The 121,896-nt window shown below is 36.1% G+C and overlaps 4 protein-coding genes across 9 annotated transcripts in view; all 4 read left to right on the top strand.

The window, feature by feature from the left end:
* Positions 1-772: 772 nt before the first annotated feature.
* On the top strand, positions 773-26,347 carry IFIH1 (interferon induced with helicase C domain 1). Of its 2 annotated transcripts, none has more exons than XM_032445657.1 (15): positions 773-1,587; positions 3,752-3,908; positions 5,739-5,915; positions 10,021-10,101; positions 12,751-12,971; positions 13,824-14,031; positions 16,627-16,844; positions 18,338-18,454; positions 19,007-19,130; positions 19,220-19,450; positions 20,710-20,966; positions 22,104-23,018; positions 23,491-23,681; positions 24,845-24,938; positions 25,037-26,347. In XM_032445657.1, the coding sequence occupies exons 1-12, from the start codon at positions 1,018-1,020 to the stop codon at positions 22,350-22,352; spliced, it is 2,610 nt and encodes an 869-aa protein (XP_032301548.1). In that variant the 5' UTR covers positions 773-1,017; the 3' UTR covers positions 22,353-23,018; positions 23,491-23,681; positions 24,845-24,938; positions 25,037-26,347. The 2 variants fall into 2 exon arrangements, with proteins under 2 accessions (XP_032301548.1, XP_032301549.1); XM_032445658.1 differs by lacking the exon at positions 773-1,587 and adding an exon at positions 3,499-3,595.
* A 2,848-nt stretch (positions 26,348-29,195) lies between these two features.
* Positions 29,196-65,206, top strand: FAP (fibroblast activation protein alpha). 3 transcript variants are annotated; one of them, XM_015868996.2, is made up of 26 exons: positions 29,196-29,775; positions 30,081-30,165; positions 37,610-37,705; positions 39,601-39,695; positions 39,837-39,911; positions 40,099-40,151; positions 41,266-41,338; positions 42,157-42,277; positions 42,865-43,019; positions 43,930-44,033; positions 44,358-44,493; positions 47,664-47,708; positions 48,149-48,253; positions 48,344-48,414; positions 49,037-49,090; positions 49,411-49,535; positions 50,715-50,762; positions 51,716-51,814; positions 52,557-52,626; positions 53,772-53,966; positions 55,818-55,872; positions 56,608-56,707; positions 59,737-59,801; positions 61,086-61,158; positions 61,427-61,500; positions 63,022-65,206. In XM_015868996.2, the coding sequence occupies exons 1-26, from the start codon at positions 29,770-29,772 to the stop codon at positions 63,121-63,123; spliced, it is 2,280 nt and encodes a 759-aa protein (XP_015724482.1). In that variant the 5' UTR covers positions 29,196-29,769; the 3' UTR covers positions 63,124-65,206. The 3 variants fall into 3 exon arrangements, with proteins under 3 accessions (XP_015724482.1, XP_032301550.1, XP_032301551.1); XM_032445659.1 differs by lacking the exons at positions 29,196-29,775; positions 30,081-30,165 and adding an exon at positions 36,839-36,980; XM_032445660.1 differs by lacking the exons at positions 29,196-29,775; positions 30,081-30,165; positions 49,037-49,090 and adding an exon at positions 36,839-36,980.
* Positions 65,207-65,828: 622 nt separating this feature from the next.
* Positions 65,829-81,458, top strand: GCG (glucagon). 2 transcript variants are annotated; one of them, XM_015869001.2, is made up of 8 exons: positions 65,829-70,073; positions 70,636-70,822; positions 75,058-75,158; positions 75,562-75,723; positions 76,564-76,617; positions 77,833-77,970; positions 80,112-80,255; positions 80,961-81,458. In XM_015869001.2, exons 3-8 carry the CDS (start codon positions 75,061-75,063, stop codon positions 80,983-80,985), a joined length of 621 nt encoding a protein of 206 aa, XP_015724487.1. In that variant the 5' UTR covers positions 65,829-70,073; positions 70,636-70,822; positions 75,058-75,060; the 3' UTR covers positions 80,986-81,458. The 2 variants fall into 2 exon arrangements, with proteins under 2 accessions (XP_015724487.1, XP_015724486.1); XM_015869000.2 differs by having other exon boundaries at positions 65,829-70,822.
* Positions 81,459-88,205: 6,747 nt separating this feature from the next.
* The window catches only part of DPP4 (dipeptidyl peptidase 4), a 36,997-nt gene continuing 3,306 nt past the window's right edge, over positions 88,206-121,896 (top strand). Inside the window, exons 1-23 of one of the 2 annotated variants that reach the window (XM_015869085.2) lie at positions 88,211-88,482; positions 88,562-88,646; positions 95,306-95,404; positions 95,830-95,924; positions 96,045-96,119; positions 98,238-98,290; positions 98,389-98,461; positions 99,566-99,686; positions 100,075-100,235; positions 102,031-102,134; positions 104,835-104,970; positions 105,118-105,162; positions 107,729-107,833; positions 107,928-107,995; positions 108,174-108,227; positions 108,709-108,833; positions 109,874-109,921; positions 110,406-110,504; positions 112,514-112,583; positions 113,152-113,346; positions 113,888-113,942; positions 115,653-115,752; positions 117,056-117,120. In XM_015869085.2, coding sequence (XP_015724571.1) covers positions 88,477-88,482; positions 88,562-88,646; positions 95,306-95,404; positions 95,830-95,924; positions 96,045-96,119; positions 98,238-98,290; positions 98,389-98,461; positions 99,566-99,686; positions 100,075-100,235; positions 102,031-102,134; positions 104,835-104,970; positions 105,118-105,162; positions 107,729-107,833; positions 107,928-107,995; positions 108,174-108,227; positions 108,709-108,833; positions 109,874-109,921; positions 110,406-110,504; positions 112,514-112,583; positions 113,152-113,346; positions 113,888-113,942; positions 115,653-115,752; positions 117,056-117,120 — 2,037 coding nt within the window. In that variant the 5' untranslated portion in view covers positions 88,211-88,476. Of the gene's footprint in view, positions 88,483-88,561; positions 88,647-95,305; positions 95,405-95,829; positions 95,925-96,044; positions 96,120-98,237; positions 98,291-98,388; positions 98,462-99,565; positions 99,687-100,074; positions 100,236-102,030; positions 102,135-104,834; positions 104,971-105,117; positions 105,163-107,728; positions 107,834-107,927; positions 107,996-108,173; positions 108,228-108,708; positions 108,834-109,873; positions 109,922-110,405; positions 110,505-112,513; positions 112,584-113,151; positions 113,347-113,887; positions 113,943-115,652; positions 115,753-117,055; positions 117,121-121,896 lie in introns of those variants that run through there. The other variant, XR_001556650.2, reaches the window with a different exon arrangement.

The following is a 121,896-nucleotide window of genomic DNA, read 5'->3' as shown; positions in this document are numbered from 1 at the left end:
ATACAAAACAGCAGTGAGTGAAACCAGAGATCAGCAGCAGGGAAACGAAAGTAAAACAACTGAAGTAGGAAATGAAAAGTGACTGAAAATGACTGTACAGTAAATACAAGCAAGAGAGAAAACCGAATTTCTGCAGCATCTCTGAACTGAACTCATCCTGCAGTGCTGCTGGGTGAAACCCAAGATTGACGTGAATTAATTCTGTTTTACACGAGGACAGCAGCCACCTCCAAGGTGCACTTTGGGATCTCTGCAGGATGAAACCAGTGACCTCAGGCCTTCAGATTTATTCCTTTATTTTTAAATTTGAATCACATCTATATAGCAAAGATCACCAGAGTCTGGAATACTACCATTAGTTATGGAGAAGAAAAATAAATTGTGAAGAAAGATTTCATTTGCACAAATATCCAAAGCCTACAGTTTTGACCTGTTAGAGCCAGTAGCAGAGCTAAGTTCAAGTCAGGTACCAGTTCATGGGCAGTACGTTAGGGCTGGTACAGCTGCCTGTGTGGGCAGCCCGACGTGTTCTGCTGTGCTGTGCTCACTGTGGAAACCCATCCGGTTCTGACCCCAGCGTTTTAGGCTGCACCCGAAGGACTGACAGACAAGACAGATCAGTACGTGGGGTTTGTAAAGTGAAGCGTGACATAAAGGCACACGAAGGTACAACTGGCTGCGCTCTGAAAAGGACGTGTCCTGCAGCCGGACGCTGATCTTTCCCTTCCACCGCCTCCTCCTCCTCTTCCTCCTCCCCCTTCTCAACCCCCCCACCCCGGTGCTCCCTCTCGTATAGAGATCGTGGATGAGCTGTGAGCAGCTCTAGGAATGCACGCTCTGGAAAGCGAACGATACGCGTCAGTTTTGTTTTCAAACTCAGCGTCCCCGTTGTAACTATACAATTGTTTGGAATCAACACTTCCCCGTACCCTGCCCTGCCCTACGGGGGTTGGGAATGTCTGCCGTTACGTAGCGAGCAGCAAACGAAACCGAAAGCCACATCGGGGTTCATGTTAAATGCCCGGGAACTGCGGCAGCCAGAGAATTGCTGACGCCGAGCCGGCGACTCCGGCTCCTTCGGCCGCCGCCGTATCCCCCGCTCCCGGTAGCAGCAGAGCCGGCCCGGGTGCCGTCAGCGCAGCGATGTCGGAGGAGTGTCGAGACGAGCGTTTCCTCTACATGATCTCCTGCTTCAGGCCGCGACTGAAGCGCTGTATCCGGGTGTTGCCGGTGCTGGACTGGATGCACTCTCTGAGCCCGGAGGAGAAGGACAGGGTGCGGACTGCGGCGCAGAATCGCGGCGAGGTGGATGGGGCCGAGGAGCTGCTGCGCGCCGTGGAACGCGGACCCCACGGCTCCGGGTGGTTCAATGAGTTCGTGATGGCGTTGAAGAAAGGTGGCTGTGACCTGGCTGCTTGCTACGTGAACCCCAGCCAGCTGCCCTCGCCCCGGGAGGAGGACGACCACGACCTCTGCGTACACCTGGTGCAGCTGCTGCACGGCACGCTTGTGGATAACATGCAGACCAGAGAGGTGGCCGTGAAGTGCTTGGAGCTGGGCATCTTCCAGGAGGAGGACCTGGTTAGGGTAGGTGAGCCATACTGCCAGCCCCACGCAGCTCGGCCACTCCCAGGGGCTGCTGGGTGGAGAGGAAGCTGCAGCAAGAAATGGGCTTGCAAGTGCAGAAATAAACGGGCATAACCCACCTTGGCGAAAAAGCTCCATGTAAGCCAACGAAGGCTGTTTGCCAGCGGTCAGGATGTCAGCTGACAAAGGCTATGACAATGCCATGGGTTAGAAAAGAGGAATCTGGCCAGCTTTACTGTTGTCTTTTGACACAGGCCTTTGGCTTGGAACAAGGGCATTCTGACCCCCAGCTGTGTCCTGCAAGGCACTTGAATTGCCCTCACCTTTATTTTCTGCCCTAGGTTCACTAAGGAATATCATACCCAATAGTAGACTGTGAAGCTGGGCAGCAATACCAGTTTGGCAACAAAGAACGAGCATTAACTTTGATGAAAGCATATGCCAATCTTGGCTCCATTTGGCTGGGAATGGCTTTCCTGAACTACTGTGAAACCTCCTTTGAACCAAAACCAATGGATTCCACCAGTGTCTGAAATGAAAATACGTAGTATTTGCTATAGCAATAAGGCAAAACTTGGTAAACTAATTGTGGATCTGTGTGGTATTTGCACTATGAGCTTTGTGTAAACTTTTAAAGTAGTTTAGTGCTCCATCTCAGTTAAATGAGAGTCATGTGTTTAATTTCATCTGGTTGATGACCATCAGGAAGCAGCAAGGGCCAGCTGTACCACAAGGGATGGGGAGCCAAGCATGCTAACAGGGCAGGCAGAGACAGAAGACTTTTAGGAGACTTCTGGATCCATTCCTTAATGAATGCAAGTGTTCCCTGATCATCTTTATGCTGTTTTTGTTTCTACTTAAGTCTCCTTCGTTACCTTTCACAACCCTGACAGGTTTCAACACATGGGGCAGAGGATTTCTTAACGACATCCCCCAGCAGTGCTGCTGCTTTCTGTTTGCTTTTCTCTGCTCCCAGTTCCCACCCCCTTCAGTCTAATTTAGCAGGTTTTTACACTGTTCAGCCAAATTTAAGTCAGCTGTTATGCCTGCCCATTTTCTTGCATATCTGGATGGATGACTGTTGAACTTTATGGACATTCTTCTGGAAGTCTGAACACCTGTCCCAGGCAGCTCTGCTTTTGGAGCAGTGCTTTTCTTTCCCTTGTGATAATTTGTGTGTCACAACCTTTGAATGCTTTTCTATGGTTTATTGTAGAGTAGTAGTCACTTTTAACAGGCGACTCTTATTATTTTATTATATTGTCTTATTATGTTCTGTCTTTATGGTACAGTATTTGAGAAGGGACACTTTCCTTTTTATTAATGAAGTCAGGTTAGAGGTGAGGTCTGAGTTCTGGTAAGCTGTATTGCATCTCTTCTCCTTAATCCAAGATGGCTCATCCTTAAACCAGAGTGGATGCCAATTATCATATCAAAATAAAAAAAATTAGTATTTATATATTAGTATAATATATATTAAATATATATTTAAGATCACATGTTTTACTAGGTCTGCTCCAAAATTGATGCCTCCTATTTTATTATTGCTGCCCTCGATGTCAGAGGTATATGTTGGTAATATGGCAGCAGAGGGCGAACCTCCCCACCAGTATTCCATTACACGTTGCTGCGTGAAAGATGGGTGTGGAGGAGCAATCTGACTGAATGGCACCTGATGTGGAACCATGGGCGAAGCAAAGGTGTTGCATTAAATTCGTCCGTGCAGAAAATAAATGGCAACCATTGGCATTTATCGATGCTTGCTGAAAGTTTATGGAGAGCAAACAGTGGATATGAGCTCAGCGAGGTGGTGCATTTCCACAGTGGTGATGGTGACATGAAAGTCAAGTCATTTTTCATCTGGCCATGAACAGCTGTCACCTCCACTGGCACAGATTTTGGTGAGCACAACATGCAGGTTTTTGTTCAGCACTGGCGAAATTGCAAAGCTAATGGAAATGACTATGCTGGAACATGGTGCTTTGTAGCCAAGAATTTGCTGTATCAGGTAGTGTTATTCTGCTCTTTGTATCTATGATAGTTTTTGTGGAAATAAGTAGAAGCAGAACTTTCAGATCAACCCGTATACTTATATAAAATTCTGTAAATGTAAAATTATATAAAATTCTGTCTTAGAGTCTGTTTGTTTCTTTATTTTCACCAGATTGAGGCTGTTACTGATAGTCGTGGGAACAGAGACGGTGCAAGGGAGCTGTTGAGCAGAATAGTGCAGAAGAAGGACTGGTTCTCTCAGTTCTTGGTTGCTCTGCGAGAAACCCAACATGAAAGCCTTGCAGATGATTTAAGTGGAAGTACAGGAGGTAATCAATGCATTACACAAATACTTTTAACATTATTTTTTTTTTAAATGATGATGATTTTTTTTTTTAATTATTATTTTAATTATTAGTTAGGAAACAGTGCAAGTCTCTCATTGTGTTTTGGGGGATTTCCAAATTAAATTTTTGAATGGCTAACTCGAGAGTTTCTTAAACACTAAAAAATCCTTTTAAAGAATATTATGATTATAACAATATGACAAAAATTAAACCGAATCCTTACCTTTTGTAGCCTATTGGTTCTGAATGTGTATTGTTATAATAATCATAAATACTCACAATAACCCTTTTCTTGATTTCTCTTTCAACATATTAATTAATCTTTTTTTTGTAACATTGTTCACAAAGTTTTTGGTTACTTCTTTATATCCCTGTACAGTAATTACGATGTTGAAAAATTATCTCCTAGATTCTAAAATATGGGGGAAAAAATAAGCAGTTTTCCAAATTTTCCTTTTTAAACTTCATTCAGCATATGCTTAAGATCTTTGAGATTAAAGTTCTTAACAGCAAGCCTTCTTGCTTCAGGAGCTCACCAGAACTTCTGTGGTTATAATTGCCATGTGTGGGACTATGTTTTAAGATGTTTCTCCTAATAGAGGACAGGAATCAGCCTCTGCTAGACACAGATAGGCAGCTGCTGTATTCAGCCATGCAGTTCAAAGGTGCTTGAAAATTCTGGTGAGCAGAACAAAGTCAACCAAATTCAGAAGATGCTTCTGGTTGAAAGTCAAATGCAATAATTACAAAAATTATCCTTGTACTTATATTTTCAAACTTTATGTTTCTGACTTTTCAGCGTAGTGCAGATTTTATAGTATAATAGTTAAGTTTAATTCAGTTACTTGATGAAATACTGAACGAACACATTTATTACAGAATTTCTCAGTAATCTTGGGCAATGCAATTTTTAAAAGAGATTGTACACATTAATACATAACTTATAAATTGTGTTGTCCTTACCAGTCAATAAGTAATGTTCTATGTAAACAGTCCTGTACGTTTGTAGATTTGTAAAGTGTTTGATTGTTGAAGCATCTACAGATACAAGGTCAAAGAAGTTAAATATTAAAGATAGACTCTTTTGCTGTTTTGGAAGGAGAACTGTGTTCATACAGCTTAGCTTTCTGTTTGAACACCAATGATTGGTTACAGTCAATAAGGGTTACTATTAGTAGTAGCTATAGGTTACTATTAGCAGATACTTGCACACAGAAATTGAGAACTTTATTTAAAAATTAAAAAAAAAAGTAAATAAATAAATCAGTCTAATTCCTTTAGTTTCTGATTACAAAGTAATTGAGTTTAAATCTGGAAAACAGAACTTCTGCAGTTTTTATGAAAAGCATTTACAGTATATTGAACAAATGCTTTTTTTGCCTTTGGGGTATGCCTACTCTTAAATATCTTCAATAATAGTAAAACAACAGAGAAGACAAAGAAAAATGTTTTCTGTATTTGGAATAAGACACAGAAATGGAAGATGGGAAGACATTTTGGGAAACCTCTCAGGTTTTATGGGGAAGTTCTGAAGTCCTGCTCCAAGTTACATCCATTAATGAGCTTATAGAACTGATGGAATTGAAAACGGCTAGTCCACAGTTCAATTTTCCAGTCCTCATAGTGACCACAAATACAAGAGATTTATGACCAACAACATAATATACATAATAAACATTAATAAAACATAAAAATTCCAAACTGATATCCTTACCAAGACCATACATCATGCCATTGTGCATTATCTCTGCTCTGCATTAAAAGATATACTTTTTTTTTATAGAGCCATGGAATTTCATTTTTACTTTCTAGGAATAGAGAATAAAGACAGTGAGTTGAAGAACAATACAAGGCAAGAAACAGAAGCTGCAAGCCAACCAGGAAATGCTGAAATGGAGGATCTGAAAGGGCAAGAAAATCTGGACAACAGTTTTGTCAGAGAGAACAGTGTATTGGAAGCATCTGTTGGAAAGAACTCAGTAGTTCCAGGTATGTCCACCAATTGGCATTTTGTTCTGGGAGTAGTTAAATTTTACTGGAAGAAACTTAAAGAATGTTCCCAGTTCATTTGCTCTCATCTTGCTAAAAAAACAACCCAGGAACATATGCTACTGTCAAAGGGAATTAATGAAAAAATCAAATCTTGATTCCTTGGAAGTGATAATTTCCATTTCTTACTATCAATTATCATCAGTACTAATTTTGGAGGACTGATCTTTAAATTTGCTCACTTAAGTTCAGTGGAGCTGCTCTAGAACAACAATGTGGTTGTACTCTAACTAATTAATCTGAAACATATGAAAAAATCTTTACCTACTGTAACTACACTAAGCTAGTTCAGAAATCAATTTGCTAGCACAGTACAGACTGGCCTAGGAGGGCGTGCCAAGAAATTGTCGTGCCCTGTTGTTCATATGGATTCGCTTATAAAAATGTGCCTAGGGAGTTGATTATAAGCAGTAGCAACAACCAGCAACAATTCCCAGATATAACTGGGAGCTGATGATTCAAACATATGTTGCGTGATTAAGGAACCATTCATATCTGTTACAAGTTCAGATGCAGCTCAAACAATAGTTAAAACTGAGATAAATCCTGCCTGAAATGATTTCAGTGGGCTTACTCAGCCAAAGGAGTAAGACAGCTAAGGCTGCTCTTTTTTCTTCTCTTCTTTTTTTTTCATCAAACATGAAAACATCAAGAAAAATTTGGCTCTGAAAGCTGCAGTCTTTCAGTGAGTAACAGTAGTAGTTTATTTTTTGTTTAGTGTGCTCTTAACAGCATATCACTATGATTTATAACAAGTAGTGGATTATTAACTGCAGCAGAAATATCAGCTTGTTTTTACTGTATTAGAACATACATTGGCATTATAAAGTAGAGGTGTCAAATGTTTATTAATCATTTAGAATGGATCCAACAGAATATCAAATCTTTATCTTACTCAGTTAGGTGCTTTCAGGTCAAGGCCTAGGATTTTCGTTGCAGCTTTGCTGAAGATAGATTTTCATAAAATTATTGAACAGCTTGGGTTTACAGGGACCTTAAAGATCGTATAGTTCCAACACCCCTGCTGAGGGCTGGGTTTCCACCTACCTTTAGATCCAGTTACCCAGGATGCCATGCATGACTCTTGTCAGCTAGCTAGGACACTTACCTGTAATCACAAGCTATTTCTAGGCTGAAAACTATGGTTTCTTCAATGAATTGTAGTGAAATTAAATAAATCTTTGCTAGCAATTTGTGAAGTTGAACAGGTCTGTTCAACTGTCCTGTCCTGTCTTTGCATAAGCAGCACTGTAAAGGATAACAGTGAAAATGTTGAGTGCAGCAGTTAGAATATCATCCCTTTATTTTCATGGTTTTGAAGTGGATTACTTCCTTTTAAATAATTCAAGAGAATTGTGAAAACTGAAAAAGGAGAACTCTATGCTACTGCATAATGTTCTCTTACCTTTTCTTTGGAAGATGAGTATTCTACTTTTCTCTTTACCACCAATACTTCATGTTGAGAGATGATTTTGTAATGCATCCTGCGGATTGTAACTGTGCACTGAATAATCTTGAATACATATTCTCTGTTGCACGTACATCTCTCAGTAGGTCTTGTTAGAGGGGAGACCACATGGATCAGATAAATATAATTTTAGTTCTGACTTCTCTTTCCTAACTGCATGGATTCCTGGAAAGCTGAGACAACAGTGTCATTTTCAACACTGGAATTCCTGTTAATGCTCCTCAATAGCTTGTCAGTCTTGGAACATGCATTATGATTGACGATGTTTTTCTTCTATTTTCAGGACAGTACACACTGTTTTTTAATGTCATCTTTTAAGATGACATTAAATGCATACTGTTACATAATAATAGGGAATATTTATTGAATTCATGCTCCTGCTGTGAATATATTTTTACACGCCTTTCCTTCAATTGCAGTGATTTATGGGAAACTAGCTTTTTTACGTAGGCACTTAAGGTCTTTAATACCTTAATGGATGATGGTGAATCACTGCGATTTTGTGTACCTATCTATTTGTATGTAAATAAATAAATAAATTTGTATATCAATGATAAAAGGTCAGGGAGTATGTGGACCCCCTCTGGAGGGAAACTGGAGACCTGGTGACAAGAGATACGGAGAAAGCTGTGGTGCTCAGTTGAGGTTCTTTGACACAGTCTTCACTGGCAAGGGCTCTAGCCACACCACCCAAGTTGCAGAAAGCAATGGTAAGAACATGGAGAAGGTAGATCTGCCTGCTGTAAGTGAAGATCAGGTTTGAGACCATCTAAAGAACCTGAAGGTGCACAAGTCCATGGGACCCAACGAGATCCATCCATGGGTTCTGAGAGAACTGTCAGATGAAGTTGCCAAGCCATCATCCATCATATTTGAAAGGTCGTGGCAGTCTGGTGAAGTTCCCATTTATTGGAAAAGGGGAAAAATAACCCCCATTTTCAAGAAAGGAAAAAAAGAAGATCCAGGGAACTACAGGCCAGTCAGTCTCACCTCTGTGCTTGGTAAGATCGCGGGGTAGATCCAACTGAAGGCCCTACTGCACCACACGGAAAAATAAAGACAAGGTGATTGGTGGTAATCAACACAGCTTCAATAAGGACAAATAATGCCTGACAAATTTGGTGGCCTCTTATGATGGAGTTAAAGCATCAGTGGATAAAAGAAGAGCATCTGACCTCATCTACCTGGACTTGCACAGAGTTCTTGACTCTGTCTCTCATGACATCCTAGTTGCCAAATTGGAGAAAAATGGATTTGATGGATGGACCACTCACTGGATAAGGAATTGGCTGGATGGTCATGCTCAGAGAGTTGCGGTCAATGGCTTGATGTTCAAGTGGAGACCAGTGACAAGTGGTGTTTCTAAGGGATCAGTGTTGGAACTGATGTTATTTAACATCTTTGTAGGCAACATGGACAGTGGGATTGAGTGCACCCTCAGCAAGTTTGCAGACAACACCAAGAAGAGCAATGCAGTTGACTCAGTAGAGGGAAGGGATGCTATCCAGAGGGATCTGGATGGGCTTCAGAGGTGGCCCATGCCAACATTATGAAATTCAACAAGGCCAGTTGCAACATCCTGCATCTGGGTCAGGGTGATCTCAAGCACAGATACAGTCTGGGTGGAGAATGGCTTGAGAGAAGCAGTGAGGAGAAGTATTTGGGAGTGTTGGTTGATGAAACGTGAGCCAGCAATGTGTGCGCTTGCAGCCCAGAATGCCAACTATGGCTAAATGTATTATGAGCTCAGGTTCAGAGTGCTGCAGATAAGCTGACAAACAGTGCAGGATGTCTGTCTGCAGAAGATTTTTCTAGTAGAGCTGTGTGTCTCTTCAGACGTTAAAATGATTGAGTTTTCAAAGATCTGTATGAATTGCCTTTGTGGCTTAAAAAAAAAAAATCTGTGCAATATATCGATTGTCCAGCAGAGGGAGAGCTTAACATTAGAATATCAACAGAGAACTAGCTGCATTTCTCTGGCAGTGTCCAAGTTTTCTGTGAAGTTTCAGAGGATTTCTGTCTCTGTTTTTGGAGGATATAACAATAATCCCTTTGCTTTTCTTTAGTTGGCAGCTATGATTTGTACTTTTTATGTTATATGATTCTAAAAAAACAAAATTTAAAAAAAAAATAAAATTGCCGTCCTGGTTTGGTTTTCCTTTACTACAGATACAACATACAGCATAAATAGAGTAAGAGAGTGTTTGTCTTCAGTTTACCAGCAGCACTGCATGTCCTACTGTCCAACACATTATTCTTTCTTTTTGTCACTCTTCACCCTCTTCTGAAAAGGAACATAGGACTATAGGTGATCGTGCAGGTGGTCATGTACTGTCATGCAAGGAAAAAGTAAGTGCAGAATACACTTAATCGTGAGCCTTTCTTCTGCTGTGCATTTGATTTTTCTCTTTCACTTCATCTTTTTTTCAGTAAGAAAGGAAATTAGACCTCAGCCGTCCCTTCCAGACATTTGTCTAGCCTATTTTGACAAGTAGGGGAGAGAGCAAATAACACATTGGCTGTTTATATTTGTATAGCAAATATACCATACCACATTTGTTTCTGTTTTTCACTTAGAATCAGTTGTCGCTGTGGGAGATGCAAGTGTCAGTAACTCACATGAAAACCTGGGATGGAGAAGCACAAACAGTGATTCAGGTATGTTTCTTTTCTGTTGTTCAGGGACTATTAGTAAAAGCAGCCTAATCAATGCATCTCAGGCAGAATGCGCTTACAGCTGACCATCACTGTGAACAGTCAGTTTTTTGCCTGCACACAATTCAAGAATCAGTTGTCTTTTGGGGTCTAGAATTTACAAAGTTTGCTCTGAGTCGGTGTCTTGTACAAAGATTAAGAAAATTCTGTGTGCCTGACAAGCAAACTGACTAAAAAATCTAGTACAAGACCAATAAGGTCAACTTAATTGTTATATATTGCATGCCTGCAAAGTGTTAATTGGGAATGCTTTAAAATAGTTTCAAACTGTTTTAATATTAAAAATAATGTATTTTACTGAAAATTCAAGATATGTCAAATCTAAATTGCTACCCTAGGGATAGGGTTTTAGTCCATATGTTGTTAGCTCTAAGGAATATAATTTTCATTTTTTGTGTCAGCTGACGTGATTCATCGCTCATGTCGGACTTCTTCCACACTGTGTCACATGAAATGGCAGGACATGGAAACCTCTGTTTTGTGGTCAAACATACAATATCAGTTGATCAAGCTTAAAAAGACCACTGTGTGTGTCCACACGTATATGTATGACGTGATCCTTTAAGACTTCTGAAAGATCTGTGGAGTGAATTTGGCATTGGCTACATCCAGTAGTCCAGTAGAAAAATATAAATCCCTGCAGTTTTGTGAAGAATGCAGAACAGACTTTTTTTTTGCATTTACTGTTTTTTGTTTGTTCTGCTCACTCTTGGGTTCTTAAAAATATTAAAAAAAAAACAACAACAAAAAAAAAACAACAAAAAAACAACACATATATGCTCTTTATTGTAGCCTGGTAATCTCAATTAGAACAAGTATGTGAAAAATAACTAAGGAGATAAAGATGGAATTTGTGATATTTATGGATTTTATCGTTTGAAATTTTGCCACTTTGTGGCAAAGGCTTTGTATTAATGGAGATGTTTACATAGCATCTTAATGTCCCACTGATGGGACTTGGATTTTAAAGCAAATAATCATGTGGTTTTAGCTGCAGTGCAAGTATCATTTTATACAGTCAAGAAAAATGTTGGGGTTGGGATAATAGAAGAATAATTATGTTTCTTCTAGGCTAGAGCAGCAGTTTATATGAGCCTTGTATGAAGTCAGACAGCTTCCCTAAAGTTATACTGTGCATGATTAAAATTCTTTAATGGAGTCATATCCTCTGAAAAGATTTTTGTATTAACTTTTATCTTAACAGGGGCTGAGGAAAGTAGGAGGCAGATAAATATTTTTTTGACATAAACAGTTAGTTGAGGATGTTGCAGATACTGAAATTTAACTAAACAGATGGGTGATAAAGTGCTAGTTTCAATCTGATTGAACTATTGGATTTAGTCAACCAGAAAGCAAACAACGTTCTTCCTCAAAAGAGAGTAGTAGAAGTCAGATAAGTGACAGCCAGTACTCTCTGGTGTAAATTTCCCTGTGTTCCGGGTAGTAGTGCACTCATGCTAAAACGCAAAACAAGCAAAAAACACTTAGGAATGGTATTCAGGTGTTTCCATCAGCAATATTTTATCAATGTCTTATCATGCTTCATTACTTCTTGTTAGTTTAATTTTATTGAATGGAATAAGAGGTACTAGAAAAACACTTCTTTTGTGTCTGATGTATCAGTGGTAATAAAAGCCTCATGATTCTTCATTTAGTATCATCAGGAGGGAAAGCCGCAGGGCTTTTTCTTCACTAAGGATGGTGCGTGTTCAGGCTAATTTAAACATATCTGTAGAAGGAAAATATGCCCAGGACTACATTAAAATAAATGCTTCTTATATTCATATATATGTTTTCTGACTTCCTAAAAATATACAAGCTCAGAGACCTGACACAGTTGTCTCACTGCCTGAAATTATGTGGCAGCCCTTTCAACCTTTGGATGCTGTTTGTTTTATCTGTGAATGATGAATCTGGACTCTCTGCCACTACATTCTGTGTTTTGATGGAAGGTTTTGCCTTTGGGTGGTAAACGTGTGTGGCCTTTTATTGATCAGCTCAGACTGCATTTTGTATGAGCGTGTACTTTGTGTGAGTCTGGAGGCAGGGCAATCTACCATGAATAGGTGGTCGTGTTCTGCAGTTAGCTCTGTCTTGTATGGGCAATTGAATTTTCTTATCTATTTGATCTTTATACTTTATGACTCTCTTCATCAATTTTTAAGTATTCCCTGTATCTTCTTCTTTCTTTCTTTTTTTTCCTTCCTCTGTGAAACATTTGAAAAGCTACTTGACTTGCAACCAATTAAATAAAACCATAAGGTTGCCTATATTGCAAATACTGCAGTTTTTTCTTTTTTTTTTCAGTGTACTTAATTGTATAATTTGAATTTATGTATGATAGAAAGTATATTAACAAACGTGAGTGGAGATGTACAGTGGCATTCCACCTACCATGATAGATGGGTGGATGTAAGCAGTACTGATCTGGAGTTGCACAGGTCCACAGAACAGCATTTCTTACGCTAATATGCCATGTTTCTCTTTATTCATAAGACGCATCTCACAGTAAATTAACATTTTTTACATTTGTCAGCTGTTTGTTCTGATGAATGCCTCCTGTTTAATATTTAAATTCCTTTGTACTCTTAGGTGAAGATGAAGCAGAGGGCAGAGCTTCACCTGAGCCAGATCTCACCCTGAGAGATTACCAGATGGAAGTTGCAAAACCAGCTCTGAATGGAGAGAATATTATAATATGTCTCCCTACTGGCAGTGGCAAAACCAGAGTGGCTGTTTACATTACCAAAGATCACTTGGATAAGAAGAAAAGAGCATCAGAGCAAGGAAAAGTTATAGTACTTGTTAATAAGGTATGTTGTTCTCTTTAAAAATAGATTAGTAATTTTCGAACCTCATGCACTATTAGTAAGAAACTTCTAAAGTGAACCTTTATACATGTCCCAACTTCTGCGGACGTAGTTTTTTTTTGAAGTCATACAGCCCCAGGTTGTCATCTCCATTACATGTCTGCAAACATGAATTACTTTAATTTACTGCTGTGCAAGTTGGAATTTACCTGTGTCCTAATAACTACGTTAATGATAAAAAGTATTATACATTGTTAGGGTTAATTAAAATAACATTTAAAAACGTATTTTTCTCATTTCTATGTTTGGATTTAGTAATTAAGGCCATCTGAGGAGTTGCACTAGTTAAGTAATATCTTGTCAGAGTTTCTGATAATTTCTGTAATGTTTACAGCTAAATGCAGAGTGTATAATCTGAAGTAAGCTTCTCATATTATAATATTGAAGTATATACATTTAAGAAGTTCTTTGAAAGACTAAAATATATCTATATCCTCCCATGAGACTAGAATTGACAGTATGTTATAAGCTCAGATGAAGAACTGGAGGATGCATAGTTTGCTCTTTCTAAGACACAGCTAAAATAAAGCTCTTGGGTCAGAAAGTTTTCATAGGAGCAGTTGCAGAGCTTGGTTTGTGGATTTTTAGTGCTTACTTTTCCTCATATGTTTTTTTTAAACATCCTACTCTGTAGTGAGTAAGGGGGTGTTTATTTATTTATTTATTATTTATTATTTATTTTTTAAGAAAAAAAGGATATTTCACACAGATCTTACCTAACATCTGTTTCAAATAAGTATGTATTTTTAGTTATTCATATTCTGATTTCAATTCTTTGGAAACTGTTTTTCTCAGGTACCATTAGTGGAACAGCATTTACGAAAGGAGTTTAATCCATTCCTGAAACGCTGGTATCAAGTTATTGGTTTGAGTGGTGACTGTGAGCTGAAAATCTCATTTCCTGAAGTTGTCAAAAGAAATGATGTCATCATCTGTACAGCACAGATCCTGGAGAATTCACTGCTAAATGCAAGCGAGGAAGATGAAGGTGTCCACTTGTCAGGCAAGTGTTTTTGTTCTGACGTTTTTACAGAAGGGCTGAAATTATGACTGTTCTGGAAAACTGCAGATTAAAAGCGTGCCAGATTCAGTAATTAATGTTTTTTTCAGTTGACTGTACAAATGCAAACTGTACTCTGAGAGTCAAAACCAGACCTTAGATAATGAGCATGCAGGTTTCTCAAGCCAAATTAGACTTTTGCAGTTACTTGTACGTCCCATTTTGTATAGCTCAAGTAGAACATCATGCAAATAAGCTCTACTGATTGCTGTTTCTGAGCTTTGAATATTGAATTATATCACATTGGGGCCATAAATGGATTTAGAAGAAATTACTAGAAACACATATGTAGTAAGTAGTTTGAGAATTACAATGGCACGTGAGAAGGAAGCCGATCTGTTATAAAAGTTGTGTTCTTTAAAATCTTACCATTTTGCTAACATGCAAAGGTAGGATTAATTCTAACTACATTCAGGCAGCTATAATGACTTCTACAACTGTTGAAGGAAGTAGAAAACAAAAGATATAAGGTGAGTAGGGTGAAATTATTTGCCCAAAGGATTGAAGAGGAAGGTATGACTGAGAGATCAGGAAGGATTTGTTGTTATCTGCTAATGATTGAACAAAACATTACTTCAGGATCTGGGCTGCAGTGACCCTTCTCTGTGAAAAGTTAAGATCTCCCTCTGTCTTCACGTGGTGACTTTTTTCTACATGGAGAAGGGCGTAGCTAAGGGGAGAACTATGAGTCTTATTTTGAACACCACAGAATTGCTCAGGTTGGAAAAGATCTGCTCCAAAGAGAATTGGTACGACAGAATTATTGTTATACAGAAGAGAATCATGAGGTTTCAGCTGGTGTCTCAGTGCCTAGTGCTGTTTAGAGTATTGCTTTATCTGCGCCTGCTTTTGCAGAGTCCCTTAGGTATCCCAGAATTGCCTCCCCTTCTTCAGAATGTCTTTTTATTAACTTAGGTAGAGTCTTGCAGACTTTCTTTTATTTAGTTCTCTTACACTATTCCTGAGTATACCTTCACAAATCTGAGTCATTTGGGAATGCTGTATAGAGGTGCCAGAACATTTCTGCAGTAACTGCTTGCCTGATAGAATTGAGTTGGGTTCAAAGCAGCCTGTATCATCATGTGTGGCTTTTTTTTTTTTTTTTTAGTAGGTTTCACACTTTGCAAAGTCTCCTTCATAGGGAGTTATATTTCTTTCAGAACTAAGGTGACCCCACAAACAGTACCCCTATGTTCCCATGTTATTACACCTGTAAGTTCAGCTGGACCAAACCAAGGAAGTCAGAACAGATCTAGTTCCATTTTTATGGCTATGATTTTGTTAACTCAAAACCTGCATAAACCATGTTTATTACTTAAGTATTTTACTCCTAGTTTCTGTTCATAGTTATGTTCATCTCTTTGCAGTGAGGTCTGCCTTACATACAGCACAGGAGAAATGAGAGGGACGGTCTTCATTTCCTTTTATCCAATGTTTACACTCTTTACTGAAGTCTGAATTCATTGTTCACTGTGGACTTCCTAAATTCTGTGTACTGGTTCCTTAGTATGGCGTGTCAGGTCTTTCCTGAGTAATAGGGTGCAAGCTGGAACATAGGAGGTTCCACATAAATATGAGGAAAAAAATCCTCCACAATGGGGGTAAAAGAGCACCGGAACAGCCTGCCCAGAGAGGTTGTGGGGTCTACTTCACTGGACGCCTTCAGCATCTGCCAGGATGCATTCCTGGGTGACCTAATCTAGGTGTTGCTGCTCCAGCTGGGGATTGGAATAAATGATCTTTTTGAGGTTCCTTCCAATCCTTGATGTTCTGTGTTTCTGTGATAATCAAAGGAATGTATATTGCAGATGTAATGGTCAAAATCAGCAGAAGTAATTCCTTGTTGACAAAATAGCTGACAAACGGACTCTATTGCTTCTGAAGTCCTGCAGAACAAATAAATGTTAGTAATAAATAGAAATTTGGATTTGACACCATGCTCTTCTCATCCATATTGGCTTCCTAGACAGTGCTTTCTTGTACTCATGTAAATGTACTCATCTAAGTAACATTTCCCTTGCTCACTTTCCACCTTTCTTCATGTTCTTCTAAGACAAAGTTATTTGATTTATTTTCTCAGCAGAAGAGTCCATTCAGAGTGTTCTTGTTCTCTTCGTTTCCAGCTTCTGCTCCCTTTGCACAGACAAGTGATACATTTTGTCACTTGTATTTATGGTTATGCCTATGAAAGATAGGACAGAATAGAACTAAAGAATCTTCTTATCACTGATTATGATTATTTGTTATGGTAATATCTGTTTGAAATTCTTACGCCATTAGATTGGTTTTGCAAAAATATAAAAGCTTTCTATATCACGTAAAATATGAAACTACTAGTCACATCAAGAGAGCAGAAAAGATTCCAAAGTTCATTAAATATATACAGCTTCCATCCACTCCTTACTCAAATATTTCAAATATTCCAATGGAATTAGTACTCAAACAAATAAACAATCTTTTCAATATAACAAGATTTATTCAAAGAATTCTACATATGAAAGAAAATTATTTTTTGTTTTGTTTTTTTTTTTTCCCCAGATTTTTCACTCATCATTATTGATGAGTGCCATCACACTCAAAAGGAGGCTGTTTACAACAACATCATGCGACGTTACTTAAAACAAAAGATGAAGAACAAAAAGCACGCAAAAGAAAATAAACCCCTGATTCCACAGCCTCAGATTCTGGGACTTACAGCCTCACCTGGAGTCGGAGGTGCGAGAACCAACAAGAAAGCTGAAGAACATATTCTGAAAGTAAACTGCCCTTTTGTTTTCAAATTACCAAAGAGCTGTTGTTTTGCTAAAGTCAAACTTTATAGTATTGGGCTCCAAGTGTGTCATCTGCTATTTTTTCACGTATGTGTACGTGGGATTTCAGCTTAGAAACATTCAGCAAGTCGTCCCACTACAAGTTAATGGAAATCACTATACAAATAAAGGCCACTTGCATAAATTGAGAAGTAAAAAGATTGGCACCCTTGGAAAATAAATAAATAAATAAATCTTCAGATTCAAGGCAAGAAAAACACAAAACGGATTTTTTTTAAATTAATTTAAAAAAAAAAAATCTATTGCTGGATTAAAATTTACTGCATATTTTATGTCCTAGGGAGGTCACAGTATTTTACATCTGTATTTCCAGAGTAACTAAGCTCTGCTTGTATGTGGATCCAGGAAAGTGAGAAACAAAGTTGGCTGCTAAAAACAAGCTAAAACATGGTACATGTGAGATGAAGGTAGCAAACAAATTTGTTTATTTTCAGCAGTTAAGAGTTTCTGTTTGAGAGGGGAGTATTGTGTAGTTGCAGAAACGTGTGACTAGAGATAACTGGTTAGATTCTGTGCCTAAAACAGCAAAGAATCTGAAAGAATCTATTTTACTTGAAACTCAATGGATTTAAATTAGTGATACAAAAGTAGAATTTAGCACAGTACTTCAGTGAAGATTGCTGAGAGGTAAACTGCACAAGAACGAAATGTGAAACCAAATAGATGAGACCTGCAAGAAACTGTTATGTTCTATTGAAATACATGTAATTATGAGGTATATTGAGACAAAAACTTTCAGGCCAGAAGAAAGGAGAAAAAAGATTATCTGTGATATCTTAATGATAAGATGTTGGCTTTTCTGTGTAAAGAAATGTAATTTGAATTTGCATGTTCAAATAGATACTTACTGCTCCAAACACTGTAACATTTGCCTTTCAGACAACTCCTCATGGGGGGATAAAAAAGAAGAGCTTTTCCTTAGATATAGGTATGACTTCTCAGGAGAGAACAAATACTGAGAAGTCCATTTCACTTGTGCAATTAGTGTAGAAATTTTCTCTGAGTTCCAAGAATGATCATTTCAAATTCTTTTCTACGTATACATTAAGATTGTTAGAATAACAACATGACATTTCTTTTATTCCATTTCATTATTCTTTTTATTTATTTGTTTTGTAGTGTAACATATTTTCTTCTGAAGTTATGATGGTATATTTTCCTTTTCAAATTACTTGCTTTGAGCCCTCATCTGCAAACATTTTCTTATGTGAAAGAATCACTTCTGGCCTAAAAAGCAGCTTGCTTTGCATTCTCAAATTCTCTTCAGAGAATTTGCCTTTTGCATAAGAAGAAAATGCAGAAAATTCTGGGGAAAAAAAAAAAAAAAAGATATATATATTATATATACATATATATTATATATATAATGTTTAATTTAGAAGGTATGTTGCATGTGAATACACGTTATTTTCTTACAGATCTGTGCTAATCTTGATGCGCGCAGAATCATGACTGTTAAAGAGCATGCCTCCCAGCTAAAGAGTCAGGTGAAGGAGCCATTTAAGAAGACTGTGATTGCAGATGACAAAAGAAGGGTATGTTTTATTGAAGAAATGTGTGTTGAAATTACATTTCCCTTTCAAAGGATAGTATCAAAATCTTCTATTTTATTGAGAACTATTGGTGATGGGTGGATGGTTGCACTGAGTGATCGTGTGATTCTGGTTGATTCTATGACTCTGTCATTCTTGCTAATACTGTTTTGCTGTAGATCTACTGTGGTTCATAGTGCTGTTTGAATATATGTTTGTTTTTTTTAATGTGTTTCCTTCATCTGAATGGAAAAGTATTACTAAAGTGAAACAGAAACTGAAGTTTTACATATTTGATTCTATAGTTTAGAAGATCAAAAGACCTTGACATCATGCATACTAAAATGTAATGTTCACAATGAAACTTTTATGATGATTGGAACTATTGTTTTTGATGATTGTAAATGCACTTAGCAACTTTACTTGGCCTTGAATTTAATATTTTAAGTGTTAATTTAATTTTTATTTTTTTAATTTTGGTATCAACCAGAACAGCTAGGTCCAATGTTTCCTCTTGTTAGAATGTACTTACTTTAGTAATCCATTTCTTTGTAGGATCCATTTAGAGAAAGAATCATTGAGATCATGCAAGATATTCACAAATATTGCCAGCTCTATCCAAAATCTGAGTTCGGATCTCAGCCATATGAGCAGTGGGTGATTAGGGAAGAAAGAAAAGGTAAGTGCCCTGAGAAAAGCACCTTGGCTTTGAGTTTATCTGTTTTTGGAATTTTAAAATGTTTTTCTAATGTTTTATTAACTTTTTAGCTGCAAAAGAAGAAAGACGCAAGGAACGTGTCTGTGCAGAACACTTGAAGAAATATAACGATGCACTGCAAATTAATGATACCATTCGAATGATTGATGCATACAATCACCTTAATAACTTTTATAAGGAGCTAAAAAGAAAGAAGACAGCAGGGAGTGATGATGATGATGAAGAACCATTAGTATCAAAACAAGATGAAACAGATGGATTTTTAATGGATTTGTTTCATGGTAAGCTAGAAATACATGGTAATTTTAAATATTAGAAATCAATTTGCATTTCCCTTAAGCTCAAGTAAATATTATTCTCTCCTTTTTTCCAATGAAAATGAGGAAAAAAGTCCCTGAGGATGTTCTGACAGGTAGATAGAATGTATATTCCATCATATACTCTTGAAGGACCAAAATTTTAGCAAATGGAACAAGAGTAAGGTTCAGTGGTTGTTTTGTTGTTGTTGTTAACAGCCCCCTCTACCAACTTTTCTCTACATACAAGGAGAGTGGAGTATCAATGATGAGGAAGTTCCAAGTAGAGCTGTTACTGAGACACTTAATCAGAAGGCTAAATTGCAGAGACCAAAAGTAGTTGTCATTTTTTCAATCATTCACCTTATAATGAGATTTATATGGTCCTCTGCGCAGTAGTCTTTCCACCCTCTTTTTGTCTTTTTCTGCCTTTGCAATGATAAGGAGGTAGGTTGGCTTCTGGATGGTGCAAAAAAAAATGGATTTTCCTGCAGCATGAGTACCATTTCACTGGACAAGGTGTCAATACAAGCCTTCTCCTTTCTCAGTATTAAAGTGCTATTGCTGTGTCTAAATAGTCACCCAACCATGACACAAGTTTTGAATATTAAAATTTTTAAATTTAAAAAAGAAATTGTGATGAATCCTCCCTGATCCTGGGCAACAGTACAAGTGTAAGAGAGTCATTCAGCAAGCCTTTCACTGAACATACTGAAATATCTTAAAAGCTTCAGTAGAGAAAAGAATGTGACAGTCCTGGTGCGTATAACATTGCAGGTTACCAGTGAGATTTCCTGCTTTTGTGAGTTTCCCAGGGACAAATTATGTCTAAATGTACGTGGGAATTATCAGCACAGATGACTGTGCATATTAATCTGTTTTTCCAAGTAAGACTTTTTAAGTTATTTTTAAGCTTTAGCAAATACAGTAAGCTGTGATTTAACTCTTTACTACAGCGCATTGAACTCGACACTAGTCTTGGTATATGGAGAGTTTTTCTTTTACTTATTCTCAACATGAGGTGTAGGCAAAGTGTATATTAAAAGTTAATGGTAATTTATTTTGATTGATACTTGTGGGTTTTTTTGATGTACATGGAAAAATGAAACTGCCACAGTTCTTTGAACTGGATATGAATTTGTCATACTAGGAGAATAATATAGAAAGCTGCTCTTCATGAATTTTTCTAGAGCTTCTATTTTACTTGGTTGCTTTTCCTTAATTCATATCTACTCTTTTTAAAGCAAAAAAGAAACAACTGAAAGAGCTGGCTAGAAAACCAGAATATGACAATGAGAAGCTAATGAAGCTCCGAAACACTTTAATGGAAGAGTTCACAAAGACTGAAGAATCTAGAGGGATTATTTTCACGAAGACTCGACAAAGTGCCTTTGCTCTATACCACTGGATTAAGGATAACCCAAAATTTGAAGAAGTGGGAATCAAAGCTCATTATCTTATTGGTGCTGGACACAATAGTGAAACTAAACCTATGACTCAGGTACAGAAATATGCACTGTGGTTTTAAAATCTTGCACATATTTTGAGAAAGCAGACTGTTTTAGTAATAGTACAGAGGACTGCAGTTTGGAGTCCAGAGTTCTGCTTTCTCATCTGCCAGCATCTTACAGTTAGAGGCTGTAGATTGGATGAATTACAATAGTTTAATTTTATTTCCTTTAGAAACAAGTTTTTTTGGTGCTTGGATTCTGTGACAGTAGGAGTAAAAGGCAACAGTTTCCTAGTATGTAGTCAGTAGGGTCACAAGTTGTAGTGAGTCATATGAAGAAAAAGAAGTGAACAAAATATCAGTAGAAAAAGTATGATAGCTAAGTAATTTGATTTAAAGTTTAGTGACTGAATTAAAAAATGAAGTGAACTACAATGTTAATGATGAGTGTCTTTTGCTGATATCATCATTTAATCAATTTATACAAATTTATATCTGCTCTTCACTCTGACAATCAATGAAAGAAAATTTGCCGAAATTGACAATGAAAATTAAACAGTTGGTCCATCTCATACCATTGTGTTAACTTCATCTTTCTGATAATTTAACATTTTCAAATTCAAGTGCCTCAGTGTGCTTAGACTTTTTCTGTGTAAAACTGCTAAGCAAAATGGCTGTTACTGCAGATTCGAGTCCATTCACTTCACCTCCCTTCAGATTAAAATAAACAAAAAACCAACCATGAATTGTTAACTCAAAAGTAAACTTGTTTTCTGCAAAAATTTGTTCTTTAATCACTAGATCACATTGCATAAATCCAATAGCATTTTGAAGCTGCCTATATTACAAATAGGAGGTTTGTGTTCCTCTGCGCAAGCTTATTTGAAATGTTCAGCTAATTCGGAAGTTTGTGTTTTGGATGCTTTGTCTTTTGTGAGCATCATCACTGCTTTTTTCTTGCTGTGGATGGCAATAAAATGCCTCTCACAAATGGCACTGAACTTATATTCAAAATAAACTCCTCATTTGAGATCTTGAAAGATGTTTAAACAGTTTTTGAAGTCACTGATGTTTACACTCTGAAATGATTGAGCTAAAATTCTTTAATCCTCTTCATTACAAGAAACTAATGTCAGAAACTAATACTGAAAGTTAATATATTGATATATTTATTGTTATTATTTACAGAATGAACAGAAGGAAGTCCTTGATAAATTCCGATTTGGAAGTATAAATTTACTTATTGCTACTACTGTAGCTGAGGAAGGCCTAGACATCAAAGAGTGCAACATTGTGGTGCGCTATGGGCTGATGACCAACGAGATCGCCATGGTGCAGGTAGGAGTTTACTGCATACCTAACTTATTTTTAAAAGTGCTTTTTTGTCTTATGCCTGGTGTAGAAAAGATAAGAGGATGTGACAAGAGTCCTGGCTGAAACTGTCTTTGTGTAATGTGCAGAAGATGGACTTTTAAGTTTTTTCACATTTTCAGCCTATGATTAATGATACTTTCATTGCTTTAATGACCACTGGACAATACATCAACTCTCCAATTCATATAATAAATGAAATGTATAAATATAAAGACATTTGTACTACCAAATGCCAAAAAGGGATAGTTGCATGTAATAACATCAGTTGTCTATGTTCTTATTTAATTTGTAAATAACATTTAAGGTACTTATATGCATGCATATTTTTTTGGCGACAGAACACAGTTTTTGCTTTGCAAAATGTTGGGCTAATGACAAATCTCCTGAATACTAGGAGTATTCTTAGTACCTAGTAAGTACCTATTTCATAGGTATCTTCAATGGTAATAGAGAAACAGTATATGGTATTGACTGCAGTAAGACTGTTGTACCTGTCTGTTGTTCCAAATAGGAACAATGTATGATATTACAGGGATTGTTGTTTTTTTTATACTTTGCAAACTGTAGGCCCGTGGCCGAGCTCGAGCTGATGAGAGCACTTATGCACTTGTGGCTTCAACTGGCTCAGGAGCTGTTGAACGTGAAGATGTCAATATTTTCCGTGAAGATATGATGTATAAGGCCATTCAGCACGTCCAGGAGATGCCACCACAAGAGTATTTAAATAAGGTATCCACTGTAGCTCTGCACATAATCACTGAAGAAGGCTGCTGGTTCTCTAAGAAATTCCTTTGTAAAGAATACTTTCTACTATTAAGGGTAGAAAAAATAAAATTATAGTGGTTGTTACATATGACCTTGATTAATTTTGACAGTATTTGTTTCTGGGTCTTTAGAACAGTCTGCTTTTCAGTTGGCAAAAGGAATAAACTGGGAAAACTGACTAAAAGTCAGTGAATTCAGTGAAGTAACTGAAAAAGAAAATGAACTACTATTTCATAGTGTCTTTTTTTTTCCTTTTGAAGACATATCTTATTATTATCTTATTATTAGACAATTTTTGTTGAATGTATCATTTTAGATTAAATTTTCAGAATATGTTTTACTTGTAAGGGTCTGGAATTTATGGAAATAAATGTTTAGATTTAAAAAGCTGCTATGATCCTTCCACTAGAATGTTGTCTTACTGGTATGTTTCTAGATTCAGGACTTCCAGTTGCAAAGTATAATGGAAGAAAAAATGAAGGCAAAGAGAAATCAACATAAGACTTATAAGAAAAACCCTTCACTAATAACATTCCTATGCAAGAACTGCAACAAGCTGATATGTTCTGGAGAAGATATACAAGTTATTGAAGATATGCATCATGTCAGTGTGAAAAAGGATTTCCAGTAAGTGTTTATGAGCTAGTTTGACTCTTTCAGACAGAAACAGATTTTGTTTTCAGCGGGGTTGTGGAGGGCCTGTAATCCTTTTGGACCTGGGCGGGGGAAGCCAGATTTCTCCAATATTGCCAAATCTTAATCTCAGTAATACCACTGATAGACCCCAGATAAAAGTCTGAGCCATGATCAATGACTCATAAACATGTTGATCGTGAGCTGTGCATTGACAACTGTACATGTAGAGAATATTCATGCTGGTGACGCACCTACTATATTTCTCCTAGTGCTCTTACTCTTTTATATCTCCATTGCAAGAGATTCCATGCCATCTAGTTTGTTAAACATTTACTTACATTAAACAGTGCCAGGACTGTTAAGAGTTGACTTTCTTTTCTCACTTATAATGAAAATTAAAAAGCCAAGAAAATGTTTTAATTCAACTTCAGTTTATCTTAGTAATTTTATAATGGGTATTATATATTACAAATCAATCACATTTTTCTAATTATGTAGCAGATACTATCCTACAAAATCACTGCCTTCCAAATTTGTTCTTTCATCACCGGTATAATTTGTATAGACTTTTTGAAGAGTTAATGAGAAATTAGAGTTCATATGCTGAAAAAAAAGTGAATTGTGTGTATGTACATTGAGTCTGCCCTGGCACAAAATAAATAAATAAATAAATAAAAAAAAAATGTGCCAGGGGAGATTCAGGTTGGATATTAGGAAATACTTCTCTGAGAGAGTGGTCAGGTGCTGGAACAGGCTGCCCAGGGAGGTGGTGGAGTCACCATCCCTGGAGGTATTCAAGAAACATTTAGATGTTGTACTGAGGGATGTGGTTTAGTCAGAAATATTGGTGATATGTGGACAGCTGGACTGGGTGATCTTAGAGGTCTTTTCCAACCGTGGTAATTCTATGATTCTGTGGTTCTATAAAATGTTACTAAATGTGGCATGGAGTACATTTATATCTCACCATTACTTAAAAGCACACAATAGGACCTTCTGTTTTCTTTGGTTCTGACTGTGCATAACAGTCAGACAGTTTACTGCTTCTAGTTTCCATGTCTGACTTCAGTAATAGCTGTCACTGTGTATTTAAGGTCATGCGCAGCTTTGAGTGACCAGTGTACTCTGATTCATTTTTTCTTTCTGCTTTTCAGACATCTTTACCATACAAGCGAAAACAGGACACTGCAAGACAAGAATGATGATTGCCTGACAAACGTGGAGATTATATGTAAAGATTGTGGACAAGTGAGGAACAAATTCTTTTCATGCTTTTATGTTGTTTGTGTCTGTCTTTGTATGTCTAATGATAGTGTGTCTGAAACATGGTTTCCTTATGCTTGCAGGCTTGGGGAAATATGATGGTTTATCGAGGTCTTAACCTGCCTTGTCTAAATATTAGAAATTTTGTGGTTGCTTTTGGAGACAAGAAAACTACAAAGAACATTTACAAGAAATGGAGAGAACTGCCCACCAGGTTTCCTAAGTTTAATTATTCAGCTCATTGTCCTTCAAGTGATGAAGATTAAAGACTCTGAATGAAAATAAAAGACTTTCAGATCTTCTCTGTGTGTTGTTTAGAAGCTCCTGTGTCCTCTAGAGTTCTGCACCATAAGCACTGCATCATAAACACTGTGAAGGCTCCTGAATTCCTTTAAAAAAAAAAAAAAGCCTTGAAGAGATAAAAGGCCCAAGGAAGGAGATGGACAGAGTCATGTGGTACTGTCTGTGCTTCAATTTGTTCTTATTCTCCAGAACAAAGAACAAATGCATCGTAGTGTTGTGCATCCGTGGAACAAATTCCCTTCTCAGCACTGTCCAGAGTGGGTTGATAACACTTGAATGCATGTTAGGTGACCTGACTTCAAGCACAGAATGTGAGACAGACTTCTTGAGACTTGCCACGATAGTTTTCAGTTCTACTTTCTTCTACAATCTTCATGAATATAAGATGTCTTAAAAAAGAATCCATGTAAGGAGAACAAATTAATTGATGATTATTTTTGAGTTGTTGCTTCTTCATTGTTTCCATGATTTAGTCTTTCACCTTATCTATGGCTGTAAGCTTATAGATTTTTATGGAGTAAAATTAAGTTTTCATTAAAAGACATTTCAAAAAATCAAGCCCTTAAAATTACTTGAAACTGATAATTTTAATCTCCATGAAGCACAATGCCAAGTAACTTTCTGTGTGTTAGTTTCACAGGTTTGTTAAACTGACTAAGCAATGAGGTATCTATATATTTTTTTCCAATAAAAGACTCTAATGAATAACATTTGCCAACTTTGATGCCGTTTAGTCTGTTTCATTGTAATTATTTTGACAGCAATAAAAGTACAGTTTCACCCTAGAAAAGTAAGGAATATTGGTATTCTGACTGTAAAAATAGCAAAATGCATCTCTGTAATTATCTTATTGACAGATTTTTCTTCTCTCTTTCACATAAGATATTGGAGTGAGAGATCTGTTTGTTACAACAGCCAGCTTTGTAAACTCAGTGGTATGTTTACTGGAATGGACGTGTAAACACTTCAGTAGCCTAAGGTAAAATTTCTAAGTTGCAATTAAGCTAAAGAGTACAACTCAGAAAAAAGAATCTTCTTACACCTAGATTTGTTCTACATTCTCAATAGAAATAAAAGTACTTTGTAAATTATTCAAGGTCGGATTTTATTTCAGGTTTGCATCAGGACCAGATTTTTTTTTTTCATCTCTGATCTTGTTTTGAGGAGGGTAAAATGTCTCAATTTTAACAGAAGTGTGACAAGTTTCAAGTATCATCAAACTGACACAGGCTAATTTGTGGATAAGTACTTACTTATACACAGATTATAGTGTTATAAAATAAATATGCATCCTGATGAGTTTTTACTTTAGAGGTTCTGTAGATTCAGTGTGCTTAACCTACTGAAATTGTGTCTTGTAGGTTAAAATTGTTCTTAGAAAAGGAAAAGACATCTGATGCATTGAGAGTTAAGGGACTGTACACATAAAGATCTTTCAAGACACTGCAGTTCTTCAATTATAATGATGCAACTGAAACAGGAAAGTAAAGATATTGGAGGTTGATAGATCACAGAGCATTGTGACATGATTTTGTTAGTGTGATCATTATCTGATCTGACAAATAAGATGCTATGAAATATACTAAGAATTAATTATCAGAATAGTTTATTTTGGCATTTATTTTTGGCATTTAATTATTTTATTTATCATCTAGATAATCTTTGCATTTCTTTTATGTGAGTTGTTAAATTTCTTTAAAGAAAACTTTTAAATCAGAAAAGGCTTGTGAGATGTTTAGAGTGTAAATGTAACATATATATATAATTTCCAAGTATCTGAAGTAGTTTAGTTTGTTTATTTTATTTTGAGGAGATGTAAAACTATATCACTGGATCTGTTTCTTCTGTGCTGGATAGATCTTCTGAACTCTAAATGCTTTAATGAAGCAAGAAGAGCATATGCAACTTCATTTCTTCATTCTTTTATAGTTGAATTCAACATGTCTGGTCTTGTAGTTCACTTGTGTGCTGCTGTCAAGCTTCCAGTTCCTAGCATGACTCAACCAGATTGTCACCAAAGCTGAAAGATACAATCTCATATCAGCATAATGGGTAACGAACCTCAAATGAATCCTGCTGGCTTCTAGAATAAGGATTTCCACTTCAAGTTACTGTCTCTGAATGGGATTATAAAACGTGCCTGTATTGCTCATCCAGGAAGTGCGAAGTTGTAAAAAGCAAGCTAAATTGCCATGTTTTATCTGCTAGTTGCTTCTGCATTTATTGCCTTTATGGACTCAAAGTCCTCCAGGGAGTGTGACAAATCCTGATTGCATTTTCTACTTACAGATTTTATTTGTTCATAAATGTGGAAAGAAGGAAAACTTAGTCACTGGAGATTTGTTTAGCTGTGTGTTTGGCTTCTTAATTGCTTCAGCTTTAGTTGTTTTTTACATTATTCTATCTACTTTTGGTCTGATGTCATGCACAGCCTACATCTGTAAATCTCCACTTCCTCATCTGGAAAATATAAATATTTTAGAGTTGTATTGAAGGGATTAACATTTACTTATTTGTGCATACTGGTATAAACACTCCAGAGAGGGGTCTCAGGAGCAGTAGCTGTATAAAACTTGTAAGGTTCATTCTTTGCCAGTTAAATTTTGGTTTGTTTCTTGTGCTACAGTGTTTGTGAATCTTGATGAAGCACGTGCACTTAGACTTCCAAATTAGAAAAACCCATAGTATGCAGCATATAGTCACGTAGCAAAGTCATTTGGATCTTGTGAGTTTGAGTCATTTCCTTTGAGGCATTCTCTGAGTGTTCGTTCCTTAGAGGAAGCTTTACGTTTGGAAATAAAAATATCCTGAGCAAAACCTATGTCTGCAGTTTTGCAATGTTCTGTTTGTCAGAAATAACCGACGCTGGTGGCTAAAATGGATTTCTATGAATTGTGTAATGCAAATTGTATTGACCCCAGAGTGGGAGGATAGTTTGGAAATAAGAATTATGGACATGAGTTACATGGGGAAAAGAATTCTTTTGTCACAATCCTTTTATTTTGGAAATATTTAGCAGCTGGTATTATCTTGCTAGGAAACTATCTTTACTGGGCTCAGATCTGGCTTTTGTGTACACCGTGAATTTTGGTCTTCTCAGCCTTTTTTCCACATGGCTAATGTCAACAAGGTGATACCTGGCTATAAATTTATTCCTGGATTTCAATGACAAGACTGGATCTCATTCAGAATCATTTTCTTGCATAACTTCACCGTTGTGACAAGAACTGGGAAGAGTTGGGGAACTGAGGAAACACAAGTTTATGTGAAAATAGGGCATATTCCAGACAGCTAAGCTGAATTTCTTTCAGACTGCCAACCAAGAGTAATGCAATGACTGCTGCCAAAACACTGCCAGATGGGTTCAGATCAGCCCCTGCTTTACCAGGGCAGCGTAATGGTTGTGGTTCAAATTCCAGCCCACTCTTTTAGGGTGAGTTGTTGACTATCTTTGGTTAATAGTACAGTGGGCTTTTTTTTTTTCTCTGCAAACCATTATTTCATGCTTTGTTAGACACCTCAGCTTAACAGGAAACCTGCTGCTGCCGCCCGCGTCCACCAGGGGGCAGCACGCCTTCCCTGCGACTGTTACTCCCCCGCAGCCGCCGCCCGACCTCAGCTATTTCCGCCCCCCCCGCCCGCATCCAGCCGCTACGAGGCGGTGCCGCGAGGTTTTTCTCTTCGATGGGCGAGTTTGAGTCTATCTGGGCAAAACCAGTCTTAGGAGCAAAGTCTGCTTCTCTTTTCAAACATTTCTTCACCCTTCTGAGGGTTCTCTTGTGTAACTCGACCCTGCGGTCCCAAGAGTTTTCTCTGTTTGCAAGCGACATTATTACAGCGAGCTGAATGAAACAAGTCCAGTCGGTGGCTTGAGCACTGTTCCGAAGTGCAGTGCGCCAGCAGTTACGTGGCCCGAGGAAGTTTACTGCTGTCTGAGGAAAACAAAAAGTAATTATCTTCGTATGTGGAAGATGTCAAGCAAATTATGCATCTGTTCTTTGGTTTGAATGTTTATGCTATAATTTATTATTTTAGAAAGTAAACAAGAAAGAGCTATACGTAAACAATAACGACGTGCCTGAATTTTCATCTAATTTCTCAGTAGGAACTAGAAATAGGGTCATGAATATGTCCTGAGAATGTGAGGGCTGCCAAAATACACTGGAGAAGCTTTTCAGAGAAAAACAGTAGATATCAAATAACTGTTGAGTCATAAAACCCAGATGTTGGTTACAGCTCACATTGGTGAGAAGTATATAATCACCAGCACTATAGCTGCCCAATGCCCATTTCTGCTTCGAGAACTTCCCCGAAAGCCTGTTTCTAATTTTGTGGAAACCCTTCGAAATTTGGCGCAGTTTGCTAAAGTATGTAGGAAAAAAAAAAAAAGTCTGCCAGAGGTTTGGCCTCTAACTGTGAAAACAGACACTGCCTTTTCCAACTCCTCTGCTAGATCCGCTGACCGGCTCACAGAAAAAAAGAGTTTGTGTTCTTTAGGAAGACTGCAGAAAAAATGAAGGTCTGTATGTTGCTGAATTCAGCTTTCAATAATATTTGCATCTGTTGTTTTAAGCTGTCTGTTGTTGCACAAGGCTGGGCTCTGTTGCGAGCATATTTGCTTTAAAGAAAAAGGAAAGGGAAGTCTTTTCAAATACACTGTGGGGATATTTTTTGCTTTTTGTTTTTGTTTTTGGGTTTGTATTTTTTTTTTTCTAGATGGTTTCAGCAGTTAAAAGGGATGAGAGGATTTAATTAGATACCAGCCATAACAGTTCACCTCAGAAAATAATAGAAGTGTAATTATTGTTTGTTTCTGTTCTGCAGACCCGGCTAAAAGTACTATTTGGCGTGGTTGTATGTGTTTTACTTTCCTTATTACTTATGTGTATTTTACTGCTTCCATCCAAAGGTAAGGCATTTTTATCTAATGTAGCAGAAAACACAATGTTTCTAGCTTCTATGGCTTCTAAAGTTCATAAAAGTTTGTCAGATCATCTCTAGGATTGTCGTGCCTGTACTGTTATGGCTTTATCACTTCACAGAAATGTACTGACAGCTGAAATGTCCTGGAGGTATGATCGAAATGCCAGCAGATGCTGAAACAATGAACTCTTTGAAGTGAAAAGCACCTCAGTTAACTTTTTTCATGACGTATAACGTTCTCAGACAAGACTGCAAAAGTAATTCTCAGATCTCGAGTTATATATATGTTAGGAGCTATAACAATCTCACAATCTGTTAATAGTTTCTTTCAGCTTGGTGGACCTGTATTTTAATCATTATTAAAGATCTCTAGGCAATTGCAAGTTAAATATTTCTCTGGTGGAAGGATGTGGTGAATTGTTTGTGAACATGTTTAAGATTTCATTTGGAAATTAAGGCCAGCATTGGATAAAATAGGAGTGCATAGTTTCTTCTAGTTTCATGCTAGCTGTGAGTAACTGCTGATGCACAGAGTGATCTGCTGAGTCCACTGGTAAAGCTTGACGTTTGTGTGATTTGATACATAGAGTTTGAGTGGCATGGGCTTTAATGGGCATTTTTTTCTACGAGAAATCCGGTAAGAGAGATATAAGTATTTACATATCTCTTTCACTGCAGTGGATGAATTGAATGCCTCTGAAATATTTAAATCAGTAAGAATTGTGTATATTCCAGTAGCATCAGTAACTTTTTTCACCCCTATAATTATTCTTCTCCACTATGTTGTCAAATAAGCTTTAGCTTTACCTTTACTCTTGTTGCTAATATGCAACTTTAGTGAAAGATCAAATCTCCCTTTTTTACCTGATATTTCTCTGTAATATATTTAGCATGAGTACCTCTGATTGGGGAGGAGTTGGAGGTTTATGAGGTAGGGCTAATTCTGTTGTGCATCATGTGAATATGAGGATATATTACATCACAGCTGGAGGTAGAGCTGCAAAGAGATACCAACCATATAGAATAGAAATGTAGAACCATTAAGGTTGGAAAAGGCCCCTAAGGTCCAACAATCTACCTAACACCAATATTACCCTCTAAACCATGTCCCAGAGTACTATATCTGCATGTTTCTTGAAGACCTTCAGGGATGATGACTCCACCACCTCACTGGGCAGACTGTTCCAGTGTCTGACCACTGTTTTGAAGAACATTTTCCTAATATCCAATCGGAACCTCCCCTGGTGCAACTTGAGGCTATTTCCTCTTGTCATATCACAGTTACCTGGGAGAAGAAGCCAGCACCTGCCTCATAATAACCTCTTTTCAGGGAGATAAGGTCCCCCTTCAATCTCCTCTAGACGAAATAATCCCAGTTCCACTAGCCACTCCTCATAAGACTTGTGCTCCAGACCCATCACAGCTTCATTGTCCTTTTTTTCTCTGGACACACCCCAGTGCCTCAGTGCATGGCCTTGTACCAAATTAACCACAAGATTTTCAAAAACACTCAGGGGATATTGGGCTGTATCTCTTAAAGGGTCATAGAAACCAAATTTGTTGTCTAAAATAAGTTCAAAAATTTTCCCCTAAATATGTAACTAGAATGTAATTGTTTTCTTGAGTTGCAATATGATACAAGGTAGCAGAATTCCTTCTGTTATTAGAAAGAGAGAAAGTAAGAGAGAAAGAGAGAAAGAAAGAAAGAGAGAAAGAAAGAGAGAAAGAGAAAGAAAGAGAGAAAGAGAGAAAGAAAGAGAGAAAGAAAAAGGAAGGAAGGAAGGAAGGAAGGAAGGAAGGAAGGAAGAAAGAAAGAAAGAAAGGAAGGAAGAAAGGAAGAAAGAAGGATGGATGGATGGATGGATGGATGGATGGATGGATGGATGGATGGATGGATGGATGGATGGATGGATGGATGGATGGATGAAATATAATCAACCCTAGCTGTTTTTCTGGAATACCCTAAACTTTTCCAACAGCCTTTCTTTGTGTCCCAGCATCCAATCATGCCTCAAAATGGAGTTCTTCACTAAGCTCTTCCCCATTTGGGCTTAGTTTACATCAGGCTTCTGGTTACCAGAAGCTCCACAAAAAGGTCTTGCAGTATTCGCTGCTGTTGGGTTGTGAAAGAGAACTTTGCGACTACCTTAAACTGATACCAAATATATCTTGAATTTATCTCCTTATGTGAACTAGATTTTATAGTGAAAATTTGCTTGTGTATTCAGTGAAAGAATTCAAATACAATTAGATACACAACTAGATTTTCCACTTTCTCAGCTCCTACTCCCATTTGGAGTTCAAGAGAATATCAAAACAAAAATTTCTTAGGAAAAAAAAAAAAAGAAAAAAAATTAAAATTTGATATAACTATTTATTCTCTAACAGTCCTCACGGTCATAAGTTTAGTGGTGACTTTCATAGTCCATGATAGGGTACCTGCCTTTTAGCTGGATTAAGTATGGTCAAATCTGAGCTTTCATAGTTAGATAAAGGTAGTTTCAATGCTAAGAAAGGACAAAATATTTGGATGAAATTTCAGTTTAAAAAGCTGTGAGGAAAGAAAGAAAGTGGAGCATGAGGATTGGATTAGCAGCCTGAAGAAGATGCTAAATATCCTGGAAGGTACTGTAGGAGGAAATGAGTGTATTTTTCCGTTCTGAAGTTACCTCATGCCAGCTGACTGGTCTCAGTCTGAGCTTCTTCAGCCATTACTACAAAGAATTAATGTAATCAGTAGTCTCTTTTAAGAGTGACTTAATAACTAATCACATCAAACATCACATTTATATCCAGGGGGATGAAATAGAATTTGTCTTCTTTACAAAATACTCCTGAAAGAGAATTTCAGACAACTGTAGAATACATAGTTAGGTCAAACATGTCTGAATGTTGCTTCCTATTCTCTGGTGGAACTGCAAATACTGCAGTCATCTGTTTAAATACATAAATATTTCTGGATTCCTAATAGTCTGGAGGAACTATAAATTTATTTTGTGGTTATAAATTTTGCAAGTGAAACAGGAAGTAACTACAGGGATGGAATTTTGTTTGTACATTCCACCTTGACTACGGCTTAACTGAAAGGATGTGGTGATCTGGAAAGATTAATTGTTAAATGTTATATAGACACAGACTAAATCTCTGCATAAGAATTCAGCAAAAGAAAATGTCATTTATAATACTGAGGAAACCGGAAGATATAATTTAGTTCTGACTTTTCCACATTTCTAGTAATTTTATGTTCATGAAACTTTGAAAAAGATGGTGTCTGGTTTTGTTTTACACATGGAAGCATACAGAAGTGTGAAAACCTCTCAAAAGTTATACTGGATTTTTGTTTGTTTATTTATTTGGTCTTGTAGGGGACAGTATGGGGGAAGTACTTAGCTGTAGTGATTGCACAATTTCTGTGAGTCTGAGAAGAGCAATATGGGCAATGTCAGTATTAGAAATTGCAGATGACTGCAAAAGTGGTGACATGTTTTTTGACGTTTCTCCGAGTTGGGAACATGCTTTGTGACTTACCTTGATGTGATAACCCAACTCAAAACTATTCAGAAACGTTCTTTTCACTTATAGATGAGTGTAACCGGTCCTGTTCTTTAGCAGCTTTAGCAAGGAATAAAATACTTCTTTGTGCCTGAAAAGCAGTAACACAACCACAAGAAGCATTATTTTTTTTCTTGTGTTGTTATTCTAAATGAACATCCAGAACTCTGACTCATCAATGTTCCTGTTCCTGTTATACTCTCAGAACACCAAGCATTAAAATGAGATGGTGATTCAATGAAAGGAAGACAGTAAAGTTAAAATTTGGTCATTTTCAAAACCTGCCATTTCTGTGGTTGGCTTCCTTTTTGTCTCTGGCTATCTTTTGTCATCTTTGCGAATTCACAGAGAAAAGAAGCACAACAGGAGCATACCGACAAGGATCCAAATGGCTGTTTATATACTGCTGCAAATGTGTGAAGTACTTTTCTAGTCGGGATCTACTCTGTGAATAGAGATTTCAAGTACTATTATTGAACTAGTCTTTAGTTACAGAGAGAGTCGGTGACAATTACAGCAAACAATTAAAGCTGCTGCGCCCAGTTAAAGCAGTGAAATGTATCTTCAGTTGCTTAGAAACAAGCATTCAAAACCAAAGTTAAGCAAATGAAAGTCCTGTTCGTTTTTAGTGTTTTTTTGTTTTGTTCTGGTTTTTGGGGTGTTTTTCTTTTTTGATTTGTTTTGGTTTTTTTTCTTTCAGTCCATTGGTAGGAATTCAGATAGGAGTGTACATATTTTGAAAATCATTAACAGTCATAATAAATTATCACAGAATATTAAGTAAGCAAGGGTGAGATGGTGAGCAGAGTAAAGGTTTAAATTAGAGCTGTAAAAATTAGAGCACAGATGAGATATTTGTGATATTGCTTTTCTAGAAATTCTTTATTAAGATGAGAGAAGGAACAAGGAAATTTTACCAGATGAAGCTATCAAACACGATTGTAAATTTAAGCCTCATTTACACACAGCTTCAGAAATAGATTTTTATCAAGGATTTCTTTAGCTGATAGACATTCATTTAGAGAATTTAAGCTGGGAGCTGATAATAAGTAGTCATCACTTGGTAAAAATGTAAGTAGATTTGTATCCTCTTAAATTTGCTGGGCACTTTTAAAGGTTTTGCCATCCTGTGTGCTTGTCATTGACGTATCAAGGATCTGTAACATACTGTCATGGAACTAACAGGACAAATTAACTTCTCATTGAACTTTTGGGGATATTTTCTGGACACATTGCTACCTCAGACTTTATACTGATAGGATTTTACACACGGACTGGCATTTGGTTTTATTTCTCATGACAGTTTTCTTCTGCATTAGTGCAGACAAGGCTAGTGTTAGAAGTCAACCTGACATGTGTATTCTACGGTAACTAATAGTCACATATCTGAAAAAAAAAGAATAAAAAAAAAAAAAAAGAAAAAGAAAAAAAGGAATTCTCATTAGAAAGTACCAAAGGAGAGAATATGAAGAAACATTTCCCAGGAAGTGAGTGTAATCTTAGCTGAGAGGGTGGCTGTAATGAGGAAGTGATGGAGCATATGAAACCTGAGGGCAGTGAGTCATTTTGATTATCTGAGAGCTCTGAAGGAACAAACAGGAGAAGTGGCAGAAATCTAGGAGGCAACTTGTGACATCTCCTTTACCTCTCATAACCAGGGCAAAATTTGCCTTAACTTCAAAGGAGATAAATTATCAAGCCTTGAAAGCAGCTGCCAAATTTTAAAAATGCCTTTCTTTTTCTGTGTCTTTTGGAGATTAAATGTCTTGAATAATCTTGACTTGAGAGGTTTGTGCTATTTATTCTTGTTGTCGTTGCATAAATTTTATTACATTTTTATAATGCTTTTTTTTTTTTTTTCCCCTTCCACGTTTCTGTGCATTTAGGAAGCTAGCAATTCAGCATTACCCTCTTCTTTTCAGGGGTGATTGCCCTTTTTGTTTGGAACCCTTGCTCTAGTGTAAGGTGCTTGCATTTTTAAAAGAAACAGTCAAAGAAAAGTCACAAAACCAGCTGCATTTTTGTTCATTTTTAAGTAGCTGTCTGATGGAAATTAAATAAGAGAGCACCTGTTTTCTTTAGGGAATCGTTGCCAATTTGCCTTTAAAGCACTGAAAAAGAAGTTGAAGCTTGGGCTCAGTCATTCAATACTTTTCAACACTGTTTGTACCTTTGTAGCCTTGTCTGTTTATTTCATATCTACTAAGAATTATATATGGATGATGATCCTTTTGCAAATCTCATATCCATCTTCTACCATGAACTGATGAGGCTTTTTTTGGAATTTGGCAGTAAAGATTTGTATGCACACTGTTTGAATTTCTGCTGAATAGACATAGATCTTTATTAAAATAGTTTTCTCTGTTCACAAGTTCCAACAAGTTCAAACAAGTCCAAGAATCCTATGCTTTAAGAAAACTTCGATTTAAACTTTGTAGGTAAGAGGCTTTCCTTGTAGTCACAAGGTATACAAGTAAATATATATCTCTCAGCAAATAAATTTCTGTGTGAAATTAATTAGTCCAACTAGTTCCTAATTTTGTCCTTCTAAAGGTGAATCCTTCGGATGGTGAAGAATCTTACTAGAGCAGTAACACAGTTTTTCTCTCTTATGTGCTGTTTGCATGGTTCCAGGACTATGCTATTCTCACTCGTCTTTGGTACTTAAATATACACAGTTGTCTTTGTTTCAGCTGGGATGGAACTGTTTTCTTCAGAGCATCTGGTATGATGTTGTTTTGGGTTTGGGAGAAAAACAAAGTTGATAACACACTAATGTTCATAGTAGCCTTCAAAGCAGTGTTGTGTAGAGCCAAAGTCATTCTTAGCAAAGGTCCCTAGGAGCTGGGAGGGAACGGGATGAGGACAGTAGACTTTAACACACTAAAGGGATATCCCAAACCATATGACATCATGTGGAAAGAGTTCTGAAGGAGACGGGAGTGCTGTCTGCTGATGCTTAATGGGCTAGCTGGACATTGGCTGGAGGCTGATGAGCAATTCCTTGTGCATCAAATGTTGTGTATGTATATATATATGTGTTATGCATACATATATTTTCATGACTATTTTCCTTTTATCTATCTCAGCAAATAATTTTCTCTAAACATGTGAGTTCTGCTATGGTTTTTTTGTTTGTTTGTTTGTTTTTTGTTTTTTTTTCATTCTCTCCCTCATCTCACAGAGAAGAGGGGGGAGTGAGCAAACGAATCCATGGTGCAGAGCAGCCTATTGGGTTAAACCACAATGGTACGTTGGTCAAAAAGTAATGCCTCCTATTTATTTCCATGGAAACTACAACAGATAAAAAAAGAGCATAATACCACTATCTGACAAAGCAAATTCTCAGCTACAAAAGACTATTTTCCAATATAGTCACCACCATTAGCTGTGCATTTTCACAACTGATGACCCAGGGCATGTATTACGACTTGTAAAAATCTGCACCAGCAGAAATGAACCATTGTTACTGTCAACTACCACTGCTGAAATACATCACCCACCTCTCACTGTGCTCATGTCCACTGTGGGGTCTCTATAAGTGTTCAGTGAGTGTTGATGAATGTCAGTGGGTACTATTTTTTCTGCATGGAGAAATGCGGTTCCACCCCTTTGCTTCATCCACACTTCCATGTTAGCACCGTTGTGTCAGATTGCCCCTAAAACCATCTGTTGCACTGCAACAACATGGAATTGAATACTGGTGTGAAGGTTCAATCTCTTCTGCCATCCCACCAACATTCCCTTCTGACACCAACATAATAAAAGAGGAGGTATTGCTTTCAGAGGAAATATTTAACTAAGTAATGATGATTTTTTTTTCTCTAAATTTCACTTATCAGCATTGCTTTAACAGAAGGTTTTTATCTTATTCTAAGTTGTCACCACAGCTGATGGTCCTAGAGCTCTTACACTGGACGATTACTTGAATGGAAATTTTCAATATAAAACATATTTTCCATACTGGGTGTCAGGTAGGTAATTTTTTTTCTCTGAGGTACATAAGCATTTTTAATATGCTTCTTCTGATGCATACTAAGAATTATACTTTTCTTCCAGCTTTTCTCTGAATAAATGCTAATTATAAAATTAAACAATTTGCTAGTCAAAACTCAAGATGAAATTTATACTTCTGTCAGGGATTCTAGAAATTCCTGGTATTCAATACTGCAACAAAAATGTTTGAGTGAAGCATAAACTATCACTTTACAGAGGCTTTTGTTGCTGTATTTCTTTTACTGTCATGCCTAATACAGCATGGTAAAGAAATCCTTCAATGTGTCAGTTACGTTTTAAGGGATCTCCCTTTTTTGTGTTTATCATGGTATTTCTTAACTTACCATTAATTATAATTGAGGTTACTTGTACTACAGGCCCTGTTTTTGGTGCTGCAGTAAGCCAACCTGTTCTTATCTCTTATATACGGAAACATGAACACTGATAAAATTTTAAGTTCCAAGGCAGTGCATAGGAAGTAAGGATGAGTTTCTTAGCAAGTTCCTTAACACAGGAGATAGGGACACAAAGTTAATTGCTGCTGATGTATGTGTCAATGTGTGTCCAAAATACTACTCTTGTTATCACTGAACTGCAGCAGCACCAGAAGGTTTAAGCTACATTGGATTATATTCTAGTACTTGCAGTACTACCACTCATATCTGCATTGCCTCAAGCAGTTATTATTTTATCAGTAGAGGCAAAAAACTAAATTCCCATTCACATGGAGTCTTATCAAGTTAGTTTAAACCCACAATTTTAGAACTGAACTGAAGCCCTCCAGGACGTTGCTAGCAGCAGCTCTAGTTTCACAGTTAGCAATTTCAAGTATGTAGACATGACTTATGTGATTTAAAAATTAGGTCACCATTTGTTAAATTTCCGTATGAACGTCTGTAGTATGTAGGCAGCATATCACCTAAACCTGATATTCGCATTCTCTCTTTATAACTTCCTAACTTTGACTTATCTTTCGTCTTAACAGTCACAAAACTCACACAAAAGTCATGCCATAGATTCCATAGATAGTCATGCCTACAGCATTCCATATGCCTACTTTTCTTCTGAAGCAGGAAGCTGAGATTGAATAACTTTTTATAAGAGGGCCTGAGATCAATGCAAATGCTTTTACACAAATCGTGTAACAGTTTTCTAAATGTCCTAGAGTCGTCTAGTTTCCTCTCTAATGAAAACCTTATACAGTGTTTCAGGCTGCTTTTAAACTGTTAAAGTCTCTCCCTCCTCTCTCTATACCAAGCAAGCAGTTCCTTATCACTATTTATAGCAATGAAAATTATGACGTGAAACTAAAATTCTTATCTTCATATCCTACCAAACTGTGTCTCATGCCTTGAACACAGGCAGGATTAAATTCAGTTCTCATTGGAGGCCACTCACGTTCATTTTGTAGGATCATTGCATGTGAATAAGGGCAGAGTCATTTACATGCTGACAGTTACATGGTACTACTGTTACATCTACAGTCTGTAAAAATGATAATATTCTGGTAAAATTATAAGCAAGGGTGTTGGATGTTTTCATAATAGCTTTTATATTGTGGTACTGGTAAATAATGGGTCTGTCCCACTTATTCTTGATCATGTACTATTGAGATGTTAAATCTGACATTTAATAATGAAGCTAACTGGCTGATTCTGCATGCACAATATGATCCTGAGAATATAATTAAGAAACCTTCTGACTGTTACAGCTTGTCATCATTAGAAGAAAAACTTTCTGTGTGTGTGTGTTTGTAGATGCTTAAAGAGACTTGCTCAAAATCTGTTTACTGACAAAGGTAATGAACACTTTGGTAAACAGATCTCTGTTATCTTCTTTGCAAGGTAACAGCCCATTTATCTTTTTTTTTAAGATAACGAATATCTTCACCGGAATCCAGAAGATGATATTATTCTTTTCAATGTTGAGTTGAACTACCTAACTACCATCATGACCAACAGCACAATGGTATGTATCTTTTCAACTAATAAAGAGGCAGCAAAATGCAGTTGTGCTTCAAGTATCTCTTTAGAAGTAATCAAATTAAAATTTGACTAATTAATTCCTTATAGTGTTTATTTGAATCTAATATACATCTTAACCTTTCAGAAACAAGTTAATGCTTCGAATTATGTGATGTCATCAGACAAATACTTCATAGCTCTAGAGAGCAATTATTCAAAGGTAATTTTTTTATATGTTGCTCAATGAAATGTTTGTTTTCAGTCAGTATTTGTTGTTACTATGCATAATTTTTTTTCAGTCTTTTCTTGGGTAAAGTGAAAGGCTATGAAAACCTTCTGATGATTTTTACTTGCATTATTTTTTATTTTTTTTCAATTTAGTATTTTTTCTTGCTTAATTTTTGCAGCTGTGGAGATATTCTTATACTGCATCATACCACATTTATGATCTCATATATGGGTAAGGCCTCTTATTTTTTACAAAGAGCAATGGTGATAGTCTGTAGAAATGTGCTTGCGAGCATTTCACTGAAAAATTCCCTATCAGTGTGACTGTCTGCTGTTTGGCTTTTACTTCAAACTGTCACTTGTTTACTTGATAATTGTTATCTATTATTTCTGAAAAAAAACAAAAGATTTCTTGCCTCTGAGAAAATTTTACAATCCTTTCATCTACTCACCCAAATATCTGGATTGCTCTACACCTCATACCCTAAAACTTTGACTGTTCAAGATTCTTGCCTTCTTTTCTCTTCAATGCATAATTTCCTCCCACCCTTTTTGGCAGCTTTATCCCACTTCAGTCTCACACCAAATATATCCTTTCTTTTCTTTTTTCTAATTCATCAATTTTCTGATTAATTTAATCTTCAGCTTTCCTAAAAATCTCACATGCCCTTCAGTGATCTTGTAAAAGTCCATCTTGGGTTCCCCAAAAACTTACAGCTCCTCCCATGGCATTTGGTCTCTTTCCCAAGATCTTCCCCACACCATTCCTCTTTTGCTTTCCACTGAAATCTGTCTTCCCAGAACAACTAAAGGCTTCTTAGTTCTGAGCAGGGGCTGCTGCACTAAGCTACATTCTTGGAAAACTCTAGGCTCAAGGTGACAGGATTACTACTAGCCTAAGTAAGTAGAGAGGTACTGCATATGGCAGTGTGGATGCTTAACAGATGTTCTAACTGCTGCTGTTAAACTTGCTTCCGCATGTTATAACCTGGGAAATACAATGTGATCACTGAGTTCTTGTTTCCTTGATTTTTTTGAGGCTTGCTGAGAATACAATGCAAATAGCAGATTGAGGAAGTGCCTGCAGATTCTCATGCAGTAGAAATAGATAAGACTGCCTTCTTAGTATGCTGAATATATTTTCAAAGGCTTGAGCAGCAGGCCTTTATCAGCATTGGTGCACACAATTTCATTGTTGCATGCCTCACTAATTTTGCATGCCTGCATTAATTTTGTTTTGTTTATGAAACAAAAATATAGTCCTTCAAGAGTTTTATGAGTGTGCAGTATAATGATACATTTGTACTGTCAACATAAAGCCATTTCAACCTCTTTCCTTTTTTTAGTGGTTTTGTAACAGAAAATCAGCTTCCACATAAAATTCAATATATATCCTGGTCACCCGTTGGACACAAATTGGTCAGTAAAGATAATAAGGCTAAGAAGACTTTTATTTGCCTTTGATTATTGTTTCATTAGGCCATATTTCTGACAAGCCTGTTTGTATCAACCTTGGTTATGAACAAGAATGATTAAAAAAAAAAACAACAAACAAGCATGTTTTAATTTGTCAGATTTTACATCCACTTTTTTCAATGTATGAATCTGCATTCTTAACTGTAGTATGTACCTCACTTAGCTAGTCAGTCCTGTATAAGCATTGACCAAGTAACTGTATACAGGACTAAATAACAGGACTAAATACGGTTTTCAGGGCCTGAAAAACAGGGAGTTTCTCTTTGACACTATATAACATATGAGTTTAATATGGAGATTTAAAGATCCCATATTTAAAATCTGGTCTCAAATTTTATTTAAAAATCTTTTTTTTTTTTTTAATTAATATATCAAATTGTTTTATTTCTCACTAATTCTTTTGAACCTATTGACTATAGTAAGAAGATTATAAATGTCAGTTCTTGGAATATTCATGCAAGAAAATATACTTTAAGCATCATACTAATTTTAGAAAACACAAGAAATGAAAATTAAATGGAAAAAAAATTTTTTTTTATGTTGGATAGTCCTATATTTCATTGGAGAGGCATAGTTGAGTGTAGAATTTGTTCTATAAGATAAAATTTATTTACAGAAGTACTTGTTATTACAGAATTTGCTAAGGTTCTAATACAGAGTTATTAAAATAATATTTCTTGTTTTGTATTCATTGACTGCAACAAATCTGACAGTCCCTCTTTTTGATGTGCATACTTATAAATATATTTCCTTATCTTTAGGCATATGTTTACCAAAATAATATCTATTTGAAACAAAGCCCAAGAGAGGCACCAATTAAACTAACTAGTGATGGAAAAGAAAATGAAATATTTAATGGGATACCAGATTGGGTCTATGAAGGTAAGTAAATCTTGAAGGGCAACAACATGAGAAACCTATACTACGGAGTTCTCATAATCCATTCTAAAGCATCTGTGATAATGAAATGGTTTTAGAGCCCTAAGAACTATGTTATTTAATTTGTTTTCTGCCATATTAGGATCTTTTGGAACCACCAAGTACTTCTTATTCTGGGGAGAGAGAGGATGAAAAAGGAGACACAGTTATTGAATCTGTTTTAAATAGATGTGTACTAATAAGTACATACTTTTTAATGTCTCTTAGAAAGGAGCAAGGGGGGATTCAAATGTGAGGGTGACAAATTCAAATTGGAATACTTTTTTCTTTCACATCAGATAGCCAGCCCCTTTCTGTATCTCGTTTTGTTGTTTACTGTGCCCTCTTTGTATGTCTGAGCACTGCTTATGGGCTCCCAAGGCAAATCTGAAATTTGAAAATTTGAAACGTATAGCAATATGTTTGGTGCATATCTTATTTATTTAATATAACTCTTTTAATGTCTAGGTGGTAAGAGTAAAATGATAAAATAGATTAGAAGATAGATTAATTACAGTAAGAAAGTATTGTGAATTATTTCTTTTTCTCAGAGGAAATGCTAGCAACAAAATATGCATTGTGGTGGTCTCCAAGTGGAAAATACTTAGCATATGTACAATTTAATGATTCTGACATACCAGTAATTGAATATTCGTATTTTGGTGAGGACCAGTACCCAAGAAAAATAATTATCCCATACCCCAAGGTATGTTTATCATTTTTTTTACTTACTTTCTCTTGTGAAATATGTTAACTATAAAAGTAGTTGAGCTTAAAAAATGTTTGTATTACAGTGATAAAATCCATTGTAGCCTATATTAATCAATGAAAGCAAATGTAGGCCAAGTCTGAAAAATATATAGACCCACTCAAAACTGTAGATACAGAATAGTACTAGTGAAATAAATGGAATTCCTCATGTAAGTAAAAAGTGTGTGCAAAAGAGCACATTTTCATGGTCAAGCCTTCCTGTTTTTGCAATTCAGTTTACTTTCTGTGATGTATCAACTGTGCAGTTGTTATTTTCCAATACTGTATGTCAATTATGAGACCTTTTTAAAATGTTGTGATATAAAAGCTATGACAGCTTCAGATTATTTGCATGCTTCATTGTGTGCTTTGTTTTGGATTCCACCATTTTCTAGTGCCATACTTAAGGCAAGAACCTCTTAGTTTTGCCTTTTTCAGCATGTACAAACTCTATGACTCATCATCTTTGTATGAATACAAGTGATGGTGCTAATGTGTCTTAACGAGGTCTTATTTGTCAGCCAAGTTTTGTTGCAAAGTATAGGGTGTAGTGCAGAGATCCACACTGCAAATACAACTCTGGTTCACATCAAGCATTACATTTTCAGTATAGAAAGGCAGAGAATTGGACTGTTCAAAAGGTTTTCTTCTTTATTTGTAAAATGAGGCAAAGTTAAACAACAAACTACTTCTGTAGGGTCACTTACATGATCTTATAAGATCACATTTGCAGTGTTGTAGTCAACTGAATAAATATTTTGTATCCTATTTCCTATCCCACATAAAGTAAACATTTTCCTAGATCTGGATTTTTTTATCTACATTTGAATAAACTCAAGCCCTTTTTTTTTTTTTTTTTTTTGAAGGCAGGTGCTAAAAATCCTACAGTTAAAGTGTTTATTGTAGACACTACTAACACTGAAGCATTTGGTCCCAAAGAGGTGCCTGTACCTGCAGTGATCGCATCAAGGTACTGTACCGTCAAAATATGGCGTCAGAGTTCTTGAAAAAAAAACAACTTTTTGCTTGTTTTAAATGCTTGAAACTCTAAATTGTATTGTTAACAGTGGAGTGCCATATTAATCTCACAGATGCATCAGAAGATAAATAGAAAAATGCATTAATTATGTGTGTCTATTCAATACATTGTTACAAAAGACAAAAAAAAAATATTCTTAATATAATAGAAGATGTGTTTTTTCTGTTCCTCAGAACAAAATGAGGTTATATTCTGCAGCATTTTTTTTATTTCTTCTCTTTAATAGCCATTCTTTCTCTTTCATTTATTTTCTAGTGATCATTATTTTACTTGGCTTACTTGGGTAACAGATAATCGAGTTGGTGTGCAATGGCTAAAGAGAATCCAGAATTTTTCAGTCTTAGCTATTTGTGACTTCAATGAAAATTCAAATACTTGGGACTGTCCAGAGGTAAATATATGAAATATATGAAATATATATATGAAATATACATTGCTGGAATTAGCATGTGCTACTTTCTGTTGAATCATCCTATTTTAACACCTACTCATCGTGCATAAGTTGCTCTGATTTACTCAGAAAGTGTATTTAATGTTTCCATGATTTTCAGAAAGTAATTTTGGTTTTGAGTGTTTGATCACATTCATCTTTCAGCTAACAATAACTTCTTCAGTATTTTAAGAGCTGATTGAAAGAGGATGAAAAATTCTAATGGCAATAGCACAAAAATAAAATATAATTTTAGTGAGGATCAAGTAATAATCAAAGCAATAAAAATAATGAGTGATATTGACTTTCAAAATTGTTGCTGAGTTCCTTCTTGCTTCTTCATTTTCAAAAGTGGAATTGTATAGCATACTTATTATAATCTACTGTATAACTTGTATGTTAAAAACTTATGGTTTATTGAAATAGCCTTTAGAAGTTGAAAATACTTATTCCTCTGTAGTAAGACAATTTTTGAAAATTTGAAAGGAAGCTGAGCTCCTGTTTTTTCAAAAGTTTCGTCGATTCCACAGACAGACAACTAGAGTTTATTAGGACAAAACATATATTTATGGCAGTATTTGATGTCTTTCCTAAGTCATTGCTCCTGTGTACAAGTACGTTAACACTGAATCTGTATCTCACCTCAAAATCATGTGCATTTTAATAATTGTTAAAACATATACAAAAATTATAAATAATAAATAAAGGAATCTAGAGTACTACCACAATTCACCAAACAACTTAAAGCAAGTAAGCAGTTTAATTTATGTCAGTAGGATTATCTGTGTGTTTAAAATTTAGCATGTGCTTAATTGCTTTGCTGGAACCAGACCAGGACAATTAATATCTTGCAGGACTGTGTTCATGATCCTTGTTTAATTGCATTTCTCCATGAAACCTTATTTATGGAATCACTACCGACGTTTCTATAATTCTATATTTATACAGTGATACAATGCTTTTATCACATTAAAGTTTGCACAAATGGCCAATTGGAGGAGTGTGAACAGATGGGAGTGCTGCATTAGCTCTATTTGCTGTTAGGAAGTGTATCTCTGTGCGTTTATGTCAGCAAAAGTAGCTTTCTTGTTGATTTCAGATTAAATTGAGTCTTATGTACAATAAATGTACTAGGCTTTATGTACTTGAAATTAATAACAAAATATAATCCACAAGATGATACTAAAGTGTTGATTCATCAAAAATGTTCATGTGTTCAAGTCTTTCTCTTGTGAATAAACCAGAGAAGCCACCATGACATTGGTGGAATTATTTCTGTGAGTTAAATCTAGGCATGTAAATGTGTGATTGTAAAACTAGGGTTTACTATAAATATGCCAAGTCTCTAAATTCTGCAGATGCCTTAATAAAAGAAAAATCCCACAGAGGTCACAGAACTACTCATATGAGGGAAGTTAAATATATTCTTAACGTATTATGTAATCAGGATGTGAACCTTAATTTGAAGATAAATAACTCTATAGTACAGGTATAAAACAGTATTTCTCTTAGTCCATCTACTAAACTAATGGCTTATTGGAGCCCTTGCAAAGTGCTAAACAGAATTCTAAGGGGCAAGCAACTTTAGCTTGAATAAGTGAGTTTGCAGGTTGTAGAGCTGGAAGGGAAAAAGCATAATTCTGAATGTTAATAAGGTTTCATTGTGAATAACACATAAAACATATTCTTTAGAAAGCAAAGTTGCTGAACTTAATTTGGCCTATGAAGAAATATTTTATTAAATGAAAACAATATAAAAAAACTTGCAAGAACAAGAAAGAAATGCATTTATAGAATGCAAGCATTAAATTACTTGCTCCATCCAACAAGGACTCTTAAATGAAAAAATCATAAGAAATCACTGAATATGTTTTTTGTAACTTTGTAACTAAAACATATATATATATAAAAGCAACTCTAAGAAGGAGGGACTGATCCATTTATGCACAGCATAACACATTATAAAAATCATATTCAAGAATGTTACAGGGAGTTAAAACCAGCTTAATTTATATTCATCATCTCAGAATGTTATAATATGGGTGGTTTTTGCTAACTGTGTTATTTTTGTCAGTCTTCAGTTCTTCTTCAGTTCATCTTTTTGTGAGTTTTTAAGAAGTGATGAAAAATGGGCATTTCAATGCCTGTTAGACAGAGTAACAAAAGTGGAGAGCCTCAGATTTCTCTGTACCCATACTAGTTCAAGTTATCTTACACTATGTAGATATGAAATAGTTTCAAATATAAATACTTGTGTTATCTGACTTCAGTGGGAATGCTGATGCAGCTGTAAGAGTAAGAGAAGAACTTCTGGTAGTTAAAACCAGAATTCTCTTGCGAGATTGCATCAAATTCTAGTATCTTTTATTTTGATACAAAATCAGAATTACTTATTAGATAAAAGAAATATCATGGATCAATAAAGGTGTTAAAACAATTGAATTCATAACTTGGTCCAAAATAGTAACCTGTTTTCAGAGGATGAGAAATATTTTTTAATTGTTTACCAGAATGCTCAGCTGGCCAAAAGAAATGGTAATAACCAAGCTTTTCAACATTCCAGTTCACCAACTAAAAGTGTTTTTGCACTATTGTGTGAATTTTAAATCTTGCATACCAAAATATTTACCTTCTAGTTTTAAAGTTTTTAATGTTTAATTTAGAAGATAGGCCTTAAAACCTAGTAGTTATTATCATCTGGTATAAATCAACATGATTACTAAAAAATGGAAGGAACTATATCAAGCCAACTGAAAATCTAACCTGGATTTCTATTCCCGAAATTATTTCAGCTGTTTTCAATCAAAAATTCTTGAGACCAAGTGGTTGTTACTTCTTGCTTTTAGTATGAATGTCTCATGGGGTTGAAACAATTGCCTTATATTTTACTGAGCTCTGATGTGAGGATTACTGTAGTAACTTAACAAGCATTATAAAATTAAGACAGTAATATAGTTTACCTCAGACATTTTTCAAGTTCCTGAATCATCAGAGCAAGTATTCTAAAAAACTTTTTTAGAGGAGGTGGTAGAAGTTTTAGGTGAAGCTTTTAAACCTAATTTAAGTTAATCTATGATTGTTTTTCAATGTACAGACTTCTGTAAGAGTGTACATTTGATTTTGTTTTTCAGAGTCAACAGCACATAGAGGAAAGTCAAACAGGATGGGCAGGCGGAGTAGGTTTCCTTGTACTCTGTTTTCATTTAATGGGAACTTAGAGCTTTCTGCATCTTCATGGTGATGTTTTGAATGACAAAGCACTATTTGGAGTCACACAATGCTACTGCATTCAGAAACCTTTTTCTTAATCACCTCTAAATATTCTGAAATAACTGCAGATCATTTGGAGTTTGGAAATTATTCCATTCTACAAGTAAAGATCCTGTATTTGTGGGCAACGTTAAGTATTTACATTACGACTTTAAAAAGCTGATGTGACATAAATTGTAATTCACTCTGAATAAGTGCATATCTTGGGTGAACATTTCTCTGATGTTAATTGTTCCACCTGAACTTTTAAAATAAAGTCCTATTATTTTTAGTTTTTAGGCTATAACCTGTTAAACAGCTTGTACATTCTCTCTTTCATCTCATCTACCATGTTCTTTTGTTTCAGTTCTTTGTTTCTGCACCATATTTTACCTCAGACGGCAGTTCGTACTACAAAATTTTTAGTGACAAAAATGGTTATAAGCATATACATTACATCAATGGTTCTGTGGTAAGTCAGTCAAAGTTTTCTTCCTTAATGTACTGTGAATTTATGAAATAATTTTACTATTTTCAGTAACTTATATATTTTGTCTCTCAGGAGAATGCGATCCAAATTACAAGTGGAGAATGGGAGGCAATATATATTTTTAGAGTAACAAATGATGCAATGTAAGTAACACTCAGAAGAGAATAGGTTTTGAGTATTTTGTCAATAGAACCAATACTTAATCATTTGACACATATCAGCTATTTGTCAGCTCATCAAGTTATAACTACCTATAAGTGTACGGCATCCAACTGAATGCATTCACAACAAATTCATAGGAAAAGGCACAATACAGGTTTGTAAACATGATTTATTTTTGGTAGATTCTTTGCAAATTGCCCTCAAACTTTCACCCATTTTAGAGAGTTCTATCTAGAAATACTTAATTTTAATTATTCTTTTAACCTTCCTACAAATAGAAATTATTTCAGTTTTATTTCACTGAATTTGAACTGTGGTCTCTCATTCATTTTACAAATACAGTTAGATGTATCTTACATAATTAAGGTGATTAGCTCTTGAGAATTAAGACAGAACTCTTATTTATATGGTGTATTAATTACCTAATGAGAGTTTGAGCAAAGATTTACTAAGATGAAGGGCATGTAAACTTAGTCTAATCTTCCATCAAGAGCAGCAATCTGAAAAAGTTTAAGTTGACTTCCAAGACATCTTTTTGTCTTGATGCTGGTTCACAGGTCATCAGTTTATGGATTAATTATTAACATTTAAATTAATTCACAGTTTCTACTCAAGCAATGAATTTGAAGGCTATCCAGGAAGAAGAAATATTTACAAGTAAGTGTAATCAGTGTTGAATTAATGGTACTAGGTGATGTGTGCAGATTTTTCAATAACAGAATTTTGTTTCAAAATGTTTAAAGTGCAGTTTCTCAAGGTATTTTAATTAAATCATGACCTCATTATATTTGAGTATCAAGAAATACCATCTAAAGTTTAAACATGCTATTAGGAAAAAAAAAGTAGTGAAAAGGGAAAACATTTATTTTTAAAAGGAACTGTTTTTCCAAGTTTGCTATGTTCCAGCACATGAGGCAGACACATACAAAATTAGTTGAAACAAAATTAATAATTGTTGATTTTTATTTTTCTCCTAGAATTAGTATTGGAAGTAAGCCTATCAGAAAACTATGCATTACTTGCAGTTTACGGAAAGAGAGATGTCAATATTATACAGCAAGGTTCAGTGAACGCTCTAAGTATTATGCCCTGATCTGTTATGGTATGTATAGCATGAGAACAAACATATAACCAATTATTCTGTCAGATGTATCAATGCCATAGTGAGTAACTGTTAATACAAATAGTGACCTGAGGAATCATAGAAATTTTACTGTGAACAAACAAATTTTCTACAAATTTTTCCACGTTCAAAAACCTGGATTTTATTTTATTTTTACAGAAAACACAAATTATTTCACTTTTATAATTTTTTCCTCAAGAGATTGGGTTTTTTAGAATTAAAAACAAATATTTGTGAGTACTCTATGGCATGAAACAGATTTGAAGTTGAGTCATCAAAGTTGTTCTTGCAGTAGCAAGAGCAGGATTTTGAAAAAGACTGATATCAAAGGTAGCTCTGGGAAACCATTACAGTGTGTTACCTAATTGACATGATCAAAATCTGTCAGCCACAAAAAATGCTCCATATTTGCTACTTGAAAATATTTTTTTAATAATAGTAAGTATAAAAATTAAATTCATCAAAATATGTGAATATTGAAACCACTTATAATACAAAAGCATGAGTAATGAGTTAATGCATCTTAATCAAAGTACAGTGAAGTTGCAGTCTAAAACAAAACAGGGGAGAAACTGTTCAAGATTTTCCTTCTGCATTCTTCTTGTAATCTTTACTGTTCTTCTGTACTTAGTGTTTAGCTGAACAGATTTTAGGACCTGTGTTAAGCAGAAGTCCAAATGTGGCTAATAACAATACCTTTCAATCATTCTTGCGCAAAATAGTCTGTAAGGTCATCACCATATGAAAGTCAGTCACCTTCACAAATATAATGTGACATGTTCTCAGAAGGAAGTTTCACAATGTTAATTCCACAGTCATCTTATGTAATCGCATCTCAGGTATTAACTAGATGTCACTTCATCTCTATGAAGGAAGAGTTTGCCAATAGATTTGAAGTTACTTCTATTATGTTTGCAAAGCAGTACAGGTATATTATGTAAGTCTACGCACACACACACACACACACACACACACACAGTACCTTCTGTAGTTTTGCAGTGAAGACTGGAATGCAATTCAATAGATAAGATTTAAAATGGTACAAGATTCTATTAAGCTCTTTAATTCCTGACAGTTGTCAACATTAATGCTATCTATACTTTATCACCAAATTCTGGCTTCAAACTATAAATGACCTTCCTTTCATTATTATGACAGGTCCCGGGATTCCTATTTCTACTCTTTTTGAGAATGAAAGTGATAGAGGTACTGAAAATACTCTGTCTGTTTCTCAACATTTGTATTTCTTATTGATATTCACTATAGAGATCTCTAATGTAGCATTTAGGATTGTGACCAAAAAGCCTCTCATATTATATATGTATAAGTGTTATAAAAATATCTACCATCTTTCTAATTTTGCTAATTAGCAAAATCCAAACATTCATTAATAGGGATGTATTTATTTTAATTTCTGAGCCTAAGAAATTTGTGACATTCTTTTATCTGTTCATATGTTACAGATGCAATCAATATTGGCAACTTCATCTACCAAATTTTAAGTTGAACTTTGTAGAATACATTATTCTGACTTCAAAGCTACCCCTTTTCACAGCTAAATATTTTCTGTTTTTTTTGTTTGTTTGTTTTTGTTGGTTTTGTTTTGTTTTGTTTTGTTTTGTTTCATGAAGCAGTCCTAGCCTATGCAGTAGGGTTCAGTTACTTACAGTTCATACTTTGGGATACTGTACTATACCAATTAGAATCTGGTTGGTCTTCAGACATCTTCTATCATCTAAACTCCAGCAAGAAACACTCTGACCTCCCCAACTACCAGGCCCCTCCATTCTCTTCCTCTCCACCCTCCTCCCCTGCTCAACCTTCTGTATCAAAAGCCCATTAATATCTATCTTCCTTATCAAAATAGGAATTGGATGAAATGCAGCAAAGTGCCTAAACATAGATATACATGTTCTCTCCAAGTATTGCGAAATATGTATCCAATAAAAAACTAAGGAATATTTATACACTGTAACCCCAGTACCTTGCTTTTATTAAGCTATTTGATCAAACCCAAACTGAACTAAGCTAATTTAATTATTCTGCTTGTAAACTTTCACAAATTTTCTTACTATTCAAATAACACAAAACGTATTTCATTTAACAAAGAGAAATTAACAAATCAACTAATTAATAATTTGGACATTAATTTTCCTTAGAGCTCAGAATATTAGAAGACAATCAGGAATTGCAGTCTGCTTTGCAAGAGATCTTACTACCTAAAGAAGAAATTAATAAACTTGAAGTGGATGGTATAAGTAAGAATCATACCTTTTATATATATATGTATATTGTTCCTAACTTTTTTTATTTTGGTTTCATTTAGTTATAGTAAGTACAATCTTTTTGTAGATCAAACTTGAAAGCATGTTTGATTGGAAATCAGCCCCTCATTGTGCCTTTTCTGACAGTGACTACTGTACCTGTACTTCAGCATACCCATAAATAAAATAAAAGTTAAAACACATTTCTTCTTCATGATGCAATAAAAATAAACACATAAATAAAAATAGAAAAAAAAACCAACAAAACATCAGTATCTCTGTAGTGTTTAAATGTAACATAAAAACATTATAGTATGGTGGTAATAAAAAGTGAAACATAAACTGCCCCTTATGTGTTACATTGACTTGCATACACTGTTGCTTTTCTTAGTAACTTTACAAATAATATTGCATAGTAGTGAATCAGTGTAATATTTCCAAAACTCGCTTCTCAAAATCTTAATAATTCTGCTTCTAGGTGAAGTCATAACTTTATACTTAACATAATTTAAATAATAAGAATGAGCACTTTTTTTTTTTTTTTTTTGCAAAATTATTTCTAAACAGTTAACACAAGCAATTACTTGCATGAGTTTTGTGGTTTACTGTTTATGCACTCTGTAGTTTGTGCTGATTCATTTTCTGTTACTGTTTCATTACTGTTGCATCAAACTGGATTGTGCTTGGAGAAATCATTGTAAGCTTTAATAATACAACTTTGATATGTCTCTTCTAGCTTTGTGGTACAAAATGCTTGTACCTCCACAATTTGACAGATCTAAGAAGTACCCACTGCTTATTCAAGTGTATGTAACAGTTTTTTACTTTCAATTTTGCTGTTTTGTCCTGTTTATTACTCTTTATAATTTAAGGAAACCTAAGATGTTCACAGCATTTTATCATTCAAAAGAAAAACTATTTTGTTTTTATTTTGTTCGGTTGTTTAATATATTTCTGGAGTAGAAATACAACCTAATGGAAATCAATGAGGTTTTCAATATGTGTCTTATCATGGCAGTGGTTAGTTCCTTAGAGAAAGAAAAAGAATAAAGGCATATCTTTTATTGCTTGGATTTCCTAGCTCTGTTGCTGCTTCTGTTTATCCTGAAGCAATTTGAATGTATTGATTTCAGATTTGTTGATATGGAAAATAAAAAAGCTTGCCTCATTTTCTTACAAGTGGGGGAAAAAAGCTCTAGTCCTTTGATGATCCAAAGGTCCAACAAAGCTAAGTATGTTTGACTGAAATTTAGAGCAGAAGCTGAAGTCAGCTAGAAGTAATATGATTATTTGTATTAGACCATTGTTGTAAATAGTGTCTCCATATTGCTCAGCTATGTGGAGTGTGTTCAGCCAATTGTTCCCACAGTATATGGTATTCACTGCTGAAACAGATGCCTAGTAATGACCAAAAATTTTAAAGGTTTTTATTGTTGTTTTCTCTGTTAATGTGTAATACATGTCAAGATCAAATTTGTGATAGGTGGACAGTTCAACTGGATGATCTTGTAGGTGGTTTCCAACCTTGGTGATTCTATGAAAATATAGGGAGCTTGGGGGAGGAAGCATCAAAAAGTGCTGCCACACCTAATTCCAATACCCTATGAATTTGGAAGTAATTAAAAATTGAAACATAGCTTTTCAAAAGATTCAGATGGATATTTGATATCATGCCCCTTAGTCTCAGATAAAACAAATGGGACTTGCCTTATGCATAAGACATTAAGGATTTTAATGAATTTTAGAAAGTAAAATTTCACGAATATTTGAAAATGGTGGTAGTACTGTTTCTGTCTACTGAACTCTCTGAACCACAGTCATTTAGCAAAACACTAGAGATGTATGTGTAGAGACCAAATGTAGAGAAAATATACATTATACTTATCTATAGTCCAGTATCTGGTATTTATTTATACATCTGAGTGGAAAATGTTCTATCTTCTGCTTTAAGGTATGGAGGACCATGCAGTCAGAATGTAAAACACACATTTAGCATTAGCTGGATAACCTATCTAGCAAGCAAAGAGGGAATTATTGTTGCTCTAGTAGATGGCAGAGGAACAGCCTATCAAGGTGACAAGATTTTGCATGCAGTTTATCGAAGACTAGGAGTCTATGAAGTTGAGGATCAAATCTCAGCAGTGAAGTAAGTAGAATATCTCCCAATAAAATTGTTGCACTTACACAACTATAAAAATTGTCAAAAAAAAAAGAAAAAAGAGAGATTAAATGTACTCCTGAACCTTTGTTCTGGAGAGCTGAAGTCTTCAGGAAATAAGGTGTAAGACTTGTAGAAATAAAGTATTAATGAGGTATTTGGTGTCAATTTGGATTTGTGTGGCGTACTACATCTGTATACTACTAAATGCATATTGGGATCTCAGCACTTTTATTTTATAAGAGCATTATCAGGGGCCTATGGAAGTATGAGCATCAGTGGTGAGAGGTAAGCTAATGCATTTTCCACTACTCTGAAGTCTTACCTGTACGAGAAACCTACCTCAACCACAATAGAAATTAGCTAGAGATCCTGTGATCTTAGCCAGTGGTGGACCATATCTATTAGCTAAAATTCGTAAAAAACGTAAAAGACCTGAATCTTGATTCTGTCTTTTTCATAAAATTATTTTCCATGCCATCTTAAAACACTTACAAAAATCAGAAATTGTCTGAGAACCTCTGGTAGTTGTTTCCCACAATCTACACACCAGTACAGAACACTTAAGAGGTTCAAGTCCTTAAGCAGAGATTTTGGATGGGAAAGCTGAGATTTTGTAAAACTAGTCTGACTGTTAACTTCGCAGATGCAGTAGCAGAGTTAAAGTGTGCACTGAAAGAACTGTTTAGTTTGAACCACACAAGAATAGGAGAGTAAGAATTTTAGTATCTGAATAAGAAATGTACTCTTTGTTTTGATCTTGACTTTGCCCTATCACAACGCCTGCATTCATAAGTGTATGGGAAGAGAATATCTGTTCCTGCCTTGTGATAATTCATTTTCCACCTCAATGATATAAACACATCATTATCATTTTCAGTGATAAATGAAACAGAATATCTGCTTACCATGCTAAGTTTTTCAATGTAATGCATAGTTTTATTGTATTTCTTGAATCTTTTAGCAGCAACAAAATGTTTAAAGAGAGAGAAATTAGTCCAAATTGTCACTTGGACAAAAAAACACCAGAGACAGAGGGAATCTGATTCTGCAGTTGCTGAATTTGCTGAGACAAGCTGTGAAAAAATGACCTCAGACTTCACACTTCCCAATTTTCTGTCAGCACCTAGGCTAAATTTTTATTCGGTTAAATACATTGCATTCCATCTTTCTGATCTAACACATGGTTTAAGATGTAAGCTTTTTAGAGAAAATCAGTCATATACTCTAGTGGGAAGATCTCAGAGGGGCTTTCACTATAGGAGGAACCCCATGGCTTAAGACAGCAATATAACAAAGCTGAATCACTTTTTGGCTCATCTAACTTTGTTCCACCCAGACTGTATTGGATATTTTAGGTATTGCCTGTCATTTGTGCTTGCCCTAGTAAAATAAGGCTAACAGCTGCTGATAAACCTCCTGGGATGTATCTGAACCTAGTTGTATTTTTCTCTGTCTTGACCCCACATTTTAATGTATGAAGCTTAATTTGGAGAGTCAGGACAGCATATCCAGATAGATATTAGGTGTTAAAAAAATAAATTTTTTTACAAGATGGCACTTGTGTAGAGTCCTCATTTTAACCTCTAGAGCAAAAAAAATTATGCAAATAAACTATTAATTTTGGCTATTTTTATTCATTTAAGGGAAAATCTCCCTTTCTCTGAAATGTCTGTTAGTTGAATGCTTTATAGAAATCAAATATGCTATGCTGATTGTCAATTTGCTGTAATTGGCATGATGTTTGAAATAAGTGAGAAAAATATTTTTTGCTAATTGGGTATAGTATTGACATTCTTTTTTGCAATAATACATTTATTTCTATCTTTTTTTCCACAGGAAATTTATAGAAATGGGCTTTATTGATGAGAAACGAATAGCAATATGGGGCTGGGTAAGTGGTTTATCTTTTTACTTTTAGCTATCTTGAAATAATCCTGTACTGTAATTGCATATAATTTTTCCTTATTCCTCTCTAGAAAAGTTTACTTAAGATAACCATAGGGGCAGAATATATGCCACACAGCCCCCTAATAGAAATTTTAAAGTTTTTCAGGCCATGTGGCTCAATTGTTCATCATTAATGTCTAGTTAAAGAATGTGTAAACATTACTGGAACCCTGCTTCCTAGCCTGCTTATCATCTTCAGTGTAACAGAGAATTGCAGGTGAGTAAGCTGATAAACAGTGCCTAAGGGTCTTGTGGATTAGGGACAGTACTGTAAGGAATGCTGAAAAGGATTGGAGGTCAGACACGTTAGCTACCTCTTCTCACTGTCCAGGTAAATCAATATTGGTTAACCAGCAGTAACAGGCAAGTTTACAAAATAAACTGTTATGATAGCTACTCATTAACACTTCCCAATACTTTCCTCTTTATACATGTTCATTTTTCTCTGATTATCATTTAGAAAGATCTTGTATTACTTTTTTTTTTTTTTTGCTATTTGGCTTTTCCAGGAGAACTACATCCGATCCATTCAAAATCAAAATATGTACTTTAAAAAAAACCTTTGTCCTCTGTGTATTTAAAACAAAATACATAGCTTGAAATTAATTTATGAGAGTTTGATCTCGAGTAAAAAACAGTACTTCACAATAGTTTTAAATTGTCTCTGATTTCTTTCTAGTCCTATGGTGGATATGTAAGCTCTCTGGCACTTGGATCTGGCAGTGGAGTATTTAAATGCGGAATAGCTGTGGCTCCTGTTTCCAGCTGGGAATATTACGGTATGGAAACTTGTCATAAAAACTGACTTGGAAAGAGATGTAGCTTTTAATGACTTTCTAAATGAATTCATTGCAAGAGAATGGCAATATGAAACCAAAAGGCAGTTCAATTACCTAAACATAAAACTCTTAAGAACTTAAGTTTAACATTTTCCTTACTGAAAATAACAGACTGCAACTGACAGTTTGAAACAGATTTTGTCACAATTCCAAATGCACATCTGTAACTGTAAGGGTGTAAAGCCTTCACGATAAAGCTCTGGAGTGATCTCCCTGGAAAAAATTCCTGTAAAAATTGTATCACTGAGTTCAGAAACAGCTGAACTGTTTTTCTACCTGTGATGTAGTCACAGCATGCTCCAACTTTATCTGCAAAGGAACTCTGTCAGGAATGACTACCACTGATGATTGCAAAGCTATTTCCAAAACGCAGAGAAAAAGAAAGGGATGCATTTATATCTGAGTTCCTATTTTTAATTTTTAGGAATTTATCCTTTAGATTTTTCTCAGCCACACTGTTGTTGTGTTATAAGCCATATTTTCCTTAATGTTTACTGACTAAGACTCCAAACTGTTTTGAAGGATCTCTGGGAGTATAATCTCAGGGCCGTACTGTGCAAATAAAGCAGATGCATACTCATACTTGCAGACCTGCTAGCTTTTGGCATGGCATAAAGGAACCTTAGTGTAAAAAAGAATCATGCCATGCATGTTTGCAGTGAGCAAAATGTAGCACTTTGAACACATTTACTTAGCATATGGTCGTTTGCTAAGAAGTCTTGGTTATGAGAAAAAATTTTGGTTAAATGGAAAGGATTGCTTCCCTGACTGCTAGAACAGACATTCCTTGTATTTATGGTGTTTTGCAAACAAAGGGGAAAACATTTGTATGACACAGGAAGCATAGTCTTCATGTTTTCTCTGGCATGAACACTTTCTGAAGACATCTTCGCTCATGATCACAAAATTATTTCTAGAATGTAGGCATTAAGCACTATTTTTGCAAGTCTCGCTTTAGTTGAGTTTTCAAGGGTGTGTTAAAGAATCTTTCTAAAAGCACATTGAAAAATCTAGGCAGGCACAGGTACTCCCAAAGGAAGGAAGGAAGGAAGCAGAATGAAGTCATTAGTCATGAGTTTTGGCAAACAGGACATGTTAATATTATAATGAACTATGATAGGGGCAAAACTACTGGATGCTACATATCTGAGACTCCAAGCAGAGTCATAATGTCAGAGGATGTACTGGCTCCTAGAGCTTTTAAATTTAGTCCTGCTTTCTTTTAGATGCACAGATTAGAGTTTGGGGCATAATTTTTTTTTTTTTTTTTTTTTTTCCTAAAACCTTCCTACTCACCTCCATTTTATGTCAGAGTTAATATAGCAGCTGAATAATTATAAGGCAAATTGCATTCACGGACAATGTATAGTTAAAAGCATTAAATACGTGACTGCTTTACTAAAATTCTCAGTCTTTCCTTTTTTCTTCAGTAATTGACAAGCTGAATCTTCCACTTAGTCATTGTAACACTATTCTTGCTGACCTCAGTGGACTTGTTGTAGCTATACTGGTAGAAAAGAGTGGAGAATTTGGCTCAAAATGCTGTAGAAATGCCAGCTATTCAAAAGGAGTTTATTTTATTGAAAACTCAAGCCCAATATGGTTGTTTGACACTGTGTTGACAACAGATATTGCACATTTTCTGTTTTCATTGAATGATAAAAGATTTTGATAAAAGATAAGCTACTTAGGTTTTCCTGCACTTAGTTTATTAGAAAATGTCTATGGAAGGCATACTTCTCTGTTTAGAAAGGACCAAGGAGACTTGGAATGTTATCTATGTGTATAAATTTGTGAAGGGAGGGTGCAAAGAGGATAGAGACAGACTCTTTCCAGCGATGTACAAACAGGAGACAATGGGCACAAAGTCAAACACAGGAGGTTCATCTGGAAATATATATTTACGGTGTGGGTAAGACACTGACACAGGTTGCACAGTTTGCTTGTGGAGTTTCCCACCTTAACGATAATCAGAAGCCTTCTAGATATGGTTAACATATCTATTGTGAACAACCAGCTCTATAAGACCCTGCATGTGCAGGAGGATAGGACCAAATGAGCTCCAGAAGTCCTTTCTAACCTAAATTTCTTAATAATTACAGTGGCCAACACTTCTATTATGTGAAAGAAAGATGACAGCTTTTCATCATCAGAAAGCCCTGACTGCATAAAATAAATAAAATTCTCATAATACTTCAGCTTGACAACTCAATATTTGCCAGTTACTCTTTCAATGATAGTCATAAATAATCTTCTTGTAGTGACAGCTGTTACATCAGTTTTACACAGATTTTCATAACTGCTTTCAGTTAAATTACAAACATACAGGCAGCTCAAAGGAAGCTGTTCCTAGTGGTTTCTTGGTGTTACACACTGTTCAGTTATTTGTGCTTGTTTTTATTTTCAAACCCATTAACAAACTTCATTGTAGTCAGACAAAGGAAATGGACAGAGACTGAAAAGCAATTGTAATATTTTTTCAATGCATGTCTTTATCTTTTCCCATTCCCCCATAAATATTTCTCATTTCTGATCATTAAGAAAAAGAAAAAAGAACGTTTCTTCCATATTAGGTGTTAATACTCATGTGCATCCCAGGCTGGAATTCTGCTCTGTGTTTTCTTTTTTTTTTTTTTTTTTTTCATCTTTCCACCACACTGAAATTATTCAACAACATGACTTTTCAACTGACTTCAGGAGCTCAAACCAGCAGCATAAAGTAGCATCAGTTGATTATATTTATCCACAAAATCTTGTTTCTGCAGACTAGTATCAAACCACTATTTCTGCAAGGACTGTTGGGAGGAGATGTATTAACTATCGTTCATATTTTTTAATATGTTTAGATTTGTTGTGTTATGAGGAAATCGAGCAGAACAGATACAGTTAACATAAATATTCAATTCTTTGTGCGTCACTGGAGGCACAATCTGCATTCTTTATAGCTTTTTTCTTCTTTAATATCACAGCATCTATCTACACAGAACGATTTATGGGTCTTCCTGTAGAGTCGGATAATCTTGAGCACTATAAGGTGAGAATTCTTTCTTTTTCATTCACATTTCCATAGACAAGTAGAATAGTGAAAATATGAAATAAAAGACCTGCCAGCTCACATAATAGCACCCCTGTAGCAGCTAAAGCTGCTTCTCTGAAATTCATATCTCTGTAGTTACTCACAGTTTTATATTTATCAATCCTAGGTATGATAAATTGTAGGATTCTTATTTTCTCATTGGACAAAACTGTCAGGTTTGATGCTGCAAATTCTCAGTTTAGGAAAGAACTCATGATAGATGTTAAAATGCTGATGTTTACTAGGTTTTGGTTAGTAATATTTGCTATGGTATGCAAGCTACTTCATGCCAGTTTAGCTGTCTGATAATAATGTCCTCAGACTAAAAAGTCGGAACAAATTCCCCTGCAGGAACAGATTGTATTCTTGCTTTTCTTCAAATTGATAGGAAATTGATGGCTTCCTCTAGCAGCACACATACCAACTCTCAATACAGACAAGCCTGAAACTCAGAGAAATTAGAGAAAGCATTCTATTAAGGATTTTGTACCGTAATCAGAGGGCTGGATCAGCTCTTTTATGAAGAAGGGCTGAGGCAGCTGGGCTTGTTCCAACTGGAGAAGAAAATGCTTCTTTGGCGACTTCATTGTGACCTTCTAGGACTTCAAAGGGAGCTTACAAGCAGGAAGGGGAAACTGACTTTTTATGTGGTCTGATAGTAATAGGACAAGAGAGAATAGCTTTAAACTAAAAGAGAGGATATTTAGGTTAGATGTTAGAAAGAAATTCATTACTCAGAAGGAGGTGAGGCCCTGCCACAGATTGATCAGGGAAGCTGTGAATAGCCCATCCATGGAAATGCCCAAGGCCAGGTTGGATGGGGCCCTAGGCAGCCTGATCTAGTGAGTGGCAATTTTGCCCACTGCAGAGGATTTGGAACTTGATTTTTGAGGTCCTTTCCAACCTAAGCCATTCTATGTTTCTATATTCCCAGTGTCTATTCTCCATCCTAATCCAAATAGCAGCAACACTCAATGCCAAACTGCCTTCATAAAGCTGCCCAGTGTAGCCAGGAATTACAGTGTTCAGAAAATGACACCTGGTGGGTACTGTGCTTTTTGTGAGGTGGCTATAAATGTATTTAGTTTCTATTAATCTCACATTGAGATGAAATCACTGCTGTCTTTATTATGCCAGTCCAATTGTTTGATTGCTGTTACACTGGGTAATTTAAGCCTTTCATCTCTGTGACCTATTAGTTTAAATTGAAGCTGCTGAACTGTTCACTTTTCATCTCAACAGAATTCAACTGTGATGGCAAGAGCAAAGAATTTCCAAAACGTTGAGTATCTTCTCATTCATGGAACAGCAGATGGTGAGGTTTGCAAATGGCAGTACAAATACAGAACCAGAATCACTTTGTTTGAAAAACATTAAGCATCTTTCTGTGCCTTTGATTAGGATCAGTACTTAGATCTTTGATAGATTTCCATACAACATATTTTTAGATGCTTGCTCATTCTTAGTTATGTCAACTGTACTGCTTGATAATCAGTGGACGCAACTTAATGCACTAGAATTTTATGCTTTGTGGTATTTACACATTTAAACAGCCAATCTTTTTTTCTTTCTTCCCTTTTCAGATAACGTACATTTTCAGAACTCAGCACAAATAGCAAAAGCTCTGGTTAATGCACAGGTGGATTTCCAAGCAATGGTAAATAGCAGACTATTTTTCATTTTGAACAGTGGTTTTACAGCTTTATCAATAAGCTTATCTGATATTTGTTCATGTTTTTAAGAACCCAGTTCAACAAGATCTGGCAATTTTACTGCACTTTTTACTGTTTACAAATCATTGATTCTTCAAAGGATTTGCTTGCTCTTCCCCTCAAACCTCTCTCTGGATTTTAACAGCACATCTCTTTTAGTATAATGCTTTTAAAATGATCCAGGGAGAATGAGAGCTGTCTACAAAATTTGCCTGGGGAAGATGATGCAGGCAAACAGAGAAACACATGGTTGAGAGGTTAGAGGATATAATTGAGGAATGAACAGAGGAAAAGTAGCGCTGAATTTGGTGTTAATCTATGCTTCTGAATGTGCTTTCTCCATACTAGTGACAAAAGTATCTGTGTGCTATCAAACATTGGCCTTCTGCTTCCGACCACTTTCCAAGGTCTATGAGCACCTTGAACATGGATCAGACATGGGTCCCCCTGTACCTGTCTTTCTACAAGTGAATTCCCCATTTCCTGACTTCGCTGATATTTAGAAAGCCTGGGCCATTTCTCAAGTATCTAAAAAAGTAAATGGAATACTGAGTGTAGTTTCAGTGATTATTGTTCAGCTGCAGAGGAGTTTCAGTAGTGTTGAGACAATCTGGGGAACATCTTTGATTTACTTTATGAAAGCAGAACATTTTTAGCCTAGTAAATAAAGTCTAGAAAACAATATGATTGCTGCCTATGAATATAGTGGAGGACAAATACAGGGGAGAGAAAAAGCTATTGAAGCAAAAAGACAGCATGAGATCAAGCGGAAGTACTCATAAACACACTGAGGTTGAAAATTAGAAAAAAACGGTTAAAAAAGTTGGGCTTTGGAACAGGCAGAATTCAGGGAAGCATGGCAAAATTGACAATAACCAAGAAACCAAACCAGTCTGCTTTTAAAATTCTGGATAATACAACCAGTATAAAGGGATCAGATTTTACATTCCAAAGGTGTCTCTTACAGTTCAGACAGAACAGTTCTGCTTTTCACAGAATCATGGAATGAGCTGGGTTGGAAGGGATCTTAGAGCCTACCTAATTCCAACCCCTGCAGTGGGCAGGATTGCCACCCACTCGATCAGGCTGCCTACTGCCCCATCCAACCTGGCCTTGAACACATTCGAGGATGGGACAACTACTGCTTTTCTAGACAAACAGTTCCAGTGCCTCACCTCCAAGTAAAGAATTTCTTCCTAACATCTAACCTTCCTAAATCACCCTTATTTCAATTCAAAACCATTCCCTTCTATCCTATCCTATCCTATCCTATCCTATCCTATCCTATCCTATCCTATCCTATCCTATCCTATCCTATCCTATCCTATCCATCAGAGCAAGTGAGAAGTGCATTTTCTTCTATATGGTAATACAATAAAGTTCTGGTATTTTTTAATTAATACAGAATTGAAGAAAGCATGTGTGCTTTATGACTTTCTCTTTCTTTTTTTTTTTTTTTTTTCCAGTGGTACACTGACCAGAACCATGGAATTCCAGGACTTTCCAGCAAACATCTCTACACACATATGACCCACTTCCTCAAACAGTGTTTTTCTATGTCAGAATAGGTAGGCTACTCAGAGAATGCTAAGTCATCTGATGTATCTCTGAGGGAATACCATGATAGTAGTGCCCAAGTTGTATCATATTCAGGTAAATTGATATCAGGATCTTTTTAAGTTTATAATTTGATATTTACATCCATTTTTGAGATTAGCAGATGTTATGCTAATACATGTTTTGGCACATTTAACACCTGTTTGATAGCAAAAAATAAAATCAGAATGTAACATGGCATGTGCATTTATTGCCATCTTGCTTAAATCACAATCTGCATTCCAAAGGTAGGTGGTCCACTGCAAAGGCATTCTGCCAAATGAATATGATTACATTTGTTAACTATAACTGTAAAATGGGCAGGGACAAGGAAAGCAGTACAAGTAACTAATTAACATCCTAGCAAGAACTAGTTTTTCAAAATGTATGTATTTCCAGTTTCTTGGAAACAATCCAAGCAGAGACGGGAACATAATATTTGAAGCTGTAGCATGGATAATTATTGAATGTTCTATTCAAATTATGTTCAGCTTTTTTTAAAGCCCTTGTTCTGCAAAACCATGTATTCAGGTTTAATTGTGGAAGCAGGAAATTTACAATATCTATTTTATCTCAGTGGTTGTTTTTTTTTTGTCTGATTTGAGAATATGTTAGACATTTCAACCTGTTCTTACTCATTACCGCAATGTTCACATTTATTTTAATGTCATTCATCCCAGACTGGTGGGGAAAGAATCAAAGGAATATGCAGGCCTTCTTTGTTTAGTTTCCATTTAAACTGTTTTAGAGCATTGTGTAAAAACTCTGGAAGTAAATAGTAACTGTATCACATATATTCTTTTAATTGGTAATTAAATGAGTCCAGTCATAATATAAGAATATGAGCAAGAAAATTGGCAGGAGATCCATTGTAGATGTCCGTATGTTTAAAAAATTCTGAATTAGCCCACTGTCTAAGAACTGTTGTCTGTCTAACGTAGTATCTCAGTTCTGCTATTAACAAGTAAGTTCAAAATAACCTGAAAAAACAGTGGAGTAGAATTCCCACAACAACAAAGAAAAGAAAAAGAAAAATAAGCTCTTCCCAACTCCTAGAGTCTGGCTGTTGCTTGAGGAACAAGCACAAATAGAGTTGTGCCTTTTAATTTGACTCTTGACAAAACATGGGGTTTAGTCAAAATCTTTGAGATGTAGAAGTGATTTGCTATGCAATGTCTTCCTTCATTTTGTTAATGGCAATATCAAATCTGATTTTCTGCACATGAGAACATTTCTCAGACATCTTTATGTAAATGTAGTTGCCAAGCTGTTTGTAATAGTTAAATCATACTTTGATAGGAACTCTTCAGAAAATACTCAATTAGTTCAGGTTTTGTTGGAAACACTGCCAATTACACGATGTTAATGAGCTTTTTGTTAGTAATGTAATTAAAATGTGACTGCTATAATGGTTAAAGGAAAAAATTACAGCTCTACAAAAGTTAATGTTAAGCAAATATAACATAAAGGAGGGCTAATTAGATGTTGATTATATGGTCCTATGTGCATTTGCTGTAAACAGCAATACTGTCAGTGATGTGATTGTTCTACAAATAAGGAATACAATTCAGTTGCAATTACTGAGATTTAACTATCATTTTTCTGTATTGATACAACCCCACAAAAACTACTGCAATTTTTTTTTTGTGTGTGTGTGTGTGTGTGTGTGTGAAAGAGAATAAAATTAGAGTATTGCAACAGATGTTTAAAGGTTTTAGATACCTGAATAAGCCAATAGGAACCCAGATCAGTTTTCAAAATGCATGCTATCAAGCTCATATTAAACATTAATTTTTCTGATTCTGCAACTTCGTTTATATTTTTGAAAATCCTCCAGGCCTTAGAAATCTGACCAGACAAACTAACCCCTTGTGGACACTATGACACTACACATAATAATGTAATACAATGCACTGTTTACATCTTGACCACAGATCTGTAGTCCAAAGCTTCTGGATTTATTTAAGACAAGGGACGTTTGTGGAAACTGTGTCAAATAAAATAACAGAAGGTGCCTTTTTTTCCCAAGGGATGTATTAGCTGTTTCAGCCTTTATTTGCCTGTATGTCTGTTTTATTTCACAAAAGGAATAGAGAACACATCTTCTAAACTACCCACCATTTACCTGGGTTAATGGGAAGTATTTGTGGGGATAAACCATGAAACCTTTTTTTTTTTTCTTTCAAAGTCACCATGCTGCTGTCACCTTTGCTTTATTGTTTTTCATATTGTTATTTTATTTACTCTATAAGTAAAAACTTTAAGAATAAAACTTTAAGAGTAAAATACTCTTTAAGTACTCTTGCCAAAGAATGTAAATACGTCCTCAGCAGAGTATGACATTTACACTGAGTAGCTGGAATAACCTATAACCTGAAAGCTTTTATACTGAGCAGCCATGTGGTTTGATGACCTGAGGAAAATGTCCTAGAATGCTGTGAGTGGCAAAAAAAAAAATCCAAGCGTAAATAACATATTAAAGTAAGTTGCTTATACTAATAGCAGGTAGCAATGCAATCATTTATTAGAAATGATCCAGAGCACTTCTAACCAGCCATTGCAGAATCAAACAATGACTGAATTTGGAAGAGACTTTTTGTCCCACCAAGACAGTTTCAGTGGCTCAAGCAGAGCCACCTAGAACAGGTTGTCCTGCACTACATCCTGATGGCTTTTGAATATCTCTAAGGATGGAGACTCCACACAATCTCATAGAGCAACTTTGCCAGCACTCAGTCACCTGCACAGTAAAGTTGTTGTTCCAGACAGAACACCTGTTTTCAGTTTGTGCCCACTGCTTCTCATCACAACCGAAAAGAGCCTGGCTTCATCTTCTTTACACCTCCCTTTCAGATGTTTTTATATATATACTAATTCTCAAGAAAAAATCCTTTTTCTTTCTGCATTGCTTTCTAAAATCACAATCCATGTAAAACCATCACCAAAGACCCTTTCTAGGACAATTATTTGCCCCATTCTTTCTCCTTCTTAGCTGAGTCTACAATATTTAACTACAGTTCTATAACAGAACTTACTTCAATATAGTTCAAGGTGAAAGGGCTTGTCCTGTAGAATTAAGCTTAAGCTAAAAAAAAACATGTTTCAGAGTTGGTCTTACGTATGAAAAATAAGTATGTGTCTACATTGCAAACATAGACTGTAATCCTTAAAGTTTTACTTCTCACTTTAGACCATTTTAGAGGATCCAATTTTCAGAAGATGTTGAGTAATTCCACATTTTCTTTTCCCTTTTGAATCTCACACTTGAGATACTAAAAAATGTCACTTCCAGTCATGATACTTAGTCTTCAACTCTGTCATATAAATGAAATATACTAAACAACAAAGTTGAGGCACTGATATTTGCTCTGAATGAAGAAATCACTACAAACAGAGTTGTTTGCAAGTCTGTTTCCCTTAGAAATCCTGTTTAACTTTTACAAAATACACAGCTGAAAAGCAAAAACTGCTTTGTTATAGGTGATGTTATAGGTACATAAATTATAGCAAACCCACTCCAAGTTATCTTTTCCTGATCTCCATTTTCATCATCTACCTCCTTACTGCCTCTCCATGGATGAATCAATGAGAAATATTATGCAGTATCTATCCATGAACATACGTCTCTTCATACTTAAACATGGGACTACATTCTTTCCTTCACACGAGATTACTACATCTGCAAAGAAGTCTGAAAATAAAGCACCATTAGTAGAAGACTAAGTGTAACTTCAGCCAGTCTCCAGAACGTGGTTAGTGTTATACTCTTTTTATTTAGCTAATAAGTAAAAATCAGAATACATTCAATTTTTTTCTATTTTGCCTGTCAGTTCTGATGGCAAGGCACAGCTGTTTAGTTTAGTTTATAGAGTCATATGAATGGCCTATATTTAATCTGAGTAATTCATAGTATTTGCTATGAGCATTTGATATTACTTTCAATTATGAATATAGTCTTCTCAGAATGTAAAGTAACTAGTACATACTTGACTGGCTCTTATGCTTGCGCAAGCTGATGAAGCTCCATTGATTTCAAATGGAGCAATTCCAATTTATTGTCAGTAGATAGTGTGAGATATTTGCATAGTTACAATAACTCTTTCCTGTGGGCACGGAGACCCTAAACTAATCTTTCTTTTCAGAAAGCAGCTTCTACTCTCCAAAGTGTAGCCATAGATGTATGCACAAATATACACAAATATTTTGTTCATGTTCTTGTATGTGAGCAACATTTATGCTCCAATTGTTTTACATATGTCAGTTTCTACATATGTATGTTGCACCAGTTCCCAAAAGGAGAATGCAGGCCTCTTTTTGCCTCACTGTCACATAGCAAGGATAGGAAAGGACTACACATTTCAGAATCTGTAGTCATGACTGAGAAAATTAAGGAGAGAATGTTCCCTGTGCAGTGAAAGAAAAGGTATTGGTAGTTTAGTAAAACCCCAAGATTCAGCCTTCTCTCTACTATACTTTAGAAATATAAAGGTACTAATAGCAAAACACTTTAGAAAAAGCAGTATTTTGTTTACTTTAAAAAGTCAGCAACTTTCTCATTCAGTAAAATGTTTAAATACTGAATATTTATTTTTTTACAAAACATCTTTGAAAATGTCTGATATTCAAAGTGTGTGGTCCTATTCTATGAAATGACATGCCACTTGGATTTTTCAGTGCCAGATCTATAGGTCAATGTTCATCTGATTAAAATTTTTTTCTTATTTTACTTATGTAATTTAACCCTGGATTTCTGGTCCAGTGAGTACAATATGCAGTCCCTAACAGCAGACATTACCTGCTGCTGAGGTGATGTTGTAGGAAACTTTGATCATCTCCAACTTTAGTGAACCCAAAAATAAAGTTTTTAATATTTCCAAATGATACTTTAAAAATATTAAGATGTAACTTTCTTGAAAGCAGGTCCTTTTCAGGTTCTGTTTTACAGTCTGATTCTGAAGTACTGTTGCATGTGTGAACTATAATACAGAGGAGAGCGAGCCCTTGACTTGAGCCAAGAGGTGCCATCTAACTTTTACATCTATGATGTAAAAGGAAAAATCTTTGTTCAGGATGTGCACGAATGCACCCTTCACACATGCATGACAGCTTTCTATCTCTGTTTAGTGTAGTGAACTTGTCTGCTGAGCTCTATAAATGTGTATTACTCTAGATTCAGTTATGGCAACAGACAGGTGTATGGTTCTTGGTGGTAGTTCATTTCTTTCCTGTACTTTTTACTGTAAGTGTATCACTTGAAAAACATAATCAAGCAGTCATCTTTTAAATGCTAGCTGACCTGCTAGATGATATAGCCCATGTAACAAACTGCTCAATGAGGTGTACTGGGCTGCTGTCTCATGTGTTTTTTTCCTGAAATCATCCTACTGTAAACAAGAAACTTTATCTGACACAAGAAAACATACAAACTCAAACAAAAAGAGACTGAATCCTGAAGAAAAAGGTATTGTCTTGCATTCTGTATTCTTTGTTTAGAAACCTTTGAAGCTTTTCGTCAAAATGCAATTATATTGTCTGTGACAATCCATTTCATCAAGTGTATAATCCTGGTGCAAAATAAAGGTCTAAACGACCCTTTTATCACCATCTGCTGTTGTATCAGCATACTGCAGAGCTAGGGAGCATGCCTGCCTGCAGGAGATGTAAAGTTAACCAACTTAATGGACAGAGTGCCTTCTATTTAGTTCTGGAATTACAGCACAATTTTGCAGTGCTTAATTGCAGGTAAAAATAATGTTGAGATATGAAGACAAAGTATCACAGTGAAAGTGCCATCTCAGGAAGACAATTAGATTTTTGAGCTTAAGATAGTTTCCAGGTTAATTTTGAATCCATGGGCATTATGTCTTCAATACTACACTGTTGCTTGCTTAGGGAAGGTTGGAGATGGTAATTCTGGGGCTGCCTTTTCATTTGAAACCAGACTAAGTTATTTCAAACTAATACAGCTGAAAATCCAAATTTCGTAGATACATATGCAAGTTCATATATGCTTTGCTAGTCAATGACTGCAGTTCCATAACTTTGAGTGGCTTGGAGACAGGAAGAATACAGTAACAAGTAGAAAGTAAGAGGACATGGGGAAGAGAATGTGGAAATTAGGGAAAAGGAAGTAGTATTTAAAAAAGAAGACTGACAACAAGGGAAAGTCAGGCTTTCAGAAATAGCTGAAGGACCTGACTGACAGTAATGGTGAGAGGGTCTGAAACCATGGTCTTAACTTTTCAGTAGTGTCATTATTAGTCCCTAGCATTCTAGACAGAAATTTTAAAAAGGGACCATGAATTCCAGTACATGGATCCAAGAGCAGAGAAAAAATATACGTAAACACCCCCCAAAAAATCAACATTTATTTTGTGGACTGTATAGCGAGACTTAGTGTTTCCTTACAAATTTACTATGGTACCACAGCATGATATTCAGGGCAGAACCTTAGGAAGCATCTTTTTAGTTTTGTTTGCTACTCTAAGTTTATTAAGTTTGTACACAATCTCAGTTGTGTAATATTGGCTATGCCAATACGACTGTGGTCAACTAGTAGAAAACTGCCTTTCCTGGCTTCAAGAAGCAGTGGTAGAGGAAATAAGAGTGTCTTGTAATATGCATGATTTGTGCCAAAACTAAGTGATGGTCATTTTACACTGGAATATAGGCTGTCATTTATGTCCAGTGAGATGTCAGCTGTAAATCCAGACCGTTCTTCGTTCTGAGCAGAACTGAAACTGAAAGTGAAGTGAATAAGTTGTACATAACACGCACAGGTATTAAATTTATGCCTATATTTTTAATTATAATTATTTCCTTGAAGGGAACAGAGATGTGAGCAAAAGGCTTATCTTGTATAAACCTGTAGACCCTGGAGTGAAACTCAACTTACAATTGAAGTCTGGCATACAGACCTCCAGTGAGTATGAAGTATGATTCAGTAGAGTTGGCATAATTCATCTAGAGATAATCAAGTATTTTTTGTAGTTAAATTTGACCTAGGCTAGGCTTTGCATAGAGGGTAGCCATTGCTGTAGTGCTTCAAATTAAAAGTGCTTCTTTATAATATAATATTGGCATAAGGCTACCTGAAAAATTAACCAAGCACTTTGGAGTAGTGCTGGTTTTTGTTAATAGTGTATTACATTTATAAATTTAAATTTAAAATTGATAGGTTTTGTTGATGCTACTAATGTCAATGGGTCCAGCCCTTTGCTTAATACTAAGTGCTTTGCTGAATGCTAGTGTGACAATTCAGAATTTGGATAAACTGCTGCCTTAATCCTAAGCACCTCTAGCCAACTATTTATCACCCTAATGCCCTTCTGTTTGATATTTACTTCTTTGAACATTGCTACCTTACTCTTTTTGCAAATCCATGTTTGCATTGATGTCATAAAGTAAGCAGAATGAATGTGTGAAATTGCTTGTAAAATTATCAAATGAAATGAATAGCAAATATGATGACTTTTTTTTAAAAGTTGGATTAGGAAACTGTCAGCAATGATGCACTCTGCTAATGCTTACTAGAGCTGAACAGTATATATATAAGTCTGCACAAAGGAGGCAGCTAGGCAGATCTCAGGATCCTCAAGGCTCCCCATAGTTCCAGAAGAAAGAGTAGCAGATCTTTCTCCAACTGCTACATATCACTTCAAAATATAAAAGGTAAGATTTATGTGAAGTACTTGTACAATTCATCTGAGAAAGCTGAATGCATTTTCTTAATTGTGTTGTCCAACGATTGCAACAGAGATGCAGGATCTTTCAATAAATTGTTGTTTTCTTCTGTGGTTATATTCCCAAATGTTTCAAATTAAGGACATCACCATTTAAATTTTTTTAATCTATTGAGCTAGTTTAACAGAATAATCCCAAAAGGGAACATCAACTACTAGGACTGCAGAAGCAATTGAAAGAAGGATGAAAAACAGGCACTGTATTAAGAATTTAAATGTGAAATACAAAACTACTGATAATTATGTTTTTAGCTACTTCAGGGATATTTAATGAACATTATTTTAAAAGTATTCATTCCTTACAGCTCCTTCCTAAATATGAAGCAGTATAGATTAACTTGGGAAAATGCAAACAAAATAAATGGCTCTATGTGGACTTTAACTGAAATCTGTCCAAAACAGCTTGTCACCCCATCACCCTACAGATTACCACTCCACTGCCCTACTTTCAGATTGGTGCATCTCAAAAAACTGTTGTTTTCATATCACTGTAAAATCTCAATGGGAAATTTTATATCATTTTAAAAAAATAAAACCTTTAAATAGTTATTGGGCTTATTGTATAAAATTTAACTTAACTTTCTGGTCTGGACATCCTTAGGCTAGAATGACTGATTGTTTTTTTACAGAACTCTCCATATTGCTGCAGATAAAGAGATTTAAAGCATATCTATCCAAAACAGTAATACACAAATAATTAGGAATAATTGCTACCTGCATTTTTTTGCTTCAATACAAATCTACTTTATTCACTTGTACATTTTCATATGTAATATTCCTTTTTTTTTTTTAATTGATGTCATTCCATACTATTTATATTTAAACTGGAAATGGATACAAATCTGACTTTTGAAAGAATGTTGTTTTTGTTTTTTTTTTTGAAAACTCAATAACATTAAGTTAGTTTAACTTGCACACAGTGTGCAAAAGATAACTACAGCAAAATATAAGGGAAAACTAGAAAAATCAGATTGATTGAGAAAATAAGATTCATTTTGTATTTTCTGACAGCTCAAAGTGAGATCTTTTTCATTAGAAATGTTTTTCTTGAGCACTTTCTATGTGAAATTAGCTTCAGTTTTCTTGTAGCCTAACAGTAGAATCACTGCTTTTTTCTTTTTATAATAGAAAATCGCTCTTTAATACAATGCTTTCTTTAACTTGTAGAAAACTGCTTTTGCTGGTTTGGGTTAGAAATGACAAGTGCTAAACTCTGAACAAACTAAACAGATTCTAAATTTTTAGGAAAATATGTTTGACAGAGGTTTAACAGCTAGTCTGTACACTTTAAAATGTTTATTCTATTGATGGCTGAGTTTCCCTTACCTGAAAATACTTCCGGAACTGCATTTATATATCTTTCTTTGTATTAATCTTCTCAGAATCTGATTCTTAAAAATTTAGAAAGATGTTCAATACACATTTAAATTTAAGCATATTTTTAATGCATAAAGTAGCTGAAAAGCTCTATAGGAATGAGACCCAGGATTCAGCTCAAGATATGACTAAATCACTGAACATCTGTCAGTTACAATGGGCTTTAAGTATTTATTTTCTAGTTTTATGTCTTTTCTGTCTGATATTATTATAAATGGACTGGATTAATGGTGAGACTTTTTCTTTCACTCAATTTCAGCGACTTAGGTTTATGTCTAAACTGTATCATAATTTAAGAGTGGTACAGGCAGTAGTAAAGTATATATTCTGTTCTAGTTTTTCAAGTTAAGTAAAAGTATACTAGTTTGTTTGTATACCATCACAGATGGGAAATCTACTTATGTATAGTGCAATACCCAGACTCTTATTTGGTGTCAAGGCTAAGTCATTTATACCTATGTCAGCTAGCATGAGGGCCACTACACAGAAATCAAGCCTTTTTTGTGACATACATATATATATATGTAATCTCCAAAAGAATAAGGCAGAGCTTTTATTGTGTCATTAAAAGCCTGTGAAATGTGAAATTATGCATTCTTTGGGACTAACATTGGATGTCAGTGTTGCACCACCAAATTACAGCTCCAAGTGAAATACAAAAAAGAGAGTTGTATATTATGGTTACAATTATAACAGAACTGAATGATTACATGGCCACTGCATTATTTGTTGTTACTACAGGTATGTTCTATAGAGATGTAGGAATCTAATCTCGTATATGAGATCATTGTAAAAAGCAGAAAACACGTTATACACACTGTGGAAAAAAACAACCACAAAAGGAACAATGCTGTCAGTAGCTCCCAATAGAGACAAGGAAATTGACTCCATTGTTTAATATAATAAAATCCACTAGTAAGTCTTATACTCATCAATTTATTTTACCATATTTTATTAAGATTTAATTAAGATTTTGAATGACTGAACATTTTGTTACTGGCATTGAGGTATTGAAGCAAAATAGCATTCATATGGATTCCTTAAGGCTGTTGTATATTTCAATCCAGCGTACTATAACAAGGCATAGAGAATATATATGTTTTCTTTCAAATTACTTTATTAAATAATTGGATTTATGTATCAAATTATTGGAGCTGGCGAAGTTTAGTGCAGATTACACTTAGAGGGAATGGTGTTTATAGTTGGATCCTATTATAACACCTATGACTTTACTTCAGTGCATTTATCTTTCCTATTTCACTTCGTTTTTCAGAATGTGACATAAAATTCTATAAGAAAATTTTATGGATGATGGAAGGGCTCCGTCAAATAGTCAAGTATCAGTCCAAGTTCATCATAATGATGAAATTATTTCCAGTGACATTTTGAACATGTGAACTCAAGAACATTCACTATTCATTATTCAATGATTTAACATTTACTCATTGAATGAATTGTGTATTTGATTTCTTTGTCAAGCTCAAAAGCACCAAGCAGCATTTTAAATCAGTTTCATTGACTGTACACTCATTCCACAAAGTGATCAAAACTTCAATGAACAATAAACAACACTGATGGATTTTGTAAGCAGATTTCCTATCTTTTCATGCTTACACATAAGACCTCAATGCTTTTCAGACTATTAGCAATCAGTCCGTTTTGCACAGGGTTTTGTAAGTCCCAAATGAAAAGCATTCATTTTATCAACAGTTTGCCCTACACAGGATTATGTGTCAACAGAGGTATTAATACATTAAATAATGAAAATCATGGCACTCAATTAGAAAATTGGATTAAGCTTTTTTTGCATTGGTGATAATTTAATAAAAGTTGCAACTGAACTACATACATGAGTAAACCAGTCACTTACTCAAATAAGACACTCACAGCTTGGCTGTAAATCACCAGTACATAAAGAAGTACTATACATTACATTGTACAGTCTCACAGTAAATTCAGTGAGTCTTAAAAAGATTAGAGTGCTTGTGATAATAATGTACCCATTTCTTTTGTGTAACTAAAAACAATAGAATGACCTAAAACAGTAAGAATTATACCTGGAAGACAGTATTTTCTTCTTTGGTTTGTTAACATTAAGACAAAGTTTATACACTATATCTTGTATATCGCACGAAACCCCATAGTGAAAGTGCTTAAGCAAAAGAGAATATTGTGTTAAAAGTGCAAGAAACAGATCTTCGAATATCCTGCCATAAATGTTAAGTCGCTGTGGGGCTTAATGTTTTTTCTAAGTAGTCACCTAATAATATGGCATTTATTCAAGAGGCCTACTGCTGCAATATGTGTTGAATCTAGAAAAGTAACAAAATTAAAGGAGTGTTACAGGTCAGAAAGAAAGAACGAGGAGCTGCTGATGTTTTAGCCTTCCTGACAGAAGTTTGCTTTTCTTTGTCTCTAGTAAATGAAAAAGTAGAAGTCATACCACTGCCCTAGTTTTGCAAAAAAACAATGTTACACAAACAGATACAATACTTGCTGTCAGCAGAGCCTAGAGCAAAGGAAATAAGGACCTTTCACAAAGGAAAATGAAGATATAGCTACTCTTAGCTCACCTTGAAATCCTGAATAGAGAATAAAATCTAAAAACTAGAGCAGAAACTACGTTTTTTGAATGTCTGCCCAAGGTACTGTAGACTCCTTTCATTACACAGGATCTTAGTTTCTTCAAGTTTAGATCAGCGCTGATGATGTTTCTTTCTGATGCAATTGATTCAGTATTATGTAAAGATGATTACATTTTTCTTAGCCAAATCTCTGTTTTGACAGGCAATGAAAATGAAAAGTATTTATTTTATTGCTGGACTCCTTTTAATGATAGTTCAAGGCAGCTGGCAAAATCCTCTTCAGGAAACAGAGGAGAAATCAAGGTAAATTCTTTAGATCAACCTCGTAGAAACTCTTAGAATGAACTTTGCTTCCTTATTGTTCAAAGCAAAGCATACTGTGATTTATAGAAAGTATTTAATCTACCATTAAAACTGCTAAAAACTTTTAATGTTGCAAATTGTAGCACTATAGCTTTTGGTATTTTAAATAGTAAGTACTTTAATTATCCAATAAACCTTGTAAATGTGCAGTATCCAAGCTATAATATTGATTCATTTTACTAGCCTCCTAACAACCAAAAAAACAAACAAACAAAAAAAAAACCCCAAAAAAACCACTTTTTTTTTTTTTCACTTTATAAATGATATTATTAAAAGAAATATCAGTACACATGTAGGATGTACTGTAGCCATTGCCAGTTAACAACTTCTAAACTTTTCTTAGATCATTCAAAGCCTCCCAGTCTGAACCATTAGATGACTCTAGACAGCTGAATGAAGTAAAGCGTCATTCACAAGGCACATTCACCAGTGACTACAGCAAGTACTTGGACAGCAGACGAGCTCAGGACTTTGTGCAATGGTTAATGAGCACTAAAAGAAATGGGTAAGCATTTCTGGTCACATTTCTCTATCCATGCTGATAACACAGCCAAGAATCTGAATGAATTCAGTTTCTTTCTTTCAGCTCCCCATCACAAACCATATGTAATCCTCAGATTGATAATGTATTTAGCAAAAGTTTATGTAGAACTTTAATATGTTATTAGAAATGGGGAATATGTACACAAAAAAAATTAGTCAAAATTGATTGGATAAATTAGGTGTCTTGTCACTATATTATTTAATGTGTGATCTAAAATGATGCTGTATCTCAGCCTCTTTGGGACAAACAGCTCATTCACTGAAAGAAATTTCAATATGTACAAGGTACACAAATATAGGGTAAAAATGTAGCCACTGGGCCTTCATAGAACCTTATATCTGTGGTTTCTCTAATCCTGAAGTTTCATTTGTGAAAAGAGGACTGAGATTTAAGCTTAACTCACCAATGGTTTACAAGTATTCTGTTAAGGCATGAGTTGGCATGGTTTTTTGAAGGTACAGTTTGCTTTAAAAAAAGACTAACAAGCTAAGAACGTGAAAAACAAAAAAGCAAGTAATTCTATGCTCTGTGTTCTGGAGAACATCTGCCCACAGTCAATCAAAAAATCTGTTATATTAATCTTTTAAATCACTGTGGGAATATTTAAAGTAATCATTTCTCAATATATTATTAATTTAAATACATAAGCCTGAAAATATTTAGAATGTTCATCCATCATTTGTGGTTGTTTATGATAATATAATATAATATATGATAATAACAATTAGAATTTTATCATCTCATACATGCTTTGCAATGTACCGCTAATAATGTTCTAATGGTTGTGGAATTCCACTACAGCCAACAAGGACAAGAGGACAAAGAGAATGACAAATTCCCAGACCAGCTCTCAAGGTATTCTATTTGCAACAAACTTGTTACTCAAAAGCAAGTCGAGTTAATTTTCTGTTAAAAAATAAATAAATAAACTCTTACTATTTACAATGTTAACATAATCAGAGAAACACTTACCAAAAGAAATTATGCTGCACCTGTTCTTTTTATGAAGAAAGAGAAAACATCTGTTTTTCATGCCTGTACATGGCTTAAATTTTGTTTCCTTTGATTCTAGGAGAGGGGTTGGAAATTTGGAAAAAACAACAGCCACAAAAAATCTCTGTTAGCCAGACAGATCGAAATACTTACATTATTTTTTTATTTGTCAGAAAATCCAGAGAGGGCATCTTGGATTACAAAAATCCTTCCTTTCTAAACACTGTCAATATAATGCTAAATCTTTCAGCATATCTTAACAAAATTAACATTTTATCAAGAATGTTTGAAACTCTAGTCAACAAGCTGATGGAAAGTGCAGATGGTACTAAATTGGGAGGAATGATGAAATCCCAGGAAGACAAAAAAAAATAATACAAAACGCTAACGGCCCTGAAAATTTGGCAGAAATCAACAAACTCGGAAATAGAAATTCAAGGGAACTTTTCATGGGAAAATATTCCAAAACATGTCTACTTTTCAATGCAGCTTGTCTTCCTAAGGGTCAGTGTGACATAATTTTGCTATAAATAACAGAAAGAAGCAGGGGTAGGATTGGGAAGCAATTCCTATTAAGCTAAAGTTTATCAAGTTTACAATTGTTCCAAGATTACTACTTTGTTGAAAACAATGGATATTCACAGAACGATTCAAAATGAATCAGAATATTATCAAAAAGATATGTCTGAGGAGTTTGGCTGAGAAATAATGAAGATGAGCACAAAAGGAGTAGCTCAATGGAGTTTTTAGTTAGTGTAGATAGAGGTAAGAAATAGTATGTTTGTAGAATATGGTAGTTTGCTGTGCAGAGCTAATTCACCTAGCAGAAGACCATTCCAGTGCAGTTATACATGCTTTCAGTACCTTATTTGTTTAGAGCTAGTTCATTTAACACAAAACTGTATTGTGTAGCATATGTGTCGCTTCCAGAATTAAAAAAGGAACATATCAGGAGTACTTTGAGAAATAAAGAAAAACTCTGTCTGATACAGATTGTGGGAAATTTAAATTATTAAATGCTTAAAAACAAATTGATAAATAATGTAGTCTGATCCTAGATTACTGCTCCTCTTTCAGCAATGCAATTTCCAAGCGTCATTCTGAATTTGAGAGACATGCTGAAGGCACCTACACCAGTGATATCACTTCTTATTTGGAAGGTCAAGCTGCCAAAGAATTCATTGCTTGGTTAGTGAATGGACGAGGAAGAAGAGAGTAAGAATCCATCCATTCTTATTATTAAATTTTGCTTTGCTTTCAAGGTTAGAAATCAAATCTGATGAAATCTTGATGTATTTTTGATCATTCCTACTGTACTTCACGTTTTCCTTTTGTAATAGAAGATACTGTGTGGCTGTTAGATCACCATCATAAGTTATTAAGTTCAAGCATAGACTGAAACAAACATGTTCAGTATACTGTTACACTCTGAAAGGTCAAATTATATTTAAGATCAATATATCTAAAACTAAACCAGAGTTTCCTCTAATTATTACCTTTTCCTCATCCCAACATTGCTTACAGTCTTCTTAACTCTCAGAGTCAAGTCATGTTAGTGTCATCGTAAATTTCTTTCTATTTTTCTCTGCCTTTGTAGTCAGTAATTCCCTCTGCAGTATTTCCAAGAAGAAATTTGTACTGATGTCACTGCCACCACAGCCATTTTCTGCGCTCTGGTGATCATTCCCAGCAGTTGCTTTTGCTCTTCCTATTATCCACAAAGTCACATATTGTAGCATCAAAATTAACCATAATTTCCTACAACTATCCTTTATTTTCCTTTTTAAGGCATCTCTACTTCTTTTGCTATAGTTCACAGTTTTCAAGATTCATATCCATAGTTTTGATTCAGGTACATCTCAGACTTTTTCATTATCTTGATCTCCATATATTCATTTAGATTTCTCAAACCTATTCACTTCATCTGTTCACTCATGACTTTGTATCTTTTTCACAACAAACTTACTCTTGGAACAGCCTTAATTTCAGGCACATTTTGTCTTACCACCATTCCAAGTCTGTGTGCTAAGGAGCTACATCATGCACATGCCACTCACTACTTTTTAACTGTTCTGTACTTTTTGTGCCTTTAGATTGTGAGCTCTTTGGGGCAGGGATTTCAGTTCATCCTATTATTATATGTTTTGCTAGCTGTAAAGTACTATGTAAATCTCTCATATTATCTAAAAATAATAAATAACAATAACAATAAAATATAATCTGTAAGACAAGATTGTGTGTTGTAGTTAAGAAAGACTAACTAGGTAAAAGTAAACTTGAAAATAATGATGAAAAAACAGTGCTAAGTAAATGAGGTCAAGCTATGCAGATAAGGGAAAAGCTGGAGCCACTTCCAGGTGATGTTCAGATCTGCAGCTGTTTTTCATGTCATTTTTATACAGAAAGAGATAACTTATTTTAGCATTTATAAGAAAGAGAGATTACAAGTGAGCTCTGATGACCTGAGCTTAAAAACCTAGACAAACAATTACACATAGAGCAGCTTCCTAATTCCTAATATTTAGTACTATTTGCAGCCAGACTTGAATGTAGCTTTTCCTAAAATTAGTACATAAAATAAACAGCCCACCTGTCGCTGATCCCAGAACATAGTGTGTCTCAATCAGCAAACCTCATTGGAACATAGAAAATTTTTCCTTTATTTCGTGGTTTGAAACAAGCTTTCTAAATAAACCCCTTGGTAAAATGGCTTTCCATGTTCAGAAATGGATGCATCAAAATTCATGAATGGATTCCAAATACAAAAATATATTGTGCATCAAGAAGCACATAATTTTAATACAGATATTTTAATTCAGTTATTTTATCTCCCCCAAAAGCTGCTGCTTTTACTTTTAAAATAACTATGCAATATAATTGTAAATATACAACAAAGACATTAAGAGTCAAATGGAAAAATCCGTATGAAAATTTGACTGTAATGTTTCAGTAGTGATAGTTCCTTAAAAAATGATTCCTAGTACATCTACTGTGAGTTTTACTGATGCCTAGTTTACTTGACATAAATGTTGTTGACTTAGTTATATTTTTGCATCTATAGCTTTAAAAGTATATTTGTATGAGAAAACACTAAAGAGGAATCTAGACTAGAGGAAGACTAAAGGAAGAGTCCCTTCTGGTGAAGGGAGACACAGAGGCTTTCTTCTGTTGTAAAAATAATGCTTCATAAGTTGTTCTGATGTGCTTCATGCTATGCAGTGCCATAACATCTGGCTCAACCTTTAACCCTTTCAAATCAAAGGAAATTTTGAGTAATTAAGTACTTGTGATAAGGCCCTTTTATCAGTTTGTTTCTTTGGACTTACAAATTGTTTCATAACTTATTTCCTTTGAAGTTTCCCAGAAAAAGCTTTAATGGCTGAAGAAATGGGCCGAAGACATGCAGATGGCACTTTCACAAGTGATATCAACAAAATCCTGGATGATATGGCTGCCAAAGAGTTCCTAAAATGGCTGATTAACACAAAAGTTACCCAAAGGTGCCTGAATTTTGATCATATTTACCTTAATACATCGGTTTTTTAAATGTATTTGTCACACATAGGGAAAATACAGCTCCCTTTTCTCTTAAACACAGAAATACGTGTAACAGTGTTACAAACTGCATGTTACACACAGTGCTGAACAAGGGTATGATGCTCTAAAGAGAAGTCATTCCAAACAGCTACTTAAATGTGAACTCTACAAACAGGTCAATATTCTGAGGATTATTAGTTGATACTGACAAAGCGTTTCAAAAGTCCCTTTAAGGCACATGTGAAGGCCAGATTTTCTAAAATGTTAGGTGTCCGCTGCAAAAGTTTGTTAACTATGCCTTTTGACTTCTAAAGGACCTCAAATCTCTACTTCATCTCGGAAGTATGAAACAGCAAAACAAACAAACAAAAAAAAATTAAAATTGAGTTTGTTGTTAAAGCATGGATTTGAACAACAGTTTCATATTTTTATGTTTGTTTGTGGTTAAGCACTGAAATAATTAAGAAAGTCATCTATTTGAAGCTATTAAAAATCTTTTCCTTTAGGAATAGCTTTCAGACTTTCATTAGAGACAAGCATTAAGGGATTTGTTGAACTAATATCTGCTAATTTGTAACAAGAAAAAATATATTTCATGCATATGTAACAAACCTTGTGAAATTTATACTATGTCCTCATTGCCACTGCTTTTTTTCCTCCCCTCACAGAGACCTTTTGGGAGAATACCAGTAAGAATGCAGAAAAAAATGGGATAAATGGAGATCTTCACTGCCTCAATACCAGCTACGAAGAGATTCTGAAATCTATATTGTCATTTACATAGGTTATAACAAAGCTGTGTCACTTTGCATGCCAGAAAATAATTGTAGTGTCATTTAATGTTGCCAAAGGATTATATATGGAATACCTACCGTCTAATGGATGGTTATCAGAATAGTTTTAAGATTATGAAAGTTCCAATTCTTTATATTTTCCACTTATTTGAACTGAAATAACACCATTTATATTTACTTATGAAATTATTTTTCTAAAAATTGACTTATGCACACAAATGATTCAATTACCAGTTATTACCTTGGGACTGGCAGCTGCAAATGTCTGAAAAGTAAATATCCCTGTTGAAACCTTTGTTATAAAAAGGCTAAGCTTTAAGGATATTAAATAATAGCCTTAAATAAATTTTTTTCAAGCTTCTTTTCTGTTGACTTTTCGTCTGTATATCCCCTTTGTCTGTTTCCACTCCATTTTATTTTATTCTAATGTTACTGTCGCTGAGATATTGGAACTGGCTTGTTCAGAATGATAAAACAAAATCAGCATTTTGTCAATTTTTCTCTATTACGACTTTATGAGAAGAGCTGTATAAAGTTTGATTATTCTTAATGATAAAGAATAATCTAAAATGAAGCTAGAGATGGAAGCAAGACTGAACAGTATTCATTAGCATAAATGGCTGTTTCTGAGAAGCGGGAGGACAGATTTGAAAAATATTAACTGAAATTTACTTTATTAATAGTGGAAACTCTACCACCTAATACTGTCAAGGTTTATAAGACTTCTGAGTAAAGCCAACTCAAATCACCCTGAGATCATTCTAATAATAATCTACGTTATATCATTTTCTTCCTTCTTCCTCTGAAATGCACTGTACCCATCACCTCCTGCAGTTCACAGCATTATACTCTAACTTGTAACAGTGATTTCAGTAACTTATGCCATTTCCATTATGTTCACAGTACACTTTGCCTGCAGACTTCAGTGCTTCTAGCATTTCCTTTTCAATTGGTCAGGATGTGTTTTTGTATGTATGGCTGTAACTGCAGCTTTCAAATAAATAGCTTACGGTGCTCTAATGCATCTCTTCCTGTGAGTCCTCAACCCCCCTTTTCTTCCTTTGCCATAATAGCAGTATTCCAGGTATACATACAAAAATGTACTAACAGGTAGTATTTTAAGAGAAAACCAAGGGTTTTGGCAAGTACCCAACAGAACTTGATGTGATACAGAACAGGTGTTGAATCAGAACTGGAACCTAAAATTTTGTTAGGAATAACTAGTTTTACGTCCCCTTTGTTTTTTAAAGACATCTACAACAGTGGTCTGGAATTTCTGGATAGACTGTCTTCTGAATATGCTACATGAAGAAATATTGCACAGTTTCAGATCAGAACTGATCATACCCAAATTGGTACTTAAACAGATTTTTGACAGCAACATTAATCCAACCTAAAACAGTTAAAACTCAGTAGAACTTTGCTGTATTAAGTATTCAGTTATATACAGTTGGATCCATATGGTCTACATTGAAATGGTACAAAAATTTAAATCTTCTATTTCTATAAACTGAGCAAATGTCTTTAATGTGTTTTATTCTGTTCTGCTGAAGACATTTATTGCTCTGAAGGACAAGGTTCCAGAGTTATGAACCCACTTACTTGTGGTGTCTATCACCAGCATATTTGAGCATATGTTAATAATATTCTTAGATGTTTTTAGGGACAGAAGGGTATAAATAATTTTCTCAAAGTTATGCAGCTTGTTCGAAACACAGCAAAAATATTTACATTCTAATTTTCTGAGTCCCAATCTAGAGCATGAATCAGAAGTCAGATGAAGTTGAGCATGTTCCAGCAGTTCCAAATATGAGCTTAGCAACAGGACTAGGATTTACACTTATCCTGAAAGCACAGAACAAGTCCATTTGGGGGAACAAATGAGGTATGTGCTGAATATTTCCTGTACATGCTAGACGTAATCAAGTGGATGATATAAACCTAACCATGTAGCAGCCGCTTCCTCAAAGAGTCTGTACCAAACAACACCTATCCACGTCTTCAGGCTCAGAGGGGGCAGAATAGTTACAGCAGGCAAGTCTACAGAGTATTGCTATTTATATTTTTGTCTTGATTTTGTGCTTTATAGTAAGGGAGAGAGGTTCTAGGTATTAAATTCTATATATGTTGCATTTGTAAAGAGATATAGCAATTTTTGAGTGGCCCTGAAATTCCTTGCAAATAATAGATGTTCTTTGAAGTCTTCAGGCAATGAAATAATTAACAGCTGTCTGTTTTTATTTTGGTTGTGGTTCATGTGGTGTTACTGCATGTATGAGGGGGCTTCAATTTGCTGTCTGCAAATAAAGGAAGGCAAGTATGTCTGCCAAAGGGGATCTTGCTCAGTAGGATGTTTCAAAATTACCAACAGAGCTATACCCTCAAAAACATTAATCTTCCTTTTCAGCCTCTTCATTCAAGGACCAAACTGCATACACCTAACTAAAATCAAATGTTCTGGTGTGCACAAGAGGTCTTCATTGGTAAGCTATAAAAGATGATGCTGTTGTGATGCCTCCCTACACTTTATATGAGATTAAAGTATACTAGAAGAGTTAGGCTATGGGTTCCATTTTATGTGAAATACATTGTAAATGCATCATAAATGTAGATTACAATGCAAAAAAAAAATATTACTTATTTTGTTTTTACTGCCTTATACACTTCATACTGACTTCTTCACTCTACTAGAAAACCTTCTACCTTCTTTAAGTTGTATGAAAAGAGTACCAATGATGTTTTGGTATTCAATTGTTTTCACTCCATTGTGTAAGTGTGGATTCAGAAGTTGCATATTTTAATCATTTGTGTATGTACTTGGAGTCCTCTATGCCTCTACACATGTGCTACACACAACTTGCAAGTGGACTTATATTAAAAACTGTTCCCAGTTTTACCTTCTTCATTAACCGCATTTTAGATACTGAAATGTACAGCACCCTTCCTATTCCATTCCATTTCACAGAATCACAGAATTGTAGGGGTTGGAAGGGACCTCTAGAGATCATCGAGTCCAACCCCCCTGCCAAAGCAGGCTCCCTACACCATGTCACCCAGGTAGGCGTCCAGGTGGGTCTTAAATATCTCCAGAGAAGGAGACTCCACCACCTCCCTGGGCAGCCTGTTCCAGTGCTCCGTCACCCTCACTGTAAAGAAGTTCTTCCGCACATTCGTGCAGAACTTCCTATGCTGTAGTTTCATCCCATTACCCCTTGTCCTATCCCCACACACTACTGAAAAGAGACCAGCCTCACCGCTATGGCTCCCACACCTCAGGTATTTATAAACCTGGATCAAGTCCCCTCTCAGCCTTCTTTTCTCAAGGTTAAACAGACACAGTTCCCTAAGTCTCTCCTCATAGGGGAGATGCTCCAGGCCCTTCACCATCTTAGTGGCCCTCAACTGGACTCTTTCCAAGAGATCCCTGTCTTTTTTGTACTGGGGAGCCCAGAACTGGACACAGTAACATTTGCTAAGTATCTGGAAATATAAGCACATTCAAGAACAACAAGAGAACTAATTGGAATTAAATATCATATTTCAATATATATATTTATTTTAACTGAGATACAATAGCCATTTAGCTGTGCTCTGTAGACAAGTTGCAAGAATCTTCAGTTGCTAGGAAAATCATTTGATGTTATTTATATAGACATATATAAATTTGAAAGAACTGAATGACAAGTTCTACTAGCCACACTGAAATGCTTGTCCTACTGATATAACCACAGAAAAGAAGTTTTTTGGATTTTTTTCTCATTTCCTTTTCTGATTTATAGTTTCTCTCTCTTCAAAATCCTCTCAGTTGGAATCGTTATAACAATGAATTACCAAACTGTCTTTGTGCCATTTCAGATTCAAAATGTAAAGAAACAAAAATAAATTCCTGGAAAAAAATCACACATTTGCTATCACCAGGCACACTTTACTCAAGTAGAGCTTGAACACTCTTTAGTGTAAGCAGCACCCATACCTTCTCTTCACCACAGCACATTTGTAAGGGAGCCCTGAAATTAGTGTAAAACTTTTTTCATTACTTCATTTGTGTCCTGTAGCCACACAATGAGACATGCAGAATACATTATTGTATCTGTAAAAGAGTCTTTATGCATTTTAAGTCCCAAACAATGTTTGTTTTGTTCTGCAGAAGAGAATGTATTTTTTCTAATTTTCCCATTGGAGTTCTCCATATTTCTAAAGGGAAGACTAGAATAAATAAACAGAGTTAGAACAAAGCCTTGCACTGTACAAAGGCTGGAAATCTGAAGGAGATGTTCAATCTGGTGTATCAACCAAGTATTTAGGAAAGCTATCCCTCAGGAGAAAAGCTGTATTTTACTTCCTTCTAGTATAGTAGCTCTTCTTATTATACAGCTTGCTTAACTGCATTCTTTATTATTGCAGCATGCTGAACAGCTATGGTTTCTCAGACTTTATTGCATAGCAGCCACTCCTGGATATTCATTTCCTAAATCTCTTGGCATCATAATAACATATCCCAGAATTCAGAAGAACCCCATGATATAAAGGAATTTTAATCTCTTGCCTGGAGACACTTTTTGAGCCTCAGACTTCCACAAAAGTCCATCTGACAGGGCACCCAGAAGCACTATTACTAACATTGTAATGTTAGGGACCTCTGGTATTTTGATCAGACAAGAGGAACTTGAGATTCTTAAAAGATATGAAGAATCACTGCTTATTATTAATTTAACTAAGTCGAAAGCATATTCTTCTTTCTTTTTAGTTGATAATTCATGTGGTTCTTAGCAAAGAATCTGGTCCCGTAAACTCCCCTGGCATGACAGAGCCAGAGACACTGTAGATTATTAGGCATTTTGGTCTAGATACATATAGCCAGATTTCTAGTTCTTAAAACTTGTGTGCCCACTGAAAATAGCAGAAGCTAGGCATATGCTCGTCAGTGTAGGTCTTTCTTAAAATAACCATTGAGAAACACTAAAAGCTTGCAGATTACCTCCCAGTACATTGTTAAACTGCAACTTGCCAACAAAAAGTTTGGTAGCATTCAGATGCATTCTATCACAAGACTGAGATTCCACTTCGATTGCACTATACTACAGTATTTATATGTTTTGAATATAGAAAACAAAGAACACTTTGTCTGAAATATATATGTTCTGACTCCTGTTCACTGTGAAAATGACAATTTGCCTCAGGGTTTTGGTTTATTTTTGTGGGGTATTTTTCTTTGTAAGATGAGTCAGATACTTAATAGCACCGCACACCAGGCAGGTACTGAATATTAAGATGGGCCTGTAAGCCTTCTGAAACTCTGATCATGCATCTCACAACATACATGTGGTACTAGGTTGAAATTTAAAGTGAAAAACTGTAAGTGTACTTTGTAACAGTCCACTGTGGGCTCGTTTATACACAGAAAATAGTGTTAAGCAAGCTGTGAATTTGCAGCATGTTAGATACAACATTGTAAACTTAAGCTGAGCAGCATGGAACCACTGACATATCACACTAATAGTATTCCTAAGGCAAACTGATATAGCTAGCACCAGCTTATCTCATAGCTAGTGCTAACCACTGCCTTCAAGTAGAGCAATATTTAAACTGCAAACTTACATCCAGCTAATGTCTATTACTTTCCATGCATACTAGCTGTATGTGAGTGTCTAACATTATAAGTTATTAGCTCAGTTCCAGATACAGATTATGAAACAGAGCAAAATGTTGAATGCTGTGCTCAGTGTACAGCTTTACTCTGACAAGTATTTTGCAGGCAAGACTATTTGTTTTCTTCTTCGGTTTCAAGCCTCTTCCTCTTTCTTTAGTGGATCACATATTTTTCTGTCATACTTTTGAAGCAGTAAGATACTTGCCCCTTTCTCTGGTAAGTGCTAGTGCTGTGCAAGTAGAAGGGGGAAAAGCTAAGATGAATTCAAACAAAGCCAGAAAGCTCACTCCTCAGTAGGTACTTTGAGGGGCTAAAATTCTCTTAAAGCATTTTCAGAAAATAATACATCTTTCTGACTATTTGGTGATGCTCTTTTTTTTTTGAACGAACAGATTCTTTATGCTTTTATTATCCCCAGGCCATTTCCGGTACTTTCCTGTAGTGAGTTGTACTACTCCAATACAGAGTCAAAATCCCTTAGAGGTCTGTTCCAAAAGTAATGCCTCCTACTTTATTATATTGTACTACAACAACAGAGGTGGATGTTGGCAGTATGGCAGAAGACACTGAACCTTCACAATGATACTCGATTACATGTTGTTGACATGTGACAGGTGGCAGCAGAGGGTCTGACATGAAAGTACTTATGAAGCAAAGGTGTGGAACTGTATTCATCTATGTGATAAAAAATGGCCTCTGTTGATATTTACTTGTGCTTGCTGAATGTTTGTGGTCACTAAACAGAGGTCACTAAACACCCACTACAGTGAGGTGGTGGGCATTGTGTTTCAGCAGTGGAGTCAGCAATGACAGTGGGGCACCTTTGCTGGTGCAGATATTTATGAATATAAGTATGCTTCTGTTCACTGCTGGTAAAAATGCAGAACTAATGGTGATGACTGCGTTCAACAAAATAGTGTTTTGTAGCTGACAATTTGCGCTACCAAATAGTGTTATTATGCCTTTCATATCCATTGTGTTTTTTGTGGAATTAAATAAGAGGCATTACTTTCAGAGCAACCTATGCAGAATTGTCTGACATGATAAAGCAGGCTTTTCTTCAGAGCTAAACTTCAAACTTTCACCCTACCCCATACTTTTGTTTTCTGTTCTTAATTTCAACTTCCATTTTGCAGCCTTGTACTACTATTTCCTTTTTATGCCAACAGTGGTACCAAATAAGTTAATACAAACCCTTTCTTACTGCAATTTTATCAGTGTTTCCAGGATTTGATTGTCAGAGAAAGAAGTTTAAAGAGCAGAAACTCGAAATGTTGCAGTTATTAAACCATTACAAGCTTTGCCATTAGCATTTAAGGCATTTCACTTCAGCGACCTCTGTGTGGGCGTTATCTGATTTCCTACAAAAATACTTTCTGTGTCAAGGGACGCACAGCTTTGTCCCCACGCTCCAGCGGTTTGTACTGAAGGAGAAACTGCAGCCCTTAAANAAAGAAAGAAAAAGAAAGAAAAAGAAAAGCAAAGCACGCGAAGCTGCAGCGCCAGCTGGAACAACGAGATCTTGCACAACAGCCGCGCGGAGCTCTGCCGATGCTGGTTTGCTGCGGGCAGTAGCCGTCCCCGAGCCCCGTTGCAAAGCGCCCCGTGCCACCCCAGCTGCTCGTTCGTGGTCGGCAGCGCCTCGAACGGGCCGTTGGCGAGCCTCGCTCCCGGTGATCAGAGCAGCCGCCCCGCCCCGCCCGTAGCCCCACGCCGCGTTCTCCGCGCTGCTGCAGCAGCATGAAGGTGGGTGAGGGAGAAGCAGGGGTTTGTGCTGCCCGGTTCGGGTGGTAGGCGGCGGTTCTGATGGGTCTTCTCCTTCCAGACCTTCCTGAAGTGGTTGCTGGGACTCGTGGGGGTCGCCGTTGTCGTCACGGTGATCGCCGTGCCGCTGGCTCTGCTCACCGGCAGTAAGTCCACGGTGGGGCCGGGAAGGTGGGGGTAGTAATGCTGCAGCCGCCGAGGTTCGGTCGGTGTTGAGGGGTTAGCAGCCGTGAAGCTCAACCTTTCGTGGGGAAAAGTTTTGCTGTAAGTTTGTGCCTGAGCGTACTTTAGAACTGGTGCTCCCGAGTCCTCTGGAACTGGGGAGAACTTTGTTAAGGAGCTGCCTCATCTGGGAGGATGGGGGCTGTGAGGGGAGAAATTAAAAAGTCACTTAATTTCTGTGTAAATTTAGGAACTAAGTGTCATCAAATTCAACGCTTTTTTTTCCCCCAAAATCTGCAAATGAGCAATAAAAAGCCAATTGCAGGATTTCTAGGGTGTACCGAAGAAGTAAGATCGTATTCTAATTTGCTTTGTCTGCACAACTTCGGGATTATTAATGTTTGTTGAGTGAGATTATATACACTGTGCTGTTACAGAGGTCAGAAAAGTAGGAAAAGGTTTGGAATGCATTTCTGGACTCTGATCAGCTTGTACCTTCTACGATTATATTGCAACTCTGAATTGTTAATCTAAAACAGTATTAAATCCTCATCCAGCACTGCATTGCTCCCAGCTGGTAGGGCAGAGCTGCGGGTTAATCCCTCTCATTATGTTTTTATGATTAACAGCTGTGCAGTCAGGACCTGCACTGTTCAACACTGTGAGCTCTAAGGAAAAAAAGTATTTTGCAGAGCGGAACTTTGGCAGCCTTATGTTTGTGAAATAGTTGCCCAAAAGCAAGAAGATACATTTGTCGATTTATTTTTCTAAACATAGTAAATGTTTACGTGCACAGGAAGTTCTAGCGTTTAAGTCAATTAAAGAGGCAAAATTTGCTTCATTGTACTGTTCACGTGGTATAATTTGCATTAAAATATTTTGTAATTCTTCTATGTAATTAAGAATATCGCAAAGTAGAAAATAGTTTTTCATATTGCAGGTATCTGAAGTCCAGGTATCTAAGTTTCTTATTATCTGGGCTAAAGCTTCCATCAGTATCTACTGACTCTTCATTCTGCTAGATTTTGTCTGCCATTACATTGATTTGATTTACATTACATTGACTTCAAATTTAAGAAGTTGGGAATTGCAAGAGAAAGAATCTTGATTGCTTATCAGGTGTGTCTATGTATGTATCATAATGTGATACCTAGTCAAAAATTCAGTACATGGGATTTAATGCTGCTACTCTGTTTTCTTTCATAAACTGTAGCATAGGAATCCTTTTGCAAGAGCAGTGGCAGCAATTTAGAATTGGTCATTGAGTTTTATAGTTAAAGAAATCAAAAAGAAAATTGAAAAATCACCTTTGCTGCATGAATTACAAAATATTACCAGCCCTGGCTTGTGTTGCTTTGTCTATTGTAAAAGAGCAGTGTGAATGTATGTCTTCTTACACATGGCTTAAATTAATGGATGACTAATGATCTAGAACACCTAGGTAGTAAAATAAGGATAAAGTAGATACAGAGAGGGAGAGGTCCTATTTTGCAAACTTGAAGTTCTGACTTCTGAAATCAGGCTAGTTATAACATCTGAATAACAACTGTAACTAAAGCAAGTTCAAAAACTTTGAATTTTTGACTGAAGGGTGCTAAACCAATGTTCTCTGTTAGCTAAGAGTGTATACAGGTGGTGTACTTATAATTAGCTCTTTACAGGTGAGAACACTTAGTCACTGGCAGTTTGATTGCATTGCCTTTATGCAGAAGCTATAGGTCATGCAAGTCAGCTGAGGTTGTCTTCTGGGTCAGTACAGGGACTGAACTGTTCAGGATGAAAGGAGGCAAAACGAGGGGGAGGGTCCACCAACTCACATAACTGGCTGTGTGAAATCAAAGTCAGCTCTGATAAAAGCAATTGTAATTGCTGTTGCTTTTATTTTATCCTAGTGGTTCAAGTGTTTTGCAGAGGGTGAAAATTATTATTGACATACATAGATGAATAGTTTGAATTTTATACATACATAGTTTGAATTTTTTACTGTTGGCCTTCTCTCTGCTGTGCTCCTCAATGTACTTCAATTTCATAAGATTGGTAGTCATGCAGAGCAAAATTAGTTAGGTAAATGGGTTTGAGTGCTATAAAAGGATCTGAATTTTTGCCACTAAAGAGGAATTCTGGCCCATTGGGTAGATGATAGGCCTCAGAAGGAAAAGGTTATTTCTGTTTCTTCTCTTGCCCCAGTTTAGCAATGGCAAACACTTCATAACAAATTTGCATCCCTTCAGTGGCTTTTCAGCCTGAACAGTGATGGTACCATGCTTTGTGTTCGTAGGACACTCCAAAACTAGTGCCTCTTATTTATTTCCATGGAAACTACAATAGATACGAAGAGTGCAGTAACGGTCACTGATAGAGCAAATTCTCAGCTACAGAACACCGTTTTTCATCACTATTAACACCATTAGTTATGCATTTTTGCCAACAATGAACAAGAGCTCTTTGTTTTGTAGTAATTTAGCTGTGCATGTCCACCTGGAATATGACTTGTCTTTCATGCCAGTGTTGTTACTGTTGAAACATGCCACCCATCACCTCACTGCACTCACATCCAGTGTTTGGTCTCTATAAACACCTTTGCTTCATACACACTTCCATGTCAGATGCCATTTTTTCAGACCACCCTTCTGCTACCATCTGTCACACAGCAACAAAATGTAATGGAATGTTGGTGAGAAAGTTCAACCTCTACTGCTATACCACCACCATCTCCCTCTGACACCATGGAACTATATGATAAAAAAGGAAGAGTTACTCTTGAAGTAACCCCTGTATTTTAACAACCTTACCTCAAAGAGTTTAATCCCAAAAGGGAACCAGAATTCAAATTTGAAGTCAGATGACAAAGGCATTGTTATGTCTCGAGGAGTTCTTTAAGTAGTGAATGAAATCCCAACTGGTCACCTTGTAAGGTATGAGTTTTTATTTCAAAGCGTGGTTTGTCTGCTCATACATCATTTCTCCATTTACTTTTACTTCTTCTTCTTTTTTTTTTTTTTTTTTTTTTCCCCTATTCTATAACTTTCTGTACAATAGGCAGTTCAAAACATCCATTGGCTGTACAACATTTCCTCTTCTCTAGCAGTGGTTTTCATTATGGCTCTGGAATGCCAGGAGTGGAAGGAAGAGTAGCCAATGCTGAGAGTAGGAGACAGTGTTTTATTTAGCATACTGCTGCCCTAAGGAGCAAGCCACGAACAACCTTACAATGTGGAGAGCTATACAACAGCTCTGATCAAAAACAGGCTCTTGTACTGGAGATTTAACTCTCTGAGGGTGAAATACTGGCAGAGTGAGATGTAATATAATTGTTAGGTGATAATGTGCTTGTCTTTTGTACTCTGTTAAAAGTATTGTGCCCATTCTTTTGATTGGAAAAGCATAGCAGGTTCTGGGAAGGTTAACAACCTTGAGGCACCAGAGAGGACTTGGTGAGTTTGACACCTGACTGATGAGTTAGGTATTACTAGTGGCTGGGAAAAAGCTAACACAAATAGAGATAAGGATTATTGGCTGCAAAAGTCCAATGACTTCTTGTCATCCTGGATTTCATAATGAAGATCTTTGGGTTTGCTGAGACAGCTTCTTGGTTCAAGGACTCAAAAGAGATGAGGCTGCATATCTTCCTGACAGTTTTGTTAATGTATAACTGAAAAGAAGATGAAATGAAAGCCTCCAAATAGCTCTCAATTGTTCTTTTGGGAATGGTTATATATCAACACTTACCCTGTTTATCCTATCTGTGATCTGTCCTGTGCTAAGCAGATTTGTGACTGGATGGTGTGGAGGAGTATCTATTGCCTGTGTCAACACCTTGCTTGCAACTGAAAAGGATGCTTAAAAATATGAAGGTGTCTGGCTGATATGCATCTCTCATATTTGAAGACCTATGCCACAAGATGAATGAATGTGGCAGCTGTAATCTGTCCCACTTTTATTGGGAATAGGAAATCTTTTATTATCACATTTTTTGGAAGGCTTAAGGATGTTTAGGGAGGAAGCAAGAAAATATGTAAGTGAATTTTAATCTGTGGATTAGAAATGTATATTTGAAGTAGAATCTCTTTGAGTCTAGGTTAAAAAATTTATGTTTAGATGAGAATCTTATTTTGTGTGTTTTTAAAGGGCCAATATAAAATGTGAATGGTAGTTCTGCTAACTTCACTTCAAATTTCTTTACTTAAAAAATTATGAGTGAAATTCTCTACAAAGTTGCAAGTGAGATACAGTAGGTTAAATCTGGCCATTGTGAATCTTTCTCCATTTTTTTGATGCATCTTGCACTGCATTGCAGAATCCATAGTCTCAGTGATGCATGTGGCTATTCTACTTAGTGAAGACAAAAAGAATGGAAATGTTTTCCTGCTATGTGTCTTTGCCTTTCTCTAGGTGTCACTTTACTGCATTATCTACCTTAATTCAAATGTTGAGTAATACATAGAAACAGATTTATCAACAGTTGGTTGCTATGTCTAGAACACTTTTATTTCCTGAGTTTGCATGAGATGTGGCAACTTGGAGAGGGCTACCAAAGCTTTTAACTACAAAGTTAATCATTAAGTCCCCCTGGGGAAGTCCCTGCAGCCTCTGGAACTGCTGGGTGAACTGCCCTGGGGTGATGTCGCTCTTTTTACCTGCTGGCTTTCTCTTGGATGTCATACATCAGGCTTCTCTTCTGAACATGTAGTAAAGCGTCCGTTATTAGTAGCTTTGCAGGTTTCCTTTGCTTTTGAGGGGGAGAAAGGGGTAGAGAGAAAGAGCTTGTCATTTGGAACTTAGAAAAACAGTCCCTGTTGGGGAAGAAAGAAAAATAGGAAAAAAATAGAGATGGGAGAGAATTCAGCTTTCACAGTCTTTCTGAGGAATTTGAGAAAAAGAACCCATTTTGCTAAAATGTGAACATATACTAACCTACAATCTTCAAAGCCACTAAAATGTTTTTCAGTGTCCACATGTAATTCATTTTGTAAAAATACAAGCCCACTTGATGCTTTTTTTGGGGGGAGGGAGGGTTGTTTTTTGATTATTATTATTATTTTTTAATGGAGTCTAAATCGAAAGAAGCAAAATGCAGAATGAGAAACATGCAATAAAAATATAGTGTTAGTGCTTTATCTCAGAAACTAGGAAAATATTCCAACTAAAACTTTGATGACTATACCCGTACAGCTTGGCGTATGTTTTCATATTCAGTTACTATGTGGAAGGTGTTGACAGAAAATGAAATTTTAATTTTACACACAGCCAAAAAATCTTAATGGTGGCCTGATTTTTAGTAATGAGACCTCAGCAAAATATGTATGTCACCAGGGGGGAAAAGCATTCAGCAGTTTGGAAAAATCCCTAAACCTGTTCATCAGCCACCTGTCTTAAATTGCTCCTCCTTTTCCAAGAGAGAATTTTATTGCTTTCTGAAGCCCCTCTAATTGAAAGTGACACTTACTCAATTAGGAAGGAGAGAAGTGATATTCCCAACTAGACAACTGTGCATGAATATCAAATACACACTTGTTCATAATCCATCAAATTAAATATTCAGTTAATATAGAATAATTAACCTGAGAAGTTAATATTCTTGTGGAAACTTCACGAGCAAAATATCTAGACTTGTGACACTTCAGAATAGTCAAAACTCAGATGGAACTGAGCAAGTAATTGTCTCAATCATTGTTAAACTAAAAGCTTTGTCTGTTAAGGCTCTTGATTTTTCACTACGGCAATGGCTCTCCAGCCTGTACTGTAAATAAGTAACATACTTATTGTTTGGAAATAAGAGTAAAACTATAGTAGCTAATATAAATGTCTTCCTGTCATGTTCCATATGTCACACTTTTTCAACTTGCAGAAAAATTCCCCGCAGCAATCTTGTGAGGTGGGCTTTTTTTTTTTTTGTTGTTGCTCTCACTCACTTGTACTTTTTTCTTCTTCAGCATATTAAAAAAGGCTGTCTGTTTAAAAGTATCTGAAAAGACTGGAAAGCTCAGAATTGGTAGTGGCAGGTTATTATCCCAACTGATCAGTCAAAACATCTGTGTTGGATTGTTCTGATCAGTTGTTTATATACTGGATCTTTTTATTTGCTCTGCTACTAACTGAGAGTGGTTTTTGGTGTTGGCTTGTTCATTTTAAAAAGGCAGAGGAGAATCATGAAGAGAACTGCACACCTCAATTTCAGTATATATGTTTGTGTACGTATATGTGTATAATTTACTGTTGAAACCTTTTAAACCTTGGAAAAAGTTGCTAAGGCACTGCAAACAGTTAAAAATATGTATATTTTTGTAGATGTTGACTGTGTCACATGGGAGTTGATGACCAATCTCATAAGTTCATCTGGGTTCAGTTTCTCTTAGTCTTTTCATAGTAGATCAGGTACTTGGTTTTAATTTTGCAGTCAAAATATTAATGTCATAGCAGACGTTACAATACTTCGATAACTTGGTGAAAAACCAGGTAGCACTGTGATCCTTTTTCTTTATGACTGTTGGATTTTCTATGCTTTCTCCCTTCTGGCAGTTCATAGCTGTTTAGCAAAAGCACATCAATTGCCAGTAGCAAAAGACACTTATCTTAGTAGTCGGTTTAAGAAGCTGTGGTGGAAAATGTAACAGCATCAAAATTTTACTTCTGTCTCTTGCAGAAAGTACCTCTGAGTCTGATTCACGAAGAACATATACCCTAGAGAATTACTTGAACAATGACTATGTGTACAAAACACATAATTTGCAATGGATTTCAGGTAATTTATTTTTACATATAGCATGCGCATAAAGAAAATGTGCTACTCTAAATACACAATAATCAGAAATGACTTATATCCTGAAACCACATTAGATAACTAAGTAGTGTTATTAAAAAAAGGTATGTAGCTCAAAGATTTGTGATTTCTTTTCTGTAGATATGCATTAGTGCTTTGTGGCAAACTATGTTCTCCTATTGCTAGAAGTACCCCAAGAGAAAAAGGTGCCAGTAGGTTGAAGCTGTGAGCCCAATTTTTTTTTTTTTTTTTTAACAGTGCTATAAGCATCTTTTAATTAGAAAAGCTGGAAACAGAATATTGACCAGAATTTTTAATTTTATTTCCTGCTTTGAGAGATAGGGGAGAAAGATGTGAGTGATATGTATTTTGCCTGCTGTTTATTGGCATCTCTCTTGCTCTTTTAGGAAATCAATATCTGCACAAAACACCTCATGGGAACATTCTCCGTTTTGATGCTGAAACTGGAACATCCTCAGTAGTCTTGTTAAATACAACAATGGTATGTTGACTTACATATAATATGTGCAGTCTTAGAGTAAGATTTTATATTTAATACTTATTTTCCGAACATTTCTCTGGAATCAGTGCTTAACGTGTTCACTTTGTCTTTTATTGGCAGAGCACATATGAGGCAACAACAGCTATATTGTCCGCTGACCAGAGGTTTGCTCTTCTGCAGTACAAGTATGAAAAGGTACAAATTCACTTAATTTTTTAAGAACAAAACTGGGAAGTAAAGGTTTGGAAATAACAAAGCAAGAAGATGCGGTTGCAAGTAGAGGCTGCAAAGGCTGAAAGAGTGTGAGAGAAATGTTTAGAAGAATAAGATGTATATCTATATGGTAACACTGAAGTCTGAACAGAGAGGAGAAAGAGGAGGAGGAGAAGCAGAGAGATTACAGTGGGTGGGGTAGAGGCATCAGGCTTGGAAACTACAAGAGAAGGGCTTCAAGGATCTGTGCTCTTCACAGAAGAGAGATGACTGCCCATGGAAGGGACATCAGAACTAGGTGAATTTTGAGGCCCTCTCCAACCTAAGTCATTTTATAACTCTGTAACTGAGTGAAGAAGCCAAATAAAAACTTAGTGGATGGAAAGATACTGCAGGGGGAGTAAAGCTGGGGGTAATGTGGAGAGATAACATAGAAGAGTAGATGGGCATGACATCCAAGTGGTTGTGTGGGTGAGGAGAACAGATGTATGCATATGCTTGTATATATGTGTTCTGTATGTGTGTATGAGCATATTACATTGACAGCAATGTAGCAGCAGGCCAGAAGTGTTAGGACACAGAATTTGAAAACTGAGGTGAATGAAAATCCCTGTGTGGTTATAGGCTGTCCTCTTGCACATGGCGTGGGCTCAGGTGTCCTTATTTGCTGCTCTCAGCAAGTATGAGGAAAAACCCCCAGTGTACCTATATCATCTTGGCTTGGTGCTGAATAAAGTAACAAAGGTCAACCCACAAGTATATTAGTTAGCAAGAACCCCTGGCCCTGTGTGCCTCCAGAGGAGAGAACGGAAACCTAATGGAGGTGATAACTTGTGTGTGCACTGAGAAGCTAGTAATTTCACTGTTGTTAGCTCCTTCTTGTTTTTATTCCTGGAGAGATCTGCATGTTTTGTTTGTAAAAGGTTCAGTGTGCAAATACTCAAAGGCTGTGTTACTGAGCTCCCTCTACACGTTCTGGCAATGCAATCCAAGAATGCCTGTCACAGTGTTCCAGCTGCAGTCCAGTCACCACACGTCAGTCTCAGCTTTTCCACAGTTTCAGCGTCTTTGCTGTTTGCAGCTAGGCCTCTCACTTTCTGTCTTTCTAAATTGTTCAGAATTTATTCTTTTCATTACATTACTAGTGGTGATAAAAAGTCTTATACTTTTCCAGTTACCCTAGACATCCCCTCCTCTTGTGATTTGTTGTTCTATACTATTTTATTTGCTGTAGTCATAAGGTTTAACTTTAATGCTGAAGCAGTATTTTAACCTTTATGTAGTAGTATGATTGAAAGTTATGTTGTTATTAATCTTAATCACAAGAAAACAGAGTAACAAAATGAATCATGAAAATGTGGACGCTTCTTATATAATAGCCATCTGGTTGTGTAGTACTAAGATATTGTTTTATATCCTTGTATCTTCATACAAATCTTCAAGAACTACCATAGAAGGTAACATTGTAGCATACCAACACCATGGGTTAAAACAAGCTTCGTCAGCTTCTCATGGTGAGCACATCTAAACAACTGTTTTATCATCTTTCTCTCTGTAAGTGCCTGAAGTGATAAAGGCTTCAAGAGGAAGGTTTCTGAGAAATAGGTTTTATTTTTGTGACAATATGGATGAGAATATGAATCCTGGAACTAGAGGAGCTGCTACAGAAACAGTGCTGGAACTTGAGAGCTCTACTAAAAAATAGGATGCCAAGTTAAATAATACACCGTGGAAAAGGAGGCAGAAAACAGTTGTGCCAGTAAGGCAGAAGGCGGAGGATTAACTGTAGATAGCTGTGATAGTCATGCCATAAAGTTTCAAGAATTTCTGAAAATCTGCAGAATCTCTTGCCTCTGTTTCTCTGTCCTTGATCAGTCACTGGCTTCCGGCATAGTACCCAAGTGATAACTCCGGAAGGACAGTGTTTCTTCAGTTTTCCTTTAAACCATACAAAGAATTACTGCCCTTGTGGGTTCATTGTGTTTATCTATCTCAAGCAAAAGTCCGAGGAGGATTTCAGAAATTTCAGTGGTAATTGAAGCTGTAAAAGATTTGGGTCCTAGTGACATTTTTCTTAATATTAAACTAATTCTCTTGCAGTTGTGGAGGCATTCCTACACAGCTTCATATCACATCTATGATTTCAATACAAGGTTAGTAAATTTTGTACAAGATGCAATTTTGATAGCACTTTGCAATGAAGTGGCTTTTGCTGATTCATCTTAATTGTATCTTGTTTTTTCTTTTCCAGCTCCATCTTAGATGGTGCACTACTACATAATGACACGCAATATATATCCTGGTCACCTGTTGGTCACAAATTGGTTAGTAAAGATAATCTAAATTTATACAGCCACTTCTGTACCTGACACAGATAAGCTCACATTAACAATGTCCTAGGGGCTTGGGGGCTTTCCTACTTCCAGGTAAAATACCTGAACTGTTTCCAAAATGGCTAACCACTGTTGCTGGAAATTCTCAAACATTCCTCTGTGTGTCATGTTCTTTTCTTTCCTGAAAAGATATTCGTGGGAGCAATATGGTCCCAGTATTTTGCCCAAGATCTTAGTATTTTTATGGTAGCAAACAGTAGCTCATCTTTTTCAAAGGTTTTTCTACACATTCACCACTGTGGTTTTTTATATCTTAATAAGAACAATAAAGTTTTATTTAAGGATGAGTTAGAGGATCAAAATTATCTTGTGTACCCTTTCACATTGTCTTTCCTTTTCTCCTTCCTAATCCATGAAGGTTTTGATAGCTGCTGTGTTCGATTTGACCTAAAGAGCAGTCACAGTAGTATGTGGTATTTAAGTATTCTTATTCCTTGTAGCGGGTTACGGAGCCCAGCCACAGAGGTAAAGGATGTTGAAAGGAAATTACTGCATCTCAGAGAGAAGCTCTGGAATAAAACTCTGCTACTCAGTCGCTAAGGGAAAAAACAAAGACACTTTACTCAGGCATGCATTATCTTTGGAGATCTGTTAGCACCACTGAGAGTCTCATCAATGTTTTACCAAAATAATCTCAGTTTTCTTTGAGGGACAAATGAGTGAAAAAAACAACTCCTAAAATAAACTTGTATCTCAAAGGAAAATTAATGGCAAGGTTTTCTTGATGCAATAATAATGTCATTTAAAACAACTGTTCTGAGGGTTGAATTTTTTAGTTGTTGTTTGGTTGGTTGGTCGTTTTTTTTTTTGTTTTTTGTTTGTTTTTGGTGGTTTTTTTTGGCATCTCAGCTTAAATTCAGTTTGTTAGTCTGGATTTGTATTACTAATTCATGTTTAAGTATCAGTGAAGTTTGGACAAATGCAAATTTAAAGGACAATTTTTGTTATCGGGAATAAATGTAAGTAGGTCACTAAAAAGTGGCATAGAGAGGAAATAGGATTTACTCTAAGACTAATCATAATCATATTTTGCAGGCATATGTTTGGAATAATAATATTTATATAAAAGCTTCACCAACAGCAGCACCTGTGCAAATCACTAGCAATGGAGAAGAAAATAAAATCTTCAATGGAATACCAGATTGGGTTTATGAAGGTAAGTACAAGCACATTTTTCTTTGCATGTTCATGTAAAAAACTTGGGGATTTTTATTTTGCTCTTATTAAAATTGTTTTATCTAATTTCTCATACTGAAAAATTCAATTAATGCAGATCTGCATTTTTAGCACAAGCGTTTATCCTTATCTGGGCTTTATGCCTGGTCAGTGTGGGTATGAATGAACAGAAATTAGTTGTAGCATTGTACAATAGATCGCAAGCACCAATCTTTCTCTCATTTCAGAACTCCAGTAAGCAGTCTGTGATTTGGTATACTAACTTCAATTTTAAAAGGAAATCTTATTAAAAATGTAATAAGAACATTTCTTCAGATATAAGAGCCAGTTTATCAACAATAACTTAAATGCTTTTGCGTCTCTTTCAGAGGAAATGTTTGGCAGCCATTCTGCTCTCTGGTGGTCTCCAAATGGCAATTTTGTGGCATATGCAGCATTTAATGATACAGAAGTTCCTGTTATAGAGTATTCCTTTTATTCTGAAGACACCTTGCAGTATCCTAAGACCATTAGAATCCCTTATCCCAAGGTCTGTGTTATTTATTTAACATGGTTGTTCTGCAGATTCATTAAGGAGTAGTCTCCTTTCATCAGTTTCTGCTAATGAAAATATTGTCTGTCTCTCCTCAACAGCTTGCTGTGATTACTCTTTCTGAAATCAACAGCATCTGGCAATGTTAAAGTATTTATTATCTCTAGGGGAAAAAAAAAAAAAAAAAAAAAAAAAGTTAAGTTTTGAGAGATGACAAGTAGATGTTGAGATAAAAATTGCTCTTTACTAAAGTCATTTGACATACACACATTGTGTTAGGCTTGTGCAGTGTACTGTGCTTGTGTAAAAGGAACCTTTTTCAAACAGTGGAGTAGTTCTCAATTGTTGGATGCTTCCTGTGTTGGGAAGGGGAAGAAACTGCTGACATAATTTCTCTGTCCACCCTGAAGCTCTTTTGGTTTTTGCTGCCAGTGAAAACTTCAGTGCATGCAGGTCATCTTCCCTCCAAATGACCGTGTGCCCACTGCTCATGGCTCTGTTGGCACTGGGATAAATGGTGTGAATAGCAGATTCCAGTGTGCTGCTAACAGGTTCTTTCAGACATTCCACACTGGGAGGATTAAATGTTTATTCCATGGTTTCCCTAAATTTAGCTATTGAAGTTATTTCATGCCTGGGATTTTGATTTAGTAGTGTGATACAGCAATATAAATGGCATTCTTATTACTGATCTCTGTAATAAGTTCACTGCTGGAATGCTGGTCATCCCCATTTGCCTTTAAGTAATACCTAGTATGAAACCAACTTAAGCGTGTCTTTTTGTTCACTGTTTTGGTTTTTATATTCTGCGCTGGACAAACATATATCTGTATCTCCCCCTCTGCCGGTCTGGCCAGCTCTGGAAGATGCTTATATTCTTGATTTGCTGGGGCAGAACAACTCGTAGAACCAGCTGACTCCAACTGACAAAGCTGCTTACCTGGACTAAAAGCCAACCTCCAGTCCCCTTTGTGCTGAATTCAGCTTTCTTTGAGGCAGCTGCACTAGGTCACTCCCTCCCCTCCCCTCCCCTGCTCTTATGATCACTGTTGCCTGTCTCCTTGGAGGCTCCGGCACAAGATCTCACTGGTGGTTACAGTGAGCAGCTGGGCTCACTGCAGTAAGCTCAGAGACTGCCCTGAGTGTGCTACCTGTGAAGAGGCATAGGTGTAGGAGGTGTGGCGTGAATTGCCAATTTAAGTAGCACCTTTTATTACAAACCCTTCCTGTTTGGAGAATTGCTTATTTCTGGAGGTGGGTGAGCTACAGCTACTTAACTGTTAGTTTTAGGATTTAGCTAGCTGGATTCATTTTCTGTTGAAGTCCTTTGTGAGACAGTAACGTTCCAGCTAGTACCTATCAGTGCTACATTTAAAAACAGTGGGGTCCATGCTGCATCCACAACATTATAGGCAGCTGTTAAACAATCAGTTAAGGCAAGGTGTTAGTTTCCATGAAGAATCACTTTTCTTCCTGTGAGCATTGACCTTGATTCGCTTCTAGATACTGTGTGGCCTCTGAAGCAAGATACGATCAAATACTGCTGTGGGTAGAGCAAGACCTATGGATGTTTGTAAATGCAGCCTTTCACATACATGTAGCTAACACTTTTTTTAAAGGTAATTTATGTATCAATCTTAAGAACTGCATTTAGGAACTTGTCTTCTCAGGTGTCTGAAGGTAGCTGGTTCTACCTGACAGTCTGTAATGATTTCTTCATCTATAATTTCAATCTTTTTTTTTCCCCAGGAATATTCTCTCTTTGAAATTACAATGAAACATTTTATTTTAGGCAGGAGCTAAAAATCCAACAGTGCAATTCTTCATTGTGGATGTCCAAATGCTTCCTGTTTTTAACACTACTGAAATTTCTCCACCTGCAGAAATAAAATCTGGGTAAGAAATTTTGATTAAATGTTTGTGTTTTCTTTTGGTGAGAGCGGGGAGCTTCTGTGTGTGACCACTCTACCTTCTGTGTATATTGTCCTTTTACCAAGTCAAGCAGCTCTGGTAGCAACAAGATTTACCAGAGAAAATCTGCTCAGAGATTATCCTCCTAGTGATTATATATAGATAGCATATTCCATGTATGTTATATTCAGAATGTGACAAGTTCTTGGCTCATCACTCTCAGTGGAGTCTAACTATGGTGAAGTCATTTCACAGTACAACTTTAATATGAGCAAGTTTTGGTATAATCAAATTAAAATGTATGTATTCCAATTCACTGGGAAGAAGAAGAAGAAGAAAAAAAAAAAAAAAAAAACCTTAATGGAAAGTGAAGATTTAATTTCATTGGAACCAGACTCCTTGCTAAGGCAAGGTATCGTGGTTGTCTTCTGATTTATACTTAAAATGTTTGTTTTCTCTGGAAATACAGTGAAAAACAGCGCCTTTCAATGTAATTGAAAAATTGTATTTCTCAAAATGCCACTGGAAATGCACAACATGATATAAATGCATTCTGTAAAGAGCAGCTAAGTGGATTTAAAATGCATGCATACAGAATTTGGTATCCTAGATCTTGTTGTTTATTTTTTCCATTTTAACAGTATTGTAGCAATTTTATTTATTTATCTGGAGTTTTGCACTTAGGAAGATTTTGGGTATGCACGCACAGGTTATAATGATGAGCATCAGAAAAAAAACAACACAGGTCTGTCAGCTTGTGCACAGAACTGCATTTTATAAGGAAAGACCTGAAAGATATAATTGGAAGTTTGATGGTGTTCCATATCTGTCCTCTCAGCAGTATAACAACTTTGCGTTGAGATATAGAAGCTTTTTTTATGGATTTTGATCTTTGCCACTTCTAATTTTATTTATCAAGGAAATCTCCCCAAATTCTAGAATGGCCTTAATCTGCAGCTTTAATATGGTAGACAAAACTTGTCACTTATTTGCGTGAGAATGGCCAGCACAAAACCTATGTAACATTCAGATGCCCTTCTTATCTTCATGGGCATTGGGGACTCTTTCTGGTTAACACGAAGATGAAGGCATTGGATGCTTGTTGTCTGAAATGGTTTGCCCTTAAAAAAAAAGGAGTACTGGATAGTAATTGCAGGAATATCCTTTCTAAGCAACAAACGAGGAAGGGCAATGCAGAACTGCTGTAATGTATTTTGGAGTTAATTGCAGATTAATTTGCTTTTCATGGATTATGGAGAACTAAAGGTGCATTCTCTATTTCTCTATTTCTGTAATAAATGTATTTGTTAGGCTATAAATGTTCTCACCCTTCCCCCTCCCCCCCCCCCCTTTTTTTTTTAACCCTGTGCTGCTCATCCTGTCTGACTACATGATCTGCACCAGCTGAAATTGTTGACTTCTCTTACTTGGAAGGAACAAAGGCTGTTGGGCTAATTCCCCTCTTAAGAGAAACAAGAAAAACCACTGTTTTTTTCCAAACATGCAACATGCACTTGCAGAGTTTCATAACTTTAATGGTCTGTTCACATTGAAGCCAGTGACAGCAGTGATGTTCAACATCGTACCAAATTCCTAGTCAATTATAAATGCAAGAATCTAACTTCTTTACAATGTGATTTCTGAACTGCAGTCTGGAAATAAACCCGAAAGGGGACGGTAACCAGTTGGCATATATTTTTAATCCATCTGCAGTAATTGTAGTCATCTTTCTTTCTTTCTTTTTTCTATCTTTTTCTCTTGTCTCTTTTCCCCTGTTTTATGATTATGAATAAATTCACTCTGACAAAACTCCCACACATTTTTGTTAACTAACTTAGGGAAAAAGGGAACATGAACTTGGAACTAAGTCAAATGTGCAAATTTTAGTTAAAAATGTGTACTTGCCTCGGAGGGGAGGTTTATTTTATTTTAGTTCACAAGGCTTCTAGGAGATAGGAGAGATCTAAAATAAGAAAAAAAAGGAATGCAACAAAATAAAAAGGTTAAAATAAAGCTACATTTTCTGTTGTGCTTTGTTTAAAAAAAAAAAATTAAAAAAAAATAATCCAACAACAAAACAGAAGAATATTCTAAAAAACTAATATTTCTTTATTTTTTGGAAACTCCAGTTCTTCATGTCAACTAGTTGGTATTCTAAATATGAAAGTAAAATACTCAAATAGTACTATTTGTTGTAGATATGATCTCTCCCTCCGTTCTATCTACTAGGAGTACTGAATTGGACAAATAAGCGTATCACTCAAATTGCTTAGCAGCAATCAACTTTATGTAACAAAGGAAACAATTCCAAGTTATAAGACTCTTAAAAATTTCCTCTAGTTGCATGTAGTACATTTGAGACCGTGTAGGGACAGTCTGGAGTAGGTAATATTTCATGCACTAGTGGATGGTGATCTGGCTACTAGGGTTTAATTGCAGTCTTCCCAGAAGTGGGTATGTAAAACTGTGTAATTCTTTATTGCACGAATGAAATAATAATTTACAAATAGCAAAAATAATCAACAACAAAAAGCCACAATTAGATTTGCATTTGTGGTTATCCTTAAAAGAGTGCATTGAAATGACAGTCGTCAAATTAGTCTCATTCATTGAAGTTGCTGAATGCTGTTTAGTATATTATTACAGAAAGGGATTTCAAATACCTAATGCTACCTCTGGTTTCAGTGATCATTATTTGAGCGTTGTAACATGGGTAACAGATGAAAGGATCTGTCTGCAGTGGCTCAGAAGAATTCAGAATTTTTCAGTCCTCACCATCTGTGACTTTGAAAGTGCAACTGGAAATTGGACGTGTCCACAGGTAAGAAAAATGAAGTGGAAGAGTTGCAATGTTTGATAAATGAGACTGGATAGTAGTAGAGTATCTCTGTATTATTTATCTTTGTAGAAGCATAGTCTGATATAAAATAAACATAATTGTTGTGGGATTTTGTTTTATCTTTTGTAGGAAAAACAGCTTACGGAAGAAAGTACAACTGGCTGGATTGGCAGAGTGAGTGATTTCTAAAACTGCTAAGTGTTAAATGACACTGATAATTAAGAAATTATCTTATGAACTTCTTACCAGTTACAGTGTTCTTGTGTGCAAGGCTGATCCATTCACTCCCTGCATTTTGTGTATGAAGGAAAAATATCTCAAGTGGAGTTGCACAACATTGTCCCCCCCCGCCCCCCCGCCCCATTTTAAACAATGTGGCTATTGCTTTCTGAACTCCCCAGGCTGGACTGACAACCTGGGATGGAGCCCACATCCTCCATGGCATGTGCATCACTCTCAGGTTGCCAAAAAGCAGAGTGCATATTCCAGGCTTCTTTTTAATTCTGACCTGTTGCTTAGGTAGCAATAGGTAGGAGAGTGAAGGAGTGAGGGAGATTGAGAATTCCCTTTGTATTGGGAGAGCTGTCAGCTATGCTGGTTTGGCTGCTCTCCAGCCTTCATGCCACCTCCAGAATGATCTAGGGAATAAAACATTAGGAAACATGTCCTGTACCCTTCAAACTGAAAAGAAGAAGAGATGTAGAGGACAGGAGTTGATGATAGTTTTTCAAATTCTCCCTGATTTTTTAATTTTTTTTTTAAATTTATTTTTTTATTTTCAGAAGTAAACCATCTCAGGTCCTCCTTAGTTTTGTTTTGTAATTCATTTCTATTTTTTTCCCCCCACCCAAAATACCTACTGGAGAGAACTGGGGACAGGATGCTTATAACTGACCGGATTAAAATTTTCATACGCGTCTGCCAGACCAATTGCTACCGTTTGGATGATGTTTTCCAAGCTGCCTCTCAAATACTTTTGTTCATGGTAGAGAGTAGGCACCTAATGAACTACACAGAAGATCTGGGGGAAGTGAAGCAGAGATGCAAAAGTTCAGACTTGGAGGGAGAAATGAGTTTCAGAGTTTTTATGAGAACACAGAGTACACTTTCCACTCCCGCATTTTCCACACACTGATTATGCTTTAGTCACTAATTCACTTTTGAAGTCAAAAATGAAAGTTTAAAGAAATGCAAAGAGGGAGGCAACAGCAGGGATGAAATCATCCGCAGTATGAAGATGAGAGATCAACCCACCTGCTGTCAAATTTGATATGGAAAGGAAGGCCTTAGCGCTGACACATTTTGCTTCTCTGCAGCAAAGGCTTCACAATTAGACAATGTGATGATCAAGCTGCAGACTTTGTAAACAGTTGTGCAAAATGAGAGGGCAAAATGCGAGTCTGTGCCATTAAACTAGGTTGTTGGTTTTTTTGTTTCTTTTAAAGAGACAACCCACATCTTAGAAGCTGTTGGAAGGAAAATATGATTTCACTGCATGGTTCTTGGATTAGAGAAGGGAGCAGAAAGTAGGGATGATTGAAGAGGGGGGTAAGAAAGCTATCTTTATACCCTCTTAGTCTTCTACTTAAGGATGATAAAATGACGCCTGACTGATAAGGCATACTTCCAATTATATAAAAGAAAGATATGTGATTCTATGCTTCTATATATGTATGTATATAGACATATATTTCATATGTTCTATGTACAAACTTGCATAAAATTATATATATATATGCACAAAATACATACTTTTTTTGCATGTATTCTCAGGGTTTTTTCCTTTTTTAAATTTTTTTCCAAATGTAGAGATGAAATTGTTGTTAATCAAAGAATGCTCAGGACTTCACAGCCTGTGTTACTGCAGTAAGACATCCAGGTCATGAACTCAGTTAGAACCTGCCAGTTGAGCTGGCGAAAAGTCACACTTTGAAAAAGCAAGACTGATAAGGAAAAAGTTAGAAAAACATGTCTGGATATTTTGTGCAAAAATATTACTAACAAAGAAGGTACAATTACCTGGAGCATGTGAGTGAGAGAGATTAGGTTCAGTCAGTGTTTATTTAATGACTGGAGGCAAAGTAGTTTAACTTTCAGTTTCACTCTTCATTTACGCAATAGGTATAATATCTTAGATCATGCCATGTCTATTGGTTAATTAATGTTCAGACACTTTTGATATGTAGAACAGGAATAAGTTCTGCTTCACTTACTCATTTCTCTGTGTTTTTCTCACTACTGTGTGGAGCGCATCCAAAATATGTGCTGTAGAAGGGACCCATTTGTTTCTACCACTCCCATTTGATAACTGAATGGATATTCCTTCATGAACGTAGCATTCCAGTTAGGTTTTGTTAGACATCTCATAATGACCTACTTACTAGTAAAATCCTCTAGAAAAGCAGCTTGTTTTCTTCTTTTAAAGTTCAAAGATTTGTTCGCATAAGAAACTAGGAAAACTTAGAGGAATTCAAATGAGATAAGGATGGGCCTCTGTCATTACCAGAGGGCTAGCACTTAGGAAGTTCTGCCCCCTTTAGGAACAGTGAGATATTTTGTGTGGGTTCACTTTTAAAGTAGTGGCTGCAAGCTCCGCCTACTAAATCAGTAGGCAAAATATCTCAGTGAAATATTGCTTAAAGTATAGAAGCTTCTGTTTAGAGTTATCAAAAACTAAATTTATCATTTTTGTTTTGGAGTTTTGTTGTTTGCTTTAATAGACATCTTTCTTGTGTTCAAGTTTCAGCCATCTGTCCCTTATTTTGCCCCAGACAATGCTACCTACTACAAAATCTTCAGCAACACCAAAGGTTACAAGCACATCCATTACATAAATGGCACTGCGGTAAGTTAGTGGACAACAATTGCTGACTTTTTTTCTGCTGGTGGTCAAGAAGCCTCGCATTCTGTTTTTTGTCTTGCCTTTTTCTCCTCTCCAGGCTCCAGTACCTATTACTGAAGGAAAATGGGAAGTAATCAGCATAGCAGCTGTAACCAAAAATTTTCTGTAAGTATCATAATTAAGCTGTTGCCTCCTAGAAGTGTCTAAACAGACCGGGGGAGAGAACTAGGAGAAGGTGCCATTTAATTCATTAAAAATCTGATCTAAACATGTAAGGTAATCCTTTAAATGTTGTATTTTATTGGAAGTACTTTATCAAAACCAGTATGCTTTGCTTTTCTAGGTACTATGTTAGTAATCAAAATGGTGGGATGCCAGGTGGAAGAAATCTTTACAAGTAAGAAATCTGTTCTGCATTTTGAGTAAAATATCTGCTAATGAAAATGTAATGCTTTCTCTTGGAATTTCTGTGTCAAAGAGTAGGCTGTTCATAGTTTAAAGTACCTGCAGTAGTAGGATATTTAATTAAAATCAATTTAGTAATATAAACTTCAAAGAAAAAAAACAACACAACAAAAATAAGTATAGTATTTTTTTGTAATCTTAGTTATACAGAGGCAAGCAAGCAAGTTGCGCCTGAAGAAAACCTTTCATGCTTTTACTTTTGCTGTGATGATAATCCCAGTATTAACTGAAATTAAAAATTTTAAATCTGCTTGCCTTGCTATTCAAGTCAATAGGATCTTTGCTTTTGAATTTTATCAAATTTCATTTGGTCATCTAATTTTAAAAATATACTTCTGCTCCACATTTTTGTTGGTTTTTGTTTTTTTAATAATAATCTTTCATCTCTGAAATGAAGCTCATCTACTTTGCAGAATGCTCTTGGAAAGCAGTCCAAAATCTACTCAGTGTGTTAGCTGTGATTTGAATCAAGATAGATGCCAGTATTATTCTACTTCCTTCAGCAAAGATGCACAGTATTATCAGCTAAATTGTTTAGGTGAGTACATCCAGAATTAACTGACATAAGTATGACTCACTGTTTCGTTGGGTGGGGAAGTTCACTCTGTCAAGATCTTGATAGGCACTGCATAACGGCCTTATGTGTTGGCACTGGCAGCAGAAGAACTACTCCCTTCAAGGCTTGAAAGCACCTCAGAAAAATTACAAGGTTATAAATTATAGTCCTATCCACTAATGGACCTGAAAAGGGCAGCAAACATTCCTGTTCTGTATGCAAACCTCAGATTTCTCAGGGGCTGCCAGCATAATTAGATGGCATTTGTAATATGATGAAAGTTGTAGTGAGCTACAATTTCTTTAGAGAAAATTGAAAGAACAGTAACACCATATCTTATGGATTAAAATTCTTAATTGCAGTTGTGGTAAAGCAGAGGTAGTACTTTACTTTGGGGCCAGATGGTAGAGAGAAATTTCTCAGTCGATGAGGTGTATGAAGATAGAAAGTCATTGCTAAGCCCTATAGGAGGACTTGCTTCTTTTTTCCAGGCTTTTCCTGTAGAGCACTGCATGCAGTTGTGCTGTCAAAGGGAATGTACTGTGCATGGGGAGCTCTAACAGCAGAAGGGATCTGTAGACTCTGGGAATGGCAGGCCACCGGCTAGGTAAAGAGAAATGCCCTATGTGGGAATGAAATTAAGATAGGTAGCACTGTTCAAGGAAGCCAATGCATGTAATTACATAGTCATATGTTAAGTGCTGGGACTGCAGTCAGACTGCAGTCTGACTAGCACTAGATATAAGGGATAAATGAATCATAGGGTGGGGAAAAACAAAAAATCTTTCTAATATCTCCACTTAACCTGAAAAGCATGTACCTCATAGTCACATGGTTTGCCTGCAAGACAATTTGATTATTTATGTGATGCTTCAGTCTGGGCCCCATTAACTGAAAACAGTATACGCAAAATGGATGAAAATGAATTCTGAGCCTTTGTGGTTCACCCAATTCCAATTACTTTTTCTGAGTTGTTTTTTGAGACAGCATGCAAACATAAAGGTTTTGTGCTCTGTCAACAGGCCCTGGTCTGCCCTTGTCTACTCTGCACAGAAGTAGTGATGATCAAGGTATGTAATTGTCTTAAAATATAATTTCTGTTAAACCAGGTATATGTATTGTAAATTTGTTTTAATTCTTATTGCCTGGTATAATAATTAAAAAGTCAGTTTTATCTGCAATTAAATTTATCCTTTATTTCTCCACTATAGTTAACCACAAGGATAGAGTAAGTAGTTCAGTTTGCAGCTATTAATACTGTATTTATTATCTTACACTGTGCTAGGAGAGAGTAAGTAATCTATGTCTTATTTACTGGACAATTGCTTGGGATTTGTGAATGCCCATTTAGATGGAAAATGTGGAAACTGGCATCCTGGTTTCTAAATTACTGAGGAAAAACTATGCCAAAATCATTGACTGTGAGAGGAAAAACAAAAACTGTGGTAAACTGAGACTACGAAGTAGGTGGCCATCTTTTCAAAGTGATTCATATTCAGAGTAATGGAGTTGAAAACAGTGTTTGAGCTTTGACACTTATGAACTGTTATTTAGTCCTCAGGTACTTGGAAAATAATACTGAACTGGAAAATTCATTGAAAGACATTCAAATGCCTTCAAAACAATTTGGCTCCATTACTATAGGAGGGTACAGTAAGTTCAAAGATGTTTTACTTTTCTTCCCCACTTCACCAAGTCCTTTAAGGTCTTCTGTTAACAGAGCATGAAAGGAAAGATGAGTGTAGAGGATATGTTTGCAGTTATTTGGTGCTTAGAAACAAGATGAATATAGGACGTGTACATATATGCATGTGTATATATATTTGCTGAAATGCACAAGCATTCTGACCTAGAATACTTTTTCCATAGTGTGATGTCTCGAAGCTCTCATAATATGACTTTGCTCCATTTTTCCATGATATTTACCTGAAAAATAGTAGAAGACTCTACCAGCAACTTGGAGAAAACAAACAAACAAACAAACAAAAGTAAAAAAAGGAGGCGGAGCAGGCACAACATTTATAAGAATGTTACCTTAAATTCAAAATTCAAGTGGGTCTTAATTGACAGACACAAATTTCTTTGGTTGAAGAAAGCAGGTGCAAGGTGACATACAATTATTATTGAAAAATTTGATAGCCAAGGTGGGAAAGCTTGCAAATTGAAAAGCACTTCAAGATTACCTTTGACTTTCTGCAGGGGATATTTCAGTTGAATAGTCACATTGTTTAAAGCATGTTCATACTCAAGATCACATAAACCAAATCACAAATTGCTAGAAAACAAACTGGTAAAGCTTTGCTCATAGTGCTACTTTGAATTTGCACATCCAGGTACAGACAATTCCTTGGAATGTTCCTATGCTGAGGAACATCAGATAGGTACCAGGCCTACCACTGCCATTCTATCTGAACTGTTTTTTGGTCAAGCCTTTGCTACTGGCTTTTCTATTCATGACAAGCTCCCTCTTGATAAAATGAATATTCTTTACTTTTATTTTACACACTGAATTGATTTCTGTCAGTCCCGGTAACCTGTTCTTTTAGATGCCTCCCACCTTCCGCTGTTACCTTGTTTAATAACAGTCTTTATCTTTGTGTTTTCTGTCTTTTATTTTAGTCACATTTTTACTAGGGCTAAAGATGAAATCTTCCAGGAAAGATGGAGGTTTAAAGATGCTCTTCATGCTATCAATTGTGTATTCGTCTTTTTATTCTTCTTTGTTCTTACTCCTTCATCTCATCAGGGTAAAAACTTCTGGGTAAGGGGATTCTATTTTTAATGTCACAAATAGGATAAATAAATTTATTTCTGTAGTCCTAATTCAAGTTCCAAGTCTGCTTGCAAATCAATGTATGTACTTACCAAAGAAATTGACTCCTATGACTGCAACAGTACATAGATGATGCAAAACAAAGAAAATATATATATGTAAATGTTCAATTAAGGCTTAGAATTTTTCAGTGTTTTAATGTATTGCATTTTCCTGTCTGAATAGATTGCTGCGATGCTGTAATACACTCCTCACCATCACTGCAGTGCAATCAATCTTAATTGCTTTGTGCTTCTTTCACAGTGTCCGTTCTTTTAAAATTAATGAGTGAATGGTAAAGCCAGTTCGTTTGCAAAACTTACATTGTGTGAATTTCAAATATTCTCCTAACACTCTGACAGCTTCTGTAGGAAGGGCAACGTGGATGGAACCAGAACAGTGTTGACTGAGGAAATAGTAGATACTTGGTAGTAGATACTTGGGTATGTTTCTGTGATGCTTTACAAACTGCTCTGTAAAGCCTTCGTGGTAGGTTGATAGTATTTAGAATTTTTTTTAGTTTTGGGAGAGAAACTTGAGTACAAAAATATTTTTGAGTTTCTTGTAGAATTCCCCTTGCAGATACTTGCTTAGTTTTACAGGTAAGCTTTATAATGCAGGATAGTGTTAAAGGAATGCATGCTGATGCCTCAGATTGTATTATTTTAGGCATTCTAGTTTCAAACTCTCTTCTAACTTTGCTCTATATATGTATATCTGTGTATGTTAGTACAGTTCAGATGAAGCTACTTTTTTAAGGCAGTGATTCAAATGTGCCCTTATATGAATTGAAATGTATATCAAGTTATTTTACTGGAGCACTGACCAAAGTCACTCTCTTTCCTTTTAGACCTGTGGTATCAAATGATAGTGCCTCCCCATTTCGATACATCAAAGAAGTACCCTCTGCTCCTTGACGTGTAAGTCTTCAACTTAGGTGGGAATGCTGAGTTAATAATCACCTTTGTGTACTTCAAATCCTCTTAATAAGATTGGGAAGCACAGAACTGATGTGTTTTCTAATTACCTCTTGAAGGAGTTTCAATAGAGAATGAAAATAAGAGATTCACCCCAATTTGTGGTAAATTTTCTGCACCATAAGATGATGTTGTGCTTAATAAGAGCATATTTTTGTGAGTGGCAGTGAAGCAGATGTATTCTGTATCTTATTTAAAAGACAGGATGTTAGTGTTAACTTGCTACATTCTTTGCTCTCAGTTCTTTAGGAATATTTTTGATGAAACTACATTTCAAAATGAAACCTTGAATAAGCCATGTATCTGTGATACTGGACTGTTTGGAGCATTGTCTCATTTTGCAAGAACATCCATTGTATCAGCCTTCTGCGTTTGGCTCATATGCCAGTCTTGCCACTTATTCATTCTGTCTAGTTTAAAAGTTTGCCCTTCTTGTGCAAATTGTGTTTCAAATGCTATATGAGAGATTGTAAAGAGTAAGTGCTTGAATGCTGTGGGTCTTTTCACCCAGGTACGCGGGACCCTGTAGTCAGAAAGTAGATCATGCCTTCCAGATCAACTGGGCTACGTACCTTGCCAGTACAGAGCAGATCATTGTGGCCAGCTTTGATGGCAGAGGAAGTGGATACCAGGGGGATGAGATCATGCATGCTATAAACCGAAGACTGGGAACCTATGAAGTGGAAGATCAGATTTCAGCAGCCAGGTAAGCCACAGTAAAATGGTCAGTAACTGTGCCTTCTTTTCTGTGCTTATCTCAAAATTATTGGCTAAAACATGGGTAAATTTGTTCATTTTTACTGTCGCTTATATGCCAACTATGATTTTATGCTCAAAAGAAGAGAAGAGTTAATGCTGCAGTAAGTTTGCCATCTTTCTTGTTTTATAGGGATGATAACTGTCATTTAAGGAAAGCACACTAACAACTAATTTGTAGTTTAAATCTTTTCTCCAAGCTTTTTTTGCAAGTCACTGAAGTTAATAACACTCTCAGAATTATACGTGGAATTGAAAAAGTGGCAGAGAAGTGGGATGGGGACAACTTGGGATCAGACCTAGTTCTAGCAAATGATACAGATGTCAGTGGATGTGATTTAAGAGTTTTTGCCATAAGGAGTCACTGCTGTGCAGTGGGATATGATTATTCACAGAAGAGAGAGAGGCCAACAAGATGAAAACTAGGCACACCTGTACCATGGCAGATACCTGCAATCCATTCAGTGTTCAATTATTCTGTTTGCTTTTAGAACGTTTTCTGAAATGAGCTTTGTTGATAAGGACAGAATAGCTATTTGGGGTTGGGTAAGTACTCAAAGTTGCTTGGCTGGCTTACTTAATTCTAACAACTAGTTGTTGCACTGCCTCCTGTGGGTGTGATGTATTTGAGTATCAAATGTGAAGTACCTGTGGCGTAGCAGCACAATCCAATATCTTGAACTGATGATGTATGTCATGCCTGTATGCATGAGACATTCCTCATTTGCATTCAGGTGCTTTTGAAAAAGATGGGAGGTTTAGGCTGGAGATTAGAAAAAAAATTTCACACAGAGGGTGGTGGCACACTGGAACAGGTTGCCCAGGGAGATTGTGGATGCCCCATTTCCTGGAGGCATTCAAGGCCAGACTGGATGTGGCTCTTGGCAGTCTGGTCTGGAGGTTGGTGGCAGGAGGATTGAAACTAAATGATCATTGTGGTCTTTTTCAACCCAGGCCATCCTATGATTCAATTTATTTTTTTTTTAAAGTCCAAATGTATTGAATAATCTTTTGATATTAATTGGATGACTCCAGATTATACAAATAATAATAATGTAATGCTGCATGGTATGCTTGTTGTGTTTTCACTAGCATTCTGAAAATACCTAAATGTACTGTTTGGCTGTGAATATTTTATTTCAGACTAGATTTGGTAGCTATTTGATTCGAGCTCCTTAAACTCTTCTCAGTCTTAGGCTGCAGTTTCATTGTTTGTCTGTTGTTCAGATGGGTGTTTTTTGCGTGCTGGGGGTCATGTGTCCTGGATACCAAACTCATGGGAATTTCTTTCTCTTCGGTTTTTAGATTGTCAGCTTCTCACTAAGTGCATTCATTTTGCCAGGTTATGCAAAGTATTCGTACATGGGTGAATATTAGTCAGTACATGCATTACTTTGCTGATCTTGATGAGAAGACTTAAGTATCGAAGCTGGAGAAAATATTTAAGAGCTTTGAACTAAACCACAGTTCCATCTGCCTGTAATCTGTTCTCAAGGCAAAAATGAGATCCAAAAATCTCTCAAATAGCTCTTCTTTTTGAATGTGGGTGGGCACATTTTCCTAAATAACCTCTTCAAAGTATAGCGAGGGCAGTCATTTGGGAGGTCGGTGACATTGTTTAGGTATCTTGTTGCCTGAATGCTCAAGTGTGTCGGATATTTACTCATCTGCGTATCGGGCTAGACTGTGACTGAATGTTCTGTGCCTAGCAAGAAGTGTCTTGCTGCACAGTTCCTCCCACAGACTCAGCAGAAGATCCTTCACTCCCCAGTCACAGTCTTGCTCTTGACACTTTGTAGGAGAGAAAGTAAGTGAGCTGCCGTAGGGTTGCTCTGAGGGAGCTGTAAATTTTTGGGTGCCCTGGTGCAACTACTCATCAGGCATGTTACGGGCCTCAGCTCTGCTTCCACCTACTTCTCCAGCACGGAGAGGGACACAGTGGTTCAGCAGTGTCTTGTTTCCTGTCTTTCACTGCTGCCTACCGTGCTACCAAACACTGTCATTCTAAGCTGAGTCACAGATCAACGGCATTTGCACCCCTTTTGCACAGCAAGCTCTCATTCATCAGAGCCACAGCTGCCATGCACTGTTTGATGTCTGTTTCCCGCACTGTGCAGGCTGAGTGAGATCTGACCCAAATTCAGAATGGAATTCATTAATATGAAAAATGCTGATCCTATAAATGTCTGAACCACTTAGCAGATGGGCCCCATCCTTTTCTTTCCGACTAAAATAACAGCAATGTTTTCTTCTCAGTCTTATGGGGGATATGTGACCTCCATGGTGCTTGGCTCTGGAAGCGGCGTGTTCAAGTGTGGAATAGCAGTTGCCCCTGTGTCACGTTGGCAATATTATGGTATGTGATGGCTTCCTTGTTACAAGGATTCCCATATGTCTTGCAGTGCACATGCTGCAAAGTGTTGACTCATAGTGCGGAACTTTGATTATCTACTAGATGCCATATAAATGCCATTTGGTCTGTTTTTATGAACTCATGGGTATTGCATTTCAGAATAAAACCAGCTCCCTAAACCTTATTTCCCTTTTAAAAAGTCACATCCACAATTCCAGATAATCTCTGTGACCTTTAATGATGCATAATTTTTATGTTTGTAGTAATACTGTAACATGTCTGCGCATGTATTCCTGAGCTGCCACATGTTCTGAGGTACTGAGATCAGTACTGAATATACTTTGTGTTATTCAAGATGCTACTTTAAAAAAAAAAAAACAAAAAAACAGAACTGTGTGACCTAAAATCAAACTTAGGTTGCAAACCACTCTCCCAAAATGATAATCAAATTTGCATCCCTTTTGTTTTTGTGAGTTTTTGTCTTCCTTTTAAGAATGTAAAATTTGGGAATGACAAATTTAATTTTATACGCAGGTTGATGTGAGGAAAAGCTGAACAATTGGACAAGTCTGTACAAGCTTCTGGGCTGTAGTTTATAAGGTTGTGAGACACATGAGGCTATAAATATGGTTTTAGAGGGAACTTCCTCCCAGATAATAACGTATAGTTAACAGTACAGTATGTGTTAGTACAGTGTGGCAGTGTTTTAGCATTTCTCTCGTTCAGCAGGAAAAAATTGACAACACTGACAAGAAATCAAATGGACATTAAAATGTGTTGACATAACAAACATTGGTTTGTATGGTTAAAATAAAGCAGTAAATCTGCAAAAATAATAGGATATCATACTGAAAAATCTGAGGAAAACTAAATATTAAATTTTGACTATATGTAAGATAGAGCCCATCTGAGTCCTAAGCTACTTCTACATTTCATATTATACATTTTAAGCAATAAATGTTTAGATAAAAAATGTAATATATTTTTTAAAATGCTCGTTATTTACTGAACAACTTTAGCAACTATTTCTTAGGCTTATTGGAAGAATAACAATAAGGTAATGTTGACATAAAGTACTTCATTAATATTCAACATTCGAGTGTCCATGGCAACCACAAGATTAAATACTCTGAATAATAATGTCTACCTACATGGCTCACTGTGGAAAACTTGGTTTTTATCTTCCATCTCTTTTTAATTTCCAGTGTTCATTCTTATTGTGTCTTATCTCTGTGTGAAATGTCTGGCAGACAGAAATATTGGAAATTAAGTAGTACATTCTATTTGTTGTTGGTTTTAATTACAGACTCAATATACACAGAGCGATACATGGGCCTTCCTACAGAAAGTGATAACCTGAGAAACTATAATGTAAGAAATCACTTAATTTCATTTTTAAGTATGGTCTTTCTCTCCTAAGCTGTTCTTTGTACAGTATTATTGCATCCCTGTGTGAAGAATTAAGTTTGTTTCTTCATTCCAGTGTTAATGATTGCATTCTACTTTTAGAGGTTTTAGTCTCATGCTTTTGGATTTGAATGAGGCAGTTACTCCTTGCTGTATAGCGTGGGCTCTCTGTTGTTTGGTTTATTCATTTTTGTTGAGTTTTATTTCTTTTACATTCAGTTCTGTTTGGCTACTATGCAGACTGTAAAATAAGCTGTAAATCTGTTTTATTTTAATCACTAAGAAACAAAGTTGTTTCAATATGCTCATGGGCAAACTATGTATTATCTGTACCCTCCTACCCTCCCCCCCTCGCCAGCCCCCCTCCTCTCTCCCCCCCCAAAAAAACAACAAAAACACAACAACCAACCAAACAAAAAAGAAGCCTCAAACATTTCCGCCAGAACAAATCTGCTCCAGTTTTCTCTGAAATTTAATTAAAAAGCGTGGCTATAATGCAAACTTTCCAACTTTGGAAGCTGTAAGCTGTATTCAGGTATTTGGAAACCTTTACAGGTAGGCAAGCCTGTTAGTACTCTGTGCATACAAATACACTGCAGACCAACTGAGAGCCAACTTGGTGCTGGAACTGTGGCCTCATCTCTATGAATATAGGGTTTCTGAACACTGATGGAAAGTAACAGATGTTTGTCCAGAAATTAGGGAATTTCCAGGCAAGAGAACGAAAACAAAATACCTGTGGATTTTTTGCTTCATTGTACAGAGAAATTTCTGATGGATAAGTAATGTTTACCCATGGTATTCCAGCAGCTTTTTGTTGCTTAAAGGGCTTTTTGAAACTGCGGGCACCTGAGAGTATGGCAGAGCTGCCCAAACGTTCTGTAAGGCTTTGTTAAGTTCCTGATTGAGGTGGAAATACACTGACTATTGGAGAACAGAGAGTGATCTGTGGGGTACTTTGTTATTATGGCATTTCATGGTGATGCTTAGCCATAATTAGGTTGGAAGCAGACATAAATGTTATAGAAAAAGAGATGGGGCATTCTCTCTGTTTAGCTTGGTAAATCAGTTTGATTCTTTTTACCCCCACCACTCCCCACCCCCAAGGTGCAATCAATCGTATGTCATTTCAATATTATGAGGTGGGGAAGAAAGAGTGACTTGAAAGCATGTAAAACATATGATAACATACACTGAAATAAAGACCGAAGTGCCTGTTTTGATATACTACTGCAGTGATCTAATTTGTGAACTGCTGTATTAGCTGAGGAAATCAGAACTGATTGCAGGGTGATTGTCTTCTGTGTCCATCTCTAATAGGCGAACCGCTTGGACCCAGCAGGGCTGACCAGCAACCTTGCAGCAGCCTGCCTGCTTTTTTCCAAATACAGTTCTTGATGGCAGTGGGAACAGTAGGAGGTCTGTGAGGTAGCAGAGTAAATAGAAGTTACTGTCGTTGTGCAGAACGAACGTTAACGCTCTGGGTGCACAAAGTCATTCACCAGCTTCACGGCACAGATGGCAACAGAGGACTGTTTAATCCTTTCAAGCCAGGAGTCGGATTTTCTTGGCATAGTATTCATTGCTGGCAATGGCCACGTTGAAACTGCCAGTACCAAAGAGCTAAAGGTTTCAAATGTGTTACTCTGAGGACTAATTGGGGAGAATGGTGGCTAGATGGAGGAGGGGCATTTGCACAGATCAGATTGTCGCACTTATTGCTTCTTCTAGAGATAGGAAAATTTGACTTAAGTCTTCATGTATTGCTGAAAGCTCCAAATAACACATTACTTGGAATTTGCTTTTCCACATAAACCTTGAGGGTGAGTAGCTTTAGAGGTGGGTTTGTTGTTTTTCATATAGCAACAATGAACGGGTCTTGGGATGTTGTTGCTGTTGAAGACCTTTTCTGACCTCCACCCACCATGTTTCTCTGGCTTATAGCCCCTTCCTTCGGTGTCTCAGGCCCAATAAATCTGCTCCTGGCCCCTTACTGAAGCAGAAGGCCAACTCCTGCACAGTGTTGTTCAGTAAAATAAGTAATGAGAAGCTCTTCTAGCTAAAGCTGTTAAAAACATGTTAACTTCATACTGTCAGGTTTACATGACGCATGATGTATTCCCCATTCTTCTGCATCCACTAGGAAGCAGGTTTGAGAATGAAAGACTGCACAAACCTTGTACTGTGTGACCTAATTTAAAAGAAAGGGGGCATGTGCACACCTGTTGAGAACCAGTGTATGTTATGAATGTATCATCTCAAGAAACTGCATCTAATGGTGCTGAGAGGTACACCCTGCCTATGTATTCTATGATGTTAGATCCCACATTTATTGATGGATGAAATCTGGTGTTCAGTTAACAGGCTGAAGGATGTTTCATGGTCCTCCCTGTAGGGTACTTAGATATGATTAGTGCCACTTAAGGGTTATGAGGTATTAAAAGTTGTCACTTCATAAAAGACAGTCATGAGCATGGGTAGGACTCCCACTATAAGCACGGAAACACGAGTACAGGTCTTAGGCTGAATGGCAGAAACTTCATCTGATGTCAGAAATGTCCCTGATGTAAAGTACTGAAGGCTAAAGTAGGCTGGAGCTTTGCCGGTCAGATGTAGTAGCCACGTAAAGCATACCAAAGAGACTGTTCAACTTGTGAGATTATTTTGCAGTTCACTCTGAATTTGATATGCTTTTGGCAAGTGTTTGAAACAGTCATAGATTTGGCAATCTTTTTCTAGCAGATTTGAAATGTTCAGTCCTTAAGAACTGCTGCATCATTAGGTTATGCAAAACAGGGTACAATTTTGTAAATATGCCATCTTGTACTGGTTTGACATTTGTTCTATTATCTGAGAATATGCTTAAAGGGAGAGAGACCTTCAATTTCAGCCAAACCTTAACTTGTTTGTTGAGTGCTGATAAAATGTTGACTGCTGTGTGATCTTTAGAAAAGCCAGTTACACTCAGCAGGGCCTAATTCTCAGTACTTTCACACAGCCCATTTTCAGACTCTTTGCCATGAAGGCATAACTGTGAAAAGGAAAGAATAAACTACATTGCATTTACATACAGTTCACCTGGGGTTTGTTCAGCTATTTCAGCTGTGGCTCAAGTTGTGATTGTGTCTAACTTTGGACTGTTTGCTATTGTGACATCTCTTTTATCATTTATTTAGGAAGGGGTGAGGTGGCAGAAATGTTTTGTATTGACCCCACAATTTAAGGAAAGGGAAGGCACTATGTGTTACATATTAGTACAGCAAGTGATAAATGACTTAGAAAAAGAAATGTGTCCTTTTGCATGTGCTTTCTTTCTGAAGAATTTTACAGCTTTATTTTGTTTAGTGATTGGAGACAAAAAGAAATGATATGCACTTCTTAAAACTGCTTCTGGAATGTTAAATTCTGAAAGTTGTAGACCAAATAAGGCTTCCATGCATAGGTTTGCCATCCTTTAAACTAAACCAGCATTTATCTGCTGGAAGAAAGCTTCTAAAGATAATCTATCAAGTTCTCTTCCATGCCTATGAAAAGTGTTTCATTCAAAGGATACTGCCTGTGTCATTTTCTTTTTCATACACTGGTTGGCTGCAGTAGTAGTGCTCCTGGTTTAATGTTCCCTCAGATTCTGGCACTCTTACTTAGCTATCCGTACTCTCATATTGGTGTGTTTCAATGAGTGGTGTCATGTTTCCAATGTGCACAGCCTTTTATGCATTTGATGAGGCTCCTGTTGAACTGCAGCCTTTCATTATGAAAAGATGGCAAATGCAGTGTCTCATGCTTGAGGTGTTTTGTTTGGTTGGTTTGCTTGCTCCTACTGGGCTCAATCTTTAAATATGACTAAATTACTACAAACGAGAGGTTGGGTATGATATTTTGCTATGACAAAAGGAATTTAATATTAATACTTTCTTTAAAGATGCATTATATTATCAAGAAATGGAAAAGTTTCTATTATTTCCTCTCCTCTCATCCTCATGGCAAAATGTTATCCTATTCCCTTTCCTTGCCCAAATGCAGTTTCTGCTGTCTTTACTTTCCCCATTCCTTAGTACCTGGTCACAATAAAAACCCAGTTATTATCTGCTAAACATCTGTGTCACTATTTTCAATTTGTTGATTAATGTCAATTGCTGATTTTAATTTTTTTTCCCATTGCCATATTTATTTTCTTGTAATTTCCAAATTGCAGATTGACTTTTATTTTTTTTTTTTTTTTTTTTTTTGTCTTGTGAGGTTTTTTTGGTCAGGCACGTCTGTATTATACTTAGAGGAGGTCACTGTTCTAAACTTCTGAGACATATTTACTTGAGCATGATGACATACATACACACACACATATACAAGCTCTGCAGGCTTAGCTACAGGTAGACTGTAGCGTACATGTTTGTGAGGAAAATGATGTGTGTAGTCTGTAATATCTTCTCCTTTCTGTCATAGGGTGCACTGTTGCCATGGCAACATTTTTAACTTGCCTGCAGTAGCACAGAAAACCAATGATAAGTGGTGTGCTGCAGGCTAACAACATGCTAGCAAAGCATTAAAGGTGTATCTCTCTCACAAAACTCTTCCCCTCTGGGCTTGCTTGTCACTTTGCAGATGTAACCTTTGGCAATAATTGCAGACCGGTGCAGAAAGGTTCAAGTGTGAGCACAGTGCTGTTGGATATGTGAATATGCTACTCTGGGGGAGGAGGGCAAGGGTTGTTAGTTTTGTCTGAAGAACCCCAGACTGTGT

This window comes from Coturnix japonica, chromosome 7 (assembly GCF_001577835.2).
Source record: "Coturnix japonica isolate 7356 chromosome 7, Coturnix japonica 2.1, whole genome shotgun sequence".
NCBI lineage: Eukaryota > Metazoa > Chordata > Aves > Galliformes > Phasianidae > Coturnix > Coturnix japonica.
The sequence above is the reverse complement of the archived record's forward strand: the minus strand, read 5'-3'. Positions and strand labels throughout refer to the sequence as shown.

What these genes read in the sequence shown, in the direction of transcription:
- IFIH1 (XM_032445657.1), top strand. Translation starts at nt 1,018, where the DNA reads ATGCCCGGGAACTGCGGCAGCCAGAGAATTGCTGACGCCGAGCCGGCG. An exon ending in TTTAAGTGGAAGTACAGGAG is followed by an intron (nt 3,909 to 5,738) that starts GTAATCAATGCA and finishes TTTACTTTCTAG; the next exon opens with GAATAGAGAATAAAGACAGT. An exon ending in TTATAGTACTTGTTAATAAG is followed by an intron (nt 12,972 to 13,823) that starts GTATGTTGTTCT and finishes TGTTTTTCTCAG; the next exon opens with GTACCATTAGTGGAACAGCA.
- FAP (XM_032445659.1), top strand. Translation starts at nt 36,854, where the DNA reads ATGGTTTTTTTGTTTGTTTGTTTGTTTTTTGTTTTTTTTTCATTCTCT. An exon ending in TTATGCCCTGATCTGTTATG is followed by an intron (nt 49,536 to 50,714) that starts GTATGTATAGCA and finishes TTATTATGACAG; the next exon opens with GTCCCGGGATTCCTATTTCT. An exon ending in ACTTGAAGTGGATGGTATAA is followed by an intron (nt 51,815 to 52,556) that starts GTAAGAATCATA and finishes TGTCTCTTCTAG; the next exon opens with CTTTGTGGTACAAAATGCTT.
- GCG (XM_015869001.2), top strand. Translation starts at nt 75,061, where the DNA reads ATGAAAATGAAAAGTATTTATTTTATTGCTGGACTCCTTTTAATGATA. An exon ending in GAAACAGAGGAGAAATCAAG is followed by an intron (nt 75,159 to 75,561) that starts GTAAATTCTTTA and finishes AACTTTTCTTAG; the next exon opens with ATCATTCAAAGCCTCCCAGT. An exon ending in TTCCCAGACCAGCTCTCAAG is followed by an intron (nt 76,618 to 77,832) that starts GTATTCTATTTG and finishes CTCCTCTTTCAG; the next exon opens with CAATGCAATTTCCAAGCGTC.